Here is a 118,803-nt window from a genome sequence, read left to right as displayed (position 1 = left end):
TAGCATTTTTACATTCCTGATATCCAAAAGCTGACTGAGTAGCAACCAATGGTTGTGCTCCTTACATAATGAGAAATGTACTAACATAAAGGATACTAAGATACATTTTTAATTCCTGATAAAGTCTGAAGAAGTATAAATGACAAAATAAATATACAGAAAAAATAGTTATTTTTAGGTCCTTGTAGTCAGTGCTTCCATGTAATATATGTAAATGTTTGTAATATTATTCTTCCACAAAAAAATATCAATGTTGCTGCTGAAAGCGAAAAAAGTCACCATGTTTTATAAATGCATATAACTATTTGGCAGGTCACCTTAAGGGGAAAAATAAATACTCAGTCGTATTGCACATCAGTCTGTGTGCATGAGTTATCCAGCAGAAGGGACTGATAACACGCTGCCCTCAGATCTGATGGCATAATAAACGTGATAGGTTCCCTTTAAGTATAAATTGCCTGTGTTATATATTCTGGGTAAAATTTCAGAAGTGATGCTCCCAATGTTATTTTGTAGCAGAAGCAGACTTTTTAATAAACTTTGCATAAGTGTACTAAAGGAAATCTACCATTTGCTTTAATGCATTGTGAACCAAACATACCTTAAGACTACTGTAGCAACACTGATGCAGAAACCTATCTTGTTTAATCCCTGATCCAAGTGGTTTTGCTCAAGAAATAATTATAAAAAATCAGGACCTTGGGAAAGCTGGATGGATACTGGCTGCTGTGTTTCACAGAGCTTCCTTAACTGTCCAGCTAGGACTAATCAACCTGAGCTAAATGATTTATACACAGCTGCTGGGGGATGGTGCAGCAATTGATTACTTCTGCCTGTCAGGGACAACGCAGTGAATACAGCGTTCTCTGAAGCAGTGCATAATTAGGGTAAGAGGAGAAGCGCCGAGCCAAGCACAGGAGCGACAGAGCCTCTTAATCATAATTTTATAATTGTCTTTGAACAAAACCACTCCGTTCAGGAATTAAACAAGGTATGTTTCTGCATCAGTGTAGCTACAGCATTCTCGGGGTATGTTTGGTTCATAATGCATAAAATCAAATTGTAGATTTCCTTTAAAGAAGCAAATTGTGCACTATATCTTAGCACAGAAAAAAAAATATTCTCTCTCACTTTAGTTGGTTCTTTGTATCCTCCACCTCCAAGATGGACTGCAGCTCATAGAGATGTCCGATTACACAGGGTTGTATGCAGAAACAAATATAGGACTGAACAAAAGCTGAATAAGTGAGGAGAGAGCTAATCCAGAGACTACTATGGTTAAATAGTAGGCTACTATCTGATAAAAGGAGAGAGATGAACAGATTCTACTCTGCTTTCTCTGTGAAGTGTATGGGAGACACGACAGCAGCTTGTCTCTATCAACAAGCTATGAGACAACTTAGAATTAGAAATAGAGCCAGCAAAGGGGAGGGAGTTACGTAGAAGCCACAGTAAATGTTACTGATTTATGAAAGGTTTGTTTAAAGATTAAAGGAAATCAACCAGTATGAAAAAGTAAAAAAAAAACCCTGAAAATGCTCACCTGCGCCTCTTCTTCATCTTGACTTATAAAAAGAAGCATGGGGACAAGATGTCCAATGCTTCGGACTGCTAATTATTTATGCCTCCTGCGTGACGTCACCTTCCTCTCTAACGCCTATCAAGCAGGAGGCGTTAGTTCATGCCTCTCGCGTGACGTCATCTCCCTCCCCTAGCATTGGTGAGGGAGGTGTGCATACTTAGCAGCCCGGAGCTCTGGACATCTCATCCAAGCATTCTGTGCAGTTTTTTTTAAATTCTCTTTTCTAGATGATCCCGGCGTGTCAAGACAACAGGCTGGATCAAGATGAAGAGGAGCGTTGGTGAGTATTTCCAGTGTTTCTTTACATTTTCATACTGGTTGATTTCCTTTAAGTATTCTTTAACATAAATCAAATAAAAAATGTATTAGATTTATAGTACATATCTGCCTGCAAAGTATTACAATGTTATGCATCACATTATCCATACAAACTCCCCATCTATAGATATAGAACTATGGGACATTTAGATAGTAATTCCCCCCAAGAGTCCTTCTAAGGAATCTCCTTCCTACTAATAACTCACATCTCAGGACTTCTACATGTCAGGTTTTAAAGGTATTGGAGGGAATCTTGAAACTTGTTGACTTCCATTTCACTGGAAGAGAAAAATATACAATTTCTAGAGCAATAAATGAGTAAAGCCATGTAAGAAAAGGAAAAGCCATTACATGATGTATGTATAGGTAGTAACAATGAAAAATTATTTCATTTCTTTTTTCTGATACTTTTCAGATTTGAGTGTCTTTCAGCAATATCTAGATTACAGGTTTTGTTTCTTCACCTCATTTTTGTCCTTGAAGTTGGTCCATCAATCCCCCATTCAAAATGGCTGATTCCATCTTCAAAATGGATGAAAATATAGTAGTATCTCATGCATATGAGGAGAATAGATGACCAAGGGGATGACAGGGTTTTTTTTTTTTAATCAGCTCTTCCCTGTGGCTAAAAGTTGAAGGTTGAGAATGGGACTTAATTTTATGACTTATACTTATGAACGTATGGAAAGAGTTTGCCTTCATGACTTCGTCACTGGATGTTGTGAAAGGATTGGTGACCAAACATGAGCCTCCCAAGATATATACAGGGAACAGTGAATTAATGAAGGTCCTATTCTTCCAATCTTGGAGGTCGTTGCTCCACTGCTCTTGATGAATTAGTCTTACCAAACCATTGCCAACAACTTTTAACTTTAAAGGGGAAGTCCCACCTTCGGAAGTTATCCCCTATCATGTGGGATAACTGGGAATATCTCCTGAATGCAATTGTGACCATTGAATAATTGTTAATTAGAATAAATTGGTTCTGTAACATTCTCATTTCTCAGATTTGCTTAAGGTCTTCTTAGACTTTTTGGCTATCACACATGCTTGTTAGACTGATATAGTGTCATATAAATTTGTCTGGGCTTCTTGCCAGGGTACAGCTGTTCCAGCTCCATTGAACATAAAATCTTTAATGAAAATTTACATAATGCTGTAATTAGTTTGCTGTTTAATAGCAGGGACGCACCATCTATGAGGTGAGGCGAGAATCTTGCCATGGGTGGCTTCCCTTCCTGTCTGGAGAGGCCGGAAGTTTTTAAGTGTTAAAGCTAGCCCTGAATTTTGAAGAATCGATCAGCTCCAGTAGCTGGTGCACCCATTTTTTTTGGCCCTCTTTCCACAGGAGATATCACTCATTTTGTAAAGGGTGGCACTTGCACCCTAGGGCATCCACATCAGCTTGGCCCTAAAGTAATAAAAAGGTATTTTACATAAACACAACATTTCATACATTTCTCTCAAATGACAGGTAATTGGGAAACAGAAAAGATGTGTCTGGAAAGCTCAATTTGTTGCAACACGTTTTGTAGTAATTTATTATTTTCCATGTCTTTGTTGGATAGCAATAAAAGGATGTGACACTTGTATTACTGGTGCACTTATCTCATTGTAGTTTCATGCACTTATCTTATTGTCATTTCAGGTTTCTGTATTTGATTTATCATGAATTGGGATCATATCCTATTATATGTATTAAAATTAATCTGCTGCTAGTACAACAAGTAGAAAAAGTTGAAATATCAGTTTATTCCAATGGATATCGACAAGCTAATGGAGATCAACTTTATTATTCCAGATCACAAATGTTATTGTAAGGAGAAAGCAGACATTGCTTGGCTTGTGTTTGAACTAAAGTTGGGAAGAAGTTGTATCACACTTGATTGGGTTTATATCAATTAGAATACTTTAAAAATCATTTCAGATGTCCAATCTGTTAGGGTTCCAGTCCGTATATACTTTTATTGTAAAAACCAAGTCATAAGAAGCTAAGAGAAGAGCAGATCTTGCCAGAAGGGGCACACCAGTATGTCAGTGTACTTGGCTTACATTACTGCTTAAAGTGCTGCACTGACATCTGTGACACAACAAAAGACTAAAAATGTCAAAAGCAGCTAAATAGGTGGTTTTATACACGGGACCCAAATAACTTGCAACTCTCTGTCGGCAATTCAAGCCAACCTGAATTACACTTTCAAGCGAATTTTCTTGATAAATGTCTCTACATTGCGTTCCACAAGTCCACATTCTGCGGTATTATTGGTTAGTAAGGGATTTAGGAGCTGGTAGCCTTCCTTTAAAGGCCTATCCTTAGCATATGCAATCAATGAAACTCAGTGGGCATCCAGTTGATCTTCTGAAAATCCATCTGGAGCGGACAGATGATGGATTAGGATTATATAATCCTTGTGCTGCGACAATTTCATTCTAGTGATCAGCTCAGATTAGAGCAGTCAATGCCCACCCATCACACATCGATGGCATGTCCTGGGGAGAAGTCATCAATGACGGAGAAGTCATCAATGAACAAATGATCTTGGCATACCCTTTTACCTGGATTAAACATATTAAAACATATCCAGGGTTAGATTAACTAGGATTCCTGTGACCATTTATGAAATTGTAATGATGAACATGAGGCTTTGTTGCATAAAAATAGGTTAAAAATTAGCACGAGTGGGTTAACTACTAGCAAATACATGTCCCAGAATGTTTGTCACTGCTACATATGTAATGAAGATGTCTTGAGTGCCTTAGTGTTTGTTGGAAGTGCTGTACATAGCTAGCAAACATGCATTATACCAGCTGGTGAAGTCTATGTGCTGCTCACATATGCGCTATGTAATCCCGGAGGATGCTCCCTCTGGTTCTCATCTATCCACTGACATGCACTGTTGTCAAGAAATTCTACTTATTAATGTGAATGAACTTGTACATTTCAATAAATATATATTGTTAGTAGATGGGCTTTTTTAGAAGATGTGTTTTGCTCCTTTTGCTATTTTCAGCTAAATAAACATACGCCTTGACATCTTTCAATGACTGTGTATGTATCTATACCTTTCTTGCACTGGTTTAGGAAATGTATTTAGTCATTTTTATGTGTATCATACTTAGAGTCTGTTGGTTCCCTGAAAATTGCATGGCCTGCTCATCTGGAACTACTAAAACAAATTGTGTCCCTGTCTATGGGACAAGTTTACATATCTTTTATACACCCTCCTCCCTTTGTCACCTGTAAACCATTCATTTAAATGTACAACAATGAATATATGGTATACAGGGGCCTAACAAGTAGAGAGAGGACCCCATAGAAGGCTTCTGAATGGGCTCCCCCCATCCACTTAAAATATATACATATTTGTATACCCACACATGCGAGATACAATCACACATTTTATACTTATATACATATACATACAGTTCTTCACTCATATACACATTTATACACTCACATGGACACATATAGAGCATATACGCACACATATACAAACACACATGCAGTGCCACATACAAATGTACAGTATATATACACACATACTGTACAGTATATACACACCATATAGATATACAGTGTCAGAATTCTGGTGTGATTTTATAATTGACCACTAGTAGCTCCAGTTTCTTTTAGTCTTATTGCTCTGCCTTTTTGCTCCTCACCACTTTAGGTATATACACATCACATATACAAATACACATAAAGAGCATATACTCATCAAATATATGTTATATATAAATTGTACAATGTGCAGCATACTAATATATATATATATATATATTTATATATATATATATGTGCAAAACCTCCATTCTTTAGTGTGTCTGCACGGCTGATGGGGCCCCTGACACTGCGGGCCCTATAGCAGCTGCGGTGGCTACTGCTGCTGATGGAATAGTTTTCTAATACATTTAAATTCAGTGATGCATTATCTCATTGCATTCATTCTTTTCCTGCTTCTTCTCCATCTGGCACAGAATGCCATGAAGACTTTTTCCAGCCACATAAACAAGCCACATAAGTAGAAAACATTTAAGGCTCAGGATAAATGCTGCTAGCTTCTGCTAGTCCCCCTCTATCCCCATTTTATACCAGGTACAGCAGTGTATATTATATTTACATAAACAGTCCCAATACTCCCTCCTCTTGTGGAATATTAGTTTAAGGGGTTTTCCCAAGAAGACAAGTTAGTCCTTTTCCATGGGATAGGGCCTAACTTGTTGATCAGTGTTGAGACCCCCACAGATCGCGAAAACAAGGTGTCCGTCCGAATCCTCGCCGCTCCTCAGGCTAATGGAGCAGACGGCCGTGCATGACCGTTCTGCTCCATTTATCTCTATGGAGCTGACGAGGCTCTCATCTTCTAACATAAGTTACACTTACATGGAATTCTGTGTGAAAATATGTTAAGAAATGGTGGAAGAGGAGCACAAATGAAGTCCAAAATAATTCCTTATAGTATACGTATTTCAGAGCACAGAAGCAGAAATCATCATAGATATGGCACACAGATCTTTCCACACAAAAGTAAACCTTTCAAGCTAATGTTTTAAAATTGCAGATATGAATAGAGAAGGTGATAGACTGTACATAGTGTTCAATATGCAGGCCGCATGTTATAGAGAAGGAGGAGCTGAGCAGTTTGTACACTGTATCCTATCTGCAGCCAGCGTGTTATAGAGCAGGAGGAGCTGAGCAGTTTGTACACTGTATCCTATCTGCAGCCAGCATGTTATAGAGCAAGAGGAGATCAGCAAAGTGCACATGATGTACATTCAGTGCATTATCTGACCTATCCCAAAGACAAGTCATCAAAATTATAAACTCAATAAACTGTTTAAGTGCAACCACAGTCTGTCAGCTACAGTATACACTGATATCTAAAGTCACATAATATAATTGATGGCCATACCCAATAAAAACCTATGTGGTGCAGAATACATTAACAACACCCAATTCATTTTATTAACATAATATATTCATGCTGTACATCTAACAAACCTGTTTGAGCTGTCAGACTGCACTTTTCACTCAAAACCAGTCTAGTGAGTTTATGTCCATTGATGAAATATCTGCTCCTATTTGATATTTATATTTATGGTTTTCACCAGAGAAGTAGATCCTCTAAACCACAGTCTGCAGTTTGGAGATGTCCAGATTTGGGTGCATAATAAGAACCTTTAGGACCTTTTGGCTTCAGTAAGCTGTTAGTTTTTTTTAATAAATAGTTCGCTGCTCCACAGAAGGGATGATTTATAGGTATGGGGAACACCAATATTTATAATAAAAAAAATGACATACTATGTGCTAAAACTATATGTATTGTCACCATATTTTATCTTCCACTTTATATACATACACCCATGCAACATTTCTAGTTTAATGGACGATCTGGTTTATTAATAAGTAAGCACAACAGTAGCGCTGTACAATGCACAGAAATTAATTTGGGAGTGCCAGCATTCATGTTGACATTATGATAGACAGAAAATATTATCAAGCCTATAATGCCATAGATCCAGGCTGCTGGGAGTGAAAGTTTCACCACTAATAACTACTACACCTAGGAGGTAGGTTTGGTATGTTTAAACTAATGTGCTCATGTACAACCAGAAAAACCAGAAATAAGGTCAGTCATGACTTATCCTGACACCCCACACATTCACACTGGATCAATATCCAAGACGTTGCTTTTATACGTTAACTAATTTGACACTTTTCACTGTCCACTAGGTCCTAAAGTGTGTCAGATCATTATAGACTTCACATACTCAGCAACCGCTCCATTCTAATTTTTTCAAGAGAATCTGTCAGCAGCTTTGACCAGTGTTGGGCTTCATACAAAAGTCTGTGTGAACAAACATGTGAAGAAGAGGGTGAGCGGCCCATTCTGTCTGCTCAGAGTCACAACCGTTAAAGGGGTTTTCCCACAAACTAAAGTTTGGCCCTGTCCATGGAAATTGCCGAGCGCTGCACTCTCCGATCTCCGTTAGTTCCATAGAGATTCATAGAGCAGAAGGGCCGTCTGCTCCATTAGTCTGACGGAGCGACGAAGGGTCTGACGGACCCATCGTTCCCGCGATCTGTGGGGGCCTTACTTTAGTTTGTGGGGAAAACCCCTTTAATGATTCTGTTTCAATACTACAGCAGGGACTGAGCAGCAACTATCCGAAATATAATTAACCTGCTGCAGATGGATTCAGTTTCTGCTTCATGTTTTCTATCACATAAAGTTGGTGGAATTTGTCAAATTGGATTGGATTTGTAAATGGGGTGATAGATTGGATTACACTTCAGCTTTTTGCATGAAAATACAAAATGAAATAATGCATACACTCTATGGGGGGTATTTATTAGGATTAAAGTGGCGTAGAAGCCCTAAAATAATAGCATATGCTAGCATATTGCTACCCACCCGGCAGATACAGCAAGAGGCCTATATCTCAAGCTTAAAATCTCCTGCACTTTATTATATTCCAATACAATGAAGACCTGGAAGCGACTTCATCTGATTTATATTAGCAAGATGGAAGCAAGTGGAAAAAACTGCAGTAAATTTACAAATAATGCAAGACAACGAGTGCTGGTTACCAATCACAAGCATTTCCATGGTAAAGCATATACAATCTGGTTGAGGCCTGTAAAAGTAATGCAAGGGCCATGTGTGACCGCACCCGTAGGGTACACACAATTTTTAACCATTTGATGGGAACGTTCCAGCCAGGGTGCCAGCACTGAGCATACCCAGGGCTCCTGGGGGCCACATGAGGCTGTACATAAGGAATCCATGCGGGTTAGGGGGGCTGTATCTAATGAATCCATAGGATGTGAGGGGGGCTTTATATAAAATAATCGTGAGAGGGCTCTATATTAAATGAGAGGGCTGAATGGTATAATAAACTAGGGAATATTTTAAGGAACAGGAGATTGTTTTAATTTCTGAATTTTTAAAGCCGACACGTGAGTTCACTGCAAAGAGGCCCACTGAGGTTCTGTCGCCCAGGGGCCTACTGAAACCTGGAGCCGACCCTGGTTCCAGCTATATTGACCTCTTAACCATACATTACAGTGGTCAGCCCATTTACAATTTATTCTCAGCCATTAGAAATAACATTAGAACATACCCTGTGATAACACCAGGTGGTAAAAGAAAATGCTACTCATAGATTTAGAAACATTTAACTGAAATAACTTGAACAAAGTCCATTCTGAAGCAGTAAACAGTAGAGTGTACTTTGGATCATTGAACAACATTATGCTGCAAGAGTGAAATAATAAGTCCAAGTTCAGGTGTTTTTTAAGCAGCCTGTGTTTTAAATTTAAAAAAAAAATTACAGAACTACCAGATCTGGCAATATTGCTCCCGTTCCACTGGCCAGGATCTGTTTACGTGCCAATCACTGGCCTCAGCGATCAATTGTTTACAGCATGAAGTTTACAGCTCTGAAGGCCTGAGGCATGATGTCACCTCTGCAACCATATAAACAAATCCCATCCAGCAGAATGGAAAAGTTTCAGACCCCCTGTATCCGGCTCCCTAACTGCAGATACTGTTGTGCACTAATGATACTTAGATAGCAAATGTAAGTCAGCTGACTGCTTATGGTTTCCCCGCTGCAAAGTATTAAATATGATTGTAAAACTTTTTTCACTTTTATTTCCTCATTTTAAACGGGAACATGCAAAAGTGGTGACAAAAGCAATGCGTTTCCACCGGCATGGTCTTACCCGTGGTTGACGGTCCATCTCAGTATAAAATTTGGTGGGTAATTTGGGTGGCACCCTAGAAATCTTGGGCCCAGGGGATCAGCCCAAGCCGCCTATACGGGCAGTACCTGGAGCAACATCCAGGGGTCCATTTGTAAGTTGGGGTCATCTGTAAGATGGGTGTTCTTAAGTAGGGGACTGCCTGTATAATAACCCACTACTGAGTGTAATGGGCTCCCTTAAGCTTAGATTTAGAATAAACAGATGTCCAAAATTGACCCAGAACACTTTGTGGGTGCCTTATCAAGATTTTCTTGCATACAGAAAACCAAGTTCCCCATAGCCTACGTCCGTTCAGTTGTCGATTTTCCGACACTGCAGCCGAGCAGATAGATCAGTCGTGATGGGAGGGTCAGGTTTTAAACATACACTGGTGCACAATTAATGATAAATTTCCCCCTTAGAGAGATCACTTACTCAGTAGTATACATGTTTATATTTTGTCAAGGGTAAATTTTATTATTAGTTTTAATTATTTATTTATAGATTACCATTTATCACACGGTGCTGTAAATTCTGTAAACTGTCCACATACGTTAGAGTAGCACCAAAACCAAAGGAAGTAGAACGAAAAGAAAAGCATATTGAACAAGAAAACGTGGAAGGAGGCCTATGAGGGCTCCCAATCTATAAGGAAGGGTAGATGGAGACCCAAGTTGAAGGAGCAGAGCAGTTATTGTGTGTTGTAGGTGATCCTAAACAGCTGGGTTTCAGGTTACCTTTGAAGGTTTGGTAGGTGGGGGCACAGTCTTACACACTTTGGTAGACAGGTCCAGAGTATGGGGAATAGACGCCAGAAGTCCAGGAGACGGTTGTGAGAAGAGTGGATGATAGGAGAGTGAAGGAGAAGGTTGGAGATTACTTGTAAAATGGGATTCAGTTCAGAGATATACGGAGGAGACAGGTTGTGGTATTTTTAACTAAATTTGTTATGTCATGGGTGACCTGTGGAGCAGGGCCAGGACTAGGCATTTTGCATCATCCTTATCGCCACACGTGCACTGTAAAAAAAACTAAACAGAATCGGGGTAAATCCTGTGGAGAAAAATAAAAAAGGTTACAAATCATAAGAAAGAAACTGCCAAATGCTATGGGATCATTTATAATTAAGGCCTACCAGCAGTAAACAAAAGATACTTAAAAATACTTTCCTGCAGTGAAAATACTGTATATATAAATATATACCTGAAATTAATATCTATGTACATACAATAATGCAATTATACAATAATGATTTTACCAAACACATAGATACCTGTAGTGACTATGAACAACAAATAAATATTTACCCACAATGAATATACAGCATGCATAAATATTTCCCACATATAAGAATATATACCAGCAATGAATATAATGCACATTGGTGCTACCTTCAGACAGATACAGACATATCTTATTACTCAAATTACATTGTATCAGTGTCCTTCTCCCACTGTGCTGCCATTGTCTGTCCTGGTCTTCTTTTTAGTGGACTCATCACGAGTGACAATCCTTCTCCGTCAGGTACAAAACATAATCACAACTTCACCCCAATAATGACTTATCACTGAAGAATTTGCCAGCCTCGTGATTTTGGGCTCTGGAGCACATCTCCACACTGTCCCTAAAACATCACAGTCAGTATAATGTACTCTTGATCACAGCTATGTGCTCCATAGTTATATTAAAGTCCCTCCATATGCATTTCATACACTGTTTCCCTTCAATATATCATAGAATATCCAAAATATCCTCATTCATTCATATTTAGCACCTATTCATTAATTTATCTAGCACAGTGGTCCCAGTAATGCAGCACATCATCACCCCCACTAGTAATAAAGCCTAGCATTCCCCTATAGTGATGAAGTACAGGACCCCCTTAAATTTCACAGTGACTCCCTTAGATAGCACAGTGACCCCTTTAGAGAGTACTGGGGCCACCCTTAAATAGCACAGGTGCCCCGCTTAGATAGCATAGTGACCCCTTTAGATAGCACAGCCCCCCCTTAGATAGCACAAGGACCACCCCAGTATATAGCAGAGGTCCCCCCTTAGGTAGCACAGGGACCACCTGAGATAGTACATGGACCCCTTTAGATAGCACAGGGCACTCCCTTCTGCAGCCTTCTCCTCTTCCTCTTCGGCCCGTGGTTCTTCCCACACTGGACACTGGCAGAAGAGTGGTGATGCTGTCGCTGGAGTGCTCTCTATGACACAGATGGTGCCGACGATGTTGTTACTTAGTCGACACCTGAATTTTGCAAAGACGCACATTCTGATAATTATTATTGATGGCTGGCATGCCGCCCCACAGGTTGGGAGGTGAAGGTGGCACCCTAGGCGATTGCCTACCCTCATCTATCCCCCGTCCCAGCCCTGGTGTAGAGAGAATGGCCTCAGAGAAGAGGAGGATGTGAAGCGTAGAGAGAAATGGAGAAGTCTAGCAGCTGAGGGATGAATTGGAGAGCTACCTGGGAGTCACATAGAACAATGTTACAGTAATCCAAGCGGGATGTGAGGTGGCAGGTTGTAGTAAGGACCTGGATGTGGATAGCACTAGGATCAAAACTGGACCAGAATTGCATCAGAATCAGGCGCTTTTCACAAACCAAAAACAAAAATTTGTAAACTTTGCTCGAGTGCAACCAATATACTAATATAGAAAGAATTGGTGTCAGACAAGGGATGGCGGACAGTTAGCTTATCTTGGCTGTGCACGCCTCAGTTTTATAACCGGATCTAAGGACTAGGCAGAAAAGTATCTGCATATGGATAAGATAACAAGCTCCGCATGATCTGAATCAGTCTTATTCTGTAAGATAGGTCTTTTTATTCCCAGCCATGTTATAGGTCTCACATTTGGCAAGTAGTGTAACACTGTGTAAGCCAAAAGTCTCAGGACACCCTTTCATTTAAAAAATGAAAGGGAAAATTACATATACGAAACAACACCAATTAATGGGCCTATCCTTTACGCAACTTTTGAACCACAAGAATTATTGCAAATCTTATTGCAACAAGAATTCTGGTCTTGTTAAATATGGTATATGACCACTTTACCATTGGAAAAATATGCCTGTGAAAAAATATGGTCCCATTACTTACCGGGGTAGTCACATATATCATTTTCCCATTCATTTCTAAAATAAAATTCTATCCTGGGATTTTTGACTCATCCTGTCGATATAATAGAATAAATTGGTTTTGGGCGGGTTGTCTTTGCCTAAATGTACAGTAATAGTCATGTGAATTAGTCATGTAGCTTCTCTGGACCAAAAAAAAAAAAAGCTCTGTCCCTTTAAGGCGTTCAGTGAGTCAGCAGACTGGAGGAATTTTGTTCCTCGGTGGCTGCCGTCTCGGAGTCTGATCTGGAAGGTCGGGTGGCAGAGGTTACAGCTGCACCACGTGTGTATGTGTTGAGCGGCCGGCTCTGTCCTTCCAGCAGTGAGATCCACCTCCAGCCCCTGCACAGAGGACATGGTGAGCAAGACGGAGGAGCCCGGCGTGCAGTGCCAGGACAAGAAGCCCTGCTGCGGTAAGAGCGTGCACAGTGTGAACTGACACCTGCGGCTCTGCACACAAATCCTCCTTGGAAGCCATAGTATGTGACAGATCAGCCGGGAGCAGTGCACCATGAGGCTGACATCGCTGCAGTATTATATGATCAGTCACAAATCTTAATGATTGATCTGCAATAGACATTATAGATCAGATTAATCACAATCATGATCTTTAATTGGATTGGACTGTCTTCTGCTGTCCTGGCGACTGACAGTCCCCTCTATGTGTCCCGTAACAGGCGCCCTGCTGATTATGGTGAATATATATAATGATGTGACTCCATTGCACTACAGCTATCACTTGTGTGATGGACATTTGTCCTAAACAGAGGCTGGGGCACACACTAGGTCACATTTTTGGAATCAGAGGTGTGGAGTGGGCGGCTTTTAATTTTTTTTACAGTTGCAATATCAGTCTGTATCTTTTATAAAGGCCCTTGTGTATCTGATGACATTCCCCTTCAATATAGATTCTACATGTGATATACATCTTATGATTGTAGGGGCATCTACTTGGTGCCATGTTGGATGGACAATGTTGACTTGGTGCCCTTTGGACACTGCGCTGCTATGAGACTCACAAAACACCCTTGTGTTCCTGGTCCCATGTTTACTTGCTGGACAATGGCTGTGACCACATAGTAAACAGCCGCTTGTCCTTGGTCTGCGGAGCTGACAACAGCAGGGAGCGTGGCAATGTCACAGGCCTGGGGTCGGTGTCTACTCCACAAGTTACCCTTACAGGATGTAATCACTTCCCCTGTGTATAAATATCATGAAACTTCCCTTAGATTGTTACTTGTGGATCAATATATTAATGTATTTCCCTCCAAAATACTAAAATGTGGTTATCCTTTACAAATCCGCATGAGTGACAACCTCCTAGGTAGTGACAGTTGTGTCTTATTATGTCTTGATAGTTGTACAGATCTCTGGAGCAAAAAAATGTTGTGCTGTTGCTTGATAATGGACGTTTTCAGTGATGTCTGTGTGATAAATTGGGGTGCTGGGTATTACCCAGGACTGTATTTTGGAATTGGGTATTCAATCATGCATTCAGTGTGGGTAACTTCACAGGAAGGAATATCATTTGTCATGATGTATCTTAGAGTCATGATTTCAGTGCATTGTGGGTCCACATGAGGTCGCCACATTGTATATCCACCGGCCTATGAACTGGGCATAATCCTGTATTTGTTATTTCCTTGTAGATGAAGCTACAAGTTATAATATATGTGTATTTATATAACTGTAATTCTTTTATACATTGTTTCAGTCTTTCCCTCATTATATCATTGACTCTACAGTGTCAGGAGCACAGATTAGTCCCAATGGCTAATAAATAACTCAGTCTCTACATCGGAGCTTTATCTTTAGGCAGTAGTGAGGCTTCTACTTGCATGTAAAATTTAGGTCAGACATCAACTACAGGTTGCATTCCTATGCAAACTAGAGATGAGTGGGCTTGAACTTTAAGTCGTGTCCTGCATGATTGAGAAATTTTGCCGGCCATGCAGCCAATCCTGCAAATTGACACCCCCTAACTACTAGCCAAAGCTGTGATCAGTGAGGGGGCACACTGGCCAATCACAGCCATGGCTAGTAGCTATGGCATCAATTTCATACCCGCCAATCTGGCAATATGTCCAGAATATGCCAAAATCAGTGTTTGCGCACATAAAGGAATAAGGCCCAGTTCACACCTGCATTCGGACCTTCCATCACTAAACAATAGTGACTGAAGTCAAATGTTAAAATGTTCATTGATTTCAATGCACTGGTCCATCTGCACATCTTCCATTAGTGACTCCATAACTCCAGACTGGAGGTGTAACGCTATTTTTTGCATCTCAAATAACAGAAATGGTGCAAACGGATACTAATGGTAACCATTAAACCATAAATGGACATTCTGATGGATCTGTTAAACTTGTGTTATTATCTGTTCTGTGATGGAAGTTGATAGCAGAGGTCTGAACGCAGATAACAACTGGGGCTTATTAATTATGTTTGCAAACATCAGCATCTGATCCATATACAATACATTGTTCACACTGGGGCCATTCTTAAATTTAAAGGATGGAAATATGTGTGGTGTCTGCATTTGTTTCTAATTTTGCATAAGATGCTGGTGGAGGGCTTTTTTTTTAAAGTAGTAATTACATTATCATGAGTCATTTTTGCTCCACAAAAGTGATTAGCTTCATTAAAATTGTGGAAAAACATGCAGGTTTTTTTCTTTTGAACCACAACTGGATCCGGTTTTATGTTGGAACCTAAATGTCTATATTCTGTAGCCCTGTTATAAGGTGATCGGACTGGAATTTTGTTCATAATGAAAGCCAACAGAATGGCGCAGTTATTGTCAAGGTACAGCATTGACAATAGATGTATCTATCCCACCTATAGCAAAAAAAAAGCTGTAAAATGTATGGAAACTGGTGCTACAGGGAATTCTATTTACTGCTAATACTTAGTTACGTGATTTTTTTTATGTATTTGCAAAATGTTGGGCTAAGTTAAACTTTGCTGATGGGGAAGTGTGATATATATTTAGAAAACTTAAAGGGAATGATTTCCCTTATCCCTCATTCTATTGCCCAATTTTAGTGATGCTATTAGGAGATGTATGTGTGGCCATCTCTCCAGTGTTCTGGTAGGTGGCCATAGCTGGAGTGTAATGTGTACACAGTGGAGGTGACACTATGGGAACAGCGTGTCTACCTATGAAATATGCTTCCAGAGCTGTAATCAAGGTCACCTTCATCCGACGAAACCATTTTTGCACAATTTCAGGGGTGCAGTCTAATATACTTACAGCCTTTCTAGATTCACGAGCTCATAGCGGTAGCCTATATTTTCGCACAGATAAATTGCTTGGTGTTTCTATATATGTGATGCAATGCAGTCCTAGAACGTGTTGCCACATCTGGCGGAAGAACGCTATGTATATTGGAACACCCCCGTGTAGTTGGTTGAGTCGTATAACCCCGGAAGTGACTGCGCGCCATGTTGTGGTTGGCAGTGGAAACAGGAACTGAGGGCTAGGTTACGGAGCGGAGCCGAGTAGATTAACTCGTTCAGTGCCGCAGTTAGAGCATAAATAACATCTTCCGCCGCGGATTTTCTGCAGTTTTAGTCGGCAGATGTGATAGTGTGTCACCGCTTGTGATACTGAACTGAGAAAGGGACGTACCAACTGAATAAACTTCTGGTATAATCACTGGATATAGTGTGTATGAGGAGGCGGTGATAACATAACGCAGGCCTCTCATGGGGATATCCCACCAAGGACAAAAGTTTCAGGGACAGTTCACACTTCAGTTATTTCATCAGTTTTTTTGCATTCGGTTTTGTGACCCAAACTAGAACACAGAGATAAAATAAATTGGGAGGATTTGCACCACTCCCAAGTTTTGGCTTATGATAACTAATGAAATAACTGAGATGTCTATCACTGCTGCAGAGATCACATGACTATGGTGAACCATCATGGCTGGCGAGCAGACAGGCTGGTGGTGGTCTGGAACTTGTCTATTAGTTTATTGTGTTACAATGTTGTAAACATCTTGTATTTTTACAGGCTGGTCACCCCCTGGAAAGAGATTTGTTTGGATTCAGGGACCTTATACACAAAGCAGCATTCGGGGTGATGATAGGGAATGGACAGTCTTTGTAGAATTTATTCAGGGAAACAATGCAAACCATCATGACATGAGTGTAGGTGCCACACTGGGGCCTGTGCAGGAATGACCATTGCTACAACAGTTGTTCCCAGATATCGAGTTATCTATAAGCGCATTCAGCTATAGATGACTTAGAAGAGGTCGCCAGCGTCAGATGGGTGGAGGTCAGACACATGGCACCATTAGCTGAAGCCTTGGCTGCTGCTGTGCTCGCTGTCAGAAAACAACCTTGTCCTTTAGTTAAAGGAACACTCCAGTCAGAGCAAATTCTTGGAATAATGCCTGGTGCAGGGCCAGAAGGGAGGAGCATGACTCGTTTCATTCATTGTATTCCTAAAACCTCTCTTTAGGCCCTGCGCTAGGTATAATTTAATGAATAGGCTGTGACTGGAGTATTCTTGTAATTGCCTTAGTTACTCCACCTCCGTTTCTGTTTTGATAGTTTTTCCCTGTGTTTATAGAGAAGAACCCGATTGGAGACTCCCTGACACCCCCCTTCCCCCACAACCCTTTGTAGGCTCTGAAATCCTCTAGAATCAACTGCTTATGAAAATATATAAATGTTTATCTAATTTGGTGAATCCCGTAAACCGGGGAGGGGGGGAGGATATCTTTGAAACAAAAAGTCAGACAGGACCCAAAATGATATAATCTATAAAACTGATCCTGCAAAAGAAATGACAATTCGTCCAGCTCTCTACACTGAGGTGTAAAAAGTTACCAGGCTCTGAGTATGAAAATACAAAGTATTCATTTTTTCCTCAAAGATTTAGCAGTACCAGGTGTTGCTATAAATCTATAAAGTTTTGTATCTCCTCGATTGTACTGCCCAAAGTAATCAAGCGGATGTGTCCTTTGTGCTGAAAAAAATGATACAAAGTTGCTCAAGTTCTCCCTAGTTGAGGCCTGTATGTAGCACATCCATTATGTCATCCTCTGTGTTTCTGGGCCCTGCTAGACTGGTAGCGAGTACTTGCGCTGAGCTAATGAGATGTTGTAGTCCAGGCACCCCCCTGTACAGTTCCATCCAGGATCTGCAGGCTGTCCAGCTTTTATTAATAGCAGTGTCACTACACGAGTGTTGTGTTTAGCATGTTGCCGGGAGCGCTCGTCCTGTATAAAGTTTACTTCTCTTCTCATCGAGGATAATGGGGAACGGTATTTGCTGTCAGCGCTGTGGACGCTGTTGTCAAGTTATTTCCCAGAAGCTGGCCGCTCAACTGGATGCTGAAGCCGCGTCCCTTCTGGGGGATTCTAAAAGGAAGACTAAACTCTCGTCCGGCAATAGTCAGTACGGGACGTTGGGTACAGACAAGCTTCTACATGAAGCCGCGGAGGAGCGCTGTGAGCAGTGCACTGACCGTGACTCTGAGGAAGATGAGGGGATCTGTGGTTGTGAAAACTTTCATCCCCTTTCATGTCATTCAGAGTCCTCTCACACTTCCAATGCCTTTCACAGTGACCTTCCAGCTGGCATAACGGATGTGCCAGGCCCCCTACCCTCCCTCCCGGCCTGTGCTGCTCCACAGCTGAACTTTGCTACACAGCAGCCGGAGAGTCCGGGAGGAACAGCTGCCCTGCCTCAGGATTTTACACGGCAAAGTGAAAGAGGTGCAAATTCTGATGATTTCTTCCCTGCTGACCATGGTAAAAGCCTGCAGATTCCTGTCCGTTATACATTTAAATCCTATAAAACTGGATTCCTGTTGATGGAATACACAGCAGAGATGGATTGCAAAGTTTGGCCCCTTTTTTTTGCAAGTTCTGTTATCACTGACCGGAACCCTCTGAATTCTTCTACCTAGTGCTTCCTAAGGTTTACATTATGATGATGAAAAAAACCCCCTCTGATTGAGGACTATACTACACTAGATACAGCATAGTGTCATTGCATAATATGTATAGCACATGACATATTTTTATTTTTTTCCCCCTACTGTGTACATTTGTTTGGAAAACTGTAGTCTAGTATATTATTTGTGGTATATTCACATTTCCCGCACTTTCTTTGGCCCCTGTGAAGGTAGGTTACTGTGTGTTACCTACATGTTAGGTCCGTACACATGCCAATGATCACATGAGGACTGTATGAGCCGCAAACTTGGGTTGTAATGGGATCATCCCTGAGTTTAGTGGTTCTGCTAGTCGGCTCACGCATGGGATCATGAGACCACAACTCTGCGGGCAACCTATATCAATAATTTTATCTGTGCGCTATCCTTTGAACCATTTCCAGTTTACAGCATAGGAGGGTAAGTGTCTGGTAAGTAGCACTTGGAACCTTAGGATTCAGGAATATTGGGGGGTCCGAGTGGGGCTTTTCACATGCACCTTGGTCGGCTCACCCATTGATTTTTGTTGTACTGATGGAGGTAGCAGAGTACAGTTTTTCTTCACTCCTACTATGTATCTGTGATCAACTAACGCAGTACCGCTGCATTTTGACAAGGCGCTCAGGGACCCCCCTTTTGTCACGCATAATGATCAAACATTATGATGAAACGCTGTAAATAAGGGCTGATCTGTGGTTAGTAGCTGAGAGATCACAAGATTTATGATGTGGGAAATGCATTGTTCCCTTGCGTCGCTTCTTTTGCTCTGTTGTTGGCGTGGTCAGATTTTTTTGCAGAAATAAGACCTAATATCCTTTTGTTGGGATCATATGACATTCCTGAGTCCTGGTTTGTCGGAGCATGACATGTACATTCCCAGCGTGTAGCACAAAACACTAATCTGGCTCCATAACCACGAGGGAGAATCTATAGACTTGCTAAACCCACAGAGCCTGTTCTTCCCTCTGCCTCGGGTGGCGGACACGCCCGTAGCTCAGCATTTTTTAAACTTTTGTGCCAGTATTGAAGCTGATCTGTTCCCCTCACCCAGATAGTGTCCAGGCTCATGTCTGTAGTGTCCTGTAGAGCATCATGAGCAGTTTACATTCTTGATAATCATGGACACCGGACTCCCTGCAGGTAATTTGGGTTTTTTTCTTGTTTCTTTACGTGATGTTATACTCTGTAGATCCGTCCCATCGCATGCATCAGCTCTGCATATTACATGTCTGTGCCGCTGACTTTAAGGGAATTTTTGGGGTTAGTCACTTTCCCAAGGCAAAATGATCGTTGGCGATGGAAAATATCATTTAATGTATGAAATGATCAATGAAGACTGAAAAGAGGCAAATAAGTATAATTTCCATGTCCACACAGGACTGCTAGGATGTTTTTCTATGTAATTTGTAGTGAAATTGAAGCACTTTTGCCACAGATCTCATTGCAGAGGATGGAATCCATGGTATATCTATCTATCTATCTCTGTGTACCACACAGGCTGTGGGTTACAGAAACTCTGCACAAACCCCTATGACATAGAAACGCACCGACTGCAGCATTTTTGGGTTGTGTTCATGGCACTGCATTGCAATATATTAAGTGGTTATATGTGATTTAATCTGTTAAAAAGTATGTACCATATATACTTGAGTATAAGCTGAGGCTTCTACTTTTACCACAAAAAACGGGGAAAACTTATTGACTCAAGTATAAGCCGAGGGTGGGAAATGCATACACAGCCTCCCCCCGGTATATAGCTTTTCAGCCCCAGTATATAGCCAACCCACATTCCCCCATTACATAGCCCGTCCCTGGCACACTACATGGCAAGCCCCAGTTTGCCCAGCTCATAAAAAAAAAAAAATTATTCAAAACTGACCTTTCCGACGACCTTATGCTCGTGTATATACAGTATGCCCATTCATAGAAAAATAAATTTCCTTGCTGCAGTTTCTCTATGGGAATTGTGCTGTGCTGTCATAAACTATGCAACTAGGATTTTTTTTTTTTGTAATAAGGTTGAACAAAAGAAACATGCCCATCCCTTCCTTTCCAAGGAAGGGAAGGGATTTGGGGAAAACAATTCTATATAACATAACCAGCAATGTTCAGGTGTAAAAAGGCATCTAGACCCTTCTTGAATCTCTCCGCTGTCCCTGCTGTGACCAGCACCTGAGGCAGGCTATTCCACAGATTGAGAGTTCTTATAGTAAAAAAAGCCCTGTCGCCTCTGGTGATTAAACCTTGTTTTCTTCAGACGGAGACAGGGCCCCTCGTATTTTGATTTGATTTAACATGGAACTACTTTTTTTTTTTTTTTTGACCATTCATAGATTTCTATAAATGAATCGTGTCCCCTCTCAGTCGTCTCTTTTCCAGACTAAATCTGGTTGCTTTAATCTTTCCTCATAACTGAAACCCTCCATACCCCTCTTCTTTGTACCCTCTCCAGCTCCAGGGACCAGTGCCCAGAACTGGACAGCATATTCCAGGTGAGGCCGAGCCAATGCCTTGTACAGTGGTAATATTAGAATCCATACCACTTCTGATATATGACAAGTTTTTTCTGACTTTAGAAGCAGCTGATTGACATTGCATGCTGTTATTTAATCTGTCATCCACTCGTATCCTAGTCTTGGGATGGAAAGCAAAGCTTTTAATGCTGCAATAAGTTATTGGGTTCTCTTGAAGACCACATTTGGTGTTCTTGGGCAAAAAACAAGAACCTTTTTTTTTCTGGGATCCTTGTGTCATCAGTTAATAATTTGTTTGCAAGCCACAAATCTGCAAGTAAGGTCTGTATTTGGGGGATCCACAAACAAACAGGAGGCCTGCAGATGATATCACAGGTTTCTTCTAAACTCTTGAAGGGTAACATGATTGTGTTCTCTAGAAACTGAACACGCAAATACGGTTGGCACACGTATGATGCCTGCGCGGCATCCGTGTATTTCATATTCCTATAGACTTCTGTGCACAGGCAGGAATAGGACCTGCTCTGAGTTTTCTACTCAAACAGATCCATTGCAAAAAACGCGTATGTGCACGGGTCCATTGACATGAATGTGTCAAATGTGTGTCTTTCCCCGGGTCCCAGGGAGAAACGTTCATGTGCACTGAACATGGAGACCTGTCAGAGCTTTGTCCATTAATGGGGCACCATTAGGAAGCAACTTTGAGTGATTCTATTTGTTTTCTTTTATTTTGTCTTGGATTTCCAGAAACACTTATGCTAGGTATTAAGTCCTAGGCCTCATGCAGACGGAACAGAACTACAGAATCATAAGGGGCATTAAATAAAAACACAAGCAAACCGGAAAGCATAAGTAATCTACACGTGCATGCCCGGCTCGGATCCCAGGTGTAACACACAGCTGGTATGGAAAAGGGAGGGGAGTGAGATCACCTCACCCCTCCCCTCTCTATTTAAAGCTGAGTCAGACAAAATATAGGACGTGCCGAACTCTGTAACGGTGCTGTGAGACTCCACATACCCAGGGTGCCACAAACTTCTATTGTGGCCGTGATCTGCCTGCAATGTGTGCAATAACAGCCTTATTGAAATAATTGAAAGTAAATTGTCTGTTACTTTAAAGGGGTATTCTCGTCTGGACATTCACATTCAGTTTGATTAATCTGCCATATATAAACATTTCTTCAATTTGATGTTATTAAAAAAAATGTTCCTGTGTGAAGATAATTTCACATAAATGTAGTCATGTTGTCCCTTAGAAACGAGATAGCTTCCTCGGATACGACCACCTCACACTCTGACAGCAGTGGCCAGACATGCGCTATTGAGTCCTGTCTGACCTCCTGGATTAAGCGATCATTACCACAGGACAGCTGCGGGACATGTAGTAACTCCCGGACATTTCATATACAAAAACATTTTGTTTATTTGTGCAATCCCTCCAGCAGAGGTGGCCGTATCCGAGGAAGCTATCTAGTTTCTAAGGGACCATATGGCTACATTTATGAGAAATTTTCTTCACACAGGAGCATTTTTTTTAATAACATCTAATTGAAGAAATGTTTATATATGGCAGATTAATGAAACTGAATGTGAATGCCGAGACGAGAATGCCCCTTTAAAGATTCCATTAGATGTAAACGTATCTGTTACTCTCTCAAATATCAGTTTAAAGGAAATCAAAATCAAGCATGATAAACCAGTCACACTTACTGGCTTGTAACATTAACTTGTAACATTATGCTAATGAGTCAGAAGGGCTCCTGGGGGTGCTGCCAGAGCCTCTCCATGCTCCAGATTCACCACCCCCCCACAGCATTTACAGGAACAGAAGGCAATGAATATCAAATATAAGAACATTACCACATTTTTGTATAAGTTATAGTAAATGTGTCTGGCAATGAGTGACCACTCGCCTCCCTGACATGCTAACTCGTAGGGTGCAGTCACATGTACCGCTAGTGCTTGGCTTACAAAAGCAGCGCTTGAGTTCAGGGGCGGGTGTGAGGGCAGCATTTCCTTTTGTATTTGTAGACGTGCTTCCACCTGCTGCAGGTCAGGAGAGTCATATTATGTGGATCTGGAGTTTGTGTACTTATACCTCTATGTTATTGTGTGGAGCGCCATGCATCGCGCTTTGTGGCCTTTACATAATGTATTTCCTTGGACGACGTACAATGGCATACATCAGTCTCTAGGGACGCTTATCATGATGTCTTTTTGTATCACTTGGTAACTTCATTACCCTGGAGCGTGGTTTTTGTGTCATCCATCATCTTATTGAACTATCAGGTTTCTAAATCCCTGAATATTTGCTGGGTTTTGTGAAATCTTTGAGGCTGAATATCGGGTTACATAACGCTGTTTAGCACAGTACTTTCCATGGCCTTCAGCACTTTCCATGTTTGATGTGTTTTTAATAATTTACAGTATTTTCCGGGCCTCTACTATCAGACTATATAAAAAAAAAATACAACAATAGAAAGAACTATAAAACTGTGGTAATGTTATTGTATTGTTCATGGAAAATGGACAAATAAGTTGCTTTTGTCGTGCCTTGTAGACACATAATACGCCATCAAGTATGGCTGCTGGGTCATCCGCAGAAGAGGTGGTGGTGGCACGGATGTACCAGTAGTATAATAAAACACAAACAGTACAGCTTTGTATCAGAAAGGTCTCCTTTTCAGTCAGATATCACATTCTTAATTAGATTGGTGCAAGGGGGTAGCCTGGAACCCAAAGAAATCATGTGTGGAAAAACAAAGATGGATCCTAGCACCGTAATAAAATCCTCGGACCGGTGTGGTTGACGCTGGGCCAATGTGTTTTGAATGACAATGATCTGAGTCATGGCATAAATCGTAGCAAATACTTGCCGGGGAAAGTGCAGGAATGCAAGTCCAGGTCTTCCACTCCGCTTTAAGGATTTTTAAAGGATTATCAAGAAAGACATTCTGGATTTTACAGCGGTGCTGGGATCCATCTTTGTTTTCACACCAGTAGTATGCCAGGTTTTACCTGCAGTTTTTTCCGCACCAGTACACTACTGTAGATGGGTTACAATGAATCCTATGGAAGTTCATAACTATGAACCTCAACCTTCCTCCACTGGCCATTGGAGTTCTTCAGAAAACACTATCCCATTGGGTCATGTATCTTCTAATTATTCCTCAATTTTTGTCATATTGGCTCACTTGATTCCCAACAAGTATTGCACATTCTATATTGGTCCAGTCCTGATTTAATGGGACATTGCTTGGCTGACCTTGACTTGGCAGACCTCTGAGTGTGGTAGGACAACCCCTTTACTAAAATAATGACTTGGCTGTTGGCTTCCAAATACTATGTGATCTATCGGCTTGTGTTCTTTTTGAGCACAGCCATCCACTAATAGTTGAATACAGTAGTTGACTTACGGGTCCTTGTACATTGTACTCATGGTATTTCTCTTTCATCAGAACATCCTAGCAGCATGACTTTAATGAACGGGGACGGGGCACACGAGCATCAAGCGGAGGTGGAGCAAAAGCAAAATGGACATGACGTTGGTGAGCAAGTGGAAGATGGAAGTGAGCAGGAGGTCATTGTTATTCAGGATACTGGCTTTACTGTGAAAATACAAGTCCCGGGGATAGAGACATTTTCAATTCAGGTACAAGACACTGTGTACAGGTTCCTTCATCATTGTGCGCTTATACAGAAACACAATAACTTATGTCATGTGCGTTCTTCAGGTGTCCCCTCAGGAGATGGTGCAGGAGATCCATCAGGTCCTTATGGATCGAGAGGACACTTGCCATAGGACATGTTTTTCACTTCAGTTAGATGGGAACGTGCTGGACAACTTTGCAGAACTGAAAACCATAGAAGGTTTTGAGGAAGGTTCTGTTCTGAAAGTTGTGGAAGGTGAGTCACATGTCCGATAGAGGGCAGAGGAAGCTTCTCCTCATCTGGTTCTGTCTTGGTAATTAAAAAGGAAATTGGATCACACACATTTGGTTATTATGACACTTTAGGTCAGAATACATTTGTATTATGTATTTTTTTCGCTACCATGTTTGTAATTTTTGCATTGTATTTTTTTTCCTTCTAGAACCATACACAGTGCGTGAGGCCAGGATCCATGTTCGCCACATAAGAGACCTGTTGAAAAGCTTGGACCCATCTGATGCTTTCAATGGAGTGGACTGCAATTCTCTGTCATTCTTAAGTATCTTTACAGATGGTGACCTTGGAGGTATGTTGATTATTATTCAGGGCTACACCAAAAAATTAGATCAAATGTATTGCAACTAACTTGTTTTATTATTTACTGAAAATGGTAAAGCTGGCCCTAAATATGATATACCTGTCATCTAAACCCTCTCTCCCAGTTTCCTCCTTACATGTGCATGTATTCTCAATAGGCTTATAGGACTGGGCCAGTGACAAGGACCTCTGGTAGCAGCTTACCTTCATAATGATGAAAAGTTTTGGGCACATTTAAACTTTACATGCACAGCACCTCTATACCAAGACATCTCCTCTCCTGTTCCTATACATAAATAAAGACATATACCTCCTCTCCACGGAATTAAACAATTGTTAGTAGACCTGAGCGCTGAACCTCTAATGTTCAAAAGAATGGAGGACTGAAAATCCCATGTAGTCCTCCACGTGACAATCAGGAATGGTCACCAATATACTAATGAGGAAGAAGCTAAAGTCAAAGTTCACTCAATATGCATTTGAACCCTGTTCTCCTTCGACTTCCTTATAATTAAGTGGTTGGACCCCCAATTGTCTTATACTTATCCACAATCCTGTGGATAGGGTATTAGTGTCTTGAAATGAAAATATTAAGACTTTTTGTTCTTCCTTTTTTAAGAGAGCGGTAAAAAGAAAAAGAAGGGCAATGAACTTGAACAAATAGATTGTACCCCTCCTGAATATATTTTACCTGGGGGCAAAGAGAGACCTATATGTCCCCTGCAACCACCGAACAAGGACTGGAAGGTAAATAAAATAAGTATATGGTAGATTATTAAATGAACATATCCCGCATGTAAGGGTCACCTCCCAAAGACAAATAGATGTCCTTTCAAGGGGTTGTCCAGTGACAACAAGTTGGCACCTAGCTGCAGAATAGGGGCTAACTGGCTGATTAGTGGGGTCTCAGTGATGGAAGCATAAGATCATGATCATGAGAATGGGGTCTGTTGCATCCTGAAAGAATGGAGACGCCAGTTGCACATGCATTATCTATTAAACTGATGGAGATTGCTGAGCATGAGATGACAAGCTGGACGCATGGGGTAACTGACTGCGCTATCAATCTGGGATAAAACAAACCCTTGTTCTCCTGATCCATTGGGGTCCCATCACTGAGACCCCCACTGATCAGGAAGTTATTCCCTAATCATAGAATGGGGGATAATTTGTCAACCCCTTTTAAGGTCTGTTGCCTACAAGTGAGTTTGGTTTGGATAACTCGCTCTCTGTTCTGGCTGGACCCGACCCTCGGACCACTGGACAGAACCAACTTGCTTCTGACTGAACTCGCTCGTGGGTAACTGACCTTAGAAAACCCGAATCAGCTACCACCAGCAATTGAAGCTCCCATAGAAAAAAACTCTGATCACTAAGGGGTTTCTTCAGTCTATCATAGGGTTTGGTTTCTGAAATACTCACTATTTTCTTAATTTTGCAGCCTTTACAGTGTTTAAAAGTGTTCACTATGAGCGGCTGGAACCCCCCTCCAGGAAACCGGAAAATGCATGGAGATCTGATGTACTTATATGTCATAACTATGGAGGACCGTCACGTCAGCATCACCGCGTCTACCCGGGGATTCTACCTCAACCAGTAAGTTCTGAGTTCAGCTCGTAGATGAGAGCATGCGCTCCTGTGTGCTGGCGCAGCTTTTCTCTTTATGAATTATGAAACTGCATATTGGATCTGGCTGTTCCATTTTTATCTTGTTTTGTTTTGCAGATCCACGGCATACACTTTTAATCCCAAACCAGCCAACCCCAGCTTCCTCAGTCACTCATTGGTGGAACTGCTCAATCAAGTCAGCCCTGTGTTCAAGAAGAATTTTGCTGCATTACAGAAGAAAAGGTAACTTTTTATGCCATTAAAACCCATCATGATAAACCATGGACACTTACTGATAGATCCAGGCATCATGACTGTGGTAATCTTATATTTGTTATCCATGGCCTCCTTCCTTATAAAATCAACTTTTAAAATGATGAGCTCTGGGGGCTGTTACAAGAGCCCCTCCATAAGCTACACACTTTGTTGGAGCACTTCAATCAAGCAGACGGAGGGGGAAGTGCTTAAGGGAACTGAGAGGCATGGTAAGACGTAACAGCCTGTGAAGCTGCCACATAGAGGGGCTCTGGTAACATCCACAGGTGTTAATTATCCATGAATAACAAATATAAGAAGATTACTACAGATCTATGAGTAAGTGCCCCTGGTTTTCATGATGTAGTTTTACCTATCGGTTATTTTAAGCCTATTAATGCTCTAATTAATCTCGCTAAACAACTCCAACATAAATTTATCTTCACCTATAAAATGAGCCAATATTGTCCACGGTTGTCTGGTGATATCAGCGCTGCCTTGGAATAATCGTTCTGCACACTGCTGCTCTGTGCGGAGCGTAATGTGTCTGTGCTGCGTCTGCCTGTCGTATCAATTAGGATGGCGATCCTGTAGAGGAGCGGGGATTGTTGTGCTGGGATGTTACTGAGACTCTGCGGGAGACAAGTGGATGTGATGTTTCCATGTAAAGTCTATGGAATTCTCTCATTAAATGGCATCATTAGTGTAACGCAGCAGGAGCCCAATTCATGGGTTTCCTGTGTTCATTATGATCTGTCAGGGGAGGGGGGAGAGTAATTTAGGAAGGGAAGCCCAAGTCTCCGTTGAATTCAGAATGTTGCTTTAGTTACATTCTGAAGGGTTTAGGGTTTATTCAATATACAGAATACAGTAGTATATCTTGTGAACATGAGAACTACAGGGGGGGGATTTAGCAATGTGTCTCCGGCTCTGCCAGTCTTTAGCTGGAAAGCACTTGTCTTTTTCTGCAGCAGATTTATCACTGTGATGGCGAAGTCTTGTGCAGCAGAAGACTTGCGGGTTCCTAGTTTAGACCTACTTTTAGTTGGTGTAAACTGTGCTTCAAAATTATGGGCGAATGGATAATTTCGCACAAGCCACGCCCTTTTCTCACAATGCCGCACCCCTATTGTATGAAAAGTGTCATAAAAAGGTACAAAAGCCTTGATAAATGTGCTACCCGGTTTTTTTAAGGTCACAAAATCACCAAAATTGCGCCGCAGGTGTGTAAATAAATACCCCCCTCTTCCCCCCCCCGCCAATAGACTGCATTTTCTAGTGGGTTTTATTTTATGCAGGCTTGGTGTGTGATTTACATTCTGCTGGGTAGAGACCTTGTCGTTGTGACTTGGCTCTTGCTCACTTCTCCACATCACATCTTCATACAAGGTTATGAGTATTTTCATCCATATTTTTTTTCCATTTCAATGGATGAGTGTGTAGGAACAGGTCCTATTCCTGCCTGTGTTTGCAGTGTGGGCCTTCCCATAGAAGTCTATGGGAACGTGAAAAATACAGAGGGAGCACTGATGTCATCTGCTTTCCTTCTGAAATTGCGGATTTGTTTATAAGTTTTTATAGGTAATACAAGGTCAAGGCTTGCTTGTGACCTCGGATCTGCAAATATGGATGGCAAACAGACTGTTTTGGTAAAGGGCCCATCCATGGATTACATACTGAAGACACGTGGACCACAAAGACTGCCCACGGAACCACTGTTTGCAGCTAGAGAACAGCACATGCTCGTGGGCCGGTAGCCCAACTTCCATGTAATCTGACACTTCATTGAGTTTCTGTCCTATGAAGGGGGAATTCAGCTGCGACCTTAGAGAAAGCTGATTTTTTTTTTTAACAAGAAGAAAGGGAGGGAGCGTGAGAATGAGCCAAGTAAGAGGTGAAAGAACCACATTTTTCTGTATCACAAAGTTTCTTGTAGTCACTCCTACTGTCGATGCAAAGTTTGTCTAAAAAGTTGATTTCTTGTAGATTCGGTGAGTTTTCTTTTTGTAATTGTATAGAATTGCGTATTCAGAGAAGCAACTTTAATGAATGAAATCACAAATGTGTCTGTCTAATGTGCTGATAATTGAGAGTGGAAACCTAAAGAAAAATAAAAAAACAGTTGTGTTATTCTTCTTTTATTTTATTTTTTAGGGTTCAGAGACATCCCTTTGAACGGATTGCTACTCCATTCCAGCTCTACAGCTGGACCGCACCACAGGTAGAGCACGCCATGGACTGTGTAAGAGCTGAAGATGCTTACACATCGCGTCTCGGTTATGAGGAGCATATCCCTGGTCAGGTAATGAGGCCCATCATACAACCATCATCTAGCTTCTTTTTCTCCTCCATCCTGCATTGTATATGTAATTTACATAGTTTTGAATTCATTGAAACCTATTCATAGTAGATAGGCTCATGCACGTTATAATGTAATTTTTTAATATAATATTTTTGAGGAACAAATAGTTAAATTCTGGTAACTTCAGATTTTCAATGCTAAGCTTCACATTATGTCCCACTTCAGGTCTCAATAACGCCTGCACACGCTCACAGGGGCTTGTTCTATGTTCAGGTTATGGCAGCTGTTGCAGTGTATGTGTGGGGCGAGCTGCTTTTATTGTTTTGGGCAATGTTCACTGGGTGCATAGTCAGCGGGATGGGGGCTCCTGCTGCTGAGGGGGCATTGTGTACAAAGCAATACATGAGCGAGAGACGCCTGTAATGACTATGGGGATTTGTATTTCAGACCAGAGACTGGAATGAAGAACTGCAGACCACAAGAGAGTTGCCCCGAAAAAACCTGCCTGAAAGACTGTTAAGGGAGAGAGCTATTTTTAAGGTGGGTGATGATAAACTATCACTAGCTCCGGTTTATATCTAACTTTCAGGGACTTTGTAACCGAGGAAATAACAGGTTTTCTATTTGCTTCTACCACATAACGTATGAGGGCTACAGAGGCTTAAAGGCGTTGGCCACTTTGCCTCATGTTTTTATGTCATGTGTGGGGGGCAAGGTATTGGGTAATTTACCAATACACATCTATTAAAGGTTCTGCTCCACTTGTGAAGTGAAGCCTCCTGTCTTTTACCTCATCAGCCGGACATTCCTGTCTATAAAATGGCCGCAGATGGAGGGTCATGTGATCCCCCACTCAGCGGTCTCCGATAACATGACCCTCCATCTGCGGCCATTTTATGGACAGGAATGTCTGGCTGATGTGAAGTGAAGCCTCCTGTCTTTTACCTCATCAAGAAAGTGGAGCAGAACCTTTTAATAGATGTATATTGGTGAATTACCTAATATCCTGCCCCCCACACACTTGTACACACACATTACAAAAAACATAAGGGAAGGTGGCCAACCCCAAGTACAGATGTGTTTGTCTCTTCATCTTGGGGGCTTGATCTGCTTTCTACATCCGGTCTCGGTTGTACACGTTCCTTACAGAGCTTTTCTTTCAGGTCCACAGTGATTTTACAGCAGCTGCTACCAGAGGTGCCATGGCAGTCATTGATGGAAACGTCATGGCCATTAACCCCAGTGAGGAGACAAAGATGCAAATGTTTATCTGGAACAATATCTTCTTCAGTTTGGGATTTGATGTGCGAGATCATTATAAAGATTTTGGTGGGGATAGTGCCGCCTATGTGTCTCCCACAAATGACCTTAACGGAGTAAGGGCTTACAATGCGGTGGATGTAGAGGGACTGTACACGTTGGGGACAGTAGTGGTGGACTATCGAGGTTACAGGGTTACGGCACAGTCTATTATTCCAGGGATTTTGGAGCGGGAACAAGAGCAGAGTGTCATTTATGGGTCCATTGACTTTGGCAAAACTGTTGTGTCCCACCCCAAGTACCTGGAGTTATTAGAGAAAACAAGCCGACCACTTAAGATCCTGAAACACAATGTTCTCAATGATAAAGAAGAGGAAGTGGAGCTATGCTCCTCGGTAGAGTGCAAGGGGATCATCGGCAACGATGGACGCCATTACATTTTGGATTTGCTACGCACTTTCCCTCCGGACCTCAATTTCTTGCCTGTAGAAGGTGAGGACTTGCCAGAAGAATGTAAGAAGATGGGTTTCCCCAAAGAACACAGACACAAGTTATGCTGCCTACGTCAGGAGCTGGTGGACGCTTTTGTCGAACACAGGTAAATGCGTTGTCCTATTCAGAAAAGATGTTGTATTGCAGTATGTCTGCAGAACGCCATTGTGTTATAGGCCAAAACTCGACAGTATGGTGTAAAGGGAATTAAATGTTAGTAAATCTACAGTTTTTTTATGTTAAAGTATCGGTTTTATAAAACATTGTGCACAAAATGTGTTTTTTTTTTTCCCATGAACTTGCTTCACAATCTGGGGCTAACCGTGCCTCAACGCACCGAGAATGTGCCAACTGCCCGCACTGCAAAAGATAAGGTGGTAGGTAGGTCCTATTCCTACCCATCTTTGTAGCAGGGCAGGCACTTCTTATAGACATCAGCGGGTGATATCAGACGGGCAGGGAAATGCATTCGGGTAATGCTACCCCGTGGAAGCGATTGATTGCTGGCCCCCAGGACATCGTTACGCTATCAGAATCAACTTTTGTGTTTAATAGATTGCTTGGGGAAGGCCTTTTTTTTTTTTTTTTTTTTGGATAATTATGGCGAGTAGTGGCTTTCATTCATATTTTGTCTTCACCCTTGATGTAGGCTCCAGTTTCTGTCCCTTCTATTTCTTATCCTTTCAAAATGATGTCATGCACATTGTCCGATCTTTTGCAGATACCTCCTGTTTATGAAATTGGCTGCCATGCAGCTGATGCAGCAGAAGACCTCCTTACAGGAGAACCCCCCTGCCCTGGAGAATGGGGAACCTGCAGCCTCTTCTGATTCCTCCGCCCAAAGTGAGTCTGCAGACAAGACGGAAGAAGATATAGACGGGGAAGCCGAACTCAAAAAACTGGAAGAAACTGTGGCAGCGAACAAAGAAACAGGTATTTACATATCTGAATAGTAATGGAGTATAACAGGAGTCTTAAAGGAAGGATTATAAGTAAACTCATTTACCACAGTGTCATAAATGGAAGCCATGACGCCAGTCTGAACATTGCCTAAAATGCACAAGCTTAGAGCTCTAAGTGATTAGATGGTCAACAGAAATCACCAAATTTTGAAAAGGTCTCTTCCCCTACTGATTATTGACAAAATTTTGTGATTTCTGTTGACCATCTAATCACTTGATGGTTAAGGCCAGCTTCTGTCTGACAGAAATGAACCAAAAAAAGTTAGAGGACCTGCGTGTTGTAGTAAACAAATGGCACATGAAGAGTCAGGTCTTTCAGTCTGAAGAGCTATCTGCCCTCTGCGGAGTGACAAACAGGAAACCCACTACAGTTCTTAGCAGGAGGGACCTGTCCGCATGGTTATTTCATTCTGGTTTGAACAAAAGAAAAGTTTTGGAAGCAATAGAACAAAGTTATGTAACTTCTTATGTGTTTGATTGCAGTGGATATGAAGAGCCGAGAAGTGATCCGGAAGGCCTGCCAGGCCGTGAGCTCAGTCAGCGAGACCTCGTTTGATATTCGCTTCAACCCGGACATCTTTTCTCCAGGTACAGGCAAAGAATGTAAAATTTAAAAAAAAAACATTTTTACTATGTAAAAAAAAAAAGAATTGTTGAATATTTTCTGTAATAATTCTGTATTCTTGTAGTAATATTAAGGATTCTGTAGGCTTAGGGGGCCGATGGAAAGAATTCTTCGGAAAGTTGGGAGAAGCTGTTTTTGTGTTAAATTAGTAAAACAATAGTGTTACAAAATGCAATCATTCAGCATCCATCTCTTTAAAGGATCTTTAACTCCTCTTTAGACTTCTGTGAAATTGGTGATTTCCAAAAATCTTCTCTTATTATGTAGTCCAGCTTGAAATCCCACTCTGAATTCGCCTCCATGATTTTAAAGATCTCTACTAAATGACACAATTGTATCCATCATGGATTTGTTGTCCCTGATAACCAGGAATTTCTTATAACATCACCTTTTGGGGTGTTGTTGAGGACTAATCTGAGACCCCTCTCATCTAGACTATTGGGTTGGATCCTCACTAGTGACACTGGAAATGTTGACCCTTTGTTCTGATAACAGGTGTGCGCTTCCCGGAGTCGGCCCAGGTAGAGGTTCAGAACCAGAAGCAATTGCTGAAGGACGCAGCGGCCTTTGTACTGTCCTGTCAGATTCCCTGCTTGGTAAGTAAGAGCTCTGCCTCCATGTTGTGTATTACTGTCTGTATGTCACCAGGATTTTTTTTATTACACATCTAGAGTTATGGCTTCTCTGGTGGTGGCAGAACACAAATATGAACAAAGCCTTAGTTTTTCCTTATCCAAAGTGAGATCGCTGAGGTCGGCGATCCATAGAACAGGGATCCAAGCGTGTTCCCTGCCACTATGTGAGTGCCGAGGATAATCGAGCACAGTACGCAGGTCTCTCCCATAGACTTACATAGAGCAGCAGGGAGCATTATAATAAAAATCTTTCTATAGCGCCATCATGTTTGGCCTGTCCCTCCACACATTAGTGAGAACAAGGATCCCTGTTCTCTAGATCACAGGGGCATCAGCAGTCAGATCCTCACTGATCACCATGATATCCCCTATCCTGTGGATAAGCAATAACTTCTAAACTTGGGACAACCCTTTAAAGACCAGGAATATATTGCACCCTACATAAGTTAAGCATGGTTATCATGAGCTTGACTTCCAGTAATGTTTACTTTCCATGTTGCATATGTCGTCCCAGAGTGTGATCTTCTATCCGTGTGACAATGTGATAACCTTCTTGCCTCTTTCCACAGATCAAAGACTGCCTTGACCATAACGTGGTTCCCATGGACGGAGCCACACTGGCCGAAGCAATGCACCAGAGAGGGATCAACATCCGCTACCTAGGCAAAGTTATAGAGATCGTCCAAAAGTTCCCCGTCCCATCCCAGCTCGATCATGTCTATGTGAGTCATTTGTTTCTCTGTAATATAGGATTTTGTAGTAAAGCAATACTGCGGGTTTTACCATCTTCGATTACCAGTCCCTCCTGCCTGATCCACTCCAGGTGTGTACAGGCGGCCGGGATTACCCAGACCGTCAAGCTTGGCACCATAATAGTGAATGGGACTTGTAGGAACTGTTTAACACAGCGAGCCATAATTTGTCTGAGATAACAATACAACCTTAAACCCAATCCATGAGCATCGTGTTCCCCTCAGTACATTATCCATACAATGATCCCAGTTCTACCAGGGCGGCTTTACTGCTTAATGCTGGCACTTGTTCTCAACTTCATAATTTTATCTTTTTCTTTGCCATAGTAACCAGGATGATTCTGACTCTTATCCTTTTACCTCTCTAGAAAATCCTTATTAGTGAAGTGATCACCAGGTCAGCAAAGCACATCTTCAAGACCTACCTACAGGTGAGACGTCCATAAGTAGACATTGTAATACCTGCCTAATTTTACCCTTCTGTATAATGTAGCTGTCCTAATTATGTTACTCGTATCAAATTCTTTCTTTTTTTTTTTCCTGATTCCAATGACTTGTATGATTTGAGGCCAGTAACTCTCTTATAAGATTCTGTAGTTGTGTTGGCAACTGTAAATGCCTGCCTGTGTCAATGGGACATTTGCCTATAGCACACATATTACTGACCTTCATGTAGTCTCTATTGTCTATTTCCACCAGTCCCTAGATATTTTATGTAACACCATATAGTGTTTCTGTAGTCAGGAGTCTGACGATAATTTGAAGGTATAAAGAGGTTGTGTATTTCCCATAAGCTTGGCACTGAGTTATCATGTACAGATCTAAATATGCAATATTATAAATAATATTTAATTTTGCTTACACAGACCTATATTGGATGCGTCTCTGAGCTTGAACCTTTCTGTATCTCTTCTGCAGGGAGTGGAGTTGTCCGGTCTATCGGCCGCCATTAGTCATTTCCTGAACTGCTTTCTCAGCTCCTTCCCCAACTCGGTGGCCCACCTTCCAGCCGACGAACTGGTCTCCAAGAAAAAAAACAAGAAGCGCAAAAACCGTAACCTCAGCAGCGCCGACAACACCGCCTGGGCCAGTGTCACCCCGCAGGATCTATGGAAGAACATCTGCTCCGAAGCCAAAGCCTACTTTGACTTCAGTTTAGAATGGTAAGTAAGCAACGAAGTACTGTGTCCAGATCACTAGGAGATCCAAACCAGGAAAGATTCATCTATTTGCTCCCAAGGACATGACCACAAATGATGACCGTCAGCTAGCCGCAAACCTCAGATAGCTTACAACCACCATAGAGATGTCCAAGTCAGACGGCCGCTTTGCATGAAATAGTGCAAAATCAGTCAGAAATAGGATCTTCTGTGTCCACCCTGCTCCCTATGTAGAGGAATAGGGGTGAGCATATGGCTTGTAGCTCACAGCACACCTCTTCTTACGCAACATGTGCATAGAGCCTTTAAGGGGTTTTCCCACGAAAGAGAATTCTAACATTTCTATTCCCTAGTGATGTCAACACAATACACAAAGATCATTTTAACCCCTTACTTTGCAATGTTTTATTGTTGTTTTAGCTCTTATCACTCTCTATGCTGCTCAGTGTAATATCCCAGACTACTGATTATCCATCTAGTTCTGTGGAGTGACAATGTGGTTCGATTATCAGGGTACAAGGTGTATATGCACTTTCATCTGGCATCTGGTATTGTACTAATACACGAACACACTGATACAAAAAGAGATGAGACAGATCAGAGATGCATGAAATGATTACACAGAGGCTGATAGACCATTACACTATTACACTGTGAGCACTGCTACATCTCACAGATAGGTGCCTGCCCCAGATGATGATGGTAATAATAATAATAATTCCTTTATTTGTATAGCGCACACAGATTACGCAGCACTGCTCAGAGCTTACCAAATTAGTCCCTGTCCCCAATGGGGCTCACAATCAAATCACTTATCTCCTTATAGTTTGCAGCCTCTCTCTCCCCTCACCCTGTGCTGACAGGATGTAATCAGTTAGTGTCTCAGGGCTACAGACAGAAATCTCATCTGCACGATCTCACACAAAAGTCCAAGATGGTGGCCACCTGACTCCGAGTCTGAAGTTACAGGGTCATGTCTAGGAGCAACTGAAATTGTGTACAGCAGGACTGATAGACAGGTTGGACTTGTATCTGTGAAATGCTGTATTTTTGTTAATAACAGTAAATTAGAGAATGTGTATATTGTTATCCTGAGTACATATAAGAAACTTGTCTTTGTGGGAATACCCCTTTAAACTCTTTTTGCCTCCCCTTTTATAGGACAGTTTTGTGACATGTATGAGGCTGCACTTGCTAACTCTTAAATATATTTTGTCTGTTCTAGTGAAAATGTGGACCAGGCCGCCGAGATGTACAACCTGCAGAAGATCAGCCTTCTACGAGAAATCTGTATCAAAGTTGGCATTCAGGTTGGTCTATGTCCTTCCCAAGCTGCTTCACCGACTGCACCATTTAGGTTTCTGCAGTCCATGTGTGACTGATAAATCTAACCTTTAGGCTAAATTCACACTGCCGTGAGCCCGCCGCACCGTAGCACGGCGGGCACACGGCAGCGCGGGGAGAGGAGGAGGAGGAGGTGAGCGCAGATCACCTCCGCCCCTCTCCATAGAAACTAATGGCGCACGGCGCCGTAATACGGGGAAAGATAGGACATGTCCTATCTTTCCCCGGGCTACGGAGCGGTACGGTGCCGCACGTGTGCTGCACCGTACCGCTCCCGTACAGGGCCGTGAGCCCATAGGAGTGTATGGGGGACGTATATCGGCCGTATATACGTCGGCCGTATATACGTCCCCCATACTGTAGTGTGAATGTAGCCTTATACTGGAGGAGTTAAAGGTTTATCCTAAATCCTGGCGGATTAAACTGCTTAGAAATTCCATAGAAAATACAACCTGAATACAAGAAGCGCATGCCTTGGAAAAATACCTTATGGAGTTTCCATTAGACCCCGTATTCTCCCATTACCAATGATTCTAGGTCTGAAATTTGTTTTGCACAGCATGAACACTGCCAACCCCTTAGAGTACAGAAATCGGATGCTCCCTGACCTCATCAGCTTGTATGGCAGATTACAGGACACCAGATTTATATATATTTTTCCTCTCTTAATCTCAGGTCCTGCTAAAAGAATACAATTTTGATAACCGACATAAACCCACCTTTACTGAAGAGGATATATTGAATATTTTCCCTGTGGTGAAACATGTGAATCCCAAAGCATCTGATGCTTTTCATTTCTTCCAAAGTGGACAAGCTAAAGTACAGCAGGGTGAGTATAATATGTGGCTGGATTGGGATTGTATATTGGAGTCTCTAGTTATAATGACAGGTGATAATTAGATTTAGATCCTGCAGTTATTTTTATTTGAATATCGATAACTTGATTTTATTAGATTTTTTTTCCCCCCAATTTGTAGGTTTTCTAAAAGAAGGTTGTGAACTTATTAACGAAGCCTTAAATCTGTTCAATAACGTGTACGGGGCGATGCATGTAGAGATCTGCGCCTGCCTGCGACTCCTTGCCCGGCTCAACTACATCATGGGGGACTACTCGGAGGTGAGTCTTTTTAGGATGATAAAGCAGGGTGTAAGAGAAGTCACCCAGAGAAATCAAGCTCCTCTAGTGCTATAGCTTGTTATTAAAGGGGTTGTACACAATTAGAACAACATAGCTGCACCTATCATATAAGATTGAATGACATGTATCACTCTTATACCAGGCATTAAGTAATCAGCAGAAAGCGGTACTGATGAGCGAGAGGATCCTGGGTATAGAACACCCCAGCACCATCCAGGAATATGTACGTATATACTGTAATACACCAGCATATTAACCCTCTGTGCAGCCGCGTATTTCCAGTGTCAGCATTGACTTGTCTTTTCTTTTCAGATGCATTTAGCATTGTACTGCTTTGCAAATAACCAGCTTTCCATTTCGTTGAATCTGCTGTACCGGGCCCGTTATCTCATGCTGCTTGTGTACGGAGAAGGTCACCCCGAGATGGCGCTATTAGATGTAAGTTGACTTTTTAGTACCTTAGCCTATCAAGAATCATTTATTACTTATATATAGCAGCTAATAAATGTGCCGTCTTTATTGGCCCAGCCATTTGGACCCCTACCGATCCGGGAGAAAGCAGCTCTCATGATCATTTATTTCAATGAAAGACTTGGCTGCTGTTACCGTTTCTGACCACTATAGCTTTCAGCTCCACGCCTAGGGGTCGTTATCAATCCCATATCATTGTTGTTTCCTGGGCAAACCCTTTAATTTGCAGAGTGGAATATCCCTTTTCAAGTAACTCTCCACTAAGTCATATACAAAGTTAACATATAGCTTGATAGGTTAAGTATATGTGCACTACATGCAGGTCTTCATTGTTATTGATATGCAGGTGAATATTTCCGTGCACTATGGGGGTTGCTGCAGAGTCCAGTGCAGCCTCTTGGTCTGAGGGCACCAGTCTTCTTATCTAAACCCGTGGCTCATCAGAAATACCATTTACCTATAAATAAAAATTATTTTCTGGGAAAAAAACAGCTTTACTGCAAGTTCTATGTGACTAGAAGCTGTCAGAAACTTCCTTCAGTGTTTTGTCCTGCCCTGAAATAACCAAATATTTTTTTTGTGTCTGCGTAGAGCAACATTGGTCTGGTGCTTCACGGAGTAATGGAGTACGACCTGTCACTCCGATTCTTGGAGAACGCACTTAACATCAACTCCAAATATCATGGCGCCAAGTCTCTGAAGGTTGCACTCAGGTAGATATCTGTGCCCCGGCTGGGAAATGTATGTAGGATATTAGTAGTAGTAACATGTCCAGTAAGAGATGGTCTCCATCTGATCCGGCAATTTCTGAAGCTGAAGAAGTAGCGGGGTGTCGCGCCCATTTCATACTCCTATAATTTCAGAAGCTGGATCTTTATTAAATCGATTCTCTGTCTTCTCTCTTACAGTCATCATCTCGTTGCTCGTGTCTATGAAACTAAAGGAGAGTTTCGCTCGGCGTTGCAGCACGAGAAGGATGGATACACAATATACAAGAACCAGGTGAGGGAGTAGAAGCCATTTCTCCATCCGTGCAGCCCGTATAGTTTCCCATGTTTCGCTATTTATATACCTCACTCTGGGGACTATTAGTTACATACCTCACTCTGGGGACTATTACTTATATACCTCACTCTGGGGACTATTACTTATATACCTCACTCTGGGGACTATTACTTATATACCTCACTCTGGGGACTATTACTTATATACCTCACTCTGGGGACTATTACTTATATACCTCACTCTGGGGACTATTAGTTATATACCTCACTCTGGGGACTATTACTTATATACCTCACTCTGGGGACTATTACTTATATACCTCACTCTGGGGACTATTACTTATATACCTCACTCTGGGGACTATTACTTATATACCTCACTCTGGGGACTATTACTTATATACCTCACTCTGGGGACTATTACTTATATACCTCACTCTGGGGACTATTAGTTATATACCTCACTCTGGGGACTATTAGTTATATACCTCACTCTGGGGACTATTAGTTATGTACCTCACTCTGGGGACTATTAGTTATGTACCTCACTCTGGGGACTATTAGTTATGTACCTCACTCTGGGGACTATTAGTTATGTACCTCACTCTGGGGACTATTAGTTATGTACCTCACTCTGGGGACTATTAGTTATGTACCTCACTCTGGGGACTATTAGTTATGTACCTCACTCTGGGGACTATTAGTTATGTACCTCACTCTGGGGACTATTAGTTATGTACCTCACTCTGGGGACTATTAGTTATGTACCTCACTCTGGGGACTATTAGTTATGTACCTCACTCTGGGGACTATTAGTTATGTACCTCACTCTGGGGACTATTAGTTATGTACCTCACTCTGGGGACTATTAGTTATGTACCTCACTCTGGGGACTATTAGTTATGTACCTCACTCTGGGGACTATTAGTTATGTACCTCACTCTGGGGACTATTAGTTATGTACCTCACTCTGGGGACTATTAGTTATGTACCTCACTCTGGGGACTATTAGTTATGTACCTCACTCTGGGGACTATTAGTTATGTACCTCACTCTGGGGACTATTAGTTATGTACCTCACTCTGGGGACTATTAGTTATGTACCTCACTCTGGGGACTATTAGTTATGTACCTCACTCTGGGGACTATTAGTTATGTACCTCACTCTGGGGACTATTAGTTATGTACCTCACTCTGGGGACTATTAGTTATGTACCTCACTCTGGGGACTATTAGTTATGTACCTCACTCTGGGGACTATTAGTTATGTACCTCACTCTGGGGACTATTAGTTATGTACCTCACTCTGGGGACTATTAGTTATGTACCTCACTCTGGGGACTATTAGTTATGTACCTCACTCTGGGGACTATTAGTTATGTACCTCACTCTGGGGACTATTAGTTATGTACCTCACTCTGGGGACTATTAGTTATGTACCTCACTCTGGGGACTATTAGTTATGTACCTCACTCTGGGGACTATTAGTTATGTACCTCACTCTGGGGACTATTAGTTATGTACCTCACTCTGGGGACTATTAGTTATGTACCTCACTCTGGGGACTATTAGTTATGTACCTCACTCTGGGGACTATTAGTTATGTACCTCACTCTGGGGACTATTAGTTATGTACCTCACTCTGGGGACTAGTTAGAGGACTTCGCTAGAGCCGCCTTGTCTATGGTATATTCACACTTCTCTCTTTCCACTTTCAGCTGGGGGAACAACACGAAAAGACCAAAGAAAGTTCGGAGTACTTGAAGTACCTCACCCAGCAGGCCGTAGCTTTACAGCGCACTATGAATGAGATCTACAAGAACGGATCCAGTGCCAATATAATGCCTCTGAAGGTATGTCACCACCTCCCAGATGACAGAAATCCCTGGTATAAATATGTTTTGATCTATGGGCCACGTCTACCATTTTGGAGGGTGTCTTTTAACTAAATTTCCTAAAAGGTTTTCGTCAAAACTTTCATTTGGCAGATGCTACTTCTCACACTCCGGGATGTTTTTCCTTCTGCAGAGAAATCCATCTCAGAAGCAGCCTGATGGCTCAGTTTGTGGCCTTAGATGCCCATTTATGCCGATTCCATGGTCCGTGTTTACCGTTTGGAAACGACTATAGTTTTTAGCTTAAGAAAACTGAGATGCTGAGACGCCCGGCTGCTTCTCTGAAGGATTTCACTGACATGAGAAGAGGCATCTGCAGAAGAAAAAGGAAGACGCACAAGAAGTTTAATAACCTATTAGAGGAATCATTTTTATGCCCGTATTAGATGCACTGGAATCATTTCTTTTTCAAAGTGCCTAAAGGTGAGCAGAGAATACAAAGCCATCCTGAACAAGCAAGTCCAAGGCTCATGTGGAGAACCTGATCCAACAATGTTCAGAGTCTCTTTGTGCTCTCTCCTTGTAGTATGGCGCTATGACACTGACCCTGTACGTTCCTTCTCAGTTCACAGCTCCCAGCATGGCCAGTGTCCTGGATCAGCTGAATATCATTAATGGAATCCTGTTCATCCCACTCAGGTAATTGCTATTTTAGACATGAACCTCTAGACCTATTGGTTGTAAGGTGCAGGCCCGGCATACCAGGGCAAGTGCCAGGGCCCAGAGCTGCTGGGGGTGGGGCCACATAAGGCTGTATATAAGGCTGTAAATAAGGAATCCATGGGGGTGAGTGGGATGCATCTAATGAACACATAGGGCGTGAGGGGGCTGTATATAAAATAATCCTGAGAGAGCTGTTGGGATGATAAATTGGGGAATATTTTAGTGAACAGGAGACTCTTTTAGTTAGTGAATTTTTAATGCCCTCACTTGAGTTCACTGCAAAGGGGCCCACTGTGGCTATGTCGCCCAGGGGCCTACTGACACCTGAAGCCGACACTGGTAAGGTGTAAGTAAGAGCAGTGAAAAGGGCTTCACCTAGAGTTGTACAAATACCCAAATTTGGAATTCAATATATTGTGACCCTACAGGTACGAATCTCTGCCTTATCTATCTGCTACCTACATGGACACAGACTACATAATTTACACTTTCTCTATTGTATTTTTTTTGTTTTTTATTAACCTTGATCTTTTTGCAGTCAAAAAGACCTGGAAAATCTGAAAGCCGAGGTCCAGCGTCGTCAACTGCTACAAGAGGCCATCAAGGGAGCCGACAGTCAGGAGACGGAAAACAAAGAAACCGAAACGTCACAAGGAGCCGAAATGAACGCGGTCACGAGCGAGACTGCAGAGACGCAGACCTCTGCTTAGCTCCGCCCTCTACTCCTTCTCAGACAACACTTTGATAACTGTAATCCCTACACGGGGTCCTCCCCAAGACCTATAGATTATTATAAAGCGCGCCTTGGCGATATTGTTGCACAGGTATAAATGCTGATCATTCACAATGCAAGGAACTAACATATAAACCATCAAGGTGGCGACTCGTCCGTCCCTAAGCAGCCGTGCGCACGCGGCAATCATGGAGCCCGATCCTGGACTTCAGTGTGTGCGCAAGTAGTAGGGTGTGTGTCCATGCGAAAATCCATTTCTGCATTTTGTGTTTGTACCTAATCTCGCTGCTTAGAGGTGACTGAATATTTCTCAGGTCAGTTAGTAATGTGGACTGGGACTTATTTGAGAGACTATTTTCAAAAAAATTAATTTGAAGCCAGATTTCTAAAATTCCTTGGTCTGAGCCAATAGTTGTGGTCCCAGAATAAAGCCATAGAACTCAACGTGAGACGACCCTCCCCCTCCCTCGTCATTAACACATTCGGCTGAGACGGACATGGATGATCTTGTAAGGGCGGGGACCTTGGTTACACCATTTGCTTTTCAGCTTTTTTTTTCTTTTTTTAAGGACTTTTGGGTTTTATATATATAAATATTTTTTTTATGGTGATTCTATGACACGTGTGATCAAGTACGTCTGTATTATCCACATTCATCAGATTATCCAGTCTCTCCCTCGAGAAGCCCCTCGTCCATCATCACCCGCACAACTAGTGCCTGAATGTATTGTGTTCTGTTCATCTATTCGTAGACATATCATGGCTGCTTTACCGCTTGTTCCCGAACTTTTTACTTTTTCGAAAGCAAATGATTCATTTAATAGTCTTCTTAAAGCGTCTGAACGACTATTACCGCTCGTTAGACTTGAGTTGGGTCGTGGCCGTGACGTCGGGCGCGGCCTCTTCTTTGTAAGTCTGCGGTATTTGATTGTAACAAGCTTTCTTACTCTTATCTGCCTTAAATCACATGAATTGTGCGGTCTTCTTTTTTGCCCTCAGTGTAACAGTAATGTAAGGTCATTGGCCTCTCCGTCCATCTGGGGAAAAATTTTGGAAAGATTGGGCTGTTAAGGAGTGTTACCCCATGGAAGGTTTTATTAGGTTCACACCGATAGAATTCTGGACTCCAAAAAACTGGAACCCAGAAAGAAGTCTCTGCAGTTTTTGAAGCTTCTTTTCTTTTCTTTTTTTTTTTTTACCTAAATCCAAAAAAGTGGCAACTTTTTCAAATTGTTTTGCTGCTTATTTGGTCCACATTTTGGTAAACCCTACTGAAAGTTAAAATGTGTTGAGTCTGCCTGTTTTGATACTGAAAATCCTGTGTGCATTTACCCCAAGTCTTTCCTTAAATGTTTCTGTATTCTGATCAGTATTTTCCTTCAGTATTTATAAGCAAAAACCCGAAAAAAACATGGGGGGGAAAAAAAATACAACATTGGAAAGATTTGCAGCTCTTCCATGTTTGTGTCCCTGTCCTGGTTTTGGAGGGGAATGGGAAATTTCTGAAGGCAAATGCTGTTGTCTGAATGGGAACTTCAGTTTGACTTGGATTTAAAAAAAAAAAAAAAACTGCCAAAAAATCTGGTTAGTTTTTCCAAAAACTCCCATCTTGCTGAGCATCATGGGAGTCTGGTTATCCGATTCACATTTTAAATGAGAACAAGTATTCAGATGTATTTTTTTTTCTATATAGATTGTATTTCCGCAATGTTGTTTTTTGAATGTTTTGCCTGTATGAATCCATTATATTCTAGAAAGTTCTGTTTGTTGTATGTTTTTTCTTTTAATTTTCTATTGTTTTGGATCTTGTTTTTTGCGTTCCTTTTTTTCTTTTTCGAAATGACAGTAAAACGTTAAACCAGTTTATGGGGGGAGTGAGCGCTCCTATGGCTAGGCTGGCGCAGATGAAGGGTTGCAGGATCGGGATGGCGTCTGGTGTAGCATATCCAGTGACTACTGCTCCTCTCCAATCCCTGTTTTGTAATGGTCTAAATGCTGCTCTGTACTATTTCATGGTAAGTGTATTTTTGGGTAATAACCTTTACTTTATTAGACAGCAGTAGATAAAAGCACTGCTGTCCTTTGTCCTAAACAGCATATTCCTAAAATGTAAAAATTTTAGCCTTTAATAAATTGAGGATAATGCACTTTACCGTGTTCTGGTCTTATTACGATTATTTTTTTTTAACCCTTATATTTATAACTGAATATATTCAATATCTTATGTATGTACACTGCTTGCAAAAATAAAGGGAGCACTTAAACCAAGTCAAATCCCACGTCTGTGAAATCAACCAGTCAAGTTATGAATCAACTCTGATTGGGAATCCATTTCTCCTGCTGTTGTGCAAATGGAGCAGACAACAGGTAGAAATAATAGGCAATTAGCAAGTGGTCCTGTAGGTGGTGACCACAGGCCATTACACCATTCTCAAGCTTTTTGGTTATGGTCACATGGTCCAGGATGCCACGTCAATGCGAGCTGTGGCAAGGAGGTTTGTTATGTCTGACGGCACAGTGTCCAGAGAATGGAGCAGATACCAGGAGACGTGAAGGGGGACATACGAGGGCAACCTTCTCTTTTGTTCAAGGAGCCACAATGGCTCCCAGAAAGCCACTACTATCTGCTCAATCTATCAGAAACTCTGTGAGGGTGGTATGAGGGCTGGACATCCAATAGTGTTTCCCTATTCTGTGAATAACTTGCAACCTCTTTGAAGACAAAAGTTCTACAAACCATGTAACAATAGGAACCCTCAAATATTGCTACCTGCATGATGCTCTACTAGGTAAGGAGCATTGATCTTGGCCGTTGTTTCGGCAGCTAGCACATGGCTCCATATATATCAGTGGGCTCATACACACGGCATACACACTGCCTGAACTACAAATTATGGAGCAGGTCCTATCCTAGACGACATGCAATTGAGCCAAGACCCTCCTGTTGCATCTGAATTGCAATTCCAAACGCAACTGAAGCACAACGTGTGAATGCAGACTTGGGGTACATTCACACGCGGTATGCCAGTGTGTGCTGGAGGTGAGGAGGAGGTGACCCCTCCATAGGAAACGGCACACTCGCAAAAAGATAGAGCATGCTCTTTTGTGTGGCACCGGGCAGCCATTGCCGTCTATGGGGACGTATATGTGGCCGCATGTTCGGCCCTATAAACGGACGTGTGAATGAGCCCTTCCGGTGTTGTTACTTGTAGCGCTCTGACTCCATTTAGTAACGACCCAATCACGTATTGCACACTGGGTGCTGATTACAGGTCGCATGTGTTTCCACCCCACCCTCGTGCGCTTTGATTCAGTTTCTAAACTGACAGTAGCCTTAGACCCCTTTTAACACAAATTTTATTAAAAAAAAATGTTTTTAACCCACTCGGCACAAACTAGGGCTTGTTTTGAGGCTACACACAGATTGGGGGGGGGGGGGGGGGACTAAAAGTAGTTACCGACAGTCTTATCCTGCACCAGAATTCATCATCGCAGTGATAAATCTGGGTCCGGGAAAGAATTTAGCGGAACCTGAGACACATTGTTGAAGGTAAGCCTTAGGCTATATTCACACTAACGTGTGCCCGCTGTATCGTAGTACGAAGGGTCGGGTAGAGGAGGAGGGGGTGAGCAGTGCGTCTCTCTCCATAGTGATATATGGCACTCAGCACCATATTCAGTACAGAACAGTACGGTCGGGTGCTGTGCGCCCATTGCCATTTATGGGGACATATATATATACGGCGTATATACGTCCCCATACGGCATTGTGAATGTAGCCTTACTGTGTTTTTCAACCATTTTTAGATTTTCTCCTATCCATAAAAATGATCCTTTGTTATCCGTATGTTATCCATTTTTATGCATCTGCGATGCATAAAACGTGAGGTTTGTGGACTTCAACGGGAAGGCACTAGACATGAACACCTAAAATAGGACAGGACCGGAGATTATGGCCACACAAACACAGCACTAGGGGAAAAAAAACCTGGCACAGAGAATGAATCCATTACACATGGTTACCCACAAATACAAGAAAATGGACCCCAAAAAATGTTTGTGAGAAAGGGGTCTTAGGGGGAGATTTATAAGAAGTGTCTGCAACCTAAACTATTTTAGTTTCCCATAGTGACCAATCAGAGCTCAGCTTACAATTTGCCCACAGGAGTTTATAAAAATGAAAGCTGAGCTCAGATTGGTTGCCATGAGCAATTGGAACAGTTTTGCTCTTAGACACTTCTGATAAGTCTCAGAGTATCAAGCGCAGAAAAATCTCGCTGCATCATTTCATAGTAGGAGAAAAGTTTGTACAATTTCATCTGATCCCATCCAATCGCGGAAAATAAATACAATGATACATTTCACATTTGGGGGATAAAAATTGTGATTGTAGTTTTTTTTTTTTTCTTTGCTGTGGATTTCCAGGAAAAACTTTTTTGCCCCATGGAGAGAGATCATCTTCATCCCCTGAACACTATCGCACATTTCATCCTTCCTAATGGCTCATTTGTTGTGCGGTCATTCCAGTCATTCCGATGGAAGCACATGTGACCAGCGCCAGTACAAGGGATTTAGATCGGAGTTGACCGTTTCCTTGGTTACACAGAGGGAACGGCAGATTGCCAGGATGAGGAGAACGTCACCAGGGAAACATTCATTCAACTTGTTCCAGCTCCTGTTCATGGGGAGGAAGCTGACGCTTACGTTTAGACTCGTTCACACTAGAACGTGCCGTATAGTAAGGTTTAATATCCTGGTAATGCAGCATTAGTAATAATTTTTTTTTTACTGGAATGCAGAGGGTGGAAGCTAATCAAAATCTAACACTTGTTAAAGGGCTGACAAGGATTTTATTTATAATTTAAATGGACAAACAAATAAAGCAGCTCCCATCACCGGTTTGTAAACGAGCAGACGCCACACTGCTCCGGAGAGAGGTAAGTATCGCTTGTTTGTTATTTTTATAACCCTGGGCCCATTTTTATTTTAAAAAATCCCAGTCATTAAAAAAAAAAAAAAAAAATACGTGGCTTTGGGACTTAGATAATAAACTACTACTCACCTCCTCTGGCGCTCACATTCTCCCGTGCACACACATTACAACAGGAGCTCAGGCGAAAGGGAGCACCAGAGGTGGTAAGTAGTTTGCCTATATCATTCCCCCCCCCCCTTCCGACAACCACTTTAAAGCCTCCATTAAGGCAGGTGTATTCTCACTGGGGAAATGACATTTGATTCATCTGCTATACATTTTTACATTTCTTCAATTGGATGTTATAAAAACTTTTCACTAATTTCTTATATATGTAGTTGTCCCTTAGAAACATGAATGTGTAAAGGATGTCCAGGATACAGCTTGGTTCATGTGGTTGCTCCCCCACCATTATTTGCAGGCATTATGGGGGAGATTTATTAGAAGTGTCTGAGAGCAGAACTGTCCTTGATGCCCATAGCGACCAATCAGAGCTCAGCTTTTATTTTATATGCAGCTGTAGGAAAATGAAAGCTGGGCTCTACCTGTTCTAATTGCCAACGGAATCCAGACACTTGTGATAAATCTCCCCCACCAAATATGCATTTTCCCATTTCTGCAGACATATATGATGCCATCGTGCTGCTCTCTACAAAGTGAGGCCTAGGACCCAGCCATCAGGCTCCGGAGATATGTGCTAACCTATAGGATCCGTTCATTCAAGAGTGATTGCTGTGTATTCGCACCAGAGCGGCAGTTTAAGGCGACATTCACATCTTGTTTTCCGCATCTTATAGGAAGGTAGGCTATGGGGGGGAATATTTTTTTGCACCCCTGTCCTGGTGTATACATCAAGAGGCATAGGCCACACTACTGGGCAAAAGTATGCCAGGTCTGACAGTCATTTAGAGAGTATGGCGGCAAAGGGCAGGAACGCCCTGTGGCTGCCCCACCACATCCCAAATTGCACGGAGGTGAAGTAGATGCAAAAAACAATCACCATTTCGCACTGTGCACAAGAGATTGCGATCTGAGCGTCTCTGCACCAGAATCCTGGCAGTAAGGTACTGATAATTCTCCCCTGTAAGTACATCCTTCTTGTGGATAGACATGAATGAATATACCAGATCAGACCTGGATCCGTGTACAAGGATATCTTAATATAGAGACAGAGGGGGAGATTTATTTATAAAGACTTCTACACCAGTTTTCAATGCAATTCTATGGCAGGGCCAACACATGAGTGACATTATGTACGGTATGTACCAGTGGATTTTTTTTTTTTTTTTTGGAGCAATTGACTTTTAGGGACACTCGAGTCACAGCCGATTCATTGAATTATGCTCCTCCCTTCAGGGCCTGCACAAGGTATGACTCTAGGTTCTAGAAAAGGAGTCATGCTCCTCCCATCAGCCCCTGTGCCAGGTATTATTCAATGAATCGGCTGTGACTTAAGTGTTCCTAATTCATTGAATAATACATGGTGCAGGTCCTGAAGGGACTTATTTTCTAGAACAAGGAGTCACGCTCCTCCCTTCAGGACCTACACCATGTATTATTCAATAAGTGTTCCTTTACAGAGCCCAATGAGCGCACAGTAGCCAAGAGAAAAATATGTGAATTACGAGGCTGGCCGGATCTCACAGATCAATCACAGTGCCGAGGAACAGGAATAATTTGGAATTGTAACTCCAGACTAATTTTTTTTTTTTAATCCCAGTGACAAATGGATTTTCTAAATTTTGAGCCATCATGGGAACTAAAGCTTCATTATAGACACATCAGAGTTGAGCATCCACAGAGGTCCGTCTGCAAGTCGAGGAGAGGACTGTCTGTAATTATGATCACAGTTTGCCATTGCTGTACTGCGGGGAAACAGGGACTCCTTGTATCATCTAGCCCGATGATGCATGGAGTCCCACCCTCTGTACTGAGGTCAGTCCGTGATTTAAGTACCGACCATGTTGGTGTGCTCTGCCCTCTACTGGACAAAACACACATGACATGCAATAAAGAGCTCTTCCAGACATACAATATGTCAGATTATATACATTTAGGTTTTGCTGTAATGAGCCACAGGACTTCTTACCATCTATAGATGAATGCATTTCCTAAGAGTTGGTCTAAGCAGACACCAGGCACGCGTCTAGTTTTATATGCATTTAATAGTTTACCAATTGGTACAATAAGATTTTTTTTTTTTTTAATATGCAGAAAACATGAATAAATTTTGTTTTACACAGTCTGAGAGCAACAAGTCTTACTGTAAAACACAGAGCAGTATTATATACATTCCTTTACTGATCTTTAGATTTTGTCTTTTTTAATTGTGTCACTTTCTTCTCATTTAACGCTAAAAAAAAAAAAAATTCCGCCAAAATAAAACCTTCCTGTTTTCTTTTTATTTCTTATGAAAATGGACACAATTTTATGTCCGTGTCAGGGTTCAACTAGGCTGAAGATCAAAGTGTTCTTCAAGAAAGGTGTGAGGGATGACGTGTGGGACGATGGCGGGCGGGAGGACAAGAAAGTAGCCACTTACATGATAAATGTGGGACAGCTAAAATAAGAGGTTAGAGAAACATCTCAGTTGTGACTTGTAAACCCATTGCCCCCAATTTACGACCAGATCCCCAGAATTTACATTCACCACAGACTTCAATCTGTAAGTTATTAGCTATAACTACGGTCTCGACAGATAATGTAAGTGCCTGTTATTTTGTTAGATCTATATTTCGCCCCAGGATTATCAAGTCACGGCTGAACAGTAATATAGTAGTAGTAGGAGTTACACGTCTCTTACAGAGGGCACTGGTGAAGTGCTGGCTAAGGAAGTAAAATACCAGAGGTTCACATAAAGCAGGAGGCAAACAGAAGCGGGAAGGAGGGAGACAATTATACGTAGACTGGGCTTGGTGGCTCTAGAGTCCGTTTATCTACAGTGCTCCACGGCCCGGACAGCTCGCTAGTTACTATTGTTAGATTAGTGCCTGGGCACATCATTGGTCACACCACACAAAAGCAGGACGGCTTATACTTCTAAAGTGCAAGATGCTAGTAGACAGCAACAACTTCAAGTCCCCACGTAACCTGGATACTACCGCTAGGACATATTCACACTTCCCCCGAGCCATATCTAGGCCTAAAAGATTCAATTACAGGCGACACGAGGCAGACGTACGTCCATGGACAGAGGGGGAGCCTGATGAGGGTTTGCATGGACTTGGCTCCCTTCCATTGAGTCATTGTTGCCAGAGAAGTAGCAGAAGCATCGCTGTACAGCTCAAGTCCTTTGTACTAGGAAGTAGGAGCCGACGTTCTACAGAGGCAAGTTTTCGAGTTTGTTTTATGGCAACATTCAGGCCTATGATACACAGACATCACCTCTCCCCTCCCTTGCAAAAGGAGCAAATAGACATCCAATGGACCCAGAAAAAACAATGCATGGAGTGACCATCTATGACATGGGATTTCCTTTTGGTACGAAATATCTAAAGGCATTTTCTGTGAGCTCGAGCCTTTCGATTAGGCCTCTCCCCAATATCTTTATAAGACAGCAGCACTACACAGCAGGTCATCAAAATGCTTCAACATACTATACAAAAAGGTACCAAAGTACAAGTAAAGAGGCAATAAGGCACACTCACACTTGCCCAATATAACTACGCGCCGGCATGAAAGCCGACTGTGTACGTGATCAGCGGCCAAGGAATCCGTTACATAGTCTGCACCAACTTTCCACAAGCGGAGAATGGAGCGAGCAGGCCCTGTGCGGTGTATGAAGATGGAGGCTTTTTGCAAATTTAGATGGAGCGGATAGTAGCTGGATGAGATGTTCTGCAGCGACCAGAGCTCTTACAGGAGAACGCTCACATCAAGTAGTAACAAGGGTCTATTCTGTAACGGTCGTGTAGTGTGAAACCGGGGGCTCTTCAAATCCTCCTCCACAGCCGGATACAAGGACCTCGTACCCACAAGGCTTCTCCACAGTGTAACAAGCAGCGCCTTCTCCATTACACACCAATGAGCTTTGCTTCTGCAAATAAAGGAGCACGCATGAGCCTTCACGTCTAATCCACAGGTGCTGGGAACTTCTATGTTAAAAAGGAAAGAGGCATTCTTCAACAAATATTTCATCTCCACAGCCATTTATCCACATCAGAGACTCAGGAGGTGCTTTTTGAATAGCAAATGGCTAGTTCTTCCTTGGGTGGCTCTTCTTTATGGTTGCTTCACAGACACAAGAGCTTACTATCAAAACATACTGCTTCTTTCTGCAAGTTACAATGAACCAAGCACTATACCAGGAGAATCTAAAGTGTATGGTTATACCATAGGTGTGTACAGACCAAGATATGACGTTACACCATATACTTTGGTTTGACGTACGGTAATAAAGCGTCTGTATCACAACTAATATAAGTAAATGTGATGGCAGTGGGAGCAGCAGGTTATAGTCCCTGGCAGGCTACTACGCCATCACATCCACTTTCATTAGTTGTGCTAATCTGTGATCTCGTTTCTGAGTGGTTCTGCCACAAGTCCATTCAGAAGTCTGTTCCTTGTGATGATTTATCATTCTCAAATTTTGAGCTTCTAGGAAACTTGGATCCTGAGGATATAAGGTGACAGTAAAGCGGACATTACACAACTGGAATTTGGCTTTTGAACCTAAGATGAGTTGACTTTTCTTCCGGTGGTCTCCCATTTCCGATGAAAACAAATATATTTAGAAAATTCAGTTCGCATACGGGGGAGATCATAGCTTAAAAAGACAGGCAAACCTCAGCTCTAGATGAAGGCATGGTGGCATCTAATCCGGAGGCACACAGCGGTGGACTAACGTTAAAAAATAAAAACTGAAGAGGTAATGCGATTCACTGTTCTCACAGTCCACAACTAATTTCTAGGCGAGCCGGACAATTGTGTTGCATAATTCTTACTTTACCACCGGTGTGAAGTCTTTGGTTACCATCCAACAATCTTCCTTTAAAGGCCGTCAAGTGTGTAATGCCCCTGAAAGATCCCTAGGTGGCGATTATCAGACACTAATCAAAACGGCAGAATGATCCGAAGCCTCAAAAAAAGAAAATTAAAAAAAAAAAAAGGAAACAAAACCACGTGTAATGGGAAGTTTAATACCTGCAACAAAGTATTTAGTGCCATATTTTGCAGTAATCTTTACATACATAAAAGACAAGTGCTGCTGCTACACAAACTCCAATTTCTGCAGACACTCCAACACGAAGTGTACAATTTTTTTTTCTTTTTTTTAAAGCTCACTAAAAATCGTGTAGTAGATCCACATTACTTTTCAAAAAGCCCCACAAAAAGATGTGCTTCTGACGTGAGCCGACCAATCCAGGAAACCACAACCGAAGACAAAGGAGTGACAGGCGGGGGAGCCAGGGACGCCCCACAATTACCCAGTTCTTGCCTCTTTAGGTCTGATGTGACCAATGCCTGCCCGTGTTCTTAAACCTATGGTACTTCTAGACAACGTATGTAAATTTACAGTATACAATTTGGATTCACCATGCATGAATACTTTTTTGTGTAACATTTAATAAGCTCAATCTACATCCAGAATAATTTACATGAAAGGACAATAGGTATTTAACAGAGCTCAATGGGTAACCATGGTATCTGAGTGCATCCAGAGGAAGGGGAGAGGCAATGGGATCCAAGGTGAATTGAAATCAGCGGCACTCCCACACTTTTACTGTTTGATCTACACTTCCAGTAACCACATAGGGCGCAGTCTTGTGGAAATCTAAGGGGGAAACAAAGAGAAAGAATACGTCTTAATAAAGGAAATTTGCAACCGCTATTACTGCCATCAGGGCTGTGCAAAGATCAAGAAAATATCTGCCCACATACACTAACAGCTGCAGGGTATTGCCTGGGATGGAGGGATAGAAACCAAGTGCCTTCAGTGCACAGAGGAGGGAAGGGGAGAGGGATAATCATAGGACTTACATCTCTTAGTTTCAGTACATGTGGCCAGTCTGAACGCACAAGGACACTGAATACAGTACAGGCTGCACAACCCTTCATCATCCCTTGCTGGGACTTGAACACTGATGGGACTGTCCTGCAGGTCATTAATAATAGGTCATTAATATTCAATGGATGTGGCGAGTCCTGGGGAGGGGCAGCGGCCGCTTGCGTCTCCTCACACATTCTTCCTCCACACCATCTCCCTCCCCTGCCTGCTCAATGCACATGACAGGAAGAGGGGAAGGAGGAGAGGAGACTGACACAGGCTGCAGTGCCCCCCTCCCTGGGGACTCACCACATGCTGCTGGCAGGAAGCCAGGGAATGTGAAATAAACTTATATAAACTACTGAAATGATTCAGAATGCTGACAGACATTTTTTTAAATCACCATAACAGACTATTGGTGAACCGGTGACCAGCTAAAAATTACATTCCTGGTGACAGGTTCCATTTAAAGGTATATATTTCTTTTTATATAGTCTCAAACCCAATGGATGACCATGGCAAGATTTCTCTAGTACAGCAGGGTATTTTCTTTAATTGAGAAATATTCATGTTTATTGCAACATTTACTCCTTGGGGGGACAGTTTTTTTTTCCTGCTGCAGCAGGGGCAGATGTTTGGGCAGAGCTGTACTAGGTCTTAGACCCAGCAGCTCTACCTGCCTCTTTCAGAGCTGTCGATCACATGACCGTGATGGCTCCTACATTCACTGTATAACCCTACTTTAGCACTATGCAGAGGGGAAAGTAGAAGCAGTAAACAACTTCTGCCTTCTTCCTAAGGTCTCTGGCTGTATTTGACAGCAACTCAGGACCTGCACTGCCTGCCGTCAAGAGACAGTGGGTAGTAAGGATCGAGTTGACAGACATTGGGCGAATAGAGGGATTTTGACTTCTTGAAAAATTTCATTCTAGTTAGGGCGACTGCACCAAATGTTTTCAGCCCATGGAAACAAGGCCATATGCAGGCCAGATCACAAACTGCACAGAATGGGAGTCCATGCATCACACGATGCAAAGACTTCATCTGTCATCTAACTTGCAGCAAAAGCATGGTAGGATTGGTATTGGTTTCTGTGTGATGCAAGGACTCCTGTTTTGTGCAGTGTGCACAGCATATGAGATTGGTCCAACATACGGGTCTGTTTCCACAGGCTGAAATGTGTGTGTGCGCGCAAGCCCTAGAGGATAGGATTGCATTTATTAAAGAAGGATAAAATGGTTATAAAACAAGGGGAAAAGTTGTTTAATTTTTTTGCCTAATCTATTGTATGTAGCAGCCTTCAATATGTATCAGATGTAAGAGGAAAAATACTTCCCACGGATTATACACACAATGCCCATCATATGGTTACATTTGCAAGAACAGAAAAGAACTGGTATAAACTGGCAATAAAGTTTTGTACATTTTAAATGAATGGGCAGCTAAGATTTATGACCTGAACAGTACAAGATGGTAATTGGTTTTGTTCTTAGGGCTAAAGCCCACATGTGGTTGGTGATGCACAGGGTGTGCAGAGCCTACATTTTTTGCATCAACCACGGCAAGGACAGAGCTTCAAGCACCACAGTGATTATTGGTACAAGGAGAGAGATGCTGTATTTTGGAGAAGCAGAGACTCCTTGTATAATATCACTACGATACCGGGAATCCTATGGTTGGTCCATGAAATCCGTCCAGCACACGATTCAAGGACGATCACAAGGAAACCACATTTGACCAATGCAAAAAAATGTAACTAAAAAAAACAAACTTACCCAAAGAGGTAACAAAATGTTCGTGCGCGTTTAGGGTCTTCATGCAGCGCTTGTTTTTATAGTCCCAAATACGTAGGGTCTTGTCATCGGCACAACTCAATATAAATTTACCTCCTGGGTGAAACTGAACACCGCGTACCCAGTTATCATGGCCGACCTGCACAGTGAGAGAGAAAGCAGAGATCAAACTCGGGGATTTGCACACCACGCCAGCTTATCTTGGCAACTTCGGTTATCCGTTGTCATTCTGAACATGCCCAACAAGGGGAAGGGGATTTACTGCAACCACACATAAAGTGTGGATAAAGTACTTTTTTTTAGGAAACTGATCTCTATTTCCCCTTTAATTTAAGATGTTACTCACAAGTGTCATTAGGCACATGCCAATGCTGATGTCCCACATCTTAATAGTCTTATCTCTGGATCCTGATAGCAGAAAAGGTCCAGGTTTACCGCTCTTCTTAGTCTGAAAAAAGAGAAAGTATACCCACAGGAATTATGTCACCAGCCCCACTAAGAACACATATGTCCAGTCACAGGGAGTTCCAGCAGGAGTGTACCTCAGATCCTGTGGCATCCAATATAGTAGAATAGGAGCTCTCGGGAGCCCAGGAGATGCACTCTACCACGTGCTCGTGTTCTCTTAGCTCTGCTTTGCATTCTTTCGTTGCTACCACCCAGACGCGGACAGTTTGATCATTAGAACAACTTGCGATAAGTGTACCATCTTGGTTGGGCCTCACCATGCGGACCCACTCTCTGTGGCCTGTGAAAGTCTTCACACAATACCTACGAGAAAAAAAACAATTACACACTATACCCATTAGGAGAGAAAGACAAGTGAACAAATTGCAGAAAGTGGTAAATGCTCATCTTACCCAGTCTGAACTTCCCACATTTTAATTGTTTTGTCTCTTGAAGCGGACACTATATGATCTCCATTCGGCATTATCGCTACTGATGAAACATTGTGATCGTGACCTGCAGACAAAATAGATGGTTTATACTGCAGGAAAAACATAATATCATATTCACACACCTAGTACTTATATCCAACATCAGAAGTGCTCCAAAATGCCTTGGCCTTTGGGTGCAGTCAGGCTCTGTGGCCACAGGGTGGTATTTGTGTTGCATCCCTGAGCTTAAATGAAAGCCTTTGTTAAAAAGGAGCTGGAAATTTGGAATTTGAAACTTTGCCTCACTATGAGATGTATATTCCAGATGTTGCCTCAAAATCTTAATTTAAAGAAGCCAGAGTATTTCAGCTTCTGGCATGTAAAGCCGGGTACCTTACATGAATCCAAATCATTTGTGCAAAACATATCAAGGTTTCTCCGGCATATACATTTACATTTGTCAACATTGGAGAAGGATGACGGGTTCATACCATGCATGGTCCTAATGCACTCAAATCCTTGGAAATCCCATAGCTTGATAGTCATGTCGGCAGAGCAAGAGGCCAGGAACTTGCCAGAATGATCAAATGAAATATCTTGTACAGAGTCTGTGTGTCCCTTGAGTGTGCGTTCAAAATCTCCGGTCTCGTAGTCCCACACCTGCCACAGAGGGAGAGAGGTGTTAGCGGCAGCCTGTGGGGTGACAGGTTGTGGAGGACTCCATTTACACTCTGCAGAGCTGTCTGCCACCTCCTCGTATAATGAAGCAGGCGCACAGACAAAGGAAAGCTTCCTCTGAATTACCCTTTCATCACTGGGGTTTTCCAACACTTATTTGTCAAACATTGGGAATCACAAGCAGATTCCACATGAAACCGGCATTACAACAAATACCACATAAAAAGTGGTGACAATAAGATCATCCCCAGGTTTAACATGAGCCCCTTCAGCTTGGCAAACACTCAGCGTACAAGTCCAATGACCCGGTCCTAAGTTCAAAAGGGTATTCCCATTTCAGCAAATTAATGTGATTGATTGTATGATGAAAATATATACAATTTTCCAATATACTTTCTGTATCAATTGCCGTGAGGCTACTGCTTCTATAGGAAGTTTCATGGTTTATTTCCAGTGGAGCGACATCTGACCATTGTCACACAGGTGCACATCTCGTTATCACACACAGCTCTGATTATTCTGTATGATACTAACGAGCTGTGCACCTGTGTGACCATGGTCAGATTTCTGTCCACTGGAAGTAACACAGAAGCTTCCTATAAAAAGACAGCAAGCAGAGATCCAGGAAACTGAGAAATTGATACAGAAACTATATTAGAAAATTGTATACATTTTCTTCATACAAACAATCACATTAATTTGCTGTAATGGGAATACCCCTTTAAAGTCTTATTCATTCACACAATGTGCTTGAATTAGGGAGGGCCCAACATGCGTTTTGCAATATCAAGTTATCCCCTACCCAAAGGGAATGGAACATTCCGCTTTGCGGCAGTACCACAACTGGGACCACCGACTATGGTGAGAGATTGGGAGGGGGATGGGGGGGGGGTGTCTCTATCCTGTCCAGTCATAGAGCATGTCCAGCATGCATACCTGCGGCTCCACTGAATGCCGTGAGTACTGGAAAACCTAAGCACATTGCAATAACTTTTGCATTTTGACATTTCCAGGTCGCGCCTCAACACAGGGATCGGTAATAGCATCAAAATATGTATATTAATTTCTCTTTAAAAAAACAACCCTAAAATACAAGACCCCCATAAATAAATGACTGTATGCATAAGTTTACTGTTTGGATAGACACAGCCCATTGTGTAGCCTCTAGCATCCTCACCAGTGGATTCTCATAGCAATTACCCATGACAGGGCATCTCCAGACTTGTCAGGTCGGGGATTCAGACACATGAAAAGGTGATGACAAGTAATTATTATGGAGAAGCTGATTTTACACCCCTTTCAATTAGCAGCAAACAAATTCTACACCAGAAAATGAATAATTAATGAAAGAAACAAAAGCTCTAAAAACACCCAAATCGAAGGCAATCCCACCAAGAAACAGCCCTACACGATTGAAGCAGAGAAAGACAATGGAAATCTGCAAGAAATCACATAGTCTACAATCACATCACGTTTTATGGAAGTGTTCGGTGTACCCGCCAGGAATGGGAAAGGTAACATTTTAGAAGCTGAAGGAATCCATAGATTATACTGGGAGGTGGGGGCAACCTTTCTGCCTCCATCTACACAATATACACTGTGTGCAGCTGAACACACAGGATGAAAAGTAGCAGTGAGCTGTGTCTTTCCATTCTGCTCCCTCCTGCAGAGTGATGTATTATGCTGATCATAGATTATGGGTGCTGGAAACAACTGTATTGAATCCCTCCCCAGCCTCTGCTGAGTGTACGCTCAGTGCTGTCCTTATATTGGACAAGTAGATCACTGGTGACATCACTTGAGAAATACCCTGAATTTTTGACAAGTAGCTTATGGTCAAATGATGCCCATGGAAAGACATGGACGAGCAATACAAAATGGGCTTTGTTCTGTTTGTTTTAAATGTCTTATTATAATTTTGTAAAAATCATTATGAACCCAAGGTTACACTTGAAGCACCAGTGACAGCAGCATAAAGAAAAGGGTAATTCATACAAGTAAATTCCATGCAGAACACCAGTACTAACATCTGAGTGTGAACTGCTGTCACTTACATAATGGCTCATAGATAGTAACATGCAATCATTCCATGTAAACATACAGCAAAAGTTTTGCAACCTAAAGCCCTGATAAATATCAGAAAGCTGAAGGTCAGACCTTCCTTTACAGCTTTCTCCTGGCTCCCTAATCCATACGCACAACCGCCTTGGCTAGACTGGATGCATTACCAACAGACAACTGTGGCCTGACCTCTGGCATAAGCAAATCTTCAAACAACAAAAGGATTGAGCAGATTGCCTGATCCTTATCTGCTCCATCTTCTGCCATCTAAGGCAATCAGCCGGTTCCACAAGATGGTTGGCCAAAAACATCAATATTGGCAGGTTCAGCTGATCTCCATGTACTTTACAATTCAATAATAACTTAAAAAACCTAAATAAATGGTCTCAGTTACCTAGCAGCCAGAGTATATTTCTTAAACCTTCTGACCCATCAGTGCAATGCTTTTGTCATATTTCCAGCTATTTTAATGCCAAATCCTGAGCAATCTCTAACCTGAACATTTTTTGCCTCAGTGCGCTATCCATAAAGAGAGTGAATACCTTAATTGTTGCATCCTCTGAAGCGGTGACCATAACACTAAACACTGGATGGAAAATGACACGGGTGACCGGACTTCGATGACCACTAAGTGCATATTTTTCAGGAGGGCGTGGTATCCATTCTTTGGGGTCTCTTTTTTGACCGATTGGTCCTCCGGATGTAAACTCTTCTTTTGCTTCATTCAGCTTCGATTCTAATTCCATTACCTATAGGGGCAAAAGAAATCCAAGTTGAACAGAACATTACTTTATTAAACCTGCTTTAGGCAATTTCAATAACATATTAAATATTTGACTCTTGTGATGTTTCGGGGATGTGATAACCCTATCCTAAGTTCGGTAGAAATTCGAATCACATTGTATCAGCCAAGACATTAAAATGCAATATAAACACGGGAAGTCTGCGCCCGCACAGTCAATCCACTTTGCAGAGGTTTTATGGAACAAATAGCAAAGTAAAAGGACTTGGCACAAGCGCCAGTGGGAGGAGAGCGAACAGCAGGGAATATTTCTTTCCCAGCCAATACAGTAAGGCAACGCCATACGTAGAGGTGGAAAATCACTAAAGCTATACTTTGCTTGTTGTGAAAGTAGAAATGTAAAGTATCACCTTTCTAAGTAACTATATAGTCACATATTCCTCAACCTAAAATTAAACTAGAATAAAAACAAAAGTTGACCCATCTTATCTGCCTTTAAGAGAAAACTAAACCTCAAAAGTGATCACACAGGTATTATTTCTATGTAACCGAATACATTAACAAAACAGAGGAAGGCCACTGATGTTAGGTTACACAGCTTCTCATAATATGCTTATCGGGTTTTTGGCATAAAGATCCAATTGGATTGTATGTTTATTTCACAATTTCCAAACTACACCTTCCAATATAAGGAATCGGTCAGTCAGGGAACATGTGACATCTACATAACACAAACCAATTTTCCACATCTATGTACCTTCGGCATGAAGAATTTTTAGATTTACCAGGACCCCAGGTTGATCTGACATGAGAAGCTCACTGAGCAATACAACACAAACATATATGTTATCAGCTGGGCATTAACAATACTAAGGCAAGTACAAGACCCTTACAGGGTTACCCATATTGCACTTACACCGGTTTCAACTGGTTTCTCTTACTAGTAAGACACTTTCACACTTGTCTAATGTTACCTTCTTTTGTAATCTGATAACCGATGTCCATTTCTTCTCCAGTAGGCCGGCATACTTCTTATCTAACTCTTCATTCTGAAGAAAGAGGAAACACATTGAGTGAGATTTAGGATTTAAGGTGAGATCTAAATTATGTTACTGATTGAGGAGACCTCTCTAACCTCTTACTGACACAACTGCTACATGAAATGATCACGTGGCGCATAAGAACCTGCCCCGTGGCTGCAGGTAGCAACAAAAAAAAAAAAAAAAAAAAAAAAACGAACATTAGGGGGCTTACAGTTTGAGCAACGATTTTTCAAATCTTTAAATAAATTTCAGATAATTTTTTTTAATCTTAAGGTTTTTCAAAGTTCTATTAATTAGAAACTCCCCACAAATTGCCCCATTTTTAAAACTGAACCCCTCAAACCATTCAAAATAGCCTTTGGTAAGCTTGTTCACCCCTTCATGCTCTGAACCATACATGTACAGCGCAGAGGTGCTGAGGCTGTAATTAGTCCTAAAATTTACACATTAACCCCTTAACGCTCTGCGCCGTAGCTCTACGGCGCAGAGGTATAAGGGATGTATGAAGAGGGCTCACGGGCTGAGTCCTCTTCATACAAAGGTGGGGTTTTTGCATTTTGCAGAAAACCCCCACCGCTAATAACCGCTGTCGGTGCTTGGCGGCGGCGTTTAAAAGACTGCGGCGCGCGGGCGGCGCTATCTTTTTTACGATCGCCACGCCCCCGAACGCCATCGGGGGGCGGCGATCGGTTACCATGGTAGCCTCGGGTCTTCTTTTGACACGAGGCTACATGGCTTATGCAGGTTCGTTACAATGAGCCAGTGGTTCATTGTAATGTATGACCTGCAAACAGGCGGGAAATGGCGCCCAAATGTCCGAAATGCGACTTTTACACCTTTTTACATAACATAAAAAATTAAATAAAAAATGATCAAAACGTTGCACAGACCTCAAAATGATAGCAATGAAAACGTCGCCTCATTTCGCAAAAAATGACCGCTCACACATCTCCGTGCGCCAAAGTATGAAAAAGTTATTAGCGTCAGAATATTGCAAAAAAATTTTTTTCTTTTTTGTACACATTCGTTTAATGTTTGAAAATGTATTAAAACACAATAAAACCTATATAAATTTGGTATCACCACGATCGCACCGGACCAAAGAATAAAGTAGGCGTGTTATTTGGAGCGAAGAGTGAAAGTCGTAAAAACTGAGCCCACAAGAATGTGAAGCACGTGCGTTTTTTTTTTCAATTTTTCCACATTTGGAATTTTTTTTTCAGCTTCGCAGTACACGCCATGTTAAAATAAATAACATTACGGGAAAGTAAAATTTGTTACGCACAAAATAAGCCCTCATACAGGTCTGTACACGTAAAAATGAAAAAAAGTTATGGATTTTTGAAGTTGGAGAGTGAGAAATGAGCCGAAAAACCCTGCGTCCTTAAGGGGTTAATGAAGGCTCAAATAACAAAAACACATCTCAGACTTTTTTGTGCCATTTCTTACGATTAGGGCAATACCCCACATGTCAACGTAAACTACTTTAGTAAAGCGCAGAACGGAAGGAGGCATGGAGCAAAAAAAAAAAAAAAAAAAATTAGCTTTTATCCCCAAATATTAATTTTTAGAAGGGGTTAAAGGACACCTGTCATCAAGTCTCTGTCTAGAAGTCCTGTCACTACTACCTGTTGGAGCAGCTCACAAGGATCCATCCCAGCCTTTATCTAGTTCAGTGATGGGCAACCTTTTGAGCTTGGTGTGTCAAAATTTGCCAAAAAAACGAGCATAACTCGGGTGGTGTGTCACCTTGACAAAAAAACATAATTTTATGAAAATTTATCATTTAAATAACAAATATGTATAATTATTTAACTTCTAGGGTACTTTAACCCTAGGCTGTCTGATTTATCCAACCATGTACTGCCATACTACAGTATTCCAGTATATGGGGATTTTCCACATCATCTATTATTATATGCAATTCGCACATTGTAATAGATCGGTTACAATCAGACAGGTGTGGAAATGCTTAGTAACCTGTGAACTTTCTGTCATGAAAGTTCACAGGTTATAGTGAGGACGCAGGCGCCGCTGTCCGCATCTCCTTCATGCCTTCTTGGCATGGAGAAGGCGTGAGGAGCAAAATAATCGCGATGTCTGGCGATTTGCAAGGTGTTGTGATTATTTCAGGGCTTGTACGTCACAAAACTGACACACAAGCCCTGATGACTGTCTTCTATCATACTGTGCACTGACCTTACTTACTGTATGATGAGAGTGGTTGTCCTCCCTGGTCCCTGCTGTGGAGATGGTCAGTGTAGAGGTGGCAGCTGCTGGGACATCACACAGGGCAGCAGCGATGTGGCCTCTGACTGTGCTGCCATCCTCCCCCCACCACTCCTGCTGTGCCCTGTGCTGATACCTGTGCTGACTGGAGACACTAGGCACAGCTCACACATGGGGAGGGGCCGGCCCGGGGGAGGAGGAGTAGGGGGGAGTGCTGGGAGCTCAATGCAATCTCTCAGCCTCCCGGCTACTGCACCTGGTCATGTAGGATGAAACTTAACTCTCAGGCAGCCGCGTGTCAGTGAAAATGGCTACGCGTGTCATAGGTTAGCCATCACTGATCTAGTTATTTCATACATTTATCATTATAAAATCATCTAGTCTTTATTATGTAAATGAGGCTGGTCACATGGTCAGAGGCAGTGATGTCACCACTGTTACCCCTCCCCTCTCCCTGCTCATGTCTGTGTGTAATGTATAGTAAAGCATGGCTAGTGTGTGTGCTGCATCTGCTGACATGCTCTTCTTCCTAATACACACGTGTGAGACACAGACATCAGCTACACAAGTACCTGACATGTTCTGCTATAACACGGCTGCCTGGAGCTGCTGTATCTCTCCCATACACACACACAGGCTGCAGGGGGCGCCAGCACCAGGAAGCACATCATTATACAGGCTGTCAGTCATGCACTGGGGGTGTGGCTGTGCCTCCCACTCATGAATAAGCTGGACAGCTTGAATATGCTAATGACTCATTGGACATTTCACAGGTCATTTGCATACAGCTTTAGGACCTCATTGCTTAGGTTTACAGGCATGTAGAGGGACAATGAAGGGATAGAGGCAATACTTTCTAATGGCAGTTTATGAAAATATATTTAGTTTAGGGGGGTTATTTTGCCTGACGGGTTCTCTTTAAAGAAGAAAACTCACCCCATAGTTTGTTACCCAGTTTCTCTAGAAAACAGTAATAACCCACACGTGATCACAAACTTCTGTATGGGTAGCACAATGGGAAGGGAAAGAGCGTCTATTGACGAATTTTACTTGAACAGATTTCAGGTGCACCTTTAAAGAGTGGACCAATTTAATTATTCATTATTTACTTCCTATGAATGAGAATCTATCCCTTATGTGATGTCACCTGTGTGATATCACATGATTAGGGACAGATTTTTTTTAACCAACATTTGTGCAACTTTATGTGAGACATTTCGCAGTTTAAGACTTTTTAGGTGCAGAATCAGGCAGCGTACCAAAGTTAGCTGCCTGAAGGATTTCTTACAATGCGCCTTATTTATCTTTGTAGCCCAGATGTTTGTTTAACTTGTGAGACTTTTGGACTCAAATTGTCCAATTCTTGCACTAGGCCTAAAACAGAGCATGCTAGATCTGGGCTTTCTTTTAAGGGCTACTATTTAGTGAGACTGAAATGACACATGATTAAAAGGACATCTATCACTAGATCAAGGATTGTAAACCAAATAGACATACTGGTGTGTGGCCACTGCCAGGATCTACTGTTCTTTAAGCTTGTTATGCTCTGGTTTTTACAAAAAGGCTTTTACAATTATGTGAAGGAGCCTGAGGGGCTCCAGGATCCATAGAAGTTAATAAAGCCCGGAGCCCCTCAGGCTTCTTTTGCATAAATTTGAAAGCCATTTTTTCTTAAAAACAAGGGCATAAGCTAAAGCTAAAAGAACAGCAGATCCTGCTACAAGGGGAGCACACCAGTATGTCTGTATGCTTGGTTTACAATCTTTTATCTGGTGATAGTAGGCCAACTTCAGGAACCCTGAAATAGTGGCAGCTGAAAAACTATGATACATGTGCCCCATAGAAAGGGAGACTTTTGTAATGTATGGTATATATTTAGTGGTTAATTTTAAAATTAACTCAAAATGACCATTATAAATGAAATCTCTAGTGTGCGACAGCCCATTTGATATATAATATGTACAGTTTCAGGTAAATGAGGCGACAATGCTGATGTTTCTATAGTGTATCAGGGAAATTTCTTCATTTTATTGGGAAATATACCTGAAGATTTCTAGAAATTTATTACTATTCTTCATTGTTAGTGTTTTTTTACTTTATACGCCCCCAAGAAGTCATTAAAAAGACCCCTGTGGGGGTAAATGTCAGGGGTAGAGCTTTATTGGGACTGATTAGACCCACCACCTCTGCTCAACTCTCTCAGAGCCGGCAGTCACATGACCTGCCGAGTCTATACCACCGACAGCAGTGCCAGCTTCTGTATTTAGTGAATACTGCGTTGTGGTGAAGTAGAAAACAGAAGCGATTAAAACACACTTCTACCTTCTCCCTAAGGTCTCACCATCAAAAGTGAGCTGTTGGCGGAAGCTGGGAACTAAAATAAATACATTTTTTTTTTTAAAAAAACTAGCGGTTCTTACCATATCTAGCTCTGCCTCCTTCTTAAAAACAGAGTATGCCTCTTCGTAGCCATTGGACCGAAGATAGTCTGCTATAGCTCGATTTCTGAAAAATAAATACACAAAAAGTTAGAAGTGTAAAAAGCTCCCCCAAATCCATTACAGCTTTAAGAATATCTTTAGGCTCTTTAAAATTAGCCAACCACTTTTAAAGGGCACCTACCACCACGAATCTACCTATAAAGGTAGATCGGGTGGTAGGTGGATGTATGGGACGTGAGGATAGCCCTTTTTAGAGCTAATCCTCACGTCCCCGCTAGCCTAGCATAAACTTTATTGACCAAATATGTTAATTTAATTAAGCGGCTACCGGGGCGTGGAGTAGCCGGACACGAGGCTACACGGCGCGGCTACTCCACGCCCCAGTAGCTGCTTTCCCCCGCCTACCCTGTGATCTTCGGCGCGCAGCTCCTGGCAGCTGCGCGCCCTCGTCCGAGAAGCCGGAGTTCTGCGCATGCGCAGTAACTCCGGCCTCGTTCCCGAGATCGCGCATCTTGGCCGGAGTTACTGCGCATGCGCAGAACTCCGGCTTCTTGGACGAGGGCGCGCAGCTGCCAGGAGCTGCGCGCCGAAGATCACAGGGTAGGCGGGGGAAAGCAGCTACTGGGGCGTGGAGTAGCCGCGCCGTGTAGCCTCGTGTCCGGCTACTCCACGCCCCGGTAGCCGCTTAATTAAATTAACATATTCGGTCAATAAAGTTTATGCTAGGCTAGCGGGGACGTGAGGATTAGCTCTAAAAAGGGCTATCCTCACGTCCCATACATCCACCTACCACCCGATCTACCTTTATAGGTAGATTCGTGGTGGTAGGTTCCCTTTAAACCACAGGCAGAGTCACCTAGATCCCCTCCTAAACATAAAGTGCCATTATGTACATGTGAACAACACCAACTACTTTAATGCCAGTGGATGCCCTATTAGGGTCCTGTCCGGCACAAAACCAGTCCTCTCAACACATCCATTGTAAATTATGATGCATGACATGCAAACCATGGAAAAAAAATCTGAAACTTCCACATAGAAGATGAAATAACCTGCATATGGTGCGCACAAGTGGATATTTACACTACTAAATTTACTATAGGCGTCTTAAAATATTCTCAGGTGTCAGCCACACATACCCAAAGGCTTACATTCACTGGAAATTTTCCAAAAGTTTTGTCATCCACTGTAAGGCAACCATTTCTAGCCGCAAAACATTAATATATCTACATTAATATTTTACACAATTCTCTTCTGAGCAACCTTAAGGCACTCATACAAGGACTAAGAAAAGATGGTTTGTACAAGTGAACTGCTTTAACAAAACTGCACCTAAATGATCCAGACAGAAGATTCAAGGCCAACATGGGCAGAGTTTTACCTACATACATGGAAAAACCAAAGACAGAGGCGATACAAATCACAACAAAAGTTTCTAGGAATAAAAACACTATTAAATGCAGGACAACACAACTGTTATGTAACCCAACACTCGCCTCTAGACATTAGTCAAAAGATTAGCTAAAAAAAAAAAAAAAAAGCCAAGAAAAACTAAGAAGCTTTATACAACTTTCTAAGTGTAGTGAATGCACAGTACATTCATAAGCTCTCCAACATTCATTAAACAACAAGGTTATACAACCGAATCAACAATAGTCAACTATGAAACAAATTTGGGGTGTTTTTTTTTTTTATTGTTTTTTTTAAACCTTAAAATTAGTTATTTCTACAAGAAAGACGAATGTACTGTCCCCGTACAGTTTGCCACAACTTGATCTCTGCTGCCAGTGAAGACTGTGCCATACAAAAGGTCAGAGCAGCGGCTTATCAGCAGATGAAAGCTATACCAATTCTGAACACTTTTGGGCACTGCTGAATTTTCAACACTGTCAATGACATAAAATGACAATTCCACACATCCCAGATGACCAAACCTTAAATGCTACTGAATCTTAAAGGGACTCTCAAGTGTTTGACAAAGCTGCAGTTCGTGTACGATATTGGCCCTCTGTATCTGTGCATGTTAATAGCAGAACTCTGGATATAGAAGACACTGGTGCACTGCTGTGTGAGATCTATTCACTGCACTGCACACAGCCCCTCCCTGCTGCTGTAGCAGCTTCTGTTAAAATACTACAGCAGTTACTCAGGGGGAGAGGCTGCACAGTGTTCATTGAAGAGATCTCACACATTTTAAAATGGTCAACAAGGGACGATAGATTCCCTGTAAACAATTGTTTTGCAATTCATTGCAAATACCCCAAACCTAACTGATTAGGACATATACACTAATGGTGCAATCACACGACCGTCAGGGACACACACATATATGACCCCCAAAGACTGCTAAGTTTCCCGAGTTCTGTAAAGTTTACATAACGAGTGCTCACCGTTCCGAGCCATGTTCAATCTTTGGCCATAAGAAGCGAGCCTCCCATCATTGATGATAGCGAGCCGCCCTATACTTGTGAATTGGAGTTGCTCAAGGAGTACGGGTATGCTATGACCACACGTCAAACTTATTTTGACTCCCGAAATCAATAATGCGTCAAATATATTAACCCTAAACACACTAGAACCTATTAGTACATCCTTGCAGGGAGATACTTTTACATCCAGATTCTGGCACCGGTTCACAAACAGAGCTGGCACCAGAAGTAGCGTGTGTCCGACACCAAGCTATAACACCTGTAATCAGAGCCGGCTTAACCCCTTACATGGCAAAATTAAATATGACCGTGGCGTGCATGGATATTCACTCTAGGGATCCCATCGTCTTCTGGGCAGCACCGCTGCTGCCCGTTTTCTTCTGGAGTCAGACCCCTTCTGGGTCTGACTGTCTGGCTCACGCATGTGCAGACAGCTTACAATTTACACTGCACAATACATTAGTATTGTAGAAAAGTGTATTGCACTTGAGATTAAAACATTAAAAATCCCCCCCCCCAAAAAAAAAAAGTAAAACACAAGTCCCTAAAATGTCACTTCCCCATACAAACACTTGAAGGGGTGTTCCAGGAATATGAACATCTGATACAAAAACCCATAATGCTATAAATAAATGAATAAAACAAAACTCAATGTCATTAGTCACAAAGCGAAGATTAAATAGCTTAATTTTATATTTCAAGGACCCATTTGTATATGAATTATGCCGATTCCTGAAAGTATAAAAACCACAAAAAAAAAACACATTTGGTATTGTTGCGTTCACAAGAGTCTGTATAATAATACAGAATAATTATTAGACTTCCACAAAAAAAGTTCCAAAAAAAGACAAAAAAAAAATCAGCTTGCAAAAAAATAAGCCCCTAATTTGTCAGTCGAAAAAATAAAACAAGTTATGCATTTGAAAAGATGGTGATGCAAAAATTAACACGATTTTCTCCAAATTAGTTTTTATTCAGTAAAATTGGAGAAAAAAAATAAAAATCACATAAAATTAGTTATTTTTGCAATCATGGCAACCCATAGAAGAAAAACAACATTTGTATGGTTTGGTGAAGAGCCCAAAAAAAAAAAATAATCTTACTGAAAATTGATGATCTTCATTTACTCCACCAACAAAGAATTAACTTTGACAATTCAAATCTGCTCTAGATTCTTTGTGCGGCCTGACACCACATATGGGGTATCGATCGGTACACTCAGGAGAAATTGGGTAACTTTGACAATTTTCTGCCAAAAACATATTCTCCAAAAATATTGTACAATTTGTACACTGCACTTCTATTTTGTTTAAACTACTTTAAAAACACCTAAAAGGGTAAACATACTTGGTACTTTTTCATACGTTGAGGGGTGTAGTTTACATAATGGGGCAATTTTACGAGTTTAGCTATTATTTCGGGCCTCTCACAGTCAATTGAAAGTTGGTCCATCTAAATACGGGTTTTGGCGATTTCCCAAAAAATTTGAAAAAAGGCCCCCAAATTCTATGCCTCATAATATTCTATAAAAATAAGTGGAATCATTAAAAAAAAACATGCCAACAGAAAGACATTTAGGAAAATGCAAGTTATGAATTCATTTGGGTGCTATGGCTACCGCTACAAAAGAAGAATTAAGAGCTACATTTTTGCCAAAGGTTTTTTTTTTTGTTAAAAAAAAAAAAGGGGGGGGGGGGGAGATTATCTAAATTTTTAAACTAATGATATGTACAAAGCATCATGAGAAAGCCATCTCAAAATCCCCCAAATATGTTAAAGGTCACAGAGCAGATTTGAAAAATGGGCCCTAGAGGCCAAAATAGGCCAGGGCCTGAAGGGGTTAATGCACAAGCAGTGAACTGACATACAGTTTACACAGTTAACATTAGGAGCAATACACATTTACTTCTTCCAAGGAGAATTACAAAGAAAAAACCAAACAAAAGCACTTCCAGCTGTAAAGATGAGGATTTCTTGTCTGCCTGGGTCCTGCTGCACTCTCCAGACACACAGGAAAGGGATTGGCCAAGTGTGACCTTTCTTTGTATCAGAATACACAGATGTGGTATGCAGTAGAAGCCCAGGTAGTAGGGATCTGCGGATAGATCACTGAGGGCCTAAAAATATTTTTATATTACCGTACTTTTATTCACTTATTATATTTACATAACAAAAAGAAGAACAATTGCTAAAACAAAAATAAGGACTAGAGAAATAAGGTTTCATTTCAAGTACTAAACCTAATCCATGTCTATTGCTGGTAACAGATGGATAAAACCACTAATGGCAGAGGGCACACAAGGTCAGGTAGAGGTAAAAATCCTGGAACTGTCACACAGAGAAGCTGCGTCTATACAAAGCACATTCATCTCTTCTGTGCTGCTCACATGGCAAAAGCGCATTACAAATCGGAGCCAAAATCAATACCAGATGTTAATGGTCTCCAGTGACAGCGCATGACTCTGTGCTTTACATCAACTACAACCCCACAACCACTGGAAAAGAAGCCCACCTCAATATACAACCATTGTTACACACACATATAGAAATACCTCATACCACAGATGGTCAATACATTACATATAGTAAGAAAACAACATGTTGGTAGTCAAAGGCTGGAGATGACGTTTCATTAGATCAAGAGGTTGAAAGGAGAGATTTTATTGCCCTGAATGGAAGACTTTCTGACATTAGGCCTTCAGATTCCCTTTTGCCCCCCCCCCCCCCTCCTTACAGGAATAAGAGTTCCGATAAATGTCAAAGGTCTTCCCCATCCCTAAGACTTCTTTCAGGGAGTGGACTTCAAATTACATAGAGAAAAAAAAAACAACCTAAATAAAGCAGTCATCACACAACTAATCTATAGGTTACACACGCACATAGAAAATGTAGTCCATAAAGCAATCCTTGTCCAGCAAGAGGAAGACCAGCATAAAGCAGCAGAGCTCGTGTGCACCCACTGTTTTTGTAGCAATCTGTCCATCTCACTAAATGTATGGAGCTCAAAGCACTAAACTCCTGCCACGACACGAACTCATGTGCCCTCCGTTTTTTTTTAACTTGCCATAAACAAATTGCACTAAATGGACCAATGCACGTGGACTGTGTGACTGTTTCGTTAAGAATTGCATGTCCTAATCTGAACCGCATGTCACAAAACCAGTAACGCAATTTAAATAAATATCCACTGAGGTCCATGGGAATTTTAACGGATCCATTATGCTTGTGATCCATTGTGGAAATAAGAATTCTGATGTAAACTAACCCTTACTGAAGTGGAGCTAGACAGACAGAATGCCAGCAGATACCTTTGCCTTTGGTAGTTTACACGATTAATTTTCTTAAAGGGGTATTCCGGGAATATGAACGTCTGACACAAAAACCATGATGATATATATAAATGAATACAACAATATTCAATGTCATTGGTCACAAAAAAAGAGCTTAAATAGTTTGATTTTATGATTTAAAAAATTTATGGCCTCTCTAAAGTAGGTGGAGTTATCACCAAGATGGCTGCCACTGGAAACTACAAGTCCCATGATCCTTTAGTTCTCAGTAACTCCTCCTCCCTCTTATGCTCTGCTCCCAGTGATGATGTAACAGGTTTTCTTGCTCTGCTACCATAGTAATGATGTGTAACTGCCATCACCCCAACACTGGCCATACTGGATGCACTGCAACCAACCGACTACAGCCAAATTTAGTGATGATCACATGACCTGCCCAGGCAGGTGCAGGACATGTGATGTGGACATGTGACCAGCGGCCATCTTCTTTCCTGTGTCCGCTCTGCAACGGACGGCGCGGAGGAAATTAACGGACTGATTAAAGGGCCAGTAGCATTTTAATTCTTCATTACAGTCTATGTCATCAGCATTTTCTACTAAGGGAAGGAAAATTTTAAATAACAACTAACTACACATTGGCTTATATTTTGAGTACCCATTTGTATATGAATTATGCCGATTCCTGGAATACCCCTTTAAGTTAAAGAATTTCCTAAATAGGGGCTGGTTTTAACTACAAACCCACCTCATGAAGCATCCCCTTTAAAAAGGGACTTTGTAAATTACCTAGAAAAGTCACTTTTAGAAGGTAGAATAAGAGTGCAACTTCAAACACGATTATCTTTAGTTTTTGAGGAAAGAAAGTTGTATTGTTTTTAAAATCTATATAGATTCAATGTTCGCATCCTTTGACTTGGTAGAGGCGGCCTCAATAAAGCAGAATTAACTTGTAGAGCACCGCGCAAGGATCTCTGTCAGCTCCATAGAGATGAATGGAGCAGAACGGTCATGCACGGCTGTCTGCTCCATTACTCTCCCGGATGGATAAGGGGTCCAACTGAGGTAACTAGGACCCCATCGGACCCCTTGTTTTCATGATCTGTGGGGGTACAATTTCCCTAGACCCCCACTGTTCAGCAAGTTAGGCCCTATCCTGTGTATGGGGCCTAACTTGATTCATTGGAAAAACCCATTTAAGGAGACAACTTACAGACTGACCTCTACACAATATGACTTCTCTTCAAGATTGCGCAGTTGGGTGGCACGGTGGCTTAGTGGTTAGCATTACAGCCTTGCAGCACTGGAGACCTGGGTTCATGTCCCAGGGTCAACATCTGCAAAGAGCTTGTATGTTCTCTCCGTGTTAGCATGGGTTACCTCCGGGTCTTCCGGTTTCCTCCCACACTCCAAAACATACTGGTAGGTTGATTAGATTGAGAGCCTTATTGGGTAAAGAGACCAATTTGGCAAACTGTAGCACTGCATAATCATAAAGAAATAATATTATTACTCTGGGATTTTAGAGTGCACGGAGCTGCAGCAAGCTGAAGACAGGAGGGTAGAAGGGATCAAAAGAGGCCAATGAGGCACAGTGGCCTCTTAAGAAAATTTGAATACACCTTAAATAAAATTTTTAGGATAAGGGGCATAAAAGGTTTTAATCAAACAAGGCTCAGACAAGATTACATTACAGGAACCTGCCACCGGATCTACCTTATTCCTTTAATGTCTCTGCTCTATACTACAACACATTGGGCCAGTTGTAAGAAAAAACTGGTGCAATCTGCCTAGTTTGCCTCACTAATATGTAGTTTGCACCAGATAATACAATAGTGTTGCACGCCCTTAGAAATTCTGGTCACTTTTAAGGAAGTGACACGTTTGCACCTTTTTTTGCTGCACTTTGCTTCATGCTGTTATGACCGAATAGTGGCTCAGCTCAGTAATATATGTGGTGCAAACTTCAACTAAGGCTACATTCACATGACCGTATGGGGGACGTATATACGCATGTCCCCAATAGACAGCAATGGTCGCAACGAGAGATACAGTGCTGCATACGTGCGGCACCGTACCACTCCATACACGGGAAAAAGATGGGACATGTCCTATATTTTCCTGTGTGCCAAGCCCGTATGCTGTGCATTTCTATGGAGAGGGGCCACAGGTGCCCCTCTTTCAGAGCAGGCCAGAGCTCATTTACAGTGGCATACGGGCAATATGGCACACAGCTGTTTTTGCGGTTGCAAAAAAACTAGACTGAAGAATGTATACGTCATCTCAGGTTTAAAAAAAAAAAAAGTGCCTGTGACAAATGTATTTTCAAAAATGTGGGGAAGGACTTGGCATAAATAAATGATCGATCCCAAGAATAGGGGTCCTCTGATCACCTGCTAGCACCCTACCTATGTGAAATGATTGCACCCACTCTCCACTCATGTCTATAGGAGTGTCTTTAGCTGATATTTTGGGGTTGTTCTTAGTAGGAAGAATTTGTTTTAATTAATTGAATTGCATAATCTGCACTTTAACAAAGTAAACCTGTCTGGCCTGTTTGATTTCTGTATCCAGTCTACTACACCCAGACTCAGCTGAAGGCCATGGGCAGGGCTGAACAGAGGTGGGACATTCCTGTACATTTATTAGCCACTCACCAGAGCTAAGCACTTGTACTAAGGAAATAACACGTCTGTAAACCAAACCAACAACATGTTTTATATGGTAAACCTTGTAATCGTCAAGTGTGTTGTGTGTGCACAGATTAAAGCTTTTTATAAGTGACTTACAGCTCATCTCGTTGCCTCTGTGACAGGACCATGATGAAATAAGTCCAAGAAACTATTCAGTGGTGGAGACCTTCAGGAGTTCACCGATCCTAAGGAACTCCGGATCTAGAATGAATATGGCCACAGAGTGGCTTCAGCTACAAGGAACCGCAGGAGAAATTCCAAAGAAAATGCGAGTCATTCAACACGGAAGGTTCATTCCACCTGGAAAACAAAAAAGCTTTTAGTAAAATTAAACATTTTGGCTCAAAATTAATATACATTTTAACAGTGTACAAAAATACAATGAAGTGGTAAGGTTTTTGTGCATCTCCATTCAGATGTGGTAGAAGGAACTCCTGTTCTTGTAATCAGTAGGGGGTTCCAGAGCCTTTAGGAATTTCAGGAGGCAAAATACAGACAAACTTTCCAATGTTTACACTCTATCAAATAATGTATGAGGGGAGTCCCTATTTCGGTTGGATAAAATATAAATTCACAAACAGAATCTGAATAGGTTTTTGCTGACACTTTACATTTCAGGACCTGTGTCAGCACAATCTCAGGAGCATACCTACATCTCATTGTGTGAAACGCCGAGCACCAGTAATCGCTTCTACGTGCAATGCAGATCAAGGAGATAGAGAGTGGCACTTGGCATTTCTGACTTGTGAGCAGAACTAAAATTGGGGATTGGGGGGGGGGGGGTCTGTGTAAAGCCCCTGATTTACTTAGGAGATGTAACATTTAAAGTGAATCTCTGCTTTTTATCATAATGAAGCTTCTCCCCCTTTTTTATGTATTAATCTCCTATAGGCAATTCCGATTCCCATATCATAGTAGTCAACAACCAGCACATGATGCATCAACCAGGGGAACCAGAGGATTGTTTTGTGGGGGAAAGGGGAGGGGGTCTCCACATCTGACCAAGGGGTTTAAGAATTCCTGGAAATCCCCTTTAACTTATAAGGCCTAATAGCAATTTTTCAGCAGAATATACAAGTTCTATATATAGCATAATACACATTAATAGGAACAAAAAAACTGGAATCAGCCATGAACAACGAATGATAAAGTCTGTTTTTCAGGCCAATGATTGGCTCAATCGTGGTCCTTTAACCCAAAACCTAACAGTGCCATTATTTCCCAATACAAAATTGGTTAAATTGGGCTTCGACACTGTGCAGCAAGTCCCACAGCAGTAACTGGACAACAGTAGTGAGCTGCACTAACCTCCTGATGTCAAATGGGCCACAAACAAGGGTTCATGTTCCCCTGTTTGTGACCTGCACCCCTTCGAATGCATTATGAAAGAATTGTTTATCTGAGGTATATGTACAAACTGCTACAATGGTAAGGAAAAAAAAAAAAGTTACGTCTCTCTATGGCTCCATGCACACGGCCGTGTGATTGCCCAGGACATAACCTGGGTTTAACACATGGCCGGGTGGAGAAGGCAGGGGGGATGAGTGTTCCTCACCCCTCTCAACAGGAAGACATTCAGATGCACCACAAATTATTCCAAATACAGGACCTGCTCTATACATTGTAGCATGACTGACAATCGCTGCTGTGGGAATGGCGGATGTTCAAATGAATGCCCGTGTTTCCCACTGAGGTCAATAGGGCAGTGTGGTAGCCATACAAAAATGTTATGGTAGGCCTAGTACAGGGCCTAAAAAAACCCCCCCAAAAACAAACATTCTAATGCAAGGAGCCTGGAAATTGCAGCGACCATAGATAAGAAATAGTGATAGATCTCACTCCCTCCCGGTAAATCAGGAACACTGGGGAGTAGGTAGAATCAGAGGGGAGCAGCGGGCTAGTGCATGTGAAAGACACAGAGATAACACAAAGAGGAATAGTACTAGGGAACACCCCACAGCTAAATCTTTTACTGTAGAAGAGGCTGCATTTTGGAAATTATTTATGAATGTCATAAAGAAACTATGTTAAAGACCCCCAAAAACCCACCCACCAAATGTGCCCCCCATAATCCTCCCCTTCTCCCTGGCCATTTTTTTTTTTTTTTAATTTATGTGTAGTAATTAGATTTAAACCGATCCGACCGTTTACAAAATAAGAGGTCGGATCCTGTATCCGGTGTGCTGGCAGTCGGTGGTATTCATAAGGGGGTGTGCCGCCAGCGGTCACATTGTAGGAGAAGCCGGGAGCATTGCATCCGGCAATGTGAGTTAGCCAGGCTGCAGCCGCTGTTAGTGCGGAGAAAGGGGCTGGGGGGAGGATTATGGTGGGCACATTGGGTGGTTGGGTTTTCCGGGGTGACAGGTCCTCTTTAAGAGAAACAGCTAAATGCATCTTCTATTTACTACAAGAAACAAACACCTTATGTTTTTATTGATTATTCTACCACAAAAGGGAACATGTCATCAGGTTTACCCCCCTAAACCACCAGTCCCCCTCGTCCCAGGTAGGGTGTGAAATGTACTTTCTAGAATTCCCTCTCACACGGTTTTTTACCTGTAAAAAATCTCCACAAAAATCTGGACCCTTCCACCACATTTTCACATGAGATTCAAGTTTGGTAGTTGCAGGGGTAGTTTCATTTCTGAAACCTCAATCTTCTGTTCTATAGTACCCAGCTCTGTAGGTAATACTAAAGATAAGGATTTCAGCTTTGAAATCACATAAGACTTATCGCTTTGTGAAGCACAGAACCAGAGATACTGGCGGCTAAAGACATAGTTGGAAATGTGAGCCTAATGGGTTCTGAAAGAGGAGATCATCATCTTAAATAGGACACCAGCATCAGGTTTCTAGGAACTGTAGAAAAGTGATAGAGGCCTCTGACTGCACCGCTAAAAACACTATACTTAACTCATTTCATGTAAAAATCCAGTGAGAAGAGTCAGTAGATCAGCAGTAGATATTTGGCAGTACCGTGGCAGAAAGCAAAAAAAAAAATTAAAATAAAAAAACTACAGGCCGGGAAAATTCTGAGTACAGTTAAAATTAAATTTGCTATATCAAATTTGCAATGTACAAGGATTACCTAGCAACACAGGGCTGGTACCGAAATCTGGAGCCACAGACTCAATCACATGACTAACGCCGTCTATAACATTACACATGGGCTAGAGCAGTGATGGCTAACCTATGGCACGGGTAACAAAATCTGGTAACAAAATGACCTTCAAAAGCTGTTCGAGCCTCTGATAACCAGTGTGTGGTAGGTCACAAGCCTAAAACATCACACAACATACTAAAAATGTTACCACAAAAATCTGAGCCCCTTTTCACAGCTGCCCTGCTGCATCATCATAGGGGCAGCACAGTGAAAAAGATAGAAGCACCAGATCCACAGCAAAAACAAACCACATCTGGGGGACACCTTTGCCTCATGAATTCAACATCCAATCTACAAGAATATCTGCATGCTATACAAGAAGATTTGCCACACTTCACCATGGTTCCTTACAAAATTTAAGAACTGCAGTGAATATTTACAGAATGCGTTACCAGTGCAGATTAAATATCTGGATAAGGTATTTAGAACACAAATTGTTTCGACTTAATCCACTTTGAAATTTGCAGATTGCATGCAACAGTAATAGTTATACCAAACAGCATTTGGCTGTCTGTGGATAGACCTCAACAAAAAAACAAGAAATAGTATCCCAGCTGATCAGCATTTCCAAGCAGGGACATGGATGATCCCTGTCATCATCACGTTTGTTATAAATACAAAAATGAAGGATAAATTATACATAGTTTTCTCGCCAATTAACAGTACAAACCTAACTTTCACCTGCAGAACAAATGCATATATACATAGCCTCACCCTAAAAGATCAAAGTTCTTCTTTATCAGAACAGATAGGAAGGGATAACAGACTCGTCAGCTAGTCACAAGTGAATTGTAACAAGTGTGGATATGCCATTTACGAGGGTATACACCTAGGTTTCACAGAGCGCCCCATGCCGGGGTAATGCCTTCCCTGTTGTGATATAGAGTTCGGTGTTGTTGAGGGGGAAATGGGGACTCCTTGTATCACATCACTATGAAGTTTGGAGTCCCATTCCTGGGACTATGGGCAGTGAAACTGGACACTCCACCGTTTGATTTACAGACTACATTAAGATGAACGTGTGCCCACCGCGCTGTAGCATGTAAAACGTCGGCACACGTGAGAGGAGGGGGGAGTTGGCGCTGCTCGCAACTGCCCCTCTCCTTAGAGATATATGGCGCACTGTGGCGTAATACGGGAATAGATAGGACATGTCCCATCTTTTCCCGGGTACGGTGATACGTGGGCGGCTCCGTACCACGCACCCATTGCCGCCCATCTGCTGCATATTATTTCTGAATATTCAGGGCAACGTAAGGGTCCACTGCCACAGCAGAGGGGAAAAAGTGTAACTCATGCTTTTTTGCATGTTACCAGGCGTTTGGCAGGCTTGAAGCAGTTTTTCTTCTGAAAATGTTAACACAGCTGTTTCCACTTATAGAAATGAAGAAAAACTGCTTCAAACCAGCCAATCTCATGGTAACTTACAAAAACGCATGTGTGTATCACGGAATCAAACATCAGACCTGCTCATGTGCAATAGAAAAGATTGCTCCAAGTGCAGGAACAAGATCTCTTCTGTTTTTTTGTGGTTCAGCAGTTGGCTCATACACAGGATTACTATAGGTGTATGCACCTATAGAAATGAATGTTGAAACAATGTCCAGGTGTCTGAAGCCTCAGGGTGAAGACACACATGGCGTTTTTGGGCCGTTTTTACTAATTGCGTTTTCAGATCGTTAAAAACGCATGCGTTAAAAAACGCATCCGTTTTTTAAAAACGCATGCGTTTTTTGAAAACGCATGCGTTTTTGTCCGTTTTCCGAAATTGCGCAATGAAAAACTGACAAAAACGCATGCGTTTTCAAAAAACGCATGCATTTTTGAAAAACGGATGCGTTTTTTAACGCATGCGTTTTTAACGATCTGAAAACGCACTTAGTAAAAACGGCCCAAAAACGCCATGTGTGTCTTCACCCTTACTGCGACATCCTTGTTTCATTTTAAAAGACTGAAATCACATTTAGAAAATGTACAAAACAGGAGAGCACCCTAACATTGGTGCGGGACCCACAGCGATCAAATCATCAAAGGAATCTATGAAAAACTAACTAATAAGCCCGTCTTCTAAAAGTTTATGGATAAATAGTGGCAAGTAGGGTTCGCTCTCCTTGCTTATCTTGTATTCTATATTCCCCAGCAGGTCTCTGCCACAACACATACATTATTGCTTTATCTATTTAGACTGTTATACTATTTAGGAACAAAGTGGATCACGTGGATGACATGGATGTCAAAAATCAGACCCTCAGATTCCAAGACTACCCAAAACCCCTTTACAAGATGAGTATTGAAAGAAATAAAAACCTCAATCTGACACATGGTATGGTATTCGAGCCAGTGGTTCCCAAACGCAGTGGTTTTGTACAAACGACAAAACTGAGACATCACCATTTGTAAATAGACCCTTAAAGGGATTGTACCAACTTTGATAGCAATCTTATAAATAATGAATGAAAGCAAAGGAGAAAACCAAGCTGTGCAACTGTAGACACTCCCTTTGTACTGAATGGGGCGGCAGGATACACCCTCCACCTGCCACTTCATCCAGTTAGTGGGAAGGGGATCCCCATTATCGTGAACTCTAGAGGTCCCTAGAAGGGGGATATCAAAGTTGTTGCAACTGTGCTACCGTAAATGTAATAAAGCGCTAATCCTTGCCGAAATGAAATAAAGACGGGCACACATCTGAGCAGTCTCTCCCAATACATGCCCCTTCCCTCCAGAGTTTTGTCAAATGCATTACTATTACAAATGTAGAAAACTAAACATTTAGCGGCTATAAAGACAGTCCATTGATAATTATTCAAAGGGCTTTTTATTTTTTATTTTTTTATTAATACCAGTAAGTCTATGCTAAGCACAGGTAATCTATTCTTCATGGTATACCAACATATGTGAATATGCCCGATAGATTTACATTGCACAGCAAGACCTGTGTGTCTCCATAACCAGTTTTTTTTTTTTTTTTTAATTTGATGTGAGGCAACAACTGCATCCAGGTGGTGAGTGAAGAGACATGACCACAGAAAAAGCATGAAAGTCAAGCAGTTTCCCATCCGTGGCCTCAGTGGCACTTGGGACATAACTGTTTCAATGCCACAAATGCATTGCAGCTCCAAGGCCACAGCTACCGATAGTAACAGGACCCACAGCAACCAGCTTTTTTGCTTACCCTAACTCAAGGGGGTTTTACAGAAATCCTTGAAAAGCCCATTGAAGACAGATAGAAGAATAAATGGCCAAAAAGCTGTCTTGTAATATTGGTGTAGAAAGCTGAGCTCCCACTGTTTGGGAGGACAACCTGTTCTACTGGAGGACATCATAATGCTCTCCAGCCTCCCAGCTGTTACATAAGGTATGCTTGGATGGAGGCACAGGGACACCATTTCATACATAGATGCCAAACGAGGACTGCAGTAATGCAATAACCTAACCAATTGTAAAACAATCCTTAGAAAAGGCACCAAAATTGTTTCTAAAAACTAGGCCTCTATCAATTGAAACTCTAGCAGCAGCGGGTGCCAAGATCTCCCCATTAAATATCAGGCTGCAGAGCAATGACTTCACATATAACCAGTAAACACAAGAGGACGCTGACAAGTAGCCGCTACACACAGGCAAACCAGACCAGAAAAAAAAAAAAAAAAAAAAAAAAAAATTGTCAAACTGGTAGTGGAAGGAAATCCCACAACAACTCCACTGACCAAACAAATAAGGCCTCTTTCACACGAATGTAGGAAAACCGCCAAGTGCCATGTATACAGATAGCATATGGCCACCTTCATTTCAATGGGCAATACCGCTATCTATTTACATGGCTGCATTGTCCACTGTACCGTATAAGAGACATTTAAAATATAGAGCATGTCCTATTCTCCTCAGCATCTGTCCCATATTCCCCATAGAACTCTACAGTAACATGGAAAACGTTTTGCATACAGTTCTGCCCCGTATGCTGAGATATAGTATGAATTCTGTCAGCCATTCCACTGTATTTTATACAGATATGGTAACATACATGCACAGATGAAAAACTACACATATACACGGATTCATACAGCACTGAAATACAGGACTGGAAAAACCATATGTTCATGTGAAGGGGCCTAAGATTCGAAATAATCAGACCTTTACAGCTATAACAATTGTGTCACATTAAGCTGATCAGAGAACAATCCTGACAAATGTTCAAAACCCAACAAGTCTTACTACTGTATGTTTCTACTTGGGTCTCTAGATGTTTCTATTGCACACATGTATTTGGCAGGTTAGAATGAGGCCTAGAGAATACAAACAATGGGATGACAATTGGGGTCAGTACAGGATTTTTGCCACAAAGCCCTAGATCTTGAAGCAGATAGGTCTCTTAACAGATAGGCACATGTTCAGGCATGTCCACTACCTACTGGGGCCTTATAAAACGTATTTTCAGCATTAAACTTTTCCATACACAAGTGCATTAAGGTAACCTGTTCTATTGTGCAAAGGGGCTCTGTAAAAATGTATACCAATAAAGGCAATTTATTGTAAGTTCTCTTGTTCAGAGTTCTTGGTTTAAGGGTTCATTCACACGCGGTATGCCCGCCGTGTGCTGGAGAGGAGGAGGAGGTGACCCCTCCTCCCTCCATAGAGAATAGCGGCGCACGGCCGCACACACGCCGAAAGATAGAGAAAGCTCTATCTTTTTGCGGTGTGCGGCCTGGATCGGTGCCAGACACGTATCTGCGCCGCTATTGCCATTTATGGGGACGTACATGCGGCTGCAAATTTGCGGCCGCATGTACGGCCCTGCAGATGGCCATGTGAATGAGCCCTAACGGAAATAATTTACCAAGTTTTATTACCTTTAAACCTCCAGCATATGTGCATTGCACCAAAGAAGCTGGGGACACCTTGCCTGCATAACCTGCCTGAGCCTGGAGCCCCCAGAGATCAATCCTGAACTCGAGGCCAGCAGATTAAAAGTAACATAACTATATGACAGATGTGACCAAACGTAAACCGGTTCGAGGTTCAGCCTTCACACAACAAAAATAATAAATAAAAAGTTAAAACATGATGCCAACTTAACTGATGCCAAGATATTTTCACTAAAGGAAAATTAAAAATGGTAGTCAATACTCAAAAGTTTTCCTGTGTCGTCCGGATGAGTACATTTTCCTGAAGTATGCAAATATCTCTTAAGAATAATTCTACCTGAACAGCATTTTATGGCACGCCAGCCTTTCCTCCAGCACTGAATGTTTATCACTGTGTGACATTAGAATTTACTTCCTAGGGTGGTGGCACACGTGGCGTTTTGAACACGTTTTAGGCCGTTTTTAAGCAGCCTTTAAAAACACATGGGTTTTTTGACCGTTTTCCAATTCTTGATTAAGATAATAAAAATAAACGCATGCGTTTAAAGGACTGCTTAAAAACGGGTTCAAAACGCCACGTGTGCCACGACCCTCAGACTATGTCTTTTGAATAGCAATGAGTGAAGTTTACAACAGGTAGTACGACCATTACTGTTCTTCATCAAGTGACAAAGGAAAGTGAAAAGTGATTGGCTGCAGTAGTCACAGGATTCTCATCAGTTCCAATATGATGGAAAGTAACATGAGAGAGAAGGGCACCAAGAACCAGGTGTCCATTTTTTTTTTGTCTTTCTCCCTGCCCACAAAGTGTTTGCTGTGAAGCCAATCTTTGGGGACCGTTCTCGTTCTTGGACCGTTTTAAAGTATGCGTTTTCAGTCCGTTTAAAAATGCATGCATTTTTTAATGTTCACCATGCGTTTGGCTACTTTTATTTTTATATTTTTTATTTTACTTTTAAGTTTATCTTACCATCTGTTAATGTTAACAGCTGCTTAACTAGGCAAGTCTCTCTGCAGCTGTTGTAATGCGGTTTTGAAACGCATGTGTCAAACGCGACGTGTGACTGCAGCCTAAGGCTACATGCACACTGCCGTTGCGCACCGTACCATAGCACGGCGGGCACACGGTAGAGCGCGGGGGAGAGGAGGTGGTGAGCGCTGTTCACCCCCCACCCCTCTCCATAGGAACATATGGCGCACGGCTCCGCAACACGGGAAAAGATAGGACCGTACGGTGCCGTGAGCCTATAGAAGTATATGGGGGACATATATAGGCCGTATATACACTCACCGGCCATTTTATTAGGTACACCTGTCCAACTGCTCGTTAACACTTAATTTCTAATCAGCCAATCACATGGCGGTAACTCAGTGCATTTAGGCATGTAGACATGGTCAAGACAATCTCCTGCAGTTCAAACCGAGCATCAGTATGGGGAAGAAAGGTGATTTGATGCCTTTGAACGTGGCATGGTTGTTGGTGCCAGAAGGGCTGGTCTGAGTATTTCAGAAACTGCTGATCTACTGGGATTTTCACGCACAACCATCTCTAGGGTTTACAGAGAATGGTCCGAAAAAGAAAAAACATCCAGTAAGCGGCAGTTCTGTGGGCGGAAATGCCTTGTTGATGCCAGAGGAGAATGGGCAGACTGGTTCGAGCTGATAGAAAGGCAACAGTGACTCAAATCGCCACCCGTTACAACCAAGGTAGGCAGAAGAGCATCTCTGAATGCACAGTACATCGAATTTTGAGGCAGATGGGCTACAGCAGCAGAAGACCACACCGGGTGCCACTCCTTTCAGCTAAGAACAGGAAACTGAGGCTACAATTTGCACAAGCTCATTGAAATTGGACAGTAGAAGATTGGAAAAACGTTGCCTGGTCTGATGAGTCTCGATTTCTGCTGCGACATTCGGATGGTAGGGTCAGAATTTTGCGTCAACAACATGAAAGCATGGATCCATCCTGCCTTGTATCAATGGTTCAGGCTGGTGGTGGCGGTGTCATGGTGTGGGGAATATTTTCTTGGCACTCTTTGGGCCCCTTGGTACCAATTGAGCATGGTTGCAACGCCACAGCCTAACTGAGTATTGTTGCTGACCATGTCCATCCCTTTATGACCACAATGTACCCAACATCTGATGGCTACTTTCAGCAGGATAATGCGCCATGTCATAAAGCTGGAATCATCTCAGACTGGTTTCTTGAACATGACAATGAGTTCACTGTACTCAAATGGCCTCCACAGTCACCAGACCTCAATCCAATAGAGCATCTTTGGGATGTGGTGGAACGGGAGATTCGCATCATGGATGTGCAGCCGACAAATCTGCGGCAACTGTGTGATGCCATCATGTCAATATGGACCAAAATCTCTGAGGAATGCTTCTAGCACCTTGTTGAATCTATGCCACGAAGAATTGAGGCAGTTCTGAAGGCAAAAGGGGGTCCAACCCGTTACTAGCATGGTGTACCTAATAAAGTGGCCGGTGAGTGTACGTCCCTCATACATGTGTGTGAATGTAGCCTAAGGGTGAAGACACACGTGGCGTTTTTAGGCCGTTTTCACATCGTTAAAAACGCATGCGTTAAAAAAAAAAGCATCCGTTTTTTTAAAAACGCATCAGTTTTTGGAAAATGCATACGGTTTTGTCCATTTTTAATTGCGCAATTTCGGAAAAAACTGACAAAAACGCACGCGTTTTTAACGATGTGAAAAGGCACTAACTAAAAACGGCCCAAATACACGTGTGTCTTCACCCTAAGGGTGATGCCACACATGGCTTTTTTAGCATGCATTTTCAGTCCATTTAAAAAAGCAGGGTTTTTTTTTACCTTTTTTCCCCAATTATCTTAATAGATAAACAGGGTGCAAGCAGCCAAACGCATGGTAAACAGTAAAAAAACGGATGCGGTTTTAAAGGGACTGAAAACGCATGCTAAAAACGTCATGTGTGGCATCACCCTTAAGTTGCCTAAGGGCAGCCATCGACTGTTAAACGGATGCATTTGGCTGGTTTTAATAGGCTTCAGAGCTGCCCACACTTCTAAAAATAGATAAACAGGTTCAAATCAGCCAAAGGCAGGCTTTTTTGTTTTTAATAAACGGACTGAAAACGCATGCTTTAAAACAGTCTAAGAACGCAATGTGTGGCAGCACGCTCAGATTCAACAACGCTGTAAAATAAAAATACAAACTGATTGGTGACAGTGTTAAGGTAAACATAGCTGATAGATCAAATCCTGTCATTTTACTTGTCTTATTTTCCTAAAGGCATTGTAACAGAGAATACATTTTAAGATGGCGCCCGCATCATGGACCGCAACCAAAACTTCGAGGCTAAAGGAATGTGGGTGTGACGTGAAAGTGCGACAGCAGGGAAACTCTCCAATTAAGATCTGGGAACCTGATTTGTTATGATTTGAATGCTCCTCACAAATTTTGCCACTTTACTAAACAAAAACTTTGACCACCTTCTGCACTTTCATTACCAACATATTATCATTGCACCAAGAAGCTCTGGTAAATGATCGCCAAATCTCCCGTTCCTAGCTAACGTAGATTTCATGTTGTAGTGCACAGCTATTCTGAACTAATTTGGCCCCACAGTCTAAAGGCAATGCAACACATGGCGTTTTGAGCCCATTTTTGGTCCGTTTTTAAGCAGTCAATTGGTAAAACCTGTCAAAAAGTTTTTTTAATGATCTTAATTAAACCTGGTCAAAAACGGAAGAATTTTCAAAAACCACATGCGGTTTTTGACAGACTACAAAAAAACGGACCAAAAACTGGTTCAAAACGCCATGCGTGGCATCACCCTAATATGCGAGCAGCATAGTGCAGAGTAGGAGAAGCTAAACACAAACAAATCAGTATAACTCTTCTCATCTGCTTCAATCCCTTCATAAAATAAAAACCTTCAAGTAGGCTTTGTGTGTCCTTTTGTGTATGTTACTTTATATGTATGATGCTTTTCTAGGCTTACTGGTGTTTATAGGTTTACCTTAAGGCTGGTGCCACACGTACCGCTCTGTCTGCGTTTGCAAATGCAGACGAAGCCGCACCCACCGGGAACGAGCAGCCGGTGTTTTGCATTAAATTAACGCTAAATACCGGTGGCTTGTTCCCGATTGCAGGCGTTTCCATAGAAATGCCGATGCGGTCGGGTCGCCCCGGTGGGTGCGGCTTTGTCTGCGTTTGCCAAATGCCTCAGAGCAGCTGAGATTTGCCCAATTACATTGATGTCAACATTGCATTTACACATGTGTTAACTATTCATTAACATTACATTAACATTCGTTTTGGAAATGCAACGTTAACAGTAATGTAATAAGGCAAATCTCCTCTTTTCAAATGCATCACAACAACTGAGAACACATGCCTTATTGCAGGCAAAATGTGTGAAGCCTAAATGTGGTGCATCTGTTGCTGGTGGGATTTATAACGCCATCAGTGTACACAACAATCCCCTCCCACCAGCCATAAAAAAAAAGTTTCAAAGAGTGAGCACCTTGAATATAAGTGCAAAAAGTAAGCTAAAAAGCCATTTTTGGGACATATTCATCAAGGCACATCAAGCACCATGAAGCATCACAAACTTTGCAGAAATCTGTAGTCCATTGTCAATACATGAGGACTTACACAGCTATTGGTTATTAAGAGACTCATTTATTAGCAGTTCTAATGTCTGATGATTTTGCCGTGATCTCAAAGCTGCTGGCTGGGGAATTTCCTCCTGTGACACATGACTGGCCCTTCACCTCTGCAGAAAGTATCTATATACAGTAGTCTGACAGCTCAGTGAGCAGGGGGTGAAATTTGAAAAAAGCTGATTAGGAATAAAAATGGATCCATGAGATATTTTTGTGATTTTTGAAAAAGTGAAAACTATGTAAAGTTTGATTTTACTAAGGCTCCCAGCTACCGATTTAGTCAATGAAGCCTGACATTATATAAGAGTCAACCTGTGGCCAAAAGTAACACTTTCTGGACCACTTACTGGTCGACAGCTTCACATGCACAATTTATTCCCTCAAGTGAAAAAGCTCAGTTTCTTACAGCTGTATCACATACACACAACCGAGGATTCCTCTCCCCGTCTGAGCTTAGTTACCCTGAGGAAAGTCTCCGGGAAGGTCCTATTCTAGGCCGTATAGAAGCTCAGTCAGTCCAAAGTCAATGTGGCTGTAAAAAACACAGGGTTCCAATACATTTCAGGACCTTCTTTGTAGGTAGCAATTATAGGACTTCATTAACTAGCCTTATGATTTTTGTTTTTTTTGGAAGGCCGCAAACTAGGCATATAGTTAATAATGGTATAACCATGATGGTAATAGTCAATTAAGTCATATGATTGTTACTTAGCAACCCACTGCAAATAAGGGATGCAAATGTAGTGCAACCGTATATCTCAGACTCCGATGGTGAAATACTGTTGACAAGCCACAAATTCGCCCAAGAAAGCCATGGTTTGCTGTCAAAAAGGGATGTGCGGGGGTAGGTTTTGGCTACTTCCCTCATCTATAACTCCAGATGAGGGTTCACCACGTATGCCACTTTATAAGCATATTAGAGGGCATTTATCTTAGGATGTTCAGGACATTTTGGCATTTAAAAAAAAAAAATTGCAACTGGGATTTCCCGGTTACTTAAAACTAGTGGCTTAAACATGGAACTAGTTTAACAATGTGCAAAGCCGAAATTATGAGTTGTGATTTTTTTTATTTTTTAAATAAATTGCAGAAAAATAAAAATTTTTAAAAATTATTGCTGTGCACTCCCTGAAGTATTTATCAAACTTTCGATTATTTAAATAAAATCCTGGGCACTACTGAGAGATTTATTTAAAGGGCCCACGTCACTTTAACCCCTTACCGGCATGTGACGTATTAGTATGTCACATGCCGAGCCCCAGTGCATGGAGAGGGCTCGCGGGCCGAGTCCTCTCCATAGCTGGTAAGTCTTTGCTGCACCAATCGCGGGTGTTTTCCTGCTGATCGCCGACAGCAAAGCTGCCGGCCCCACGCGCTGCCATCTTTCCGAGGATCGCCGCTCCCCGTGAGGTCATCGGGCAGCAGTGATCCGTCGCCATGGTAGCATCGGGTCTCGCGATGACCCGAAGCTACTTCGAGTTCACCCATTTATTACAATGTGCTATCAGCATATTGTAATGTATGAGAAGTAAAATCCCCATATACTGCCATAATGTAGTATGGCAGTATATGATAGGATCGTACAGACACCCTAGGGTTAACGTACCCAAGGGAGAATGAAAAATAGAAAAATTAAAAAAGTTAAAAAAAAAAAAAAAACCTTTCCCTAGAACTGACAAATATAAATAAACAGTAAAAATCATAAACACATTAGGTATCGCCACGTCCGAAAATGCCTGATCAATATATGATAACGGTTTTTCACTGAGTTTAACCACGTAACGGAAAATCGTGCCTAAAGTCGAAAATGGCACTTTGCCATTTAAAAAAAAAAAAAAATATCCAAGCCCACAAGAAAACTGCACAAATGTGTTTTTTTTTTTTTTTTTTACCAATTTCACTGCATTTGGAATTTTTCCCGCCTCCCAGTACACGGCATGGAATATTAAATACCACCATTTTGAAGTGCAATTTGTTATGCAGAAAATAAGCCGCCACACAGCTCTGTACATGGAAAAATAAAAAAAGTTAGATTTTTGAATGTGGGAAGTTAAAAATGAAAACGCAAAAACTAAAAAGGGCTGCGGCGGGAAGGGGTTAATAAATCTGATGGGCAGTGGAGCTCCAGAGGCAGACGCGGAGCCGTTCTAATGATAACTCCCATGGATTCCCATGTAGACTGTAGTTATGCTTTATGGCAGAAATGCCATATTTTTAAGTAAATTAGTTAAATAAACTAAGAAAAAAACCACCACAAATAGGGTTTCTGCACTTACCAGACCATTGGTGTGGAATAGACAGAACTGCCATCTGTGAGGTGAATGAAGCCCAATGGATACATTGTACAGTACACCAATTTCTACAGTACACCGATTTCCTTGGTAGTTAACATGGCCCTACACATATATATCACATAACTCTGTCTTCCCCTTAGCAACAGATAAGCTTGTTCTGACTTGGAATCTCAGTTTGCAGCCTGTTGCTGGGAAGCAATTCACTGCAGAAACAATGTATCCACTTAAAATGTTTGGTTTATGCATTGCTATTGTATGTATTACAAAACCATACATAGTCCTTATTTTTATGATATGTGATACACAAGACGGGTAAATAATATAATCACTGAGGGTTGGTCTATGGGCACCATTGCCAATAAGCTATTTGACAGTACAGGCAGTCCACAGGTTACGGACAGTATAGATTTTTTAGGTTTGTTCTTAAGTTGAATTTGTATTTAAGTCAGAACTGGTAAATTTTATAATTGTAGTTTAGGACAATTTTTTTGTCACATTGACAATTGGATTTTCAAAATGTTGTGCTGTAATGGGAACAAGAATTTTCAATAAAGCTTCTTTACAGACATTTCACAGCTGATTGTAGCCTGGATCTTGTACTGCCCCCTCTGCTTCTTCTACACGGCATGTGTCCCTGATGAGGCTCAACTCCAGTAACTTATGTTTTGTAAAGGTTCATGGAACTTCTTTTTTTGATACTGGCAAGTCAGGATCCCTAAACCTGCTTAGACAAAGTTTGAAACATTTCATTTTATCGGAAAACCCAGAGGGTATCTTAAAAATAAGATTCTTACTTCTCCTGACAGATCCTCCAATTCCAGTGTCAGCGCTGCAGTCTCCAATCATCATGTGACGTACATAATGCATGTGATGTGTGAGCCAATCTCTTGTCTCAATGATCACGTGCCAGACATTCAGACATGATCAATGAAGATAGAAACTGGCAACATGAGTGAGTATCTCAGGAGAAAAAAAAAAACGTATATTTAAAAAAAAAAAAAACGCTTAAAAAGTGCCTGTCATCAGGATCAAAACACTTTCACCTAATGAGACTCCCAATGGTTAATACCAATTCCCAATCTGCTTTAGCAATAACATTATTGGTTCCACCCACTCATAAAACACATAAAAGTACAACTGGCTCCATGCCAGCAAAAGCAGATGGGGAATAAGTATTAAAAGTCTTTGGGAACTTGTCATTAGGTGACAACGTGAAATTCTGATGACACCTATATAACCATTAGAGTTTGACGGTGGGTCACTGGATTTTCCCAATAAATGAAAAAAAATTGCATAACAGAAATCTCTTCATTTACAAGATCATCAATGCAAACCATTTAATAGAAGGAAGTTGTTATAGAATGTCAAAACTATTACCTATAATGATAGGCCAACCCCAATTTAAAGTAAGGAAAATCATATTGCTACCCTGCATCCAGACTTCATTGTGTTTCAATATGTGACTTGATGATAATGTCCCACTTTCTTATGAAACTGGCCACACACACACAGGAGCCCCTCACCCCCAACAAGAACTACTAAATACTTCTGTTCCCATCTAATAGAGGCTCTTTAAGGAGGAAAATTAGAGCTGTGTGATGAGCTATTATAGTCAGATAAAGCCACACTCAATGTAAAGTAAACTCACTGCACCTCATTATAGCCAAAAAGGTATGTTACACACCCTTAGGACCCAAAATACCCAACCTTAGGCTACATTCACACTGCCGTATGGGGGACGTATATATAGGGCCGATATACGTACCCCATAGACCGCAATGGGCGCATGGCACCCTACGGGAGCGGTAGGGTGCATGTCTTACCTTTTCGTGGCATATGGCGCTGTGTGCCATAGATCCCTATGGAGAGATGTGGTGGGAGCAGTGCTCACCTCCTCCTCTCCCCGTGCGCTGCCGTATGCCCGCCGTGCTACGGTACGGCGGGCAACAGCAGTGTGAATCCAGCCTTAATTTGTACATGAATCCCACACTGTGTGGTGGCCTGATTTCATAGACAAGCTCCAACTACCTTAGTGAAGTATTATGACTTGAGGAGTCCCTTCTTCCCTGTGGAACAGCAGCCCTGAACCGCAACCATGTTCTCAGAATGTAGGCGTTGTCCGGAGGTTTTACAGCAGTTCTGGCATAAAATATAATTATGATGCTTTTAGTCCTGTTCCCTAGCATAGTGTTCCATTATACTGTTTTTCTGTGTTATATTTTTGCAGTATTTTCTATGTATTGCAATTTTCTTTTTTAAAGTCATATCGCATGGTATCTTTGAAATTCCCCTGCCACCATGTGGTCCTATACTCACAAGCCGATTGCAGTCATATTTTGGCCCTTAAAATGAAGAAAGGCCTTTTTCTCAAGTTGGTCTACATGAACAAAATTATATGTAGGGAACCTTCCGAGATCTTTTGCGCTCTGCCTTTTCAGTACACGTGCACTGATAAATCTACCTTGCACGTAGATTGAGTATCAAAGGCTTTAATTCTTGTCAATTAGATGTGACTACACTGATGAGAGACTATAACTGCCCTTGTCAATAAGGTGTTTCCCCATCACTGCAGGCAAGTATTGCATGGTTTCATTGTGTAGAGACACACCTCCCCGACAAGGGGAATGGTAACACCATGGTATTAATTTATTCAAGCAGAATTATTCGGCCAGGACACATTTCTAGGAAGAAAAAAAATCTTCTAGAATTTGTCTTTTATGGGAGGTTTCGTATTTACAAAGAGGTGTCAGCAGCGCCTTAATTAATGATAATTTTAAGAACCTGCAAGTGGTGATATTATACCTGGCTTTTTGATTAAAAGAAAACCTAAAATCAAAAAGAAGAGGGATAAACCAGGGCACTTACTCATAGATGCAAGCACTAGGATGATTCTTACATATGTTATCCATGTCCTCCTTCCTTCTAAAATAAACTTAGAATTATACTAATAAGCCAGAAAGGCAATGGGTGGTGTTACAAGTAAGCCTTAATGCTGCCGCTTCACAGGCTGTTACACTGTGCAAGAGTACTGTACTGTGAACTGTGCGCTGAAACCTCCTCTGCTGCAGTGAGAATACATCAGGCATAAGGAAAAAGGGGAGGGACAGTGTAATATCCAGTGAAGATGCAGCACATAGAGACTCTGGTAATGCCCCCCAGAGTCTTTCATGCTCATTAGCATAATTTAAAAAGTTGATTTTAGAAGGAAGGAGGCCATGGATTCAAATATACAACCTGTAACATAGGCATTCAGGTACTAAAGGTGATAAATGTGCTGAACTACAAGTTGTTCCTCAGCCTGTGCACAGAGATCAGTTTAAGCACCTGTACAGACAAACTCCACTGCTAACTTTTGAATCCAATACTTTTAGGCTATATTCACACTGCCGCAAGGGGGACGTATCTACGGCCGACGTATATACGGCTGATATATGTCCCCCATAGACGGCAATAGGAGCACGGCACCCTACGGGAGCGGCATGGTGCTGCACACATGCGGCACTGTACCGCTCCATACCCGGGAAAAAGGACGTGCAGGTACTGCAGGCAACGGTTAATACAATATAAGGGGGTGCATTCACATTAAGGTGTGCTCGCCTGGCTATAGCCCGAGCAAGCACACGTCGTTGCGCTGGAGAGGAGGAGGAATCAGCGCTGCTCACCCCACCCCTCTCCACTGGAAATACAGTATGCTCTATTTTTCCCATGGTTCGGTGCCACACGTGGCCACTGGGTCGCCATAGCCATCAATGCTGATGTATTTCCAGCTGCAATATATATACGTCCACAGAAAGGTCGTCTAAAGGAAGCCTAAACTTGAGTAAATACACATGAATTAAGCGCACACTTCAATACATTTGGCAAATCTATGCCTGTCCATTGAAAAGAAATTAAAAACTACAATGTCGGTCCCTGGCATCAATCTGTGCAATTATATCCACCAATAGCTGGTTTAAAGGAGTTGGCAAGGAATTATAATTGATGGCCTATCTGCAGTTGGCTAAGTGTTCGCCTTACTATTGCAGCCTGCACAGAAGAGAATGGGAACTGCAGATGTAATTAGATTCTCGCCAGCACTATGAGCGTGATACCAACTGCTTTCGGCTCCATGACGTCAGGCGAGCATTACCGCTGACCATAGTGAGGAACCACGGGTGACCCTTCCACCAACTGTCTAGCTTGGCAACCAATCAGAGCTCAGCTTTCACTTTCCCACATCTGTTTAGAAGATTAAATCTGAGCTGTGATTGGCTTCTATAGGAAACTTGAACAGATTTACCCAAGAGACTTCTGATAAATCTCCCCCATGGTGCTAATTCCCAATAGCTTGCGTTTCAGCGTGATCGGGCCATACCCCTCCATGTTGCATTTGAGCTGCAAAACACAATTGAAATGCTGTATGTGAATGCGGCCTTTAAAACTAAGTCTGGTAGAATGTGGACCATCCCCAGTGCAGCAAACTCTTTTTCAACTTACCAACTAGCAAAAGAAGCAAAAAAATTCCCATATTTTAGCTTGAATATGGTGTGCAGCAGAAAACAGTAGACAGACTAAGAAATTAGAATAAGTTATTGTGGTTGTCACTAAATTTACAAGGAATGATCCAAGCACTTTAGCCTTGATATATAACCCGTAAGACGACTGCTATATAGATTGCCAGATTTTCTTGGGTGACTTTCCGTAGCACATTTGGCTATTACAAAGTAATTTGACAACATATAAAAATTACAACCCTAAGGAGAGGAAGCAAAGAAAAAAAAGGAAGGAAACAAAATAAAAACACACTTTGGTGTTAAATATAAGTACCTAAATAGGTCGATAAGTAAACAGCTACCTAGCTACTGTTAAAAAGGTGCATTTCCTAGATACTAGAAATGTCACACAGATTAGATTACTAGATACCCGCCAGCTCAGATGCTAAACAAAGCCAACTCTGAGGCATAACATCACACTACACATGCTTCAAGCAGGTGTCAAACTTCCTTTGTGTCTGGGAAAAATAAAATCTCTGTCTAACAGCAACCTAGAGGAACAACTGAAGAAACTTAAAAATGACAAAAATCAAAATGTGCCTGACAGTACTAAGCATCCATCCGGCCCCAGAATGATGCAATAGAGAAGTTTCAGAGCCTTGGATAAGCACTGCATTGTAGGAGTGGCAAGCCATAAGACAAAGAATGAGGGCTTCAAAACAAGCCAAGCGGGCACCAGCCAGATGTGACACCCGCAAAAAGCTGCCCTCCATCTAGAACATATAAGAGCAGCGGGCAAAACAAAGGGAAGAAAATTCCATGGGAATTCTTAAATGAAGCCGCAACAATGGCATGTCATTGTCACATGGTGCTGCAGAGCCCTGGAACGTACACAGGAGGCACATCACTCCTGCCCACAACTCACAGACATGGCACAATAAGAGATGCAGGGACAGGCAGAAGACAATCCGCCTTAGCAGAATGCCACCTTTGTACAGACAACTCACAAAAGAGGGCACACGTCACATGCGCAAACGAAAGCATTGTCATAAAGTCCACGGGACGCCCGGCAAGTCTCCATATCATCCAACAAATCCAGGCACTAAAACTAACAGCAAAGTTCACAGATATATGTGCAATGACAGGTGCCTCCCGTGTATATATGGACTGGTACTGCAATATCCCAAATTACAGTTAAATTCAACAAGTGGGATGAAATGATATCCCAATGAACAATATCCTTATAATCATGTAGTCTCTGATCTATATACAAGTGACATGGGCTCTATATGGGTGCACCAGGACCATGTCAGCCTCCTTACTCCACCCAGTCTGTGCTCAGCATCCATCCCTGTCATCCCACAAACAAGCAGCTGCCCTTCTAATCTTTCTACCCTGGTTTATGTAATGTATTCTTAATACGTTGGAGGACATCACCCGCCTATGGTGCAGTAAGGTATTCCCACAGCATCATCCCCGCGCACAGATGATAGAAGCAATGTATAAAACAAGGGTGTGCACAGCTACACACACCTAGCCATGATTCAGCCATCTCCCACTCCCCGCCTCTGACATCTCTAGTGCAAGCAACAGTGTGGATGACTGCAAGCCCCTGCCAGATGACAGCAACGGGTAGCAGACACCCCCCTCCCCCCCCATAGATCCTCCGATGACATAGGGGTGGCACTTCCTAAAAGTCATCACCCAGCTCAGGTTTGATAGATCATGACAAGTCCCCATCCCATACACTGGGCCAGAGGTCATCTATAGGCCCGCACCCAGATCTATATAAATCCTACATAACCTATGTAATACTGCAGTGAGCACATCACCTCCTGCTTCAATAAGCAGAGTCATTGCCAGGCCTGATCCCAAGCCATGGCACCGGCATATACCGCAGCACAGTACAGCAGGTGCCACTGATATGATAAAGCTACAGATATGAGGCGTTTATGACCAGGGAAGGGCTGACATATGGTGGCACAATACAGGGATATATACGGTTGTACAGTAGGTGCCCCCATCACATAACCTGATGTACCATGTACCAGCAGTGTCCTGTCACCATGGGCAGCGCCATCGGGAGGTGCCCTACGCCCGGTGCAGGCAGATGTGGCAGTATGACATGCTGCCCACCCCCTGTGCATAGCGGGAGCCCCCCAGCTCCTTCCCAGCAGCCCCCTGCGGGGTGGAAGCAGTAACGGCTGGCCGCCATTTTGAGAGGGAGAGAGAAGAAGATGAAGGAGGGAGGAGGCGGCAGCTGCAGCAGGAGCCGCCACATCGTCAGGAGCAGCCCCGGCCCGCCGCCCCCGTCCTCCACGGCCACCACACACGGTACATAGACGAAGGCGGACACTTACCGGGGGAGTCATCCGAGCACACAGTGCGGCGGCGAGGCCCGGGGACTCCTCCTCACGAAGGTCTTTAGAAGGGCGGGGACCCGCGGCCTCGTGTGTACACAACCACCAAATCTCAGAGGAGGGAAAAAAACCGCACGAATGGGCAGGGCACGGGGGGGGGGCACCGGGCGCCAAACAAGACCCTGCAGCGAGCAGCGTAGAGTCCTCCAGCGATAAACCCTCCACCGCGGAGAAGCCGAGTCGAGATGTGGCGCCTCCCTCTCCTCACTGTCCCTTCCGCCGGGCACTCAGGGCAGCCGCCGCCGCCGCGCTGTCAACGAAACGGAGCTCAGCAGCGCGGTGACGTCATATCAACCGCTGTAGGGGAGGAGGGAGCGACCGGCCGGCTCCAAGGGAGGTGGGGGGGAAGAGAAGGCGGGGACAGCGGGCCGCGCAGGCGCGCTGAGCTTTGCTGCTGTCTAGGTGTGGACGGCGGGAGAGAGCCTAAGGAGGGAGGGATGACAATAGGCAGTGACGCAGGGTGGGAGAAGGGCGCATGCGCGGTGGCTGACTGCCTTCAAAACAAGGTCTTGTGGATAGAATGATGGCGCCTCATGTCACACGACGGGGCGACTGTACCCGGGCTGTGTGCTCACCCACAGGGAGAGCCAGGCCTTAGGAAAATTGTCATTTTACTAAAACATAAATAAAAATAACATTGGTAATTATAGATCCGGCAGTATCTTTGTCTGTGGCAATGTATGGCGGAAAAATCCTACCTCTAGTATCTTTACTCCAGAAATATGAATAAATCCCAGGGACCGAGTAAGATGAAACAAGAGACTAGGTAGTTACCCCAGTGCTCTAGTGCTTACAGTTTAGGGCAAAGTAACTGACCTAATGACCCCCATCATCCTAGGACAAGATTCCCGGGGAATGGGGACAGGAAGAAAATTCTGCGGAAAAAACGGAAGTGAAATCCTGTGTCCATGGCGGCCAGTCATTGGATGAAGCGTGTTCTGTGACCCTACGGTCGGGCACGAAACCCAAATAAAAATACCAAAATAAGGCCCTTTCACACGAACGTATTAAAACGTCCACATGCTACCCATACAGCGTTTTCATACAGGTAGCACACAGCCACATTCACTACGATGGGAGATACGTTCATTCATTTACATGGCTGTAGTGGCCTCCTTACCGTGAGATATAAAAATAATTCAGAGGATGACCAATCTTCTCCAATACTTTGTTCCGTGCTCCTCGTAGTATTCTATGGGAATGATAAAAAAACACGTGTTCTATACGGTTGTGCACTGTACGCTTACAAGAATACTTGTAGTATCCAGGAATTTTTGGGCTTGTCCAATGTAGTAACACCATTTGCCCACCGTATCTTTTATGGAATAGATACAGTGACATACGTGCACATATGGTTAGAAAATGTGTATACGGCCAAATGCGGCATTGAAAGACACGACTGAAAAAAGCATACGTTTGTGTGAACGGGTCCAAACCCGGAACGAGAGCAGGGTAAGTATATGTACTTTTATTTCTTACACCTCTTGTTTTCTAGTAAGTACCATTTCCTTTGTTGCTCCAGTGCTAATGGCCAAGAAGTTCTGTGGGGTCATGTGAACAGCATTGGCCAATCAGTGGCCTCTTTTTTTTAATCAAATCAGTGGCCTCTTTAGACCACAAGATGTCACATATGAGATTAGAGGAAGTGGTGTCCCATGGTCCAAAGAGGCCAAAGAGGGTCATGGGTCCACTTTGAACTTCCGGACGGACACAGGTGCTGAAGGCTGGAAGTAGTGGAGTGACACAGAGTAAGGGGGTTTCCAGAACACTACATTTAATAGTTGGAGAAAACACTTGGCTACTACATGCAGCAGTCATCATCTCAGTATTAGCCTTCCCCTGTGTTTTCTGTGACACCCAGGAAGTGTAGAGCAGCAGGGACCAAGCACATTAATAATATAGTGTAAGGATAAAGATAAAAAGCAATTGTCCATTATCTGAAAAAAATATTTCCAAATATAGTGTCACGCCTGACCATGGCTTGTGGCAATATCGCAAGTCAACTGTATAGAAATGAATGGAGTTAGGTTTCAATACTATGCACTACCCACTAACACCCACTACACCCGCCAATCATCTGGGGAGACTGTAGTATTCTCATTAGCTATGCCATGTCCATACATCGTATAGTGGCTATGCTTCATGCTGGAGGTGATTCCCATATACTTGATGAGACGGCGCTGTACACAGGCCATATGGCTGATGAACGAAAAGTCGCAGGCCTGAGCAGTGGAAGCATCACTCACCGTAGAGGCAATGCCATTATACACATCTGATCGGTGTTGGACCCCACATTGTTCTGATGTCCTATTTAACAATAAATTATTGATATTTTAGTACCAGAACACCTTTTAAAATTCCCTCTACTTCCCATTGGAAGCCGGCAGAGAATAAAACAGGGTATGGACAGGGCTTGTCCAAGGTAGAACTTAACTCCATCCCGACCACCTACTGACAAAAGACGTCAGCGGGTGCAGATCTCAACGTCTTTCAAAGGCTCTGCAGTTTTCTTCTGCTCCCACACTCATCACAGGAGCAGACCCTGGTCTCCGGCTTTCAGACACAGCCAGAGACCTTAGGCCCCTTTCACACTTGCGTTGCAGATCACGTCAGATTCTGATCAGGGTGCGATCAGCGTTTGGTCAGTGAAAAACTGACATTTTTCATTAGAGTTTAATCACTTTTCAGACAGAGTTTTTTTTCAGTGTCAGTTCAGTTTTTTCACGCCTTTTTTTGGCAATTTCAATGCATTCAAAAGACTCCAGACTGAGGTCTATCTTTTCTACGGCAATTGATCAGTGAAAAAATGCATTGCACTTGCACTGGATGGTGCTTTTTTCATGACTAGCAGAAGTAGAGCATGCAGAGAATTAAATGCGCGTTTAAAAAAAAGGCGAGTGTGTGCGTGAAAAAAAGTCTGAAAAAATCCCTCATCCTCATAGACTGTAAGCTCTTGTGTCACCCCCCTCATCTTCATAGACTGTAAGCTCTTGTGTCACCCCTCATCCTCATAGACTGTAAGCTCTTGTGTCACCCCCTCATCCTCAGACTGTAAGCGCTTGTGTCACCCTCTAATCCTCATAGACTGTAAGCTCTTGCGTCACCCCCTCATCCTCATAGACTGTAAGCTCTTGTGTCACCCCTTCATACTCATAGAATGTAAGCTCTTGTGTCACCCCCTCATCCTCATAGACTGTAAGCTCTTGCGTCACCCCCTTATCCTCATAGACTGTAAGCTCTTGTGTCCCCCCCTCATCCTCATAGACTGTAAGCTCTTGTGTCACCCCCTCATCCTCATAGACTGTAAGCTCTTGTGTCACCCCCTCATCCTCATAGACTGTAAGCTCTTGTGTCACCCCCTCATCCTCATAGACTGTAAGCTCTTGTGTCACCCCATCATCCTCATAGACTGTAAGCTCTTGTGTCACCCCCTCATCCTCATAGACTGTAAGCTCTTGTGTCACCCCCTCATCCTCATAGACTGTAAGCTTATGTGTCACCCCCTCATCCTCATAGACTGTAAGCTCTTGTGTCACCCCCTCATCCTCATAGACTGTAAGCTCTTGTGTCACCCCATCATCCTCATAGACTGTAACCTCTTGCGTCACCCCCTCATCCTCATAGACTGTAAGCTTATGTGTCACCCCCTCATCCTCATAGACTGTAAGCTCTTGTGTCACCCCATCATCCTCATAGACTGTAAGCTCTTGCGTCACCCCCTCATCCTCATAGACTGTAAGCTCTTGTGTCACCCCCTCATCCTCACACACTGTTTGTACTCTGTAATGTCGTACTTTATTTGTATATGTCCCCTATGATTTTTAAAGCGCTACGGAATATGATGGCGCTATATAAATAAAGATTATTATTATTACCCCTAGCCCACAGTATACTCCTGGTCACCTGTGAAATGGACTGCAGGTACCACCCCTTACTGTCACATGATGTTGTATCTGATGACTTGTGGGCCTGTGGATGTCCCCATAGAAATTAGTGTACACATTGCCAAAAAGTTTTTGTAGTAAAAAAAAAAGATGAGCTATATCATCATAGTTTACCTTTCTGTATTCAGAGCAGTGCTCCTAGTCCCCTGGGAGTGGCCAGTCTGGAGTGGGGCAGACATGTACGATGTGAAGGGGGAAATAACAGGGGTGAGGAGATATGGGGGGTTTTCTATATTTAAAATTAATGAATGACAGAGCGGTTTCCTGGGGGTGGGGGGAACCCACTCCTCACTGGTCACTCCCATGGGACTCCATACGGATGTCTTCCAAGTGCCGTCCGTTTTTTTTTTGCCAATCCATTGACTTCTATGGAGGTCCGTGGTCTGCATGTGAGAAAAAAAACTGACATGTGAACAGACCCATAGAAATCAATGCGTCAGTATGCTATCTGCAAAACCGATAGCAGAGTGATGTCAAAAACGCCCTACAAGCTTGTGGCCGTATCTACGTCCCCATGACGATTGTGTGAATGTAGCTTAAGTTGGAGGCCAATCAATTCATGAAGACACCGTTTTGGCCTGTGATTATTGCACCGACTGCACCGCTCTATGTTGTAAAATATACCCAAACAACCCCTTTAATCCATGTTCTGTTTTTTGGAAAGTTTTGCAGCAGCGTTGTACACAACCAAGACAGGTTTGAGCGTACGAATATAAACAATTCAAAACTTTTCTAAAAACTATTCTGCAGTAAATGCAGACGCTATACTGTATATTTATATGTGTGGGTCTTGCAGTTGTGTCTTCTTGTTGCCACCATCTATCTCCGAGGGCTTCTTCATCTTCAGTGCACTGGAGAGGTTGTGAGAGTTACTCATCCGTAAAAGCTGATGTGGTTCTGGGAGGCGATGATTCCGGCTTTGATGATGTAACTTACTGTATGCTGCCGATCCAGCTCTAAATGTGAAGGAACTTGAATGGTCGATTATAACCTGCAGCGTGATAGCACCTCAGTCTCTCTACTGATGACACGGAAATGTCTTCAGAAATAAGTTTATTGGTCCTTTGTCATTGAACAAGCACTTTATCCAATGTCATTTGTAACAGGCTAAAAGTACACAGCTAGCCCCCAGCCACTCACAGTCATAGGATAATGGAAGTGATTAATGGAAAACACATAACTAAAACCCACAGTGTAATATTATTTGTGGGGGTTATTTCTCAAGCCCTGAAATAACCGCACTTGTGGTGAAAAATTGCTGGCTGCGTTTATCTCTACACCAGGTAGGGCCGGAGTGTCTTGATGTATCCAATTGCCCCGGATGCTCGACGTGGCTATGATATACCGGCGTGCGAGTGGCGGCATATGATAAATAACCCCCTATGAATCTAATGGATGAACTATGTTACCTGCTTTGGGTAAATCATAGTCAAAAGACACAGCGGAAACCAGCCATAATTGGCTGCAGAGGTCACAATAAAGCCTGGAAAGGAAATTTCATACATTAAGAAGAGTCTATTTCCCTGTTCTTGAGGACTGCTGCAAAGTATTGGCGAACTTGTGGAATGAATGTCAAATAACAAAGCTGTATACTTGCTGCCAATGGTAGACATGAGTAAGGACCTTAATATTAATTTGGAAGCAAGAAGTTTCTTGTACAATAAGTCCATCACAAATCATGGCTGCAGCCTGATCCCAACATGTGGTTATTGCACTGATGGTTCTATCAGTTTCTTTTGCCTTGCACATGCTACACCCTGGTCCACAAATCCTGAATTTTATGCCAGGCCAGAACCTCTTAGTATATACGGAACAATAAGGTACTGGTGCATGATGCGCTCCCTGTCTTGACTCCCTCCATTGTATGATCTTTTCAATGAATTTTCAGGCTGGAGTTTCAGCCCCTAGTTCTGCTCTGTAGAGGTTCTAGCATTTTTCCCAGAACTTATGTAACTCGTGATTTTGCCACTTTCCACATCATCTAAAATAAGTTTAAAAAATTGTCTAAATTCCCTATTTATACATGAAAACGTAAAATATTAATTGTTTTCCCTGTGTTTTACTTATCCCTACAGAATATTTATGTGCTTTACTACAAATTTCATACCCTACTTTGCCAAAAAAATATCCTCAAAAATGTTAAGAGACTTATTTTTTACTCTTGACAGTAAAAATGTTGTGTGACCTCTAGGGCTAAGGCCGGCGGCACATGTGGCACTTTGATCCTCTTTTGGGGCCTTTTTAATTAAGATAATTGGTAGAACCAGTCAAAAACACATGCGTATTTTAACAGACTGCTTAAAAACAGCCCAAAACCGTGTTCAAAATGCCACGGGTGCCACCGTCCTAAAGGTAAATTCATACAGCCAGGTGCATGTCTGGATGGGATCCCGGGCAAAAACAGGGCAGAAAGAGGGAAGCGCTCTTAACCCCTTCTTCCTCCATGCCCAACTCAGTGACTGTGCGGTGACACACCGTGTGCTCTCTCCACTTATACCGGGAGCCATAGAAGTCTATCTATCGGAAATAGACATCAGAAAGGCAGAGAAAAGAGTTTTCTGTCAGCCAGTCAGCATTGCTGACAAGAATCCCTGTAATTGACTGACAGCAGCTTGTAAAGATCCTTCCAATGTGCTGTTCAGCTGGGTGTCACAATCTACAGCTGTCTAACTCTAGTCTTAGCTCTCACTTTACAAGCATTTTAAAATCTTAACTTTACTTCCAATAATTAAATGTAGGTCTTTAAAAATAGGTTTTATTTATCATGTCTTGTACTCCAAGACTGGCACATTAACCCTCATCTTGTATATAGTACCCCATCAGGCATATAATTGGTCTTAGTGTTTTAATGGCAGGGTTCCTTGCTCGTCTCTGTCTACCGACACGGGCATTGGCACCTCTGTGCTGCTATCCCCACAGTCCGTATTCTGCTCTTCCTGCTGTCTTCTCCCAGCACCCTGCTCCATCTGGCCATGTGTTAAATGTGTCTCCTTCCAATCAGTGCAACCCTGGTGATAATAGGGAGCTTTCCCCCATGGGAGGTGTCTGAGCACTAAAGTTCTGTTAGGGTGATGCCACACGTGACGTTTTTGGTCTGCTTTAAAGCATATCTTTTCAGTCCATTTAAAAACACCTCAGTTTTTTACCCTTTTTCCTGATTATCTTAATAGATAAACAGGTTCTAAGCAGCCAATCGCAGGGTAAACGGTCAAACGCATGCTCTAAAACGGACCAAAAGTTCCACGTGTAGCATCACCTTTATGTGCAAAGGCCTAAATTGCTTCTATTGTCTGAATTCCTGTGTTTTTGATTCCAGCTCTGTTGTAGGACACCAATTTTGGTCTACAATCCTGTATTCTGACCTAGAGAGCTTTGCTGGAAAGGTTTTGGTGAGGGAGGAGAAAAAAAATACTAACCTTTCTTTAGTTTCATGGGTCAACCTGTTGAGAATCCCGGCAGGTCCACAACTAGGCATTGGATGCAGCAGTCACCAGTGAGGTGATTGTATATAGGGGGTCATTTACTAAGGGCCCGAATCGTGTTTCTTCCTTCGGGTTACGCCTATTTTACCGTTTTGTGACGATTTTCCCTGAATTACCACGGGATTTTAGCGCACGCGATCGGACTGTGGCACATCGGCACAGCCGGCATGCACGCAACGGAAATCAGGGGGGCGTGGCTGTAAGGAAACCCAATGGATTCGGAAAAACCGCCGTATTTAAAAAAAGTGTCGCTTGACACGTGCTTACCTGCACCAAGGGTAGGACGGTGAACTTCAGAGAACTCCAACGGAACTCAGCGCAGCAGCGACACCTAGTGGACATCGGGCGCACTACCTTAGTGAATTGCCAGAAGACCCGAATCCTCCACAGAGACCGGGTAAGTAAATCTGCCCCATAGTGTGCTATCTCCAGGTAGCGGGAGAAAAACAGATAAAGGGGCTTATTTACTATGGGTCCACGGCTGCAATTTCGTCGGATTTTCGGACAGGTATTTTGGAGCAATCACGCCAGCTTTCATGCGACAGAAATTAGGGTGCGCGGGATTTAACTTTAAAATTGTGTAGCAAGACAATGCACTTACATATACTGGGGAAAAGAAGGTGAACTCCGGCGGACCTGAGTGGAGAAGCGACAGATGCAGGAAATCGGACACACGATCTAAGTGAATCGCGGCAGGAGGTGCTGAGATGATTGTATATGTTGTAATATCTGAAGGCACTATATTATAGAGCAGGATGAGCTGAGCACATTGTCCTCTCTGCAGGCAGTATGTTATAGAGCAGGATAAGATTAGCAGATTGTACATAGTGCTCTATCTGCAGGCTGCTTGTTATAGTACTGGAGCATCTGAGCAAATTGATATCATTTTATGGGAAACTATTCTGCATAACCTGTAATTTCTTCATTAATATCTCAGATATTTATGTGCTTAGAGCTCCTATTAGTAATTGACATCCTGCCCTCTTACTAGTAATACCACCTCCTTGACTTCTCAACATAGAAAAGGCAGAGTAATAAATGATAGCTGTGCACTTGCTCGTTCCATGGAATCTGTCCAACACGTGGGTCTGATTCCATGGACTGATATGTTTTTCCATAAATCTATATACCATTCTTGTCAGCTGCTCCTGCTCTATAACACAATGAGGCTCATTTACTAAGGGTCTCCAGACCGCACTATCATTGGAATATCCAACGATTTCCAATGTGCACCACATTTAGAAGGGTTTTTTGGTGCACGTGATGAAATTTTGGCACATCAGCTCCGGCTTTCATACGACAGAAATCGGGGGGCAGGCTGTCGGACAATCCGACGGTTTCGGACTGAGCACGGGATTTAACATTCAAATTTGTGTCGCAAGCCAAGCACTTACATGTATCGGGAAGAAGAAGGGGAACTCCGGCGGACCTGAGCGGGGAGCGACACATGCAGGATATCGGGGGCAGGATCTACGTGGATCGCGGCACAGTGCAGGATCGTCGGGGAACGCACCCCTGGGATCGCGACTCGGACAGGTAAGTAATATGCCCCAATGAGTGAGATTTAACAAAGTGTTGGAAGAGGCCAGTGCACAGTCTTATTCAGCGCCAGATAGGTCATGCTTGATGTTGTATCTGGAGTAGTTTAAGACTATGTAGTCTACTTTATACCAGCTATTAGTTAGTCTAGTATGTGACTGAATTTTCGCCAGAACCTTTTCGTAAGAATGCGCCACCTTTTTGGACAAGTCCAAAAAATGCCTTGTGTGGCACACAATGGGGCTCATTTACTAAGGGTCGTGCTGCTTTCATTGGACTTTGCACTTTTTTCAGCGATTAAACTGCTTGCACAGGTTAACAAATGTCTACACTGGGATTATGTCGCATGTGATCCTTTTTTTGTGACGCAGCAGCACTGGCCTCCATGTGACACAAATCGGGGGGCGTGCCGTCGGACGATCCGACTAATTCAGACTTATTGCGGGATTTAACTTTCAAATTGTGTCGCGAACCCAAGCACTTACATGCACCACTAAAAAGATGGTGAACTCTGTCGGACCTGAGTGGGGAAGCGACACATACAGGATATGGGGCGCACAATCTTTGTAAATCGCGGCACCGTGCATTACAGACGGACACTGCACTTTCAGTGAACTCCAGCTGTCTGCAAAGTAAATGTGCCCCAATGTTTCAGATGCAAATCAGTGATTAATAAATGTCCCCCAGTGTCTGGAAACTATACAGCAATTTACAGGTTCTGTACATTTATCATACACTGGCTGTTAATGCACCAGCATATGAAGTTCACCCACCCTCTGGCACGCCAACAGGGCCCATCGGCACCAGGTCAGATGGGCGCAGGTTATAGGCAATGCGGAGGGAAGCACCAGCCAGCACCAGCCCACTGCATGGCCCAGGCACCACTCTGCCAGGCTGCAAATATTCTGGAATTGCAAGCTGTTTTCAGGTGTACAAGCCGTGATAAATATGGTCCTTGGAATGCTGGACCTATTCAGTGGTGGGACACCCATATCTTTGTTGCTATCCTGCCTTCAGGATAGGCCTCCAACAGTACATCAGAGATGTCACTAAATTCCCTGCTCTTTACCTATATTGGGATTACTCTGTTGATGGGCATAACTTGAACGGGTACAGAAAAGGAGCATCATTAACATTTAAAGAGTCCAACACTGTAAACAATGAATGGGTGCAGTCAATATGTAATGACTGTATGTAATGTAGTGTTAAATTTAATCGAACTCTGCAGCTTTTTCTTTCCTAAGCAATGAACAAAAATGCTGCAAAATTTCCTCGTGGCACAGTCCATAGCAGTCCAGATCGGCTTTAGCGGATTATCAACATGCAGCAATAGTCATCACCTGCACCTACCTCTATGTGCTATTTGTAGCAGACAACCCCTTGATCCGTTCCATCCTCAATATTCATTGCAAAAGATGAACTTAGTAATAAATGATCTTTAGGACAATGCCTAAAACATGTTATTTGCATATATCAGCATATGTAAATGTCAGGTAGCCTCTCCTGCATGGCCTCTTCTCGCAGGACAGGGTTCTGTCAGTCACACAATGGCATTAGGGTAAAATGCTATCTATGTGCTGAATAGGAGGAGGTTATGTGTAGCAAAAAGAGAAGCTTCACAAAGCTGACGTGACTAGTGGAAGGAAATTCTTGAGGAGGTGGAAAGGCAGTCTGTTTGTATTTCCTGAGACCTCTTATAGTAGAAGTAGAGGCTGATCTTTCAAGCTTAGCTATGTAACATACAGGTGTGAGGTTAAAGGGACAAGAAAATTGTGAATAAAGCTAATTAAAATATAACACCATAGAGAATTTTACTAAATTCTAATGGATGTCTCCAAAACTTGGGAACCAGCATCGACATTATAGGATGGGGGCACATACTGCAGGTAGGGATGTCTATGACTAGATCTACACATCAATTTTGTCATGAATTTATATTTTATTTTTTATCTACTGCTATATTACTACTCTCAGTTTATCCAAGAATCTACCCTCACATAACAGCTCCTGAAAGTCTAGGTATTTTATTTATGCTCTTCTTTATGCTCTTACCTCTGTTATAATTTTCTTGAAAGCGTAACTGTAAAGTTACTGACAAAAAGTCACACATTTACGAAGGGCCGTGCACGGGTATTTAAGAAGCGCGTGCGCCACATTTGTATCGCACACGACCATTTTGTGTCACAGCTGCACTATTCTTCATGCTCCAGATTTATCATGTAAAGTCCGAGAGAAGTGTGTCGCACACCCCTTGTTAAATGTGCACCAAAAAAAAAAAAAGTGGTGCGCAATGTTCGAGCTGTGCGGGGGGGGGGGGGCAGATTCATGAAAAACGGGTGCCAGAAAACCTGAATCTGGTGCCCTCTGAACAATACACAGGCAACTGCACATTATACTCACTGCACTGTTCTTAGTAAATGTGCCCCATTGTCACCACACAGCAACAGGAGACAGGAACCTCTCATGCAGGAGGAATCAGGTGTGTGCCCACACACAAGGCTAGTGCCCACACACAGAGCTGAATCTTACACTGACCAGCTTATGCAGTGATAGGAGCAAAAGCAGCAATAATACTAAGTAAAATAGTATGTGGTTAAAAGTTATCTTTATCATGTTAGCAACATTTTTTCATGGGCAAAACCCAGGAAATCATTGTCAAATTTAACTTGACTATAGGGGGTTAGGCAATCAAGAGAAGATGATTTCACATGCATAGGTCTCTTCTATGACAACAGCACTATCTTTAGTGGGTGAGGTGCTGGTGCATGTCCTTGAATCCCTTCTCTGCCACCAGCACCTTAACTTGCAGCACGTCCGTACATTACTTTCTCTGCCTTCCCGAACTTCTTCAAATAAAGATAAAGCTTAAAGGGAATCTGTCAAGGTAATTCTGGCCACTAAACCACCCAATAGGTCCTTATGGAGTGGCGGTTTAGTGTTCTGAATCGTCCTGTATAAAGTTTCTTTGTGGGCGCAATAAAAAAATAAACTTTTATACTTGCCTTTGCTCCCAAGTTCCGTGCGCCGGTGCTCTGCTGCTAGTGAAGCCAGAGTAGTACACCCCAGCTACACACCAGACCAGCTACAGGATGATTTGAGACCCTAAACCAACTCCAGGTGACAAGGTCCAAATCCATGTAACACGTTCTTTAAGTTCTCTTTAATACTGTCAGTGACATCCTCTAGCTCCATGCATATGGCAACAGACATAGGCACCAAGAAGCATATCCTCACCACCATCAGTCATGTCCAGCAGGCATTTATCAACTCCTGCCATATAGATGAATCGTCATGAATAATGGCAATCAATGCATAGAGTATTTCAGCTGTTGCATGTAGTTTCCCAGTGAATGTTGAAGCTTGTATATAAAGATATCTTTGTTGCTCTGCCTTCTGTAAAGGACAAGCTTCAGGCATCATTTATGTCAGTGCCTGGCGGGTAATGATAGTATACCAAGACAGAAGTAGATAAAGCACTTCAATCTCTCAGTCTATTCAATTGCTTATCACTGTGCCTGTTTTCATGATAAATATTCCTTTCCGGTCTGCCCTATTAATACAAGCAGATATTGCATACAGTCTTGTGGATGAGTCTTACATGGCCATTACAGAATTGAACTCTTATGGAAAATTGCCAGTTAAAATATGATAGATTTATCCTTTAAAACTGCAGCCTGACGTGCCGCAAGACGCCTGTGACGGATGTCCCCTGCCTGAATGAAGGACATAAATAGTTTATAAAAGGCTACATTTGTTTTTCAATTCATGATATAAGTGTAACAATTTAAAACTTTTTTTTTATAGAAATCTTTTTGACATAGTTATTTTCATATTCTGCTACACAAATAGCTATAAGATAAAAGCAATACAAATAAAGAAACACTAAAAAAAAAACATTATGTGGCTCATTTACTAAGGGCCCCACGGACCACACTTTCATCGGACATCCCGACGATTTCCATTTTGCGCCGCTGGGACAGGGATTTAAAAGGGGTTTTTGCCGCACGCGATCGGATTTTGTTGCTACCACTATGACATTTATGCAACACACATCGGAGGTGGGCCTTCGGACGATCAGACGGATTCTGACAAACCGCGGAATTTTACTTCAAAAGTGTGTCGCAAGCAAAGCACTTAGATGCACCAGGAGGAAGATGGTGAACTCCGGCAGACCTGAGCGGGGAAGCGACAGATGCAGGAAATCGGGCGCACGATCTAAGTGAATCGCAGCAGCTGTGCATTCCGGCCCGACAATGCACTTTCGGGAACTCCGAGGGACCGGGTAAGTAAATGTGCCCCAATGAGGTGCAGCGTATCCAGAAACATCATGATTACAGGTCGGTGCTGCTGCTTTGCTGGGAGGCAGGGACTCTTTGGGGGTCATTATTACGTAGTCGGGACATCTGTGTGTGTGGTTTTTTGGGGGGCGTATTGGGCTTGTTTCATTTATGTTAAAGGGGGATATTCTTGGCATTTGAGTTTGATGTTTTTTGCAACTTTTTTTGTAAAAAAGTTGCACAAAAATTCCAAAGTTTGGAGGTGCCTATACCATTCTATTACCTACATCTGTACAGATGTTGTGGAAAGAAAAAAAGGTTGCTAGCCCCAAATGCACAGAAATTGGAATTTAAAGATATATTAGGTGCAAAGGATGAGGCGAACTTTGACAAATTTTAGTGCAAATATTCTAATGTGCCAAAAAAGGCAAAAAAAATAGAAAAAAAGAACCAAGATAAATGACCCCCACTATTGCATATATCACTATGATGCTAACAGTGCTGTCCCCAGCACTGAAGTCAGTCCGTAAAGTGCTTCTTTACAGCCTAAAAAAATCAAAGGGACACAAGAGAAAATAATATTTGTCCCATAACTTAGACATAACTCATGATTATGAGTCCTCATTTACAGGAGAGGGTTTAGGAGTTTGGGGGCCTTTACCCAGGGCCGTAATTACAGCGGTAGCAGCCATAGCAGTCGCTATGGGGCCCGCAGTGTCAGGGGGCCCTGTCATCCGACCCAACACAATAAAGAATGAAGGATGTGCACCATTATATCTATATTGTACTGCACATGTCCAGCATAATATGTATATAACATATACTGTGATGTATATATGCAGTATCTGTGATGTGTATATGGTGTCTGTTTACATGTGAGTATGTTACATATGGCACTGTATGTATGTGTATATGCACAGGAGTGTATTTATATGTGTGAGTATACTAATATGTATATTTTTAAGTGGGAAGGGGGGCCCCATGCAGTAGCCTGCTAGGGGGCCCTGTTTCTCCTAGTTACGCCACTGCCTTTACCTATTTATTTTCAAGAAACTAGCTAGATGGAAACCAGGTCAAATCGCAGAACACACCTGATTTTAAACCTACCCACTCCAAGTTTGGTTTGGGGTGAGAGGTAGCAAGGTACCCACAATGATTGGAGGCAATGAACCGGTTCTGGCACCTTCTGATCAAAAGTTATGGGGTTTTAATCAAAATAATTTACAGAGTGTACGTTACTGTAGGGAGGGGGTAATGCTGACCTCCCTCTCTCAGTGACATCACAGTCAGGGGGTGGGGGGCCATAACCCAATGGATTTAAAGGTGAACCCCTTTGTCAATCTTGGGAAACCCATCATCATTCGAAGGCTGCCCAAATTGTATTTGCTGCGTTCCCCAGCCAAAGTAATTCTAACTATTGCATAGTAAGGTTATCTTGTTTCTTTTATCCCATTTTATTTTCACAACTGTTTTCAGAAAAGTTTCTTTTTTTGACTGCATTGTACATCCACATATATTACCCTCTAAGAATCTAAGTTTCCAAAGTCAGTTAACTCCTGACTTCTTTTGACAATAAAATGTTTAAAAAAATAAATAAATAAAAAAATAAAAAAGGGCAAGCAGGGAAAAAAAAATACACTTCGGTTACTCGTCATTTGCACAAAAGTATTTTACAAAGTTGTCTCGCCCCATTAGTTGTCTTCCTCAACGTTACTGGCAATGAAGTGGGTGTATTTTCATGTAACAATTCATAGTTACATAGAATATGAATTGATCCCTTTGTTTTGACTATAATGCTAGTGATTCAACCACTGGATAAATGAAATCAACACAATGAAAAAATATCACTCACTTTTAACTCCTTCATCTCCACGTAATTGGAAGCCTGTCACATGCATGAAGAAAAAACACTAAGCTTCGGGGGAACTGTTAGTATTCGCTTTAGCAAACACTATTAACTTTTTTGTTTTTGCATTAACACAGAGTCAAATCAGGACTTATTATCTGAGGGACAAATTTCAATTCCTATAAGCACCAATATTCTGTGCCACGTACTGGAAAGCTGGATAAAAATTTATGGTATGCTTTGTTTTTACAGCCTTCACTTTGTGATCCAAGTGACCCTTCTACTTTATTATTTGGGTGTGCATGATAAGGGAAATTTATTTTGATTTGTTATGTCATAATATCTACCAGGAAATTTACCATAAAAATCAGCATGATAAACCAGGGACACTTGTACACACTCAAACATCCTGGTACTGATTGTAATAATCTTCTTATATTTGTTATTTATGGCTATTTTCAAGTCTCTCCATTTGGGCTTAGGTCTGGGCTCTGGCTGGGCCAGACAAGGATGGTCACAGAGTTGTTCTGAAGCCACTGCTTTGTTATTTTATCTGTGAGCTTAGAGTCATTGGGGGATATTTATCGTGCGCCAGCGTATGATCGCCCCACCGCTGCGAATTCGCAGCCCGATACATCAAGAGGCTTTTATCTGCCAGTAGCGCAGCATTTATCCTAGAAAAAAGCGCAGCCGGCAACTTTTGAAAAGTTGCCGGCAACGTATGAAAAGTCGCCGGCAGCAGCGAGTGCGCAGGCGCGGGGACAGTAACGCCCCGCACCAGCCCACTCCCGTCCGGCCGCGCCCCCCCCTTCACGCCCTACTGGCGTGAAGGTGGCTGATTGGGGCAAATAATCGCAAAAGCTAGCAATAAGCGGTGCGCAGAGGTCCTGATAAATATGCCCCATTGTCTTGCTGGAAGGTGAACCTTTGGCCCAGTCAGAGGTCCGTAGCACGCTGGAAGAGGTTTTCATCCAGGATATCTCTGTACTTGGCCACATTCATCTTCTTCAATTGTAGTCGTCCTGTCCCTGTCCCATAGCATGATGCCGCCACCACCATTTTTCATACTACAGGGACTACTTGCACTGAAGAGAGGCTTCTGTCAGCACACTCTGCCATAAAGCTCTGACTGGTGGAGGCTGTAGTGATAGTTGACTTTGTGGAACTTTCCCCCATTTATTTTCAGCATCTCTGGAGCTCAGCCATAGTGATCTTGGGGTTCTTCTTTACCTTTCTAATGAAGGCTATTCCCACGATTGCTTAGTTTTCCTTTGTGGCCATATCATATTGTTGTTGTTGTCCAAAACTTCTTCCATTTAAGTATTTTGGAGGCCAATGTGCTCTCAGGAACCTTGAGTGCAGCAGAAATAGTTTTGTAATCTTGGCCAGATCAGTACCTTGCCACAATTCTGTCTCTAAGCTCTTTGGGCAGTTCCTTAGACCTCATGATTCTCATGTGCTCTGACATAAACTGTGAGCTGTGAGATCTTATGTGTGTGCCTTTCCTAATCAAGTCCAATCAGTTTAACTAGCTGGACTCCAGTGAAGGAGTAGAACCATCTCAAGGAGGATTAGAAGGAAACGGACAGCATGTGAATTAAATATGAGTGTTACAGCAAAGGGTCTGAATACTTAGAACCATGTGATATTTAAGTTTTTCTTGTATAATAAATAAGCACAAAAACGACATTTCTGTATTTTCTGTCAAGATGGGGTGCAGTGTGTAAACTAATGACCAAAAAAAGAGCTTCTTGATCTTACCTGTAATGAATCAAAGAAAGAAAAATGTAAAGGGGTCTGAACACTTTCCGTACTGTAAGCTGTGAGGGATAGAACTGTGCTGCATTGTATTAGGAATTTTATGACAGGTTTACATCGTGAAGTTTTATGTAAATTTGTTTGTATGGGGACATCAGCTCTCTTTATATCTACTCTAGTGCCATGCTGAAAAATTATGAAGAAGGGATGGCATCATTGCACCAACTTGAGAATGTGTCGGGCACCCTCGAGGATGTAAAGTATGGGAAATCTATTGGCCCCTGGCTTCCCACCTATAAAATTAGTGTGTTGGCTATCGCAGTCTTGACAATCTTGGTGACATTATGGACTTTGTGTGACAAGAGTTAACGCCCGCCACTGTCTTACATGAAAGGCAGTGAGGAATACATTGCCAAACACTGCTCCTGGCACGGTTGGTAAAGACTTTAACTACAGAAAGCTGCCAACCCTCATAAAGACTATTCCGCACATAATGACATATGATAAAAGTCTTTGCTGTGTGAAATAGTTTTGAGTAAAGTTCAATTTGCAGTCACCGGTGTCTCTTGTTTTTCACTCTGTGCTACAGTATATTCCACTCAGGAAGCCTGTAGGAGGACAAGTGCTTGATATTAAAGGGGTTGTGACAGCTTTGCAGATTATGCCACGCTGATTGGTGGAGGATTGCTGGAGCCCCCACTAAGCACTACAAAGGGACACCGAGCAATTTGGGGGAGTGGGGATCCCATTCTAACTACGGTAATGCGTAGAGCTGCAAGACAAGACTGATCCCTACTGCTATTACTATACACATTAAATATTCCAATACTACTGAATGGAGTGGTAGGATGCATACTCGTCCTCCACCCATTAGTGCTCTCCCAGAAAATAGACCTTTTTGGTTTAGTTTGCTATCCCCTACGCCAGTGATGGCGAATCTATGGTACAGGTGCCAGAGGTGGCACTCAGAGCCCTTTGTGTGGGCACTCAGGCCATCAGCCCAGAACAGAGTTCACCAAACAGGAACAAATCCATTAAATCTTCCTGCAGTCCTAGGCAACTTATGAGATGCTGTGCTCAGCACTATTTTACAGCGACACTTCATTGACTGTTTGGAACTGCTTGAAAAGTGAGAAGGTGTTGAAAGAAGTGCATCATCTTTGGAGGTTCTCATGCTGGACCCACCATTCTTTCTAAACAGAGAGACCCTGGAGAGAAGCTACAATGATAGTCTGATTTGCCCACCTTGATTCAATTGTATTGGTGGCCTCAGGTGGCCGATACAATTAAAGAAGTGGAAGAACTGGTAGCAATAAGTTACTGTTTAAAATGGCACATTGGCACATCAGGGTAAATAAGCGGGTCTTGGTTGTAGTTTCGGCACTCGGTCTCTAAAAGGTTCGCCATCACTGCCCTACGCTGTGGATGAAGAATAACTTGCAAAGTTGGTACAACTCTTTCAAATCTTGTCTGCCAGACCCATGCATTTACAGCAGGAAGGTAAATAAGATGCCAATACATCTAACCACCATACTAGTATAACTTGTATTATACGGGCCACTGCTTGATTTTCATTTTAACCCCTTGATGTTGAGCTTTTGCAGCCATACTTAGTATAAAGGCGGCATAATCCATTACTTTATTCCCGTGATGAGTGCGTCACACGACGTATGAAATGCGCAGGGATTACATATTAGGGAATAACGGACTAACAGGGTCTGTAAGGGACAGTACTGGGACTGTCCTTGTCAGGGCAGGAGCAATATTGCGGGGACAGGATACTAACCGATTGTAGGGCTTTATAGGTCCTCTACCTTCAAACTAGTACCGCTCGACCAGGAGACAGCGCACCGAAGACTGGTGAGATCCACCATATTATTCCTTACTGTCCGGATTAATGTTGGTCCGTGGTTTTGAGATGATGCACCGTGTCATATGCTATACAAGAATGCACTAAGATACGGTGAGGTATTACTGGGGACCGTGTCAGACGAGACTTATTGGAGGTCTGAATGAGCTCCCTTTTTGATGTGTTTTTGGTGTTTTGATGGTTGATGTGCATATTATTGTGGTTCACTGAGAACTTATTTTATCAGTAATTATTAAAAGTTACGTTTAAATTATGGTACTAGTACATTCTGCTGGATTTCTTACCGATTTTTTGGTGTATTTTTGTTGACTTGAAAAGCGAGTTAGCCAACTAGGCAACCTTTTTCTGTCTTGTTCGTATTTAGTAAATAAGTAGAACTATAATCTGTGTTTAGTTGATATATTTAGCGCCTCCTTCAATCTTTTTAGCACAGTGTATATTTATTATTTTATGTTGTTTAGTACACAGTGCTGTTATTATGAGCAGTGCAGATGCCATGTAGCAGAATCCACAGACAGACATATGTCCTTCCGACAGTCATCTATAATGTAAAACATTCACAATTACTATCGCTTTTTTATAGATTTTGATGCTATATTGTAATTAGGATAAACAGCAGGCATTTTAGTCTCAACAGCAAATGTTAGCTTAGTTTTCTGAATATTGTTATATTGTGTTGTGAATCTGTTCAATTTAAAGGGATTATCTAGGGAAACATTGATGTACACTATTAAAATACTTCTCATTATACACAACTTACTAATATAAATATTCAGTTTCTCTGATTCCAGGTATCTCCATTATAGGCCATGGTTATGGGATGTAGAAAGTACCATCACATGGTCACATGACATCATGACCCCACATCAAGAGTCCAGGACAGGTGACTCCTCCCAGTGCCAAATAATGATGGGCCTGTTACGTTGCAAATCATTGCCCCTTGCAGATTGAAGGAGAGAATATTCATGGTGGACGCTTGGTGTCTGACTGTAAGTGGCTGCCACTTGTCTCTCTACATGTAGTTATGTGACCTGTGATATCAATGCCAGATGGTAGGTGAGAATATTAATGGCGGTGTTTCACTTGGTGTCTGATTGGAAGGGGCTGACCCTTAAGGAGATAGTTAAAAGTCCCTGGTAGTCTTTTAGTATAAGAGTGGTCACTTTTCTGGCTCAATTCTCACTTTATTACTATCACTATATAATCCTATCTAATACCTAAAGGTTTGGCAATGGTAATAGCAGCAGAACCAGCTTCCCAAAAAATTGGGGTGCACTGGGTGCACAAAGTACTTACACTGGGGCACAATTACTAAGGGTCCGCGGACCGCGATTCTATTGGGTTTCCCGAATATTTCCTTTTTGCGCCGAATTGCCCCGGGTTTTTGGCGCACGCGATCGGATAGTGGCGCATCGGCCTGTATGTGACAGAAATCGGGGGGCTTGGCCGTCAGACAACCCGACTGATTCGGATAAACCGCAGAATTTAAAAACGAAATTGTGTTGCAAGATCAAGCACTTACATGCACCAGGAAGAAGAAGGTGAACTCCGGCGGACCTCAGCCGGGAAGCGGCACATGAAGGAAATTGGACGCACGGCAGACCCTAATCCTTGTCGGACAATGTGCAGCAGGGATCGCGACAGGACCGGTTAAGTAAATCTGCCCCATTATGTTCACTCTTTCTTTCAAAGAGAATTTATTTGTCAAGTCCCCAGATAACTCCTATTTATAGCTGTGGACAGATTTGTACTAAAATTTATTTTTTCATTTGTTTGCTCCCAATCTAAAACAACAAGATTTGCTTGATGAAGCTGATGACCATTGGATAGATGATCAGTGACCGATCCGTCAGAGGCTCTAGACCGAACCGATCAGCTTAGACAGGTGGTAGCTTAGACAGAACTGAGCTCCCATATAAGTGAAGTTCTTATTGTATTTCAAGATTTCCATTGATTTTTCCATTTCAATGGCCTTAACAAAAGCAGACCTCATAAAATAAATGCTCCCTGATATACAGTCACATCATGGTATCATGACAGCAGTGATATGCAGGACCCTAGCTATAACATTCAATGTACCGTAATCCTAGTAGCAAATCCAGCATGTTACAGACATCAAATCCCTTTGGCCTGGACAATAAATATTTACCCCTATACCCAAAACAGGCCAACATAATCCATACAAAACCCAAACAAGAAGAATCGTTAGGTCTTAAAAATAAGATTTATTGAATATAAATCTGAATGCCACATATAACAAGGTTTAATATATATATATATATATATATATATATATATATATATATATATATATATGTGGTATTTTTATACAAGAGTTCAAATATATTTGGTTATACAATTCTATGCTTTGCACAAGCAGATGAGTACTATGGGGCAGATTTATCAAGCTGTCTGAAAGTCAGAATATTTCTAGTTGCCCATGGCAACCAATCACAGCTCAGCTTTCATTTCACCAGTGCTCATGAATATTTTTAAGGGGAGCTGTGATTGGTTGCCATGCGCAACTAGAAATATTCTGACTTTCAGACAGCTTGATAAATCTGCCCTTATGTGTATGGGTATGTGCGCATTATTCATTATTGGGATAAATCATTTACTAATTGTGCTTGGACACTTTTCTCTTCATGATATGGATATAGATAATGTTATCCCCTTGCGGCCACTGCCCTTTTGAGCATATACTGTAATTGGCATATAATTGTATAACCAAATAGTTTGAAACTTTTTTGTTAAATGTGGCTTTTAAATTTGTATTTAATAAATCAGATTTTTTAAGACCTAATGATTCCTCTTGTTTGGTGTTTGTATTCAATATAATCTGTAGCATGTAAGTAGCCTCACCGAAGGAGAAGGCTCCCTCCGTATAACCAGAGGACCCATGTGATGCAGTTGTTAAGAACTACTGGGTTTTTATGGTAGCCGGGGTACAACAATGGTCAAACTGTACAGCACTGTACAGAGATGTGACCTAATAACATTGACAAACACATGCCAAACACCCGACCTAAAAGACATTTATTCCATATTCATCCTGATTAATGAAACCAAACTGAGTGATCGAGGACAGGTAATAAGGAATGCCAGTATCCAGGATTGTTATACGGATATACAAAAGTCAATATCTTGTTACTTTTCTGAAAAGTTATTTCTGTTATTTGAACATGAATTTAACACAGTATACCATTTTTATCCTGTCCTGGTTGTCATCCAGCCTTTTTGTATCTTGGGATTGGCTGCACCCAAAAAATTAGTTTCCAACTGGGTCGGGAAACCCCATTGTGTGCTCCCCAAATACTCTATATTTAACCCCAACCCATATAATGTGCCATTTTCTACAGCTCCTGGTCTAAAATGTTCCCTTTCCTGCGACTTACCCCTTTTCTGTAGCCCCCTATTTTCTTTGTCTGTCTCTATAAAAAGGGTCCACAGAAAAGGGGAAGTTATATTACCCCATTTTTATAACCCCCACCACACACCTATATTGTCCCCTTGTCTTATATACATACTGCAGCCGTAGAGAAAAAGAATACAGAGCTGTAGGGAGAGGAGGTGCTGCGGAGTGCTGGAGGTAAGTACTCATTTTTTTTTTTTTATTTCCTTGGTCACTGTCCGGGACCAGGCGTTCCATGTCCCTGCAGTTGGGGACCGCTACCTTAGGGCATTGGAGTCCAGGGATAGTGAGGACCGGTTAAAAGTTCCTGGGTCATAGAAAGAAGTTCTGTAGAGGTGCTAAAATTAGGGAAATGGGCACAATGTGAAGGTATTGTTATGTACAAGTAGTTTTCTCCTTTTAAAATACAAGTGACTTTACAGCTCTGGGACATTGAATTTCTACTGATGTGACTGATGTTTATTCTCTGTATAAGGAACAGGGAGTGCCATAGTAAGAGGTTGTTGCTGTCTGCCCCACCTCACATCTGTATCTTTGTAAAAACATCAGCTCACTTGGCAAAAAAAACGCCTTCACACAGCTATGTAAGCGGAGAAAAACACATGGGTGTCAGAATATGGCTTAGGAGGCAAATTTGGCATCGCACATAGTTTATGATTTTTAGGGAATTTAAAGGAAACCTACCACTTGTAGTGGCAGGTTTCCGATGGCAATACCGGGCACCAGCTCAGGGTGAGCTGGTGCCGGAGCTTATTTTAGTTAGTGTTTTAAACCGCGGTTTTAAAACACTTTTTAAACTTTATAGCCGGCGCAGGCAGGTACGC

At 42.3% G+C, this 118,803-nt stretch overlaps 2 protein-coding genes across 6 annotated transcripts; one reads left to right on the top strand and one right to left on the bottom strand.

The window, feature by feature from the left end:
* The first annotated feature begins 13,001 nt into the window (after positions 1–13,001).
* Positions 13,002–45,022, top strand: CLUH (clustered mitochondria homolog). 5 transcript variants are annotated; one of them, XM_072138196.1, is made up of 26 exons: positions 13,002–13,188; positions 24,666–24,859; positions 24,942–25,113; positions 25,301–25,444; positions 26,075–26,202; positions 26,897–27,051; positions 27,181–27,306; positions 29,473–29,620; positions 30,068–30,160; positions 30,784–31,478; positions 32,094–32,305; positions 32,818–32,922; positions 33,455–33,555; positions 34,164–34,316; positions 34,715–34,777; positions 35,265–35,509; positions 36,732–36,816; positions 37,526–37,679; positions 37,828–37,967; positions 38,131–38,211; positions 38,301–38,426; positions 39,051–39,172; positions 39,368–39,461; positions 41,182–41,316; positions 41,924–41,997; positions 42,560–45,022. In XM_072138196.1, exons 1-26 carry the CDS (start codon positions 13,131–13,133, stop codon positions 42,729–42,731), a joined length of 3,975 nt encoding a protein of 1,324 aa, XP_071994297.1. In that variant the 5' UTR covers positions 13,002–13,130; the 3' UTR covers positions 42,732–45,022. The 5 variants fall into 5 exon arrangements, with proteins under 5 accessions (XP_071994297.1, XP_071994300.1, XP_071994296.1 ...); XM_072138199.1 differs by lacking the exon at positions 13,002–13,188 and adding an exon at positions 16,368–16,427; XM_072138195.1 differs by lacking the exon at positions 13,002–13,188 and adding an exon at positions 18,008–18,546.
* A 4,849-nt stretch (positions 45,023–49,871) lies between these two features.
* PAFAH1B1 (platelet activating factor acetylhydrolase 1b regulatory subunit 1) lies at positions 49,872–96,235 on the bottom strand. The gene is made up of 11 exons (XM_072138194.1): positions 95,792–96,235; positions 74,083–74,286; positions 65,557–65,641; positions 60,839–60,913; positions 59,665–59,871; positions 56,875–57,043; positions 56,366–56,468; positions 56,048–56,276; positions 55,852–55,953; positions 55,488–55,644; positions 49,872–53,499 (listed from the first exon to the last, which is right to left on the bottom strand). The coding sequence occupies exons 2-11, from the start codon at positions 74,112–74,114 to the stop codon at positions 53,426–53,428; spliced, it is 1,233 nt and encodes a 410-aa protein (XP_071994295.1). The 5' UTR covers positions 74,115–74,286; positions 95,792–96,235; the 3' UTR covers positions 49,872–53,425.
* Positions 96,236–118,803: the final 22,568 nt, after the last annotated feature.

This window comes from Engystomops pustulosus, chromosome 2 (genome assembly GCF_040894005.1).
Source record: "Engystomops pustulosus chromosome 2, aEngPut4.maternal, whole genome shotgun sequence".
In the NCBI taxonomy this organism is placed as follows: Eukaryota; Metazoa; Chordata; class Amphibia; order Anura; family Leptodactylidae; genus Engystomops; species Engystomops pustulosus.
The sequence above is the reverse complement of the archived record's forward strand: the minus strand, read 5'-3'. Positions and strand labels throughout refer to the sequence as shown.

What these genes read in the sequence shown, in the direction of transcription:
- CLUH (XM_072138195.1), top strand. Translation starts at nt 18,048, where the DNA reads ATGGGGAACGGTATTTGCTGTCAGCGCTGTGGACGCTGTTGTCAAGTT. An exon ending in GTATCAAAGTTGGCATTCAG is followed by an intron (nt 36,817 to 37,525) that starts GTTGGTCTATGT and finishes TCTTAATCTCAG; the next exon opens with GTCCTGCTAAAAGAATACAA. An exon ending in ACAAGCTAAAGTACAGCAGG is followed by an intron (nt 37,680 to 37,827) that starts GTGAGTATAATA and finishes CCCAATTTGTAG; the next exon opens with GTTTTCTAAAAGAAGGTTGT.
- PAFAH1B1 (XM_072138194.1), bottom strand. Translation starts at nt 74,114, where the DNA reads ATGGTCCTGTCACAGAGGCAACGAGATGAGCT. An exon ending in TGGATGCCACAGGATCTGAG is followed by an intron (nt 55,954 to 56,047) that starts GTACACTCCTGC and finishes CTCTTTTTTCAG; the next exon opens with ACTAAGAAGAGCGGTAAACC. An exon ending in GCATGTGCCTAATGACACTT is followed by an intron (nt 55,645 to 55,851) that starts GTGAGTAACATC and finishes CTCACTGTGCAG; the next exon opens with GTCGGCCATGATAACTGGGT.